Source organism: Lathamus discolor, chromosome 1 (assembly GCF_037157495.1).
Source record: "Lathamus discolor isolate bLatDis1 chromosome 1, bLatDis1.hap1, whole genome shotgun sequence".
In the NCBI taxonomy this organism is placed as follows: domain Eukaryota; kingdom Metazoa; phylum Chordata; class Aves; order Psittaciformes; family Psittacidae; genus Lathamus; species Lathamus discolor.
In genome coordinates, this window is record NC_088884.1 from 22,759,177 (window position 1) to 22,882,065 (window position 122,889).

The 122,889-nt window shown below is 40.6% G+C and overlaps 3 protein-coding genes across 9 annotated transcripts; 1 reads left to right on the forward strand and 2 right to left on the reverse strand.

Moving 5' to 3' along the window:
• Nucleotides 1-2,934: 2,934 nt before the first annotated feature.
• PANX2 (pannexin 2) lies at nt 2,935-22,789 on the reverse strand. The gene is made up of 4 exons (XM_065665214.1): nt 22,457-22,789; nt 21,742-22,059; nt 5,866-7,317; nt 2,935-3,821 (listed from the first exon to the last, which is right to left on the reverse strand). The coding sequence occupies exons 2-4, from the start codon at nt 21,965-21,967 to the stop codon at nt 3,469-3,471; spliced, it is 2,031 nt and encodes a 676-aa protein (XP_065521286.1). The 5' UTR covers nt 21,968-22,059; nt 22,457-22,789; the 3' UTR covers nt 2,935-3,468.
• On the reverse strand, nt 11,199-80,354 carry MOV10L1 (Mov10 like RNA helicase 1). 6 transcript variants are annotated; one of them, XM_065665191.1, is made up of 28 exons: nt 80,212-80,354; nt 78,552-78,736; nt 74,139-74,289; nt 73,635-73,747; nt 72,614-72,804; nt 69,604-69,744; nt 68,506-68,744; nt 68,184-68,376; nt 66,129-66,323; nt 65,341-65,455; nt 63,719-63,896; nt 63,019-63,089; nt 62,557-62,648; nt 61,706-61,764; nt 61,086-61,201; nt 60,086-60,182; nt 58,815-58,993; nt 58,173-58,319; nt 57,387-57,508; nt 56,407-56,506; nt 55,817-55,981; nt 53,826-53,999; nt 52,805-52,954; nt 51,116-51,223; nt 48,674-48,811; nt 48,258-48,349; nt 11,686-11,822; nt 11,199-11,254 (listed from the first exon to the last, which is right to left on the reverse strand). In XM_065665191.1, the coding sequence occupies exons 1-28, from the start codon at nt 80,294-80,296 to the stop codon at nt 11,217-11,219; spliced, it is 3,771 nt and encodes a 1,256-aa protein (XP_065521263.1). In that variant the 5' UTR covers nt 80,297-80,354; the 3' UTR covers nt 11,199-11,216. The 6 variants fall into 6 exon arrangements, with proteins under 6 accessions (XP_065521263.1, XP_065521265.1, XP_065521252.1 ...); XM_065665193.1 differs by having other exon boundaries at nt 61,086-61,189; nt 63,716-63,896; XM_065665180.1 differs by having other exon boundaries at nt 63,716-63,896.
• A 3,832-nt stretch (nt 80,355-84,186) lies between these two features.
• Nucleotides 84,187-103,066, forward strand: MLC1 (modulator of VRAC current 1). Of its 2 annotated transcripts, XM_065665018.1 has the most exons (12): nt 84,187-84,356; nt 85,084-85,267; nt 87,408-87,497; nt 89,751-89,804; nt 89,893-89,994; nt 95,131-95,232; nt 96,159-96,230; nt 96,698-96,814; nt 97,715-97,771; nt 98,871-98,993; nt 100,442-100,609; nt 102,501-103,066. In XM_065665018.1, exons 2-12 carry the CDS (start codon nt 85,088-85,090, stop codon nt 102,573-102,575), a joined length of 1,140 nt encoding a protein of 379 aa, XP_065521090.1. In that variant the 5' UTR covers nt 84,187-84,356; nt 85,084-85,087; the 3' UTR covers nt 102,576-103,066. The 2 variants fall into 2 exon arrangements, with proteins under 2 accessions (XP_065521090.1, XP_065521091.1); XM_065665019.1 differs by lacking the exons at nt 97,715-97,771; nt 98,871-98,993.
• Nucleotides 103,067-122,889: the final 19,823 nt, after the last annotated feature.

A 122,889-nucleotide genomic window follows, 5' to 3' on the forward strand; every position in this document is an offset into this window, starting at 1 on the left:
AAGCAGCTTTGGAGACTGTGAATCATCTAATCTGTCAAGCTGAAACCATTAGGCAGAGACAAGGCAGATGGAGATGCTAGTGCAATTCAGGCTAAAGAGACATTTAAAAATGAGGCTGTGTCTCATTCTGTCACATCTTTGATCATTCAGTTTAGCTAAATTCCTCTCAGTGGGCAGGCCACTAACATTTTGCTTTCAGTTCAGCAAGGTGGCATTTGCTATGTGCCTGCATCAGTTACCTACACCAGCCAAGACTAAGCTGCACTCACTCACTGCTTGCAATGTGAGTGAAATACCGTGTCTGGGCCACCATCCTGCCCTTAGCAAGTAGTTAACCTGTTAACATGCAGAACTGGGTGCCTGACATCTGCAGCCTTCACCTTGTGAAAGGGTGGTGCAAAGGTCCTGTAGCACAACAGGTAAAGGTGAGTGAAAGTGTGTGTTCTCTGAGTTTAACTTGCCCAGGGATGAGGAAAGCTTTCCTTTCTTTCTTTACATTGGTCCAGTTATGTCTACTGAATCTGACAAGGGCACCAGCAGATCCTAAATCAGTTAACTAGCAGTATCACACGACAGTGTACCCACACAGACTTGAGTCCTGCTCTTGAAAGAACAGGGATAATGTGTACCCTAGCGGGCAGCCCTTCCTAGGAAACAGCACCCATTAGTTCTGTACATATTCCTGCCCAAGAACCCAGCCCTGCATTTTCTGCATAATGAAAACCCCTCTAGTTATTGAATGCTGCTATTTTCCATGTATTACACAAAGTTTGGATCCTTAATTTTTAGACAGTGTGCTGTGCCTGGCATTGGTATATATTAGTATATAAGTATATGGGTATATCATTTTAGCTCAGAACTGTGTGGTTGACACACTGCTCAATGTGTGATACCAAGTGGACAGCAAACAGGGCACCCCAAGGATTTCCACTTGCTTTTGTAACATTGTCAGTTGAGCTGCTGCACTCAGGAAGAATTTCACCCTGCTGCCTTCTGGCAATTGAAAATTCAGGGGCATAAGGTAGTTACATCTCTTTAAATCTGGCCTCAGGGTCCTATTCTTTCACCCTGCTTTTATTAACAGGTTTCTGATTTTCTTAAGGTGATTTTCCATACTTCTTCTAATTATTTATTGTTTTTTTTTAACAAGTACTGAACTATTAATTTGCCCAAAAAATTAATTCTAACTACAGCATACATCTAAATGAATAGGATGCAGTGGGGCATTTGGCTCACCTCTGAAGTCGGTATGTGTCATTGCTGTCGGGTGACTCCTGATGGCTGGCAGTTTCCCATCAGGTGAGGCAGAGACCTTGCCTGCAGTCCCATCACCGGTGGTCCTCCACGCCCAGGCTGCTCACTGCAGAAAGCTTCCTCCTGTGCCCGGGGCAGAATGAGGCCCTGGCTACACAGGCGCAGAGCTGTTACTTAAAGCCACCCCAGTTTGTCAGTCACGCAGGCAGTGGCGTCTGGTGCCCTGCAGCTTGTGCTCAGGGGGGTTAGCAGAGGGGTGACCAACCTATGGCCCTGGAGCCACAAGCAGTGCAGGAGCTGTTCCGATCTTTGCTCACTGCATGCTGCCTCATGCAGACAGCTCTGCTGCGGGCTGTGGGGGGACATCGATGCTCACAGAGCGGGAAGGAGACAAGCCAGCAGGAGCTGTTCAGCCATCATTGCCCAGCCGCCGTGGACCAAGCTCCATGTCCTCCATCAGCTCCGTGCCATCCTGCACCAAGACCTCAGCAACCTGTCACAGCCGGGTCCTTCAGCTGTCCCCGGTGCCCCACCCCAGCTGCAGTACCTGTCCTCTGGCTTGCTGCCTTTGTGGTATTTGGCTATTCAGGCCAAAAAGAGTGGGAATAAGTGAAGTAATGCAGGGGGGAATGGTGGCTTTACCTATCCCACCTACTACTCATTGTAAAATCCCACTTGCACATAACTCTGCTAGGAAGTAGTACACATTAAACTATTCAGAATAACAGGTATTTATTTTCAGTGCTATTTTCATTAAATATTGGTATAATATATCCATGTCTGAGGTAATAAATTAAAAATAAATTCAAGGTTTCAGTCCCTTATTTGTGCTGCATATTTTTTCTACCATTATACATAGTTTTGAAGAAAACACACATAGTCCATAATTCTGAATGCAGCTAGGAATATTATTTTAACACAGTCACTTTTTGTTTCACTATAATTTTGCTGAGAACGATTATTGCATGATGCACTTTTAATAGATGTTTTAGTTATCCTAGAGTTTTCTATTAAATCACACATACCGTAGTTATAGGAAGATGGGCATGAAGATGTGCTTTGAGCCAAGGACGGCAAATATTGAATCAGAGTAATAGCACATACCGCAGGGTTATTGTCTGCCTGCACTAGAGCCCAGATCCAGCAAAGACATTTCAGTGTGTGCTTAGCTTTAGATGGATGAGTCGTTTCACTGCCATCCATGGCCTTAAGTGTTTGCTGAATCAAGGACTAGCCAAGTCTGCAGATCTGAATTCATACACTTCTTTAACTGTGTGTTATTTGAAAACAGTCTTGCTGGTTTCATATTTTGTAAGATATTTTGTAATGACCTTTCCTTACAAAATACAGCCTTTTGTCATGGTTTTTTTCGTATCAGTGAAGCACCCGTGAAAGTTTCTAACCTGGTTCATAAATAGACTATGAAAAAATAAACAGCTACAATGATTTGCTTCTAAGTATTTTGTTAAAATCAACACCTGGTCTGAAAAGTTATTAAAGTAATTCTTCCTATGGTAAAATATATTTAAAAAAATAAACTCTTCATTTCATCATCTTCCATCAAACATATAAGCTAGGTAAAGGGCAGGGCACACCTCAGGTATTTTCATTTATACATGCAAGAGATCGAGTGCATCAATCTGTTTGCACTTAAATGCTGGTGGTAGTAAGGCCCTTTCAGCTAGGTCTCCATCAAGCCCAACAGCAGTGAGCTAAAGAAAGAAACAAAAATTTTGCTTGCATATAACATTTCATAATCCTGAATCGAAAAGAAAATCCTGCTTAGGAAAAAACTCGTATTTAACTGCTGCCATTAAAACAGTATAACCTCACCTCCAAGTTTTAACTTTAGTCAGTGATTCTGAACACAAAGAATATAAACACTCACTAAAATTACTGTAGTATTCCATCAGACTCTTAATGTTCATAAATTGTGCTAAACCCCATTTAAATCAGGAAGCTATAGTTTAGAGCTAACGGTTATCTTGGTGTTAAAGGTCTATTTCCACCAGATTTTCTTTATCCTATTTTGCAAATGACTGACAGTGCTCATGATGTGAACCTGAAAAACCTTCTGGTGTTATTACCAAAAGCTACAGTCTGTGTGAAAACTCTCCATGCTCATGCAGTGAATTGCATCGTTGGGGGACCATGGTCCGCACTGCAGTGGTCTTGGCCCTGGCACTGAGGGCAGAGCTGTGCAGCCAGTGGTCCTCAGTACTCCACCGAGCTCACAATTGCCATTGGTTCATCAAATGTTGCCAACCTTATCTGCTTTGGGGTAGGGATGGAGAGAATTTCCCCAGTGTCAGTTGGTGAGTGAATACCATTGTCTATGATGTTTGAAACTTCCTCCTCGTGATCCTCGTACAGCGTGTTGATGTGCAGCAAAGGGTGGGCTGGGTTGCAGTTCAGTGCAGGAGTTGGCTCTGCCTTGACTTGGTTCAAAGTCATACTCGATGTAGCAGCGGTGGTGGCTATATGGTTGTGGACAAAAGCCCCAGCAGCAGGCACAGTTCTGCATGTTTCAGATGAGTATAGGATCTCTTTTGCAGGATGAGGGGTGTCTACAAGAAAACAAAACAGGCAGTTAAAAGACAGGTTATCTCATCTCTTTCACCCTTCCAGTCCATTAGAGAGGAGTGTTCTGAACCAGTGAAAGTCTTTGGCAGTTTTGCCACTGATTTCAGTGGGAGCAGGAGTGGACCCAAAAATTAGTCTTTCTGGGACCCTTCAAGAAATCCAACAAGACTGAGTCAAAACAATGGGGTTGGAAGCTCTGGGAAGTAGGACAAACAACAAATGGGTTTTGTAAATCTCGCTCTTTTTTACGCATGCTCATGCTTCCTTATGTGAATGGTATTTTCATAAAATGAACAAAAAGCAACTGAAAAGTATCTTTTATTCTCCTCTACAGTCTGGCAGGTGTTTCAGATTATAAATGCTATGATTTGATAAATTTTATGACTGTTGAAATCCACAAGATAGAATACAAAACCACTGATCTTTTCAATGGGAAAAACTAGTGGTTACACATTGTAAGCCACTTGTCTTTAGAAAGAACCTTGTAATTTGGCATTAACTGATGCCTCTTTCCAGAAATTACGAGTCTGCCTTACCTGATGGACTGCAATGTGGGTCTAACCCAAAAGCAAAGCTGAAAACTCTTAATGGGAATGGGGAGTAACAGAGCCCCAAAACTACAGTAATTATATTTTGCCCTTAAAATATTCAAGCACTAATTTAGATGAAAGTAATTGAGTCCAGAAAACCCCAGTAGTTTTGAGGAGTTGTAATCAGAACAGGTGACTGGATAACGAATGCTGTAGAATAGCTCACATGCATATTGGGGAGTTGGAGGGCTCTAAGGAGCATAGGGATTTGGAAGTGACAGAAACTTTTATACCTCAAATCACTTCTTTGCTGGGCAGTGGGGTGACGGTAGCTGTCAGTCTGTCGGAGCCCAGAGGGAGGTCTTAGCTTGTAATGAGATGAGAGCCATTGCTTTAAGTACATACAAATCCTTCTGTAACTTCAACTGCATAATGCTTCTTTCTTATGTCAGTAGCTTGCAAAAATAAACAAGATTATCTATCTATCCATCTAATCATCTATCCATCTAATCATCTATCTATCTATCTATCTATCTATCTATCTATCTATCTATCTATCTATCTATCTATCTCTATCTACCTACCTACCTACCTACCTACCTGTCTTATCAGTTTATCTACTGGTCTATCACTTTTCTTACTGCTCACATGGCTTTCCTCATCACTCAAGTGTCTAACATTACTGGTATATTTGAAATGCTCCTTTATGGTAAGAAAGGGACAGGATTTTCAAGACACACCGAGAAAACTGAGGCATACAAATAGCATCTCCTGTGAGACCCTATGGGAAGGGAATGGTAGAATTCCTGAATCCCTGACCAGCATCCACACTTCAGACCATTCACCCTCTGGTCCACACGAGACAAAGGTGACTTAAATTTAAAATTTAAACATCAAACATAATTTTAAACATAAATTTAAACATAATTTTAAACATAAATTTAAACATAAACATCAAAGAACAGTAACAATGAGCTGAGTTGTGATTTCCCAGGTGACAAACATATGCCAACCCCTAGGAATTGGTAGTTAAAGAGATTTTTTTTCTCCAGGCAGCTTTAACTGCCATTAGCACAGTTTCTCACACACTCCTAAGTGGCTATTACTGGTCAGAGTACTGGTCATCTACCATGGCAGTTTCCACACAACTTGAAAATAAGGCATGTTTGAAACATGCCGCGTGCTGGTGGAGCAGGAAGGGCATCATGGAGGCCAAACTCTCCTCCTTTCCTTGGCAAAGCATGACCACATTGTGAGAATCTGCTTACATTTGAAAAATTACCTGCTGTTTACAGCTCTACCCCTAATAATCCTTATCCTCCATACAGCTGTTAAAGAGAGAAAACCTCCAGTTCTAAGGCCTGCAAGCCCTAATATTATTAGCTATCCAAAAATCTAGCAAGATAGGTCAAACAGTTCAGATAAGCTTTGAGTTCCTGAAGATCACTATGCAAACTATGGTCTATGGAGGTGGTACGGGCATTACAGCATACTGTACCTTTGAGAGAGGAGGTAACGTGTACTACGACGTTTTCTTCCTGGTTTAAAAATCCACTCTCTTGGCTTTTGGATGTAGGCATTGAGGGGATGGCTTGAATCTCTGGCTTGGGTTTTTTGCTACTGAGTATATATGGATGAACATCCAAGGAAAAGTGCCGTGTGTGTTTTTTTTCACTGCTTGTGCTTGGCATGGCATTAGGCTCAGTTTTATGAGTGGATGATTGCTGTGAGGTTTTTGCAGCAGACTCTAACAAAGGAGCTATAAGGCTGTCTGTTGCTGTTTTTCTCCGCACAGGCTTCGGCTTCTCAGGTTTATGGTTTTCAATTTTCATAATGGCTAACTGTTCCTTGAATGGCTGAGGAAGAGGATTGGTAGTCGGGATCCATTTCATCTTCTTCCTTGGCCTCTTAATGATGAGCTGCTCATTAGCATCAATGTCTGCTGGATCAATGCTTGGGTCTATTGTTTGGATCCCTGAATCACGCATGGTTGGGGTGGCATCATGATTGGACTGGGCCAACGCTGCAAGCAGCTGGCGTACCACATTGTCATACATCAGATCACTTTCATTTGTAATAAAATCCAGACGGTTCAATGATTTTATGTGGTCCCGATTTTCATTGCAAAACATGGCCAAAATATTGATATCACAAAACTGGGACTTCTGCCACTGTTTCTTGGTCTTTATTCCAACTTTGTTCAGCTTATCAAATATGAAGTTAGACTTGCGAAATATGAAGAGGTGAATTAAGTTGATAAGGATTATCAAGTTCATGAAGCAGAGGAGAACGATATCTACACCAGCAATAATTCGCTGGAGCTGGACAGATGGCAGTTTGCAGTTCACTCTGATGTGCAATTTGGAGCTGCTCGTTTTATCTGGAGGCTCTCCTAGTGCACATGTAAATTCATTTTGCTTCTGTGTAGCATAGTAGGTGGATAAATATGTGATTGGTATGATACTTAAGAAGATGATGAACAAATGTCTCGCAAGATAAAGCTTAGCCAAGAAGTTGCTTCGTCCTCTTCTTTCCAGGTATTTCTCAAACAAGTTCTGTTCAGGGCTTTTTTCCTTCTCTGCGTTCTCAATGATTTCCCTCTTCTCTCTCTCGGTGATCCCTGGGCCTTTGGACTGAATCTGTTTCTCTATTTTTGGTGCCCGCCCTTCAGCTGCACGGTGGTAGCAGTTATCAATCTCCTGAAGCAAAAAATTAAGCTCTGAAGTCAGTCGGGTAGAGGCCAGAAATTCCCAGCCCAGAGCTGGAATGTACATTATCCCAGCAAAAGCCAGCAGTGCATAAGGTAGGAACTTATGCTCAAACAAGGAGGGCCAGTGGCTGGCATCAACTCCTGGCAAGGCATCTTTTAATTCTGTCCAACAATATCCTCTGGCATACAAGGCTTGATCGCGGGTGAAGTTGTGTGGTGTATAACAGTATATTGGCTCCTCTGTATAACAGAGAGAAAAGTCACTGCTGTGCATTTAACCTACAAAAGGAGCTCTGGAAAAATAAACATTTTGAATTACATCAATTTTATTTTACTGCATCTTTACATGACTGATAAGTCCTCCATGCCTATTAGATAGCTCAGCCTGCACGTCTTCACAAACCCCCAGGCAAAACTATTTACCTGGTAATTTTAGGATGAACCTGAGCTATTAATGTCAGCAAGAAATACATATTCTGGTTTAATTACGTCTCTGAGAACAATATCCTAAGCAACTGTGACCCAAACTTTGTGAAGCTGAAGAACCGATATCCACTACAGAGTAGCTGAGGATATTATGTGAAAATGCTGAAAGGCTCATTCAGGTGAAATTTAAGGTTTGTCCCAGCTAAATATTCTTCTAAACAGAAAAAAAGTTAGATGTAGCTGAAAGCAATGTTTTTAATCCTCACTAACAAAGTCTACTCATTGCATATGGTAGAGAAAAATGAAACTTAAAGACACCTAAGTATTTAGTCAACTGTATCCTTCCCAGCTACCACTCTTGAATTCATGTGACTGACCAGGACAGAATCTGAAATGTTAACTGTATTTATAACTATGAAAATTTGTTTCTGCACTTGAAACTGTAATGTTGTTTTTTACAGAGTGTGCAATTAAATGGTGGAACTTGCTATCATACAGTATTATGGAAGAAAAAAATACTGTGGATCAAGAAAGCAACCAGACAAATAGAATAGAAAGCACAGCAAGGATTATTAAATACGCAGATAGTGATGCAATATTTCTCTCAGGACATGTTTAAGCCTAGAGCTGCTAGAGGGTGGAAGGGTTTATCAAAGGAAGTAACACCATATGCATGTCTATTTTAACACTCCTTCCTAATCATTTGCTTTTTGCCAGCATCAGAAACAGGATATTGGTCTAAAAGGGCTTTTGTCTTGATCCAGTAGATAAATTATGTTCTAATACAATTACATTTTTCTAGCAATATAAGAAATTAAGATAGAAAAACTTGTGAAAGCTAGAACAGTATTAATTGCCCAAAGAACAACGACCATTATCAAATCACCCTCTTCAAAGAGAAAGACAGTATTTCCATGTTTTGGCATGTAGAACAAAGGGATTATATTTTACAGTGTTCTGGTATACCTTAAAAAAACTTCCTAAAATGAGACCCATAGGAAGAAGGCATGTTCTCTTGAACTGAGAACTGGTCAAGAATGCTAAGTTTGCTCCAATTCTACAGTTCAGATCAAGATCAAGAACAGCTCAAAATAGATCAAGAACAGAGTTGTGGTACTGTTTTCTTAGTAACACAAAGCATGAAGAGAAGTAATAAAATATTATGTTGTTTGATAACAATAAATAAAGTATTAAAAATTAACAGGCATGCACAACTGCCCAGTCCTTTTGGCTTAACAGAGGACTCTTGATCAACTACTCTAATGCAAGGAAATCAAAAGCATTTACTAGTTTGGTAAAATGTTGAAGTGTAAACCTCTTCTGTGACCTGCAGAGATCTACATGCTGAGGACTGCACTTTTTTCTTTTTATTGAAAGTGATTCAGTGAGGATTCTTTTCTAAAAATACAACCAATTTAAGCAGAGTTGATAGAACAGATGATACTACCCAAGACAGCATGTGCCGTGAGTCAGCCCTGCAATTTCTTTAAAATCACTTTTCATGACTGTTTTGAAATGATCTAACTCCAATCTCAGAAGAGAGCTTACAGCACTCTAGTGTTAAAGTTTCCCATTTAGGTTATTTCTGTGCGTTTCCAGCCATGTGTTACAAGATAAATGCTCACTGACTCTTGGGTTTGCTAATTACATGCCCTCTGGAGAGCTGAGGCTTGGAGTTGGAACCCCTGTGAACTTTACCACTGCAAAAGTGAATTGCAGATCTGGAAATGGAGTAACCAATGGAAAAACACGGTAACTGCTGCTCTAGGCCACTCCCTGAAGTTATCCCCAATGCAGACTCATGGAAACACTGGAAGGAACCTCAGAAGTTACTGATTCACACATCCTGCTCAAAGCAGGCCCAAGACTATGTTCAGACCAGCTTATTAGGGCTTTGTCAGTCTGAAAACCTCCAAATATGGGGACTACACAAGCTGTGCAACATGCTCCAATGCTTGATTGTCCTCAAGGTGAATTTTTCTTTAGGTCGTGTCTAGCAAGAATGGCTGATTCATACAAGAGTGATTTTTTACACTATTGAGAAACAGCCATCTCCAAAACCAAATACAATGGCCAGTTGCACTAGGAATACATCAGGTAAAGTATGGCTAGAAGGCTATCATAGAAACACAAGTGGCTAGAGCTCAGGCTTCAGTATTGCATCTCAGTCAAAGAAAGAGTTATCATCAGCACAGTTCACCAGGGAGGTGTGTGTGTTTTGCCTATCTATCTATATATAAAAGCCTCGAAAAAGAGAGCTGGTGTTCAGTACACAGAAATGAGACTGTTAAGCATACATGGTGAAGCTGTAGATATGTATCGCTCCATTATCTTTGCAAAGTAAAGTTTAAACAAGTCTTCCTGGGAAAGTGAGTGAATTGCATCTAACAGAAACATTCACTTGCCCCTTCAAAAATAAAGGTTAAAATGCCAATCTCTTAGTATTTAACACTGCAAAAATTAGACTTGCTCTTAAAAGGACTTAAGTGACTTCATGCATTGGACAGTTTCTTTGAAGGCAATAGGATTACTCACACTGCATAAAATTTGGCATATGCATCTCCCTTTGAAGAACTGATGCTGTAGGGGGAGCAATTGCAAGCTTGTCAAATTTTATAATGAGCAAAATTATTTAAATAAATACGAACAACACTTTTACAATGCTGCTGGTAGACATTAACAAGTAAGAAAGGAAAATATTAGTAATAAACAGTATATATCCCTATATAAAAGGGCAAATGACTTTTCACACCTACCGTATTCCCAGTGAAATAAAGTATATTCACCCAAAGCAAAATATAAACCATGATAATAAACTATGTCTCCTGTGACACCCAGCTTTTAGAATTTACTCTGGAAAAAGAAATCACACCTTATTAATCTTCCAACCGAATTGCATGATTTCAGCATTCTAGTGCAGTAATTCAGTAATGCAGAAGGAACAGACCAATTTTCTAACAGCTGACAGAAAAAAAAAAAAAGAAAAAAGGAATCCATTTCTCAGAAAATGTAATTATGAAAAAAAAGAATTGTTGTGCTTGCTACACCAGACAAAGGTAAGTATGCCTCTTGTGCAAAAAAATCTGCAAGGATCCAGAAGTAAGCATTCAGCCTGACCACCATGACCTGCATTGGGTACAGGCAGGAGAAGCGGTGCTTAGATGCTGCTGAGCAGGCTGGTTCTCACAGCTCCTGGGCAAGTGCCTAAACCCTGATGCTGGAGACCTGAATGATGTATCAGGTAAGTACACTGATAAGTATACTCACTGAGTTAAACATACTACATTGGCCTTCTGCCCTCTTGAAGAGGGCTGCTAAATCATCTTCATGCTGGTGCCCAACCTGCCTCGGAAGAAAAGCTGGAATTCCAGCCAAGTTCTCTGAAGCACTCCCTGTACAGTCTCTCCGCTTGAATCTAAGAAGAAATTCAGTGTTTAGGGAGAATCTCTGAATCTCCCTGCCCATCAGATGCCAGAACACAAGTTTCTATCAGCTAAGATAAATGACAAACACCCTGAATTCAGCAATAAACACCAGTACTGGACAAGGGTAGTCCTTATAATACTGTTCTCCTTACATTGTGTCACATACGTGTAAGCAATCAGACATGCCCCATTCATCATGGCTACTAAAAGGATTGCACAAGAAAGCAAGTATCAAACTGTTTATTTTCAGAATCAGAAATAATTTATTTAGTTGTTTTTCAGCAATTTTTAAAGGAAAAGAATAAATGTCCTGGATCCTCTTCTCTCTGGAAAAAAAAAAAAAGAACAAAAACCATCTATGTTACTGAAGTTGAAAATGTAGTCTAAGGAATTATAGTATTACCTGAACAGTATAAAGGTTTTCCATCTCAGACACAGCCTACAGGAATACGTAACTCTCTGCTTTGAGTGTGATTTTAACAAATGCTGGCTAATACCCAAACTAATTCACAGCTAAAGGAAAACCTCCCTTAATTTAACTGGTTTACTTCAACTACTTCATTTAAAGGGTATTTAAAGGTTAGAAATTAGTACAGCATGAGGATGGACTCCTGAAATTACTTTTGTGTATCAACTGTAGTCATACAATCCTATTTAACTCACCAAGTTTACTCATCTGAATAAGAAAACATTCATCAAACTAAGCCTTAACTTAGCAAGCTAACTATTTGGCAAAACAAAAAGACAATACTTTTACCTTCTTTCTTAGGGAATATTCTTTCCAAATCTGAATATAGGTTCCACGCCTGTGAAGTCTTTCTAAGGTACAAATTTCTCCATGGATCAACAAGGTAAGGTACAGCCTTTTTTGCCCACTCTCTCAAACCACTTGTCCTGTTTAAGAAAAATATCTTGAAAAGAAAGTCCCTGAAGAAATGAGTCAGGAAACCACTGTTGCTAGGAAGTTTTACTGGCCTGTCCTCTACAAGGATTAGTCACAATGGGCGAGATGTAGATAAGCAGTTTTAAAGACTGACAGGTAACGGTTTACTCACAGGCGTAACTGCAGTGTACGGGGAGCAGCAGGTGCCCCTGTATTTACAATCTGGGACATTTTCCTTGCAGGTCTACTGCCTGAACTATACATTTTGGATCTGCAGAATCAAGAAATTAATAACACACTTTCTTAGTGTATATCTATATTTACAGAACCATATTCCCTGTATTCCAGTACCTGAAGGGGGCCTATTGGGATGCTGGGGAGGGACTCTTCGTCAGGGACTGTAGTGACAGGACAAGGGGTAACGGGTTCAAACTTAAACAGGGGAAGTTTAGATTGGATATAAGGAGGAAATTCTTTCCTGTTAGGGTGGGGAGGCACTAGAATGGGTTGCCCAGGGAGGTTGTGAGTGCTCCATCCCTGGCAGTGTTCAAGGCCAGGTTGGATGAAGCCTTGTGTGGGATGGTTTAGTGTGAGGTGTCCCTGTCCATGGCAGGGGGGTTGGAACTGGATGATCTTGAGGTTGTTTCCGACCCTAACTACTCTATGATTCTATTCTATGATTCTAATAAACATTTGCTCTTCTAAAACTGGCTGGTATGTTGAAGTTCACTTACCAGCAATTTGAGGCTTAAAGACTTGTAACACCTGCCCAGGCTATTCAGGAGAGAAAGATACCTACTCCTACACTGCTGATATGTTGAAGCCTGTTGGAGAAGTTATTCCAGAAATGGCAACTGTTATGCAGAAGGCGCAGAAATACCTAAATGAAACCCCTTAGGGTGCTTCTCCTATAGAGGAATGGTTCCTCAACAATTAGTTACCATCCACCACACGATGATGGCTGTGCAGTATGTTAGGAATGTCACTGGAAAAAGAGCTTATTTTATAGTGACTGTACTACTGAACATCATTAGAAGCATTTCTTCCCGTGCTCAAGAGAGCTCTGTGAGAACACAGAAAACACCTGAAAAGATATGGCAATGCTTGTATTTGTACATAGAGGTATGTTCCTGTATTGTAATGTTGCTTTGTATTATGTTAAGATTTGAGGGAAGGTTAGAGCTGAATTTAAAAGAATGTATTCATCAAAATACAATTAATGAAACTCATCCACACAGACAGTTCTACAAAAGAGATCTGAGTAATATTTACTTCTAAATTTATCACTTACATGAGGAGGTGAGTGGAATTTTAGTGAGGTACAGATCTTCTGCACAGGAGAAATAACGTGTGAAAGTAAGAGTTTTAATGTTTTCCAAAGATAAAAACAATATTTCAGGGCAATTCAAAAATTCCCCTCTAGAGATGGAACCCCAAAGCAACTGCACAAGAACCCAGACATGATGATAATGCAGATTACATAACACCTAAAGGAAACTGCAAGAACGTGTAGATGCCAAAGTGAAATGAATTGTGAAAATCCAATGAAACTGATGATACACAGACAAGGGTGGCTTCTTAAGTCAAGAGTCAGGCACAAAATACAAACACAGAAGCAATAGGAAACAGCAGGTTTGTCCTACTGCATCGTTGTTACTTAATGACTAGAAATGAAAAAGATGGCTTGTATTTTGGCATAAACACAGCAGCCAGAAGAAAAGAAGAAAACCACCAATAGCTAGCTCATTAGGTAACAATGTTATGTTAACAACATAGCATTGAGGAAGCAGAGATGGCCAGTCCATTGCCTTCCTGAACAGGTCATGGATCCCACAAAAGACAAGATACATCAACCTCAAAATGATAATTACTTCAGCATATAACTAAAATTCTCCAGAAATAGTCACTGAGCTCTAAGCTGCAAAAACCACACTATGCATCCCAGGACCTGGCTGTGTCACTGCTCTGGTAACTTCGAATCTGCACAACAGGCATGGTGCCAACAAAGGAAAGCAAACAAACCCCAAACCTTCCTATCACAATGAACTGCTGTATTCCCCAGTTCAAATGCAAGAGTATAATACATGCCTCGGACAAAATCCCCAATGACGTCAATATCTGCACTGACTTCAATGTTGGTTTTTTTTAGAATAAATCCTCTATTGTGAAAGAAAGGGAACCTCTACAAGAACCATGCCAGTCTACTGCAGAATTACTAGTCTTTTGTAATTCAATGTATATACCTACTGGAGGTGCGCACTGCAGTCATTTTTAATACTGGCACAACCCAAAGAACTCTGTGATGATGCAGATTCTTCTTGAAGAGTTTTACAGCTCTAAGAAACAATACAAGCTGAGATTTCTTCTAGATCATGGATGCATAATTTCTATGTAGTTTAGGGACAACAGAAAAAGCCTCAAATACTTCAGAGTAGCTTGAAAAACAGTCTCAACCCTACTTATATTTATTCACAAGGTTTCTTCTTGACAAAAATATTTTTGACCATCTGTTCAAATTGTTGAAGTTATCTGAAAGCATGTGGTTAGCTAAGTCTCATCCACATTTTGGACCTTTTCCCATCCATGACACTTGAAGATGAAGGGGTTAACAGTGCCTACAGGGTTATCAATGTTCCACATGAAAAAAAGATGATGCATATGTGTCAGTGAAGCTTGAGAAATGGATTTCATGCAGAAAAGCATCTGTAGCAGCTAGGGCCTGCAGTGGAATTGATTACATATGTGAAATGCACAAATTGATTACAAATGCTTATGCATTACCTCAAGAATACCTTTTTATTTAACATTCAGATGTGTAACTGCAGACCTTCAAATAACCAAAACTCAGAGTTTTGTGAGTTATGTGAGAACCAGCTCGCACATCTTGTGCACACCTCATGTTTGTGCGTGAACTGCCCTTCCCTTTTGGGAAAATCTTCGTCGGCAGTGCGAACAGCCAGCAGCTGAACTGAAGCCAGCCTTTGGTTGCCTGTACTATTTCATTCCTTTTACAAATATGTGATTTGAAAGCACTTAAACACAAGTGGTACTGAGACACCCCTTACATTCTTTTTTTGCTGCTGTTTATGCACTGGTGTCGTAATGCACATAAAACAACCTGTCCCTGTACTTTTAACACTAACAATAAGCACCTGGAAAAATACAATCTTCACTTTCTTACTGTATGTGGCTTTAAGTACAGTTGAAGAGAAAAACTAGAAAATTAGATCAAATGCCATCTATCAGATAAGTCACCTAAGTAAACATAAATATGTATCCTGCTCACAACTTGAAACAAAAATACAAATTATGAAAGTTGACCAGCAATACAAAATAAAACTCCATCTCGCAATATAGAAATCTTCAATATACACTATTTCAATCACACTGTTTGCTGAAATGCATAAAGACATTGAACTCAAGCATATACTGTATTACACAGTAAAGCACGACTTATGCAAATAATTAGAAATCAGAAAATAAAACACAAAAACTTGAACTGACCCTTCAGACATTTAACTTACTGTCTCCTTCCATTACTTCCTCATGAGAATTTTCTAGCAGAAGGGTGGTAGAGGCTGAGCTACGAAACTGCTAAGAGACATAGAAATACAGTATTTATGAGCAATTTTTTGGGGATTTTGTAGGCACTGTTTTATAAACCTAGCAAGAAAATTGATGCCAAAGCTTAGCTTTTGACTAAAATACAAAAATCAACTGGATGATTGTTTTGTTTTATTTCAATAAAGTATTGGTATTTAACAGCTTCTGAGAGAAAAGCAAACATGACTGCAATATGGAAAGAATAATTTGTTGTGAATAGAAAGCGTGAGGCACTAAACAAGAGGGATATGACTTAGCAATCCCTGTAATTGACCACATCAGTCCTAAAGCTTTTGAAAGTTTGGAAATCAAATTATTTCAATAAGTTGAAGATAACACAAAATAGAAACAGCAATGTATTTTCCTTTGGGGACCACCATTCTCTGGTCCCTTACACAAAGAACCTCAAACAGATATTGCTTCTGAATACAATACAACACTGAACTGGAATATTTAAACCATTTACTTCATAAAAACATTAAATAAGACAAACAAACTAAGCAGCACTTCATGAAAACCAAGTATCTCTTCATCTACTCTATTGTAGAACAGTGTCTCAGAAGTTCAGCACATGCCATGAGATGCTTCGCTACAAAAGGTTGCTACTCGCTGCCAGCAGCATCACTGCCAGTTGCAGAGGACAGAACATGGCACTTGCTGACCCAGCAGCATCCTACTTGTGGATGTGGTTTCTGTGTACTAGTTCCATTGTTAAAACAAGGAGAGCAGAGGAAAAAATTAAAACCACATGGAACATCAAACAGACCCACTTCAAACTGGTAATGAATATTGCAGTCTAATGCTCCCCATTCTGTACATTTTAATAAGGAAGTGAAAATGGAAAGGTGGTACATTAAAGGACTAATCCCTTTTTATCCAGATCCATACCACCCCAGACTGACTATGCCTTGACAGAAGATACTGAAACATCATAACTAAAAACAACTGCTGAACACCAGCATGGACTGTAGCTGGACTAGAACTACGTATCTTGGAGCCTTACCTACTAACACTTAATTAAAGTTTGGTGGTTTACCATTTTTTCACTAAATATTAGTCTAAGGCTAGTCTGCTTCAACAAGGAAACACTTCAAATACTTTCTTTAAAAATAAATAAGTAAAAAACCCACAACCAAACCTTTATCATACAAAAGGGAACAATCCATCAGGCTCCAATGAAGCTAAAACGGAAGTATAGAAATCACAATTTGCTTCCAATTTGCTTCTCCACCAGCCATTACCTTGTTTAGTCATCTATTCCTGCACTGGGACAGTGCTGTACTACCAGATCTAAACTCTACATTCAGACTGGCTGCATTTTACTTCCAGTTTGCACAGGAATAACTATGTGTTCAAGCTGCTAGGGAAAAGACGGGCTTATGGATCTTCAGGTATGGGAAATCAAATCTATAACGACTCAAATACAAGCATGGACCTTTGCAAAGCACTGCATATACATGTGCATGAGTGCAACAGAAAATATCAAGGAATATACTGGGTGTGATGTGGGTTGTCACTATTCTGACAGAAATTCAAATACACTGGTATGCATGTTTAAATAAATAATTAAAAAATTGCTGTATTTAAAGTAGCAATTTCCAAACAAAATCAACGCAAACTGAAGTAAGTTCCCTTGGGACTACCAACTGCACACATTCTTATTCCTAATGAGGACACTGCCACAAGAGAGGTTTCCTTTAGCCTCTGTTGCTTTCTGTAGGCATTTTCAGAAGTGCTGAGAGCCCTATGACTCCAGAAAACCAATTATACTCAAACACAGATCCACTCAGAGACACATGTCTCCAAAACTTTCCTTATTATCCTTAAGGTCAACATACACTGGCCCATAACTACAGGATGTCTGGGTTTTATATGAAGCCTGTCCATGGGGAGTTTTAGAAGGGGAAACAATATTCATTTTTCTTTTGTGAGTGCTCATGTAGGCTTTCTTTGGTGGTGTGGCTGCCTATTGCTCCTAAATGACTTTATGATGATCTTATGCCCAGTATAAATACAGCACATGGATTTATTTTAATTAACTTTCTAGGGGTGTTCTTTCTGGCATCACTGGTTTGCTTGAAAAACATTAGAGAATTGGGAGACTCAGTAATCATAATCTAAGAGGTTAGCTGAGTGACTTTCTTTTCTCTTATGAGAGAAAGCTTACGAAGTGCAAAGAAAGGCTGTATTTCTTTGCAGAAGGGCCAGGGCAAGAACTGCATCTCACTTTGGCCATAAGAGTGAAGTCCTGTTCCCACTGAAATCAATAATAAAACTCTTAAAGACTCCTTTGTAGCCTGAATTTAACTCTCAGGAACACACACTAGCCATGTGTGTGCCCTATGCCTTCCCTCTGCAGAGAGCTCAATTTCACTCAAAATGCACTGTCATCTCTTAGTGAAGTTTGGGAACGAAATTTTATTGTCCAGTAAATTTTGGTTATGTTGAAAATTAATTTATAGAGCAAAACCAAGCCAAGGATGACAACCTATTTTTCTGCATCAAGTCAGACTGTAAGGACACTAAGCATCCAGGGCTGCGTAACAAGGAGCGTGGCCAGCAGGCTGAGAGGCCCTCTTCTCTGCTCTTACGAGAACTCTAGTCTCACAAGAAGTACTGCATCAGCTGAAGTACGGCATCAGCTCTGGGTGTCCCAGTACAACTTTCTGCTCGGGGGAGTCCAGAGGAGGCTACAAAGATGACCACAGGGTGGGAGCACCTCTCTTGAAGACAGGCTGACAGAGGTGGAGCTGTTCAGCTCTGTGAGACCTTACAGAAGACTTTCAGTATTTAAAGAGGGCTTTTAAGAAAGACAGAGAGAGACTTTTCATCGGGGCCTATAGGGACAAGACAAGGGGCAACGCTTTTTAAACTGAAAGAGGATAGATTTAGATTAGATATTAGGAGGAAGTTCTTCCCTCTGAGGATGGTAAGGCTCTCGCACAGGTTGCCCAGAGCAGCTGTGGATGCTACATACCTGGCAGTGTTCAAGCCAGGTTGGGTGGGGCATGGAGCAACCTGATTCTAGTACAAGGTGTCCCTGCCCGTGGCAGGGGGCTGGAACTATATGAGCTTTAAGGTCCCTTCCAACCCAAGCCAATCTACGATACACATAATAGAAGAAAAGCATAATACCCAATTCAAAGCCTTTTGTAAGACATTAAGTGCTTTATCCAGCAAATCGGCATAGTACCTGCTAAACAATTAAGTCTTGCCTTGTATGCTACTAAACAGTAATTTGTCATTTAATTTTTCAAAACTAAAGCAAAGATCACTCCAGTAGAAGGACAAACAAATCACACGAATAGCAAATGCATTAACCCAAACAACTTTGCCTTTGGCACTAAATCAACATAATTAACTAAGTAACTTTATCTTCACCTGCAGGCAAACCACAGTATACAATATATTATGTCACACACATAATAATATTTAAGGTTTATTTATAAGATGTTAATTAACAATAAACAGGCTTTGTGTTGTGTTGTGGGGTTGAACTCTGCCTCCATACGTGCTTCACTGCAACCTACGGCTCCAGAAGGCTTAGTGCTACGTTTTAAGCTACACTAGATCAGAGAGGTAAGAGGCTCTTATCTCCTCCATGCACACATCAGGCAGATTCTTCCAATTCTCAGCAAAAGGCTTGTGAGAAACCACTGCTTTTTTTGATAAATACATTTTAATGTCTGGAGTGTGCACACCACTGTTCCATGACCTTTACCAACAGTGATTAAATAAGATGGTACAGACCCTAGAAAAGGGGGTGGTTCTCAGTTTAGTGACATAATGACAGCGTTTTGCACTGCATATCATTAACAGAATGAGGAATAATGGAAAGTTTCAGATAAGCACACAAAGGCCCAAAGCAAAGTTTGGGAAGCTACTATGATATTCACTACCAAGGGGCAGCAGGATCCTTACTCAATTTTGTCACAAAAGTTAGTACTTTCATACCTATTATTTAAATTGCACACAGGGACAGTACCCAAAGCAAGCAAATGATGTTATTTCTTTTTTTCAAGTGGCAGTTCATGGATGAAATATAACACAAACAGCAGAATCAGTAGTAAGCATGTGTCCACCTGGACTATTGCTATTACGAGGGTCAATGTCCATGGACAAGCTTGACTTCGTAAAGAAGTCTGAGCAAGTATTGTTTTGCTAACAGAGTAACATCTGATCCAGGACACATTAAATTAATGGAAGTTTTGCTCTTGAACACTGTGGAAACATAACTGAATCCACTAACCCTGAATTCTTCAACTCCACACCCTAAAAAAGAATCTATTTATTTTCATCAGACTCTTAACGGTGTTTCTATTACATTGTCCTGTAGTGTTATTTTTTTCTCATATTATTTTTCTAACTGCATCTGAACAAACTAACCATCTGTACAAACACATAACATCATATGAAAGAAAAGTGTTATCCTGTATTTTTCCAAAGACATATGGTGTTTTCTGTGTTGTCTTGTAAGCTTTGCCCTGGCAGGACGCAACAGGTTACTGCTCTATGCCTTACTGGATTCAATCTGCATCCATGGTCCCTAGGTAGACACAAATGATTCTGCTGTCATCCTAGAGAAGGGTGTTCCACAGCACAGAATAAATTCAATTGCAGAAATATGGGCAGATGCAAACAAATTCAGTAGACCCCCCTCTCTTCCATGTGCATGTGTGGACCTTGTATAAATCTGAATCTCTTAGACTTGAGGCATCCTCCGCAATCTACAGTTCCAGAAGACTTGTTCATATGGAGCAAGTTACTGCTACCTGCACAAGCAGTGAGTCATCAAAGGGCTTCTGCTAGGAAATGTGCACTATTTAAGGAACACACAGGAAGGGGCATTACCTTTTCTGCACCCAAGGTCATCTTTAAGCGTACTGAGGTTCAAACCTGTACATGTCACACAGAATGGAAGCACATATGTAAGTATGTGCTCTTGTGATCTTCTGTAGGATTGCTTTTGCATTAAGTTTACTTCTCTAGAAATCAAACCGAGGAAGGCATCCCAAACCTTTTGCATTCTACAGAGGAATTCCTCAGTGGTGACCTTGAATCCTGCCTTTCAGTCACTATGAAGATACAGCTTTTAGATGTTCAGCAAGTTTAGCATGCCCTGAAAATATAGTCTCTCTGAGATAGCTCCAGATGATCACCCAAAAAATGGTCATCTGGATGGCCATTAACTGTGGCTGAAGATCTTGAGCTATATAACTGTATAAAAACTATGTAACAGTATATAGCATGTATAAAAACTATGTAACAGTTTAAAAACTGAGGTAGACTGAAAAAGCTTCAACTATAATTAAGGAAAATCTCAAGATGCCATTTGTAAGCAGTTATTCTTCTAAGTGATTTAACTTTATCTCATAATGGAAACAAATATTAAGGACATTAAGTGTTGGAAGTCAATCCCAAAGCAGTGTGCAAAGCAAGAACCTGATTCTGGTATGTTTATACTGATTGAATACAGCCGGTTTTCACTAACCTTATAAGCTACAGAGTGCCAGTGTGTACGAAAGTGCAAATAATTTAATGTCGATCTTCCGTATGGAGCTTCAGGAGCCCTTAAAGGCAGTCATGCTGGCAGCTGCACTCATCAAGCTTAAATTTCACAACGTAAAACAGTGTTTACATACGCGCTAATGGCCCGAGAGGTGTCATAACAGTTCACTGGGTCAGTAATCTTCAAGGCTCATCAAAACTTGACCTTCCTAGACTGGAAGGACTCCACACCAATGGTGATGGGCAATCAAACCTGGCTGTATGCAAGATAATATGCGCTTAACAAGAACAGACATCAGTGATTTCCACTACCACAACATGGCAAAGCACCGTGTGCATGTGTCTCCACACACTGTACCACTCTCCATGAACTCATTGCCTCTCTCTCCCTAGGCGGCCAGTTCAACAGTCGCGATGTAGACACCTGAACTAACGTCAGGACAAGTACTTGAAGTCGGCAGGGGTCCGGCTCGGGACTGGTCCCGGACCCAACTCAAGCAGCGGAACACCGCACCCTCTGTGGTCCTGCCAGCAGCGGGCACCTCCCCGCGCGTTGCTGCATGCAGGCCGCCGAGCGGGGCAGCGGGGTCCCCTCCCCACGGGCGGGGAGAGGCGCCCACCCGCCCCCCAAGGCGAGGGGCGCCGGGCACGGCCGCAGCACGAGTGACCGTTGGGGCGCGGCTGCCGCCGCGACGCTGCTGCCCCTGCCTGCCAGGGCGAGCGGCGGCAGCCGCGCTCCGAGCCCCGGCGCTCCCGCTCTGCGGCCGTGGGGCGCGGCCCTGCCCGCCCCGCCTGCGGCCGCTGTCCCGCCGCCCTTACCGGCGAAGTTCTTGGTGAAGACGAGCGTGACGAGGAGGATGGGGATGAGGACGGTGCCGATGGTGACCACGCGGTCGAAGGGCAGCTCCAGCTTCAGCTGGATGAGCAAAGCCGCCAGCGCGCCCGCCTTGTCATCCTGCTGCCCGGGCAGGATGAGCTCCTTCAGCTTCTCGCCCGCCAGCAGCGCGGTGGCCATGTCGGGGTGGTTATCGATGATGTGTTGCATAAGCGGCAGCGGCGGGCGGCCTCACGCCGCCGGGCCTCCCCGGGGACGGGCGGCGCGCTGCGGAGGGCTGGTTGCGGGCGGCGCCCGCCGGCCTGCGGGGACAACACCGACAGCGGTGACAGCGGTAACGGCGGGGGCGCGGCTGGACCCTCTGCCGCAGCGGCACCGTGCCCGGACCGGCAGCCCCCCGGGCCAGCCCCGAAACCCCCTCGCCCAGGGAGAAGGGTGCAAACGGGCCGGCACAACGATGCAGCCGGGCACCCGCAGTGCCAGCAGCCGTGCAGGGCAAGGCAGCCTCCCTCTCCCCAGAGCCGCGCTGAGAAATGTCACGAGAGGCGGGCAACAAGAGCTGCACGGTGACAGCTCTGCCATTAAACGCTGCCTCCGCTCTGCAGTGCATGCAGCACAAAGGCGATGGAGCAGCCATGCAACAAGGCAGGCTGGAGCTGCCCCTCCTGAAGTGCTGCAGACAAGGAAGAGGGCATTTACCTGTCAACTTCGGCTCGCGCGGCTCCCAGGGGATGGTGAGCACACCCGATGGCTTGCAAATAAGAGCGGAAGCCGCCAGTAAACTTACACTGGACCTTCCTGCCGGAAAAAGGGTCCCTGCGCCTCCGCGACTAATAAGATCGCTCCGAATTCGGAGCGGGAGGCGAGTGATGTGCTTGGTATTGCCGCGGGCGGGTGGCGCTTTCATGGAAATGCCCGCCCGCACCGAGCGGCAGTAACGTGCAGAGCAATTCAAGAAGGGGCTTGCAGCAACCGTGGGGCGGAGGAGGAGCACCGGAATGAACCGCGGGAACGGAGAGTTCCTGTGAGGTGTTAAAGCGAGCGGCTGTACCCGCTGAGGGGGGGTAGCCGCAGCAGGCGGCAGCGGTACGGCGCACACACACACACACACACACACACACACACACAAGCCCACACGGTGCGGCCGCGGCGCCGGGCAGCCGCGGCCGCTTCCCCGCAGGAGGCGGCGCGCATGCGCCGGAGCGGCTCGGGAGTGCGCCGCGCGCGTTGGTGCCCGTTTGAGGGGGCCGAGGCAGGCGCGGGGGAAGGGGTCCGCGGGTACGGAGGACCGCGGCAGGAGCGGGCCCAGCTCCCCTCTGCCCCCTCTGCCCCTCTGTCCCCTCTTCCCCTTTATCCCCTCTTCCGCAGCACGCACGGGGAGCTCCGGCCCGGGCACGGCGGCGCCTCCCGCAGCGCAGCGGGTTGTGAGCGGACTGCAGACCCTCACCCCGGCGTGCTGTGCCCTGAAGGTCTGGAACCTGCAGGCACCTCAGGATGTAGGTGCCGCCGTGAGAAACCCTTGCAGGTGCTTGCTCATTAAAGCTCGTGTGGGGTTAACCACACCTGATAAAAAAGCCAAAGGAGTTTTATGCCAGAAACAGCTTTCAGCTTGCCTCAGCCTAATGGGGTTCAGGCCTGTATCTTCACAGAGGTGACCAGACCTTGCTGTCCATCTCTGGAGCAGGCTAGGAATGGAGCGCTGTTTAGGCAAAAGCCGGACCACACAGCACCAAAGGAGAGCAGTGCTGCATCATAGTTAGCAGTTACGGCATTCAGACAAAAGCTCTGGGTCGCAGTTCCTCCTCAAGTTCTTTATGGATTTTATATTTAGCAGTACTTAGATGAAAACCAGAGATAATGCTTAAACAATGTTGCTGACGTTTCTCTCGAAGATTTGCAGTTGTCATCTGCAACGCTGCATGAGTAAGGCAGAGATTTTCATTTTTTCCTTGAAGTGTCTCCAGTCGCTGTGAACAATGTGGTGGTGCTACTTGTTAATCAGGCTTAAATGTTGGGTGCAAACTTTAAATAATACCTCTTGGCAGGGGTCCTTCCATCCAGGCAGGGGTGTAATGGGCAAGGCAAGAGGGACGTCCTGATGGCGACAGCCCTTACGGAGGATCCCTGGCAGCAGATGCAGGCTGTCAGTGCCACATGCTCCTGAAGAGCACTAAGAATGAGAAGGCAGGAGAGATGAAACCTGAAGCTGTCACCATCACTCATTTAATTTTCCTTTGCTCCTCACCCTCTGTAGGGTCTGTGGCTCTGTATTTTATCAGCCATTAGTATACAGTCTTTCCGTTCCAACAACAGACAACTGAAACTCTGTGTACCGGTTACTGCTGTTACCCAAGGGGTGATGCTGAGCAAGGTGGACTACGGTAATAGTCCACTGCTAGTAAACTAGCTGTACAACTGATCGTCTGTACAACTTTTGCTCAGACTTACATCATCATAATCATTTTGCCATGCTTTTCTCTGCTGTTGACGATCTTGTCCTGAACATTGAGAATGTTGCTGAAAGACCAATTTACTAATCCTCACTTTGTCCGCTCCTTTCTGAATACTGTCTTTTGCCCATCCAGTTACTTAATTCAAAACAAGCTGCTTGCTTTTTGTTTTTGCAGGCTTCCCATGGTGTTTCTCCTACCTTTCCCTGCCTAAGCCCTTGCCATGTCTGTTATCTAGGTGCTTACTCTGGATGCTTCCTCATGTTTTCCCATGAGAAGATAATGCCAGCCTTTAGTGACCATTTCCGAGGAAGCTTGGCGTAAACATCTACAACCTTTAAGAATATAGGAGCAGCCATCCTGGGTCCTTCTAGTCCCTTATATCTTCAAGTGTGGCTGTAACTGGACAATTAAAGAAGTATGAAAATGAGGCAACCTCTGTTGATGCCTTTTCCCTAACACTGTCCCAGCTTCCAACTATATTTGGGGAATTTCCTGAGCTTGTGACTGTGTAATAACCCCCAGAAGGTTTCTTCTCAGAGTATTTTTTCTGGTCTCCTGTTTGGACTGTGCAAATTTCTGGCCTCCACAGCCTGTTTTGTTAAGGAATTCCACAGGCTTGCAATCTGTTGTATAAAAACCACCATGCATTGTTTGTTTCAAACATAATTTAATTTTATGTGCCTTAGTTATGGGAAGGTATTTGGATCAATCCCTGTCCATCTTTTCCATGATGCATATGCTTTTGTAGACATCTGTTGCATCTTCCCCTAAATTATATCTAGTTCCACATTTAGTGTGCAAGAAGTCCTACTGGCATAAAAAAAATAAATAAATCAGACACTATTTTTAAATTAAATGATATCCACGAGTAATTTATATTTCTCTTTTGAAGCTTGCTTCATTATAATGCCATTATTTGATTTAATTGTATCGATTTTGTAGTCTTCCTTGGCTATGTTATGCCTGTAGCAAGCCAAAGAGGCAGTCAAGATGGAGCAGTGCTGTCAGACCAAAACGTGAGCAAACAGAAACCTGTAGTAGGACAGGGAGTGGGACATGGAAAATTACTGTCATAATTTACAGACAAACACGGTAGCCAAGTGTCTCAGTAATAACATGCTGGCATGTATGCTGCTGGGTAATCTAGACAGCGATCAGGCTGTGATAAAAATCCTGTGCTAATAAATATTTCATAAGCTGCTGGTAGGGTCAGAAATTGATTTACAGATCAAAGTGGAAAGTCATGTGTATGTATTCTAATGAATTCTAACAAAAGATCAAAAAAGGAGTATTATTTTTGGACAGTTTGAAGGAATTGGTTGGTGTTACCATACCGAATATATTGATTCCTGAAGAGAAAGTGTGCGTGGCTTTTTAAAATCTTGTTTTCTGAAGTTCTGCAAGTTCAGAAATTTAAAAGCAACTGAGTAGAAGTGAGAGATTGATTGCAAATTCTGACCTGTAGTGTTCAGGATTTGCTTCTAAGCAAAGGGTATGCTACATCTAGATGTAGGGTGAGATTTATCTATTTGAACATGAAAGCATCTGAGCTAAACACTGCAGAGCACTATTCCTGAATCATGTAGGAGGAGGAATAACTGAATGTAACTGTGCAGTTCATGTGACTAAATGCAGAGGTCCCCTTCAAAATGCGATGAATCATTTCCACATTGTAGGTGTCCAGAGCTTACACATGAATCCCACTTACTGTCTATTACAGCTTGTCCTAGCTTAGGCATTTCCTCAAGGGTGACTGCAAGCTCTCCTTGTCCTTGTCAGTTCATAGTCACTTGGGAATTGCTGCCTTTTAATCTGGTGGTTTTAGTGTCAGTCACACTACCATGAATCTGTCACGCAGTCCTCCAGATTGTCTTTATTGGAAAAGATGCAGTTTCCCTGATAACACTGCTGAGGAGCAGAACTGGAAAGTGTGGGGCGTTTCTTGCCTTCAGCCAAGGCTGTGACTGTCATCCATACAGCCTCTACCCCATCAGCCCTCCTTGGGAATGGCATCCTTCACTGAGCAGTGGCGTGGCAGCAGTGTGGTCTTCACACAGACCAGTTACTTCCGTGGTTGCCCAGCTGCTCTCACTAGGCTAGGTCTGCAGTTAGTGCTGCCACAGCTCTGCAGGTACTGCTGTCTGCCTGCATGAGCAGCACCCTTCCTTTGGTGAGAGCAGTCATGCCTTTGCAGATGCACAGTGAGGCAAGACTGTGTAGGGTTGGCAATGGGAACTGGCAGATGGCAGTGAGCTGTGACAATGGGTCTTGGCACTGAGGTGAGAGTTTTGGCAGTAAAGTGAAGTCAGATGCCAGAGTGAAAAGTGGCAACTGGCAATCACTGCTGGCATGGTGATAAGGCTTTGGCAGTAAGAGGAGGTTCTGTGCTCCCTGTTAAGAAAAAATGACTCTTAACAGTAAGATGTGATACTGTTGCTGACACTGGTGAAGTATTTTTTTTGGCAATGCATGTCTCCTTGCAAATAGATCTCTTCTGGGGTTACTTAGAATAGAATAGACTATTTCAGTTTGAATGATCATCTAGTCCAACTGCCTGGCTACTTCAGGGCTGACCAAAAGTTAAAACATGTTACTAAAGGCATTGTCGAAATGCTTTTTAAACACTGATGAGTGTGAGGCAGCGGCTACCTCTCTAGGAAGCCTGTTCTGGTGTTTGACCACTCTCTTGGTAAAGAAATGCTTCACAAAGCCCAGTCAGAACCTCCCCTGGTGCCATTCTGAGCCATTCCCACATGTGCTATCACTAGATACCAGGGAGAAGAGATCAGCACCTCCCTCCTCACTTCCCCTCCTCAGGAAGCTGCTGAGAGCGAGGTCTCAGCCTCCTTTTCTTTGAACTAGATGAGCCCACAGTCTTCAGTCGCTCCACAGGACATTCCGTTCAGCCCATTCACCAGCTTTGTTGCCCTGCCCAGCACTGCACACAGCACTCAAAGTGAGGCTGCCTCAACGATGAATACAGTGGGATAATCACCTCTTTTGGTCTGCTGGTTATGCTGTGTTTGATGCACCCAGGATGTGGTTTGCCCTGTTGGTTGCCAGGGCACACTGTTGACTCCCACTGAGACTGCTGCTGACCAGCACCCCAGATCCCTTTCTGCAGGGCTGATCTCCCGCTACTCCTCTCCCAGTTTACACTTGTGCCCAGTATTACTCCATCCTAGGTGCAGAATCCAGCATTTCAACTTGTCAAATTTCATCCTGTTAAACATGCTCCAATGCTTCTGTCTATCTAGATGGCTCTTCAAGGCCTTCTGTCCCTCAAGAGAGTCAACAGCACCTCCTGGTCTGGTATCACCAGCAAACTGGCTAGTGATGCACTCAACTCCTGCATCCAGATCATTGATAAACAGTTTGAAAAGAACCGGCCCTAGAATTGAACCCTGAGGAACATGGCTGATGAGTGGCTGCCTGCTTGAAGTAGCCCCATTAACTACAACCCACTGAGCCCTGCCTTTTAGCCATTTTCCATTCCACACATTGTAAACCTGCTCGTCCCACAGCTAGATGGATGTTGTGAGGGACAATATCAAAGACCTTGCAAAAATCCAGAAAAGCTACATCCACTGCCTTACCTTCATCCGGGAGGTGGGTGACCTTATCATAAAAGGATATCAAATTAGTTACACAGGACTTCTGTGAACCCGCACTGACTGTGCCTGATGGTTGCACTATTCTTTAAATGCCTTTCAATCGTACCCCGGATAATCTTCTCCAGGAGCTGAGGTAGGACTAACAAGTCTGTAGTTCCCTAAAGTCTTTCCTCACATCCTTTTGTAGGCTGGAATAACACCGGCTAGCTTCCAGACAGGAGGGAGCTCCCCAGGCACCCAAGACCTTTGACAGATGATTGAAAGGTGTCCCGCCACAACATCCACCAGTTCTTTCAGAACTCTGGGGTGAATCCCATCAGGCAGGCGAACATTCAGCTCATACAGTTGGTCCTTTACGATTTCAGCGTCCATAAATGGAAAGTCACAGTTCCACACTCGTGTTCTAGCTCACAGTTCCACACTCGTGTTCTAGCTCGGGGCTTGTGCTCTAACGCTAAGTGGAGAAGACATTTGTTCATCCAGTTGAGGTATTTATCAGTCTTAGAGGTATGTTGATTAATCCGTAAACATCATAACTGTTAATCAGTTACATCTTAGGCCTCCAATCTAAAGGAGAAGTCAGACACATAATAAACTATGATAATTATTTTAAAAGCTATTTTATATGCAAAAAGCTAAAACTATTTCCCAAAGACTTCCCAAAGAGTTATCTACAACAAGCAAGAAAATTAAACAGGGAGTACTTCTGCATCCTGTGATGTGGGACTTTTCCAGCATTGACCTAGTGCTTTTCTTATAACGTCATTATGGCGTTGACTGTGGAGTCAAGAGAGCTTATGGTGGTGCAAGCCAAAAGGCTGTATGGAGCCTGAATGTGGATGTTCTGTGGGGCCTCAGTACTGCAGCTGAAGACAGCGAGACACTGTTCTGAAATGCTTCAGTAGCAGAGACTGCAGCTGCAAACAGATTGCTCATGCCAGGAAATGCACAGCGTTAAGAAGGCTGGGCATGTCAGTGCATAGGGCCTGGAGGTGAAATTACCAATGTGAGACTGAAGAGACATTCAGACAGAGCCCACTGAAGGACAGGAACTAACACCAACGGAAAAACTAAGAAAAGAACATGTTAAAAATTAATTTGAATTTCATTTTGGAAGTTTGTATTGATTTCAGGGGAGACTAAAGATGAGGATGTATTGTGTATTATACTGTTTTTCTCTGGGGTAGAGCTAATTTTTTTCATAGTAGCCGCTATGGGCTGTGTTTTGGATTTGCTCTGGAAACAGTGCTAATAACACAGGGATGTTTCCGTTGCTGCTGAGCAGTGCTTGCACAGAGCCAAGGCCTCTCCTGCTCCTCACACCACCCCACCAGCGAGCAGGCTGGGGGTGCACAAGGAGCTGGGAGGGGACTCAGGTGGGACAGCTGACCCCAACTGACCCAAGGGATATCCCACACCATATGGTGCTATGCTCAGCGTAAAAGCTGGGGGAAAGAGGAAAGGGAGGACATTAGGAGTGATGGCTTATTTCTTCCCAAGTAACCATTATGTCTGATGGAGACCTGCTGTCCTGGAGATGGCTGAACACCTGCCTGAACATGGAAGTGTTGAGTGAATTCGTTGTCTTGCTTTGCTTGTGCACACAGCTTTTGCTCTACCTATTCAAGTGTCTTTATCTCAATGCACAAGTTTTCTCACTTTTCTCACTTTCTCACTTTTACTCTCAGTTGCTGGCTGGGGTTAAACCACGACAGCATTGAGTTGATGATGACTTTATATTTGTATCTTTCTGTTGCCAGAGGACAGCTTGTTTCTTGTTTTAGTCTCTTGCTTCAAAATTCCAAATTCTGACAAAAGAAAGCAAGGCACATGCTTAACTGCTTTGCTGGGTACAGATTGCAATCAGCAACATTCTTTCAAACTCCACTCTGAAGCTTGCAAAGTAAAGGCTTCATCCTGCCAAGCAGCGGTATTAAATATCACATGGGGGCCATCATAACTCAGTTCAGAGTAGCAAGCAGCATTAAAAGTTGAAGTAAACTTGTGATGCAAATGCACAAGTAAGTACAAGGGTAAAGCAGTTGATGTCATCTACCTGGACTTGTGCAAAGCGTTTGACACTGTCCCACACAACATCCTTCTCTCTAAATTGGAGAGATATCAATTTGATAGATGGACCACTCGGTGGATAAAGAACTGGCTGGTCGGCCGCACACAAAGAGTTGTGGTCAATGGCTCAATGTCCGGCTGGAGACCAGTAACGAGTGGTGTCCCTCAGGGATCGGTGTTGGGACTGGTCTTGTTTAACATCTTCGTTGCTGACATGAACAGTAGGATTGAGTGCGCCCTCAGCAAGTTTGCCGATGACACCAAGCTGTGTGGTCCGGTTGATATGCTGGAGGGAAGGGATGCCATCCAGAGGGACCTTGACACGCTTGTGAGGTGGGCTGATGCCAACCTTATGGAGTTCAACCATGACAAGTGCAGGGTCCTACACCTGGGTCAGAGCAATCCCAGGCACAGCTACAGACTGGGCAAAGAAGAGATTCAGAGCGGCCCTGCAGAGAAGGGCTTGGGGGTGTTGATCAATGAGAAAATGAACATGAGCCAGCTTCAGTGTGCGCTCGCAGCCCAGAAAGCCAACCGTATCCTGGGCTGCATCAAAAGGAGAGTGACCAGCAGGTCAAAGGAGGTGATCCTGCCCCTCTACTCTGCTCTTGTGAGACCTCACTTGGAGCAGTGTGTGAAGTTCTGGTGTCCTCAACATAAAAAGGACATGGAACTGCTGGAACAAGTCCAGAGGAGGGCCACGAGGATGATCAGGGGACTGGAGCACCTCCCGTATGAAGACAGGCTGAGGAAGTTGGGGCTGTTCAGCCTGGAGAAGAGAAGGCTGCGTGGAGACCTCATAGCAGCCTTCCAGTATCTGAAGGGGGCCTATAGGGATGCTGGGGATGGACTTTTTGTCAGGGACCGTAGTGACAGGACAAGGGGTACCGGTTTAAAACTTAAACGGGGGAAGTTTAAATTGGATATAAGGAGGAAATTCTTTCCTGTTAGGGTGGTGAGGCACTGGAATGGGTTGCCCAGGGAGGTTGTGAGTGCTCCATCCCTGGCGGTGATCAAGGCCAGGTTGGATGAAGCCTTGGGTGGGATGGTTTAGTGTGAGGTGTCCCTGCCCATGGCAGGGGGGTTGGAACTAGATGATCTTGAGGTCCTTTCCAACCCTAACTATTCTATGATTCTATGATTCTAAGTAAGTACATATGAGATGGTGATGGCTTTTTTGTCATTAAACCCCAAGTGAAGGGGTAAGAGCCCTGCTGCTAGGGGTGACTTCTGCTGCTAGTCCTGCTTGTTTGAGCATCACAAGCTAAAATATATAATTTGGAGCAAGGAACAGAACTTTCTAGGACTCATAAACCGCTGGGAGCCCTTATCTTACTATGCTACGCATGGCTCGCCGATTGCTTGTCCCTTCTCCCTGGTCCCATTAATCTTGCACTCTCTGCTGCGCACTGACACTACTTCAGCAGGATGGATGGAGAACACTACTGCTATAGCCTATTTTGTAGCATGAGTTGGCATTTTACTGAGAAGTACAATTCAAATTCTTCTCTGAAGAGGGCCTAAAGCTCAGAATTCTCACTTCCTGGGGAAGTGCTCTAACCCCGGGGGTATCACATTGTCTCCTCTGCTGCAGGATGTCAGAATTTTCTTTAATGAAAAATAAAGGAAAATGCTAATGTTGTAATTTTACAGTCGCTCAGAGCATTCAGTTGTGCTTAGTCTTGTTATTTCTGTGCATCAGCCTTTAAATAAATGGTATGTTAAGAGGGACCTTACATCTTGACATATAGAAGAGGGTTTCCTTCTCTTGCATGTTTGTTAAGGAATTCTAGCTGGGTTCTGCACGGAGCTCCAGGTCTGCAAGGTAAGCTGTGCTGCCAGCAGGCTGAGTGTACTGCTGTTACCCTGGAGGGAGTTCAGGGAGAGGGACTGCCGCAGAGGCAAAAGAGAGGCCGTGTCCCAGGAGGTAGAAAATGCAGGAGGAACAGAGCAGAGAACTTGGCACAGGTTTGTGGAATAAGGAGAGTCGGGCTGAGGGACAACAGTGCTGGTTCACAACTGCCCAGCAACTTCCAGCATGTTTGCTTGTGGGTCTGTGATTCTGTACAGGGTTATGAGTACACAGCTCCCCAGTCCCTGCAGCATTGGTCAGACCTGTGTCTGGTTTTGGAGAGATGCACATGCCCTTCCCTGCAGATTCCTTTGCAGATGCTTAACAGGGAGTGAATGTGGTCTTTCCATTTTTTGCTGCCACAGAGTGAAGACGATTCCAGGGAGATGGACAGCTCAAGAAAATGAAGGGGAGAAACAGTCCTCATCCAGGTGGTCTCTAGCCAGCTCTGTATCACATGTCCAAGTAAAGATGTGAAAGGGAAAAGAAACAAGGAGAGGCAAGGAGGTAAGTGAAACTCCCGCATTTTTCATGAGTTTCTGTTCATGCAGTTTGCAGTCTTTTTGATACTGACCGTTAACTGTTACAATCAGTCAGCTGTTCTCACTACACTACTATTTTAACCCTGTTGCATACACTTGCAAAAATAATACAGGTCATTGTTTTTAAGACTGGTATTGCCCATTTAATTGTAAGGAAATGAGAAGGAGCAGCTGTGCCAACATATTATTATTAATGCATTTGAAATCAGTGGGTAATCTACACACTTCAATTATAAGGATTCCCACGTCCCCAAGCCAGCAATCTCAGAGATTTACATTTTAATTTATATTTTATTCTGTAAAGGAAAATAAAAGCCCTCAGCTACCTAAGTCCTTACAATTAATTAGGCACAAAATACTCCATAAAGATTAACAGTGCCTTTATCCCAGGAGTTCTCAAAAAAAACCACAAGAAGGCACTTTAAAATCTGTAAGATATCAGTACAACATGTCTACCAACAGCTCACAATCCACAAACCACCACATGCATTTCACAGTAAGTAATTACTCATTAGAACTGTCGGGTGTGCCATGTATTTGCACACATATGGCATCCTTAATTTCTGTTGCCTGCTTTAAGTGCGTAGTTCTTATGAGGACACACTGTTTGGTTAAGGGATCTATCAGTATGTAGGCTGTGCTCCATAAAACAATATTCACGTCTAGTTCTCCAGTTACAGACTGACAGAAGCAAGTCATGGCTGTATGTACATGCTTTTGCAATCTTGACATCCAGGTGATTTTCAAGCCAGTGCCACTTCGCTTTTGTGTTCCGCATGCATGAGCCAGTCCTACCCTAAATCTTCTAAATGTACTGAACTGCAAAGTAAAATTGCTGAGAGCTTGCTTCAGTACCTGAATGGATTTCTTCAGTCATGTATCATGGCCCTGGAAGCCTGGAGTACCTCCCTTAGAGCCACGAGATCCTCCAGACATTGTGGAGCCACCACTGGCCATCCCATGTCAGCAAGGCAGTATAGTCCCACCAACCATGCTGTGTCTTGTTCTGCTGCTCCTTAAGTGTTGATGGATGAGAATGCAGCATTCATCTTGTTTGTCAGATTTATCATATGCTCTGTGTTCAGTCTCCATACTCAGTGCCTTTACATAATGATGAGCTGTCTCTGTGATCTAGTGTCCCAAACCACAACTGCCAGCAAACACAGAACCAAACAGTGTGCAGGCCCTGCAAAGCCATATGCCTTGGCAGACTAACACAGCTTCTGCCCTTGAGCCTGCTAAGAAAAAGCAAAGTCTCACAATGCACTACAGGGGAGTGCCCTCCTAGAAGGAGCTCTGCATTCCCATGGAGAGGGTGGATTTGCCCCTACCAGCTGCCGTAAGACTGTTTGCACGGCATGAGCTCCAATAACAGTTGATTTGAGCCTGTTAGGCATGGGAGCAAAGGGCATTGACTGTCTCAACATGGCATCCACGTGTGCAGACGTGTGCATACTTTCTAATATGTACCTGCCTCATACAGATAGTTATTTTTGTATATTGCATTAGGGGGGCGGTCAGGCAGCCTTTGGCACAGCCTTTGGCAGATACTGCTGTGTGTGCATTTGGGCATCTGCCTACCCCCTCAAGATGTTCCAGTGTAAACTGGACTACACTGGAAGGACTGAGTGTCCAGATATCAGTTGGTGACATTCTTCATTGTTAGAAGGAAATACCACAGAAAAGGTAACGAAGAACCAGAATACCATCTTCAGTGGTACCTCCTGTCTAATGTTTGCAAATGGCCACGTAAAAATGGGATTTCTTGCACTTATTTCCAGGCGTGGGCGTATATTCTCAAGGATGCCAAAACATGTATTTCTGGATGAACACAATTGGATGAAAACTCCTAATAGAACCAGTGCTTCGCCTAGTTAATAAAAAAGCTGGTTTTAATAATAACATAGCAACAAAGAGTATGCATTAAATTAGAAAATCATCTGGGTTTACTATTCAAGAACTCACACGTAATCATCTTTTCCCCTTTGAATGAGCTTTGACTATAGCCTATACATGAATACTTTGGCTTAATTTCAGCTCAGAGATTTAGAAGTGACTGATGTAAAGAGCTGAGAAGGGAAAAATTCTTGCAGCATTTCTCAAAAAACCCCACCAAACAAAACCCCAAATACACGTGAGAAGTAGAGCCAATTCTCAAGAGGAAAGATCAGTATTGGTGCCACAGATATTACCTTATGCAGCACAGTAAAACTTGGTTTTGCCCATGTCCAGAACTAGCCCGAGTCCAGCAAAAGTAGGCAGCATCTGCATTGCAACCTGTGTTATGACTGCCGTGTTCCTGTGAGTTCCTTAACAGAAGTGCTTGAAATCTGGCTCAGATGAGACTCCTCACAACTTCACAACACAGAATCATAGAACAGTTAGGGTTGGAAAGGACCTCAAGATCATCCAGTTCCAACCCCCCTGCCATGGGCAGGGGCACCTCACACTAAACCATCCCACACAAGGCTCTGTCCAACCTGGCCTTGAACACCGCCAGGGATGGAGCACTCACAACCTCCCTGGGCAACCCATTCCAGTGCCTCACCACCCTTACAGTAAAGAACTTCCTCCTTATATCCAATTTAAACTTCCCCTGTTTAAGTTTGAACCCGTTACCCCTTGTCCTATCACTACAGTCCCTGATGAAGAGTCTCTCCTTGGCATCCTTATAGGCCCCCTTCAGATACTGGAAGGCTGCTATGAGGTCTCCACGCAGCCTTCTCTTCTCCAGGCTGAACAGCCCCGACTTTCTTAGCCTGTCTTCATACGGGAGGTGCTCCAGTCCCCTGATCATCCTCATGGCCCTCCTCTGGACTTGTTCCAGCAGTTCCATGTGCTTTTTATGTTGAGGACACCAGAACTTCACACACTGCTCCAATTGAGGTCTCAAGACAGCAGAGTAGAGGGGCAGGATCACCTCCTTCGACCTGCTGGTCACGCTCCTTTTGATGCAGCCCAGGATACGGTTGGCTTTCTGGGCTGCGAGCGCACACTGAAGCCGGCTCATGTTCATTTTCTCGTTGATCAACACCCCCAAGTCCTTCTCTGCAGGGCTGCTCTGAATCTCTTCTTTGCCCAGTCTGTAGCTGTGCCTGGGATAGCTCCGACCCAGATGTAGGACCTTTCACTTGTCATGGTTAAACTTCATGAGGTTGGCATCAGCCCACCTCACAAGCGTGTTGAGGTCCCTCTGGATGGCAAACATGCACACCTTGCCTACTGCCTGCCCAATCCTGCATGTCCTGAGTCAGTCAGGTTTGCTGGCTGCTGCAGCAGTGTTTGCAAACTCATAGTGTCCCCAGTCAGATCTGATCTGCACGTGTCTAGTAGTCTTTTCCTCAGGATATCCAGTGGTTGGGTCTGAACCATCCCTGCAACCAAACTGCCCAATGCTTAGAAGTAAGCAACAAACTGAAAGTGAAGCCCATTGAACCCACCCAGTAGCCCTGTCCCAGCCCTCCACAGGGCTTGGTAGCTCAGGTCTAGTGTGGGACAAAGGCAAGAAACCTGCCTGAACTGAGGAGGAACCAGAACTCATTCCCCAGGAATCCAGAGTGCTGGCCAATGCCATGCAGGGTTGTTAGTGTGACTGTCATTTTTGCTGTCTACATCTGTGTTATCTAGATTCTGGGGGTACCCACCTTGAGTAAGAAAACCAATTATGATAATGGTCAAGAACTGGAAGAGGCTGCCCAGGGAAGCTGTGGGCTCTCCGACCTCAAAGCTACCAAAAACCCAACTGTACATGGCCCCGAGCAACCTGACCCTGCTGGAGGGGCTCAGAGCAGGGGGGTTGACTACATGATCTCCAGAGGTCCCTTCCAAGCTATACCTATTCTATAGCCTTATGTTACATTGGCAGCATTTCACATCTCTGGAACATCTGGAAAGATGCCCAAATCTGTGAAGAAAATACACCCTTGGGAGCTACTGTGGTGCCAGTGCTGTATCAGTGCTGCAAATCATGTCCCTCCGGTCCTGGCTGCAAACGTTTTGCTCTGTAAGCCATGTCACCCCTAAGAGCTATTAGGGTAGAATTACATGCAACACATCTACCGAAAAGCTGTATTCTCATCTATCAACACAACAGGTTTTTCTTGTAATTCTACAGATGTAACTGATGTAGCCTTGGGCAAAACATTTTTAATTCCTGTGCTGTTAGTTCTGGCAAACCTTCATATTCTGCTGGTTTGTGGCCCTTGTTCTGTAAGACCTGACACTCCTAGTTTATTGTCCTACACAGTCAGCTATGTTAGAAAAGTGGAAATACATTAGTAAGGTTGAGCACACGTGTTTGCAATGTTTGGCATCTGTATGTCGTTTCACACAAATGGGCTCCAGTCCAGCCGAGCTCTCACTGGGTGCTGCTGTAGTGTAGGTGTCATCGTGTGGAGGTCTCCAATACTGACTGGGCTGTACTGAGCCACTTAGAACAGAGAGTATCAGTGATTGATTGAGTGGTTGAGTGATTTCCCACAATGCAGAATTTGTATTATGAAATAATACTGATTTTGGCATAAGCCTCTACTGCTAAAGTTCGAGTATGCCTAAAGCCTTAATCTAAAGTTATTGGTCAAACCCCTTTGTGGGATAAAAACTGTTTGTGGTGAAGTTCCTGGTATAAACTTGGAAGAGATGAAACCGCAACAGCCAAACAGATCAGATAGTGGACAAGGAGGGTAAAGCTGTCCGTCATGATGCACAAAATGGAGTTACACTAAATTAGCATTTTCCTTGGAAATTATTAGGAAGATAAAATTAGTATAGTGTAGTAAGGGGGAGATAACTTATGTATCACCATTATCTACTAGAGCTTGTTAAAAAATAACTAGTCATGTGAAAGAACACCCACTGAGGGAGCCAGTTAATCTGCAGACAATTTAAGGAGCTAATTAAAATATAATCTGAATAATTTTGAACGCAAACAACTGCTTGAACCCTGAAGAAGTTCTATTTAGTCTGAAAACCCCCTATCATTTTACCCATAATTAAAATGGATGAGTGACATGACATGGGGAACTACAGGCTCTCTAGTCTGCCCTAAGGAGGAACTGTAGAGAAGATGTGGGGTATGGTATCATACCTAGTGCCAAACAACAGGATGAGGGCAGAAGCTGCCCCAGTAGGAAGGTTGTGGGATGGATGTGGCTTCTTCCTAACCCTGTTGAATGCACATGTCAAGTCACGTAGTATTTCCTGCTGGCAGGAACTGAAGGCTTTCCAGCTCTGCACAGTGCTGTAAAGTCTCTGTAGCTTCTTACAACTGATGCATTTTGCTGAGAAGCCAAAGAGAAGACCAGGTGTTACATCAGGAACCCCCAAATCTACACCTGAAACAAATTATATCAAATACATTTGGACAAAATTACAGATTAGGTTGATAAACTGAAATAATTTCTTGATGTGACAGACTTTTGGAAGGCATTTATAAGATATTAAATATGTATCTATTATCTTTGATAAAATTACAGCACATGAGTACCTTTCATGCTGATTCACAAGCTGCTCTATATATGACAGTAACAACAGCATAGATATTTGGTGGAAAAAGATTATAAGCTTAGTAGGTTATTCAGTAAAGCTTTTGCTGGAGCAGAATTATATTAGTATATAATGACATTTTCACATTAGAAGAAAAAGTGAAGTAAAAACCAGCCAAGTCAAGCAAGACAGGTAATATCTGCAGAAAATGCGATGCTGCCCTTCAGATACTCAGCTTAGTATCTGTGGGCTGTAGTTGTTCATCACGATCCTAAAGCCACAAAAGGAAAACTAGTCTTTGCAATAGAATCATAGAATAGTTTGGATTAGAAGGGACCTTCAAATGTAACCTAGTCCAGCCCCCGTGGAACATCTTCACCTAGATGAGGCTGCCCAGAACCACATCCAGCCTGGCCTTGAATGTCTCCAAGGACAGTGCATCCACAGCCTCTCTGGGCAACTACTCCAGTGCTCCACCACCCTCATTGTAAAGATTTTTTCCCTCACATCCAGCCTGAATTTTCCATTTTTGTTTTAAAACCATTACCCCACATCCTACTGCAACTATTAGATTATGTTTTCTTATCTAGATGTAAGGTAAATACACAGACATTTTTGATTAGTAAAAGAAATGCAACTGGAAAAAGCTATTGAAAGAATGTTACAGTGGCAACAATCTTTAACAGCTATCATGATTAAACCTGCAAAAACCTAGCTATTACCTGAAGAAAGAAACAAGGTGCCTGTGTAAACCTTGCTCTGCATTGCATGATAGGAAACAGGAGTAACTCCACCAAAGCCTAAAATACACGGCATGAGTTAAAACAGGCTACACGTTTCTTTAAAGGCAATGATGTGACCAGCCTGAGGCACTGCAGACGGCCGGGTGTAATTTCTTCCTTTGTGAAGGAGAGGGAGGTGTGTGCCTCTATGGCACTGCCAATGCAGCTCATGTCAGTGAGGTGGAAGAATTGCTGAGGTTCCCATCTCGTCCCATCAGCGCTAATGGAACCACTCAGGTGTTAACGGATTATTGCACCACACACACCTAACACAGCGTATACAGGCAGCTGTTCAGAAATTCACAGTAAATTTGTAATATTCTGTTAAAATGGGAGAGATCTGACAAGTACCTGATGGGAGATAATAATTTAAAGGTTGTCAGCCCTAATACATGCAGATACACACCGATGTAAAGACTAGGCACTTGCTGATTATTGTTTCTTTTCTATTATATTACCTCCCGAGCTTGTAACAGGACTCTTTCCTTTGCAGTCCATGGGGATTGGATATGTCCTTACACAGAGCCTGTCTCCACACTGCATAAAGCAGTTCTTTCAATGCAGCAAAACTGCTCAGTAAGGACTTGACTTTGCAGATGCAAACAGTACACTGGCATTTCTAAAAAGTTAGTGTTTGGGATAACCTTTAACTGGGATGCTTTAATTTCTCATGTTCTTAACCAGTTCTTGCAGTTCCCAACCTTTAAAATAAGTAACCCAACAGCCCCGCAGGTCTGACTGCACCGAAGCTGAGGGTTTGTTCATGCTTTTAATGTATACTGGTTGCCTACATTTACATTCTGACAGGACACTGAGTCAGCATCTTCCTCAAATATGGCCAGGCTTTCTGCATACATCCCTAACCAGCTGCACAGAAAAGAGATGTGGAAACAAAAAGCTGAAACTCTTGAAATTAATAGGCCTGCAGTTTCCCTTTGCTTCTCAAAGCACATTCAAAAAGTCTGTGAGGTCCCCGAGGTTACTCAAGAGCTTAAATTACATCATCTTCCAGCACAGAGTGCACAGCGCTGTCTGGGAACATGCCCAAATTTCAATGGCATTGCTAACATGAGTGAATTGACTAGTTTGTGTTTAGGCCCTATCTTCAGCTGACATCAGGAAATCCCTCAAGGAGTTGTTCTGTCATTCAGTGGAAGGCTTGCTGACATCAATTTTAAGTGGAATTCTGTCTGAACCTGCTACCTCAGGCTTACGGATTACAAGGTTTTACTTCAGGTTTCCAGCCACAAGTCCAGTGGAAAAACTTTCAGTGTAAAAACCTAGGAAGAGCAAATTCCTTTCCCAGTAGAAGCACAAAGAATTACTAAAATAGACAATTTTGGAGCACAGCGTGTCCCAGGATCTCAAACGTAACCTTACTTTGTAGGACATAACGATGAGCTTGATTCACTGGGGACTAAGAAAGGAAAGAGAGGAGAACGCGCTTTTAAAGCACTTCATTGTCTTCAAGAGGTTTTTTAATTGGATGTATTGTGCGAGGTAAGAGTTGACTTCCAGCTGGTTCCTTTGAGTAATTTGCTCTTAAAATGTCCGAAACATAATTTACAAAAGGAGCATGGCAGAGAGCACATTAACGTGCAGTTCAAATGTGAACTGTTCCCTACAGTATTTCTAGCCATGGTGCACACGAGGCTGATTCCTTCATTACATGTTAGTCCTCCTCAGGTGTGCTATGACTAAAGGCAGTGCTGGTCTTGCCTGGCTATACACAGAGTGATGTGAACACTAGGACCCAAGAATGACAGACAGAAAGCTATCTTGAACTGTTAGCACTTCTTCTCAGGCTGTGGAAGCAATATTGACTTTTTTATTCCATGGTATCTCTCCCAGCAGGCAGCAGGACAATAAAGATTGGCTTTGAGCCCAGATCAGATCTTGTTAACTTTAGGCCCAGGCAGATCTGCAGTGTAATCTGGATCAAGAGCAACTCACAAACAACAGCATTAACGTGCCCGTAATGGATTTATTTTTATTTCTACTATTAACCGATGATGTCAATTGATTCTGCTTTTCTGTAGTCCTTCTTCCCATGTGCAGTGAGCCGCTGCTGAAAAACATCTGTTCTTTACATTTTCCCTTGCTAGATTTTTCTGTGGTGGTAGCAGTCACTCCACACATAAATGAGGTTCATGTACAGGGCGCTACCCTGAAGGCCACATACGCTTATGAACAATCATTTTGAAGACTTAATTTCAGGCTGTGCTGGAGTATAAAGGGGTGATGCTGCAGTTATAGATACTGCACTCATTTTCAGTGCAAACAAGATGGTAACATTGACCGGGAATGTATTTGGGATGACTTATTACCTAGTTAGCAGTACCTAGCACAACACACTTGAAATAAAAGTGTGATAGCATTATACTGGATGAAGAAATCTCCCTGAAGACTGGCAAACAAGTTGCTTTTAAAAATGGGTAGTGGCTTAAGCAAAATGGATGAACAGCCTGAGCAAGTGAATTGCACACTATTCACTAGCCTATTATTAGCGATTCCTTGGGTCTGAAGTTAAACATCGCCACATACATCTGACAAAGGTCAAGTCTTAAGGCAGGTGACTCCAGCACAGCCTCAGGACTGCAGAAATCTGGAGGGGTCAGACAAATTGTGCTGCACTGGCTGTGCCCACACCAGCACCTGTCCCTCCAGCATAGGCTGCTGGGGTGCCTCTCAGAGCCAGCTACCGCAAGGACAGAAATATACATCTGGAGGGTGACAGGGCTGGGTTACTGTCACTGTCCTTGTCTGACCAGCCTGCAGAGTGCTCTCCTGAAACAGAAAGAATATAGGTGAAAATGCTTTTTGGTCGCTGTGCTGTTCCACACAAAGAATGTCTTCATTTGAGGCATTCTACCGGGAATGTTTATGCTGGATTTCTTCTTCTGCCTCACTTGTCCCATCTGTGCTGTTTGTTCATTAATTTAAGAGAAGCCAAAAGGGAAATTTTCACTACCCTTCTGTCCTCGCTGTCTTGTCCCCTTCACTGCCCCAGGGCATGGCTGTTAGCAGCAGAATGGAACGCCAGGAGGCCCTTGACTTCCCACAGAGCATTTTCAGCAAATGGCCAAGTGCTGACAATAAGCATATTTCTGTGCTTCTCCCTTCCACCCCCCTTGCTGCAGGGGTCTGCATGGTGCTGCTCTGCCCAGCCCTGGTGCACCCGCTCTTGCTGTGCCCAGGGCAGCACGTATCTGCCCCTCACTCAGGCAATGCTGCCCTGTGGGGCCATGCTGTGGGCTGCAGCCCGGCCACCCTCCCTCACTCCAGGACCAAGTGAAGTAACAAAGGCTGTAGCATTTGGGCTTTCCTTTGAAACACAGCTTTGTCTTATGGTCAACACAGTCCATCTGATTGCTTAGAAAGCCCTGCTATTAGGGACAACCCAGCTTCCCGTTTGCCCCTGACACTAGCAGGACTGCTCTTCTGGTTGCTGTGAGCCCTATAAGTGCACTCAGATATTGTGATGGTGATCACCTGGCTGGGATCATCTGTTCTGTTGCTCTTCAGACATATTATTAGGAATATACAGATCTCTTACAGAAGGAGACAATTCTGTTAAGCATCATTGTGCTAAAAGCACATTAAGGGAGAGCATCCCATTCACAAAAAAGGTAACCAAATACCCCAGCTTTTACTGAAGCAAAGTGGATTTTGGGACCCCAAGTTTCCTGCAGGGCACTAAAGAAGTGCCCAAGCACGTTAAAACCTGACACACAGGCCATGTTTCATGGACCGCCCTCTGCATCATCACCTACACTGCTTTATAAAAGAACCGAGACGGCACAAAGCATGACACGCACAGCTTTGCTCCCTCAGCCACCAGTCAGAACAGTATCAGTTGTACCTCCAGATACCCATGTCCAGACTCAACCTTGCTGCTGGATACCACTCCTTAAAGAGTGCAGTCATGGAAGTACTTCTCCATTATTCATCTATTCTGTCCTTCCTACACTGAATTTCCAGTACTTCTCACCTTCCCTTGCTTTTGCTATTGTTTGGACACACTTTATTCCCAGCTGCAAGAATCGCAATGAGCAAACCACGAACCAGTGTTTACATACTTTTACATTGTACACTCTCTTCTGGCTCTTAATTTTTTCTTCCTTGACATTAGTACGCCTTAAAGGAACCATTAGTTCTAGACTAGAACTATTCATTTGTGCATTTTGGACAATTTCCAAGCCTTTCCAAATGTAACATTTCAACAGCATTTTGTCCTCTTCTTACCTACAGTTCTTCATTCCAGGGTCTGCAGTTTGACTTCTGCCCTACAGCACGTCACCCCTCACTGTACTTCTGTGAGACATCGCAGAGGAAACATTTCCTTTGGCTCTTGCAGAGCAATTATCAAGAAGCCAGTACTGAAACATCTTTAAAGAGCTACTGAGACATAACAACACTTAATGCTGTAAGGAAATTGGAGCAGCTTAAAAAGATTACTTTACCCTCCCACTCTTCAGCATGTGCTGGAAAAACACCCTTCCCCACAGCTTGGAGGCATACTGCATTTGCCTTACCATTACTACTTAAAAGAAAAGTAGCCAATTGTTTAAATAATCAGAGTACATAGATTCTAACAAGCCTGGTAAAACAGAAACAAATGAATTGTTCCTTCATCTGTGAATGAATGCTGATGTTGTCTTTTGTTAGATGCAGTACAACAATATTAATTTTTAAAAGGGTCTGGTTTTTATTACAATTTAGAATACTCATTATTCTGGTTTCTGAGCTCCTAAATGTGCAGCACAATGTTCCCTGACACCTTGAAGCTATTTTATTTAAAGGAGAAAAGTCTATTTGACTTTTGTAATGTTGTCAAATTGAGGTTACAGAAGACAGTAAATAGTGGGTGCAGGTTGCCCACATGTTCTGGATTCTGTTTCTTGCCCCACTGATTTAAGGTCCTTACTGGGATAATGGCCCCTAAGGAAAACCCATTGTCACAGTTTAAGCCCAGCTGGTAATTCAGTACCACGCAGCCATTCACTCACTCCCCCCGCGCTTCCCCCTGCTCCCAGAGGGATGGGGAGGAGAATCGAAAGAATGTGACTCCCATGGGTTGAGATAAGAACAGTCCAGTAACTAAGGTATAACACAAACCACTACTGCTACCACCAATAATAATAATGACAAGGGAAATAAAAGGGGAAGAGAATACAACTGCTCACCACCCACCGACCGATACCCAGCCCAATCCGAGCAGTGATCTCGCCCTTCCGGGTAACTGCCCCCAGTTTATATAGTGGGCATGACGTGATGTGGTATGGAATATCTCTTTGGTCAGTTTGGGTCAGGTGTCCTGTCTCTGCTTCCTCCCGGCTTCCTCTCCTCCCTGGCAGAGCATGAGACTCAAAGTCCTTGGTCAGAGTAAACATTACTGAACAGCAACTAAAAACATCAGTGTTATCAGCGCTGTTCCCAGGCTGAAAATCAAAACCACAGCGCTGCACCAGCTACTAAGAAGGAGAAAAATGACTGCTACTGCTGAACCCAGGACACCCATTGTCGTGGTTCAAACCCAACCACAAACCTCATTCACTCACTCTCCCCACTTCTTGCCCTCCCCCTGCTCCTGGAGGGACGGAGAGGAGAATCAAAAAGAATGCAACTCCCACGGGTTGAGATAAGAACAGTTTAGTAACTAAGGTATAACACAAATCACTACTGCTACCACCAATAATAATAATGCTAAAGGAAATAACAAGAGGAAAGAATACAACACCTCAGCACGAGCCGACTGATAACTCGCCCCATTCCCCGCAGCCGAGCACCGACCGATACCTTGTCCAACCCTGCAGTCCCCAGCCCTTTAGGGTCACTCCCAGTTACATCCTGGGCATGACGCGCTGTGGTATGGAATACCTCTTTGGTCATTTTGGGTCAGGTGTCCTGTCTCTGCTTCCTTCCAGCTTCCCCTCCTCCCTGGCAGAGCATGAAGCTCAGAAAGTCCTTGGCCAGACCAAACATTTGAGCAGCAACTGAAAACATCGGCGTTATCAGCACTGTTCCCAGGCCAAAAAATGAAAACACAGCACTGCACTAGCTACTAAGAAGGAGAAAAATGACTGCTACTGCTGAACCCAGGACACCCATGATCACACAAGCTGTTGAATACAGGTTGTAACTACAGCCTCAGGGCTTTTTTTCTGTTCAGGTGTAGACTGCCCATTTTTCATGAAGAGACAGGACAGAAAGGGTTAACAAGGCTCCCACCCCACATTAGGTGGAAATGTGCACACAGCCTATCCCTGCAGCCTGGGCAGGAGCATCCAGCCATGCACTGGACTTGGCACTACTGAGCTGGTACAACCTGAATGATAAGGCTTGTGTCAGAGGCTCACAGTCTGATCTTCAAGGTCTTGCTGTGTAGTTGGTAGAGGTGCAACTTTCATTTGGTATTGTGCAGTTAAACAGCTATTATGAAAAACCACGGAACTAGCACAAATAACACATGAAACATATAAAATTACTTGCCCCGCAACTCCTGCATCTATTAGGGATTTACTGTGACCTTACCCACACTGCACCAGCCTGGACAGATGAACAACAGCAATGTAATGGGAACTTAAACACATGAGAAACAGTCATAGCAATATGAGGGATCACCACTCTAATAAAGCCTTCCTAGTCTAAATTACTATTAGAAGTACGTACTTTTTCTTTTCAATTGTGATCTAAATGCAGCCACCTACAAGTTAAGGGACTTCTTTCAAAAGGCAAAGACGATCCATTGAGGGAACTCCTGTTGCCACAGCACAGAATTCAGCTGTTGGAACCACCACAATGCAGGAACCACTTCACAGAACTTTGTTACTGTTTGAAAGATACTGAGGAAACACCAAGAACCTGTTCAGTGTTCAGTATAGCAGTGTGTGCTTTGATTCTGCAAGGAAACCTCCAGGGGTTTCTGAGGGTTTGACTTGTTCTCTCAAAAGTAATTTTAAAATTTAAACTCTTAACTACTTATGTTTTCTCCCCTTTTCTTCACTCCAGCTCATCAGGCCGCATGACTGCAGGAAAGACACGACTAGAATACTGAAGCTAACACCTCTGGAACCAGCACCGCAGGCACATCAAGCTGCCAGAACTGTTGTAAAGTTGCAAACACTGTTAATGCTGTACAGTTCCCATGGGAAGGTCTTTCTTCAAACAAGGTTTCCAGCTGGGTAGAGGCAGAAAGAGTTAAGAAACATTGCAAGAAAAGGAGGAAGACAAAGTTGCTGTGTATCACACACTGCAGCTCCTCAGTCATTAATAAGCAGGGTGAGGCAAATGGGTTAGGAAAAAAAACACAGCTAGTTTTAAATATGCAGCAATAAAAGCAGGAACAGAAATCCCCCTTCTCCCATCCTTCAACATAAAGAGAGTGCAAGCTTGGCTTGCTTTGTGCAGCCCTCTCAATGAGGCATAAGCACTGCTCTGGAAGCACTTTTAAAGACTGTCAGAGGCTAGCCTTAGTAACTCAAGGTTTCCACATTTTAGTTGTGAACAATATGAATTACAGTAAGAAGAGTTAAATGCTCTTTTCACTGATGAGTTTCTGCACTGGCAAAAGGTAGTTGTTGGATGAAAGATTTTTTTTCTTCCCTCAAAAACAAGTACTTGCCCTTTAAACTAAGAACTCTTCTAGAAAAATAAACCCAATGTAGGTGGTTAGGGGCTCTGGTGCTCAGATAGTCTTTTCGTCAATTCTCCAGGACACAGGGGAGGACCAAGAAAAAGCTAGGAGGATTGGCCAGGTTAATAAATGGTTAAAAGGGTGGTGGCATAGTCAGGGCTTTGGGTGTCTTGAACACGGGACTGAAGTTAGTAGGCCAGGTCTATTACAGGCTGGTGGAGCTGCTCTGGTAAAGAAGGGGAAGAACAGTTTTGGTAGGAGGCTTGCCAGACTGGTCAAGGAGGCTTTAAACTAGATGTGTTGGGGGAGGGGGGCATCATTCCATCCCAACACACCCAGTCAGTTGCCAACACCTATAATAGATGCTCGACAGGTTGAGGAAGTTGGGGCTGTTCAGCCTGGAGAAGAGAAGGCTGCATGGAGACCTCATAGCAGCCTTCCAGTACCTGAAGGGGGCCTACAGGGATGCTGGCGAGGGTCTCTTCGTCAGGGACTGTAGTAACAGGACAAGGGGTAACAGGTTAAAACTTAAACAGGGGAAGTTTAGATAGGGTATAAGAAGGAAATTCTTTCCTGTTAGGGTGGTGAGGCACTGGAATGGGTTGCCCAAGGAGGTTGTGAGTGCTCCATCCCTGGCAGTGTTCAAGGCCAGGTTGGATGAAGCCTTGTGTGGGATGGTTTAGTGTGAGGTGTCCCTGCCTATGGCAGGCGGGTTGGAACTGGATGATCTTGAGGTCCTTTCCAACCCTAACTATTCTATGATTCTATGAAAAGGCATTTATGATGTGACTTCTGCTGAGTAATAAAAGCACAACCTTCAAAAATAAACAGGTTTTTATCTTTGTAGAAACTGGTATCAGCATACGAACTATTACAATTCAAAGATTATTAACCTGTAACTACTAATCACTCCTCCAGCAGAGAGCTGGAATGCAGAGAAAACTCAAGAAAATCCTGTGTGATCTCAGCTGTATGTATAAAGGCCTAAAAAACTGGAAGTACGTGGTGTTTTTTTTAAAGCATGCTTGGCTTAAGACACTCAATATTAGTCAAGTGGAGATATTTATGTATTATTCCAGCTCACATTGTGCATATATAACTGTAACTCCCATAACAAATTACAAGACACACGTATGTTCTTGGGATTGTCCAGTTTTAGGAGGCACTACAGAATTCTGAGAAAAATCAAGAAGCTGTGAAGATTACAGAACAGGAAAAAGCTAACTTAAGTGTTTTATCAACATTTTTGTTCTGAAGCTTGGAGGATTCAGGCATGCTGTTACAGGTTCAGGCATACTCTTCTATGCAGAGGCATAAAGTCACATACATTCTAAACAGAAAAGCAAGTAAGCTGCTACTACTATTTTATACTGTTAAATCTGAACTTTTTCACTTCTAGAAGTACTAAAATCTTGTTTGGATAAACTTCCAACTGTTTCAGAACATGTGCCCTTTCCTGAGGGCAAAGGGTGCTAGTTTTCCACAGGATCAAATTGCTGTTAAATATTCTTAGTTTCAAGACAGATGAGGGCTGAATGCATCTTGAACACTGGAAAACTAATCACACCTGTCAAAGGGAAGAAGATATACAATTTTTGCTACCTTTCCAAGAACAACAATATTGATTGGAACAAAAACAAACTGGCCTTTCAGGTAGGAGATCACACCCATTTAACAACCTATCATGTGTTACTAAGAGATATGTTTAAATCAGTCTTCAAGTGGATTTCTTTAATTACAGTAAAGTCACCTTCAACATTCCCCCCCACATCCCTCTAACACAAATTCTTAAGGTCATCAAACATGTAATGCATCATTAGGGGACTATGTAAAATGCCAAAGTTGTCAACAGCTCTTACGCAATATTTAATGCTCAGACTCCTATGGGGCAGGGGAATATATGGCTACATTACACGTTACTATGTTTACAGTACTTAAGAATGCAAAATCAAATCCCACTCTGATACCACAGGCTGTTGTATTCATCAATCTTTCAGATGACATTAGCTTTACAAATAGTAAACTGATCCGTGCCTAGCAAGGTTGAAGTGAAGAACAGACACTCACTTCTGCAGGCATTCCAGCTCAGGAGGCAGGTCACAACCAACATATACTCCATTCATTAAACTGTATTCTAACAGTGCACAAAAACAGGGATCCTAGAAGAAAAGAGGAATGTTTAATTTAAATCACACTGCTCTGTGAAGTGAATTTTCAAACAAATTAACACAGCACATGAATGCAGGAGGTTTAACAGGACCCTTCCCAGCAAGAGGACTGCTGCAAGCATGGCCTAACACTGGAGGAAGGCTTACAATTGCTCTTAAGTATTTGTTGCACATAGGTGTGGGGAGACAGAACCTACTATTCCAGCCTACTTTCCTTTTTATCTGGAAAGTCAGACATAACATCAAGAAAAAATTAACCCCCCAAATCATTCATTTACTGTGGCAAATACCAAAAGGTATAAAACCAAAACTTACTTTTGCGAGAACATGAGGATTTCCAATGACGATGAGTAAAGCTTTTGCTCTAGTAACTGCTACATTAAATCTCTTTGCATTAAAGAGAAAGCCCAAACAGTATTTGTCATCACCAAATAAGCCTTCACGAGATCGCACCTAAAATTAATTATGGATAATTTTAGTAATAGAATAATGAGAAAGCAACTTACCTCGCAATAGCCATAGCATAACTTTAACATAATATTTGCTTCCCACAGCAATCCACAGCTGCAGCTCAACATCAGCAATGCACAAGTTAGCTTCTAAATTGCAGCTACCTAACTATTTCCCACCACTGGCTTTCCCACAGGAAGTCTATTCCCCAACAGGCTGCTAAGGCAACTTCAGCAATTACAAGAGAATGGTGCACTGGCTTTATTTTAGCATCAGGACTATCCCACTGTAATTTGAAACACAAGATACCAAAACTGCTTCAGAAACCCCAGTGATTTTTATCTTGTCAGTAGAAGAAATGCTGGAACTGCTGGTATTCCCAGTCCTACAGCTGAATGACAACTCACAGTGCATCTTTTCTGCAAGCCTTCTTCAGTGGTCTCATCAGTGTGCTTTGACTTAGCTTAGAAAAAACAGCCAAAGCAACTAGTGTGCTGTAACTATAGTATGCTGTAGTGTGCTCGTTAAATTTACACCTCTATTTTACCTGTATTTGAACCCATCTTTGATAAAAGATGGTTTTCATAACCAAGATAATGAGTTCTTATAAATAGGAGCATGGTACATGCCTAGAAGTAGTTTAAGAGAAAAACAATGCTGGATTGAAAAGCTATGGTATGATGCAGAACAAAGAAAGCAGTCGTAGTACCACTGCCCTCAGGAAAAATCCCAAACCAGATAATCCCACAAACTCTTCCTCCAAGCCACAAAACAATCCCCAAAACCAACTGTTCCTCGTCCCCTGCATCCACCCTGCTTTCCAGTGTTCTGGTTGTTTACATGGCTGTTTTATCCTACTCTCTCCTGGAATCATAGAATCATAGAATAGTTAGGGTTGGAAAGGACCTCAAGATCATCTAGTTCCAACCCCCCTGCCATGGACAGGGATACCTCTCACTAAATACATAGGAAAGCCTAATCACTAAGTACATAGGAAATCCTATATACTCCTGTTACAAGTAGGCCAGTACTGGTCATATCTTCAGCTACCCATTCATGGTCTATACTACTTCCTTTGACCAGTTTGCCATGTATGCCATTACTCAGACTTACAGGCTCTGCCTGTTCCGTATGTTCCTGAACAGCCCTGAGGGACCTAGGTCACAAAAACCTCAGGAGCTCCACGTTCCAAACACTTCCATCTTCTAAGTTTAGAGACTTACTGCACCAAATCCATGTCACCATTTGGAAAAAAGCAAGTATATACAGATTTCTTTTGTATTCTGAACTGAATTCCACACTGTAGAAACACAGCTATGTAGGGCCCACAATGCCCACTAAAAGAAAGTCTGAACCCTCAAGCATCACCCTACACTGACCTGGTATCACTTGCTGATGTTCACAATATTAAGTTAAGCTTTCTCTAAGATTTCCCAACTGTCTTTTCCCACTGATCCAGCAGAGATTTTTACTTCTGTCCAGGAGGTCAGCATGCCTACAGCAGCACATATTTGATAGCTGTTGACTTAGATTGGTACCATGTATTCTGTCTGCAAAAAGCCTCAGCAGCTATCAGCTGACTTGTCAGCTGCTGCTTACACTTCTCAACCCCACACTGATTTCTCCTTAGAAGCACAAAGAAAAGCCTCCTGACAAGAGCCTCAGGCAACAATCTTACATGCCTGAGAAGACAAAGAACATAAAAGTAGGATATAAAGAAGCTGCTTTAGCTTTTCCCTTTATGGGGTTTTCACATGAGTTCAAATACCAGGGATAGGTACATTTGCTGAAATAGTATCTAGGATTTACAGAGGGAACGGGCATATGCTTACATTTAACCTCAGCTCAGACATCTGCTGGAGCATACTGGTCATCAACTTTGCAAAAGAAGAGAGACAAAGGCTGCCAGCTTCCGAATAACAGCAAGCCCTCCCAGTACTCTGCGACAAAATCCTCTTTCCCCCTTTGTCAAATGCAAGGAATGGCCTCAACACAATTCCACATGCATCATCTACCCAAACATGTACCTTTCACTTAGGGAGAATGGAAAGATACATTAGCTGCATGAAACTCCAAAATAAATTCAGCACGAGTATCTACAAAGGTTTAAAGTTTACCTCAAAAAATCACAGATGCTCTACTATTTCCATGCACCTAAAAATAAGCTGTTTTCGAATACTGTGACAGACAAAAATACAGCTTTTAATGTTTTATTCTTTTATCCTGTAAAGACCTATACCAAACAGGAAACAGAGAGAATCAGACACATACAAAAACTCTCTAGATGACCACAACAAATGTACATACTGTTGATAAGATGACAGCCGGGTACTCCTGCCCTTGAAACTCTTCTACTGAACCAACTTTAATGTCTGCCAAATCGACACTTCTCAGAAGTAATCTAATTTTTTCCACCTACCAAGAAAAAACAAAACCAACAACAAATGGGTGTTAGAAGGAATTTACTTTTACATTTGAGAGGTTTACATTTGATTACTTCCGAACTGAAACATACTCTGTATACAGGTATGTGATTTAACACAGAGAAGTCTCAGGAAATGCCTACACCTTGCTCAGCCATCATTCACCAGTAAGGTTTTAAAATCAAACAGTAACTTTTCCTTATTACACAACCAAGAAGGTGTAACTCTTGCTACCATCATTGAAACAGAAAACGATCTGGATTTTAATGAGAAGAACAACTTAGATCCATAAACCCTCTTCTTACAATTTTCATTATATCCAAAACCATGCTTATCACAGATGTGGCAGGGCAAGTAGCTTTCCCTAGCCCCTCAAGATGACTGTGCACCTTTGTTAGCTGCATCATGCAGTTAAAGACAGAGGTGAGATGTGACCTTAAGTACCCCCCACAAAAAGAAAAAGGAGGAGTCCTGTGGACCGAAATGCTGCCATGTGTGGGATCAGCATATTACCATCTGCTAACAGCTGCTTGGAGAGCATACATTAAGAGCTCCAAGAAATTTACCAAAAAACCATGCCTGGCTAAGACAGGGGATAGTCAATGACTACCTTTTAATCGGCATTCCTGCAGTACAAGGTGACTTCCTTGAAGCAGACATTATTCATCTATGTCTTCCATCACAGGCAGATGAAGGACATAATCACATTAAATGATGTGAAACGTTTTAGGGAGTATAAGAGGTTCAGCCACACCAATATACAAGTACTTGAAAAACAAACAGTAACTGCAGACACAGGCAGGCACATACACCTGACCAGGAGGATGAGTGTATTTGCAAGCGTGATTTCCTCAACAGGGGTTGGTCTTTTCCACACAGGTCATGTTGTGTGGGTTGTTTCCCCCAGCCCACACATGCAATGCCATGAAATCTGGGATGTGAATAGTAAGGAAAATGAGATGCACTGTCCAGAGCATCCTCTGGAAATGAAAGGAGATGTAGCTTTAAGTACATGCTGTCTGATTTCATTTTAAACAGATGTAAATATAAATAGCTTTAAAAATAAAGCAACAGCATTTGAAGTTGACATTCAACATTCTCTACAGGTTTAAATAGCAGCACAGACTTCAAGTCTGACTACAGGACAGCTAAGTCATCCCAACTCCTCTAGTTTCCTCAAAGCCATAGCAAGGTGACATGCCACCTACTTCACTACATTTCCTTTTTGTTTCAGTCCTCAGTGCAGAAAGTAAGTGACAGAATCAGATTGTTGCTCCAGCTGCTGGATAATAAATTCCTGACTCACACCCTTTACTCCCAACAACTGTTTCGAAACAGCTTGCCTTAATTGTTTTCGGATTTTTAAAAGTAAAAAGTAGAATGCCATTACTGCTGTCTTCCTTTATGTTTAGATTTCAATGGAAACACCACCAGTGATTGATAATACACTGTGCAAGATGATGACAACAGCAAAGTTTTGAGATATGCCTCCCTGCTTTAACAAACCACAGCCACAGTGTAAATCCACAAGATAAAACACAGCAACTTTGAAGCTGTTAGACATCAGTTCTACCTGTTTACGATACGGTGTAATCACTCCAATGTCAGTCACTGGCACTGCAGCGTTCTCACTTCTAGCAAGGTGAGAACAGTACTGCATTACTTGAACTGCTTCAGCTGCATTAAACCATGAAGGACTGTGACTTTCACGTGTTTCACTGCCCTGTATTAGGGGAAAGGAAACAAGATGAAGACCAGGTGCAGAAGTGGTAATTTATTAATAAATTAATTCTTATACATACTAAATGCAAAAAAGGAAGTGATGTAATGTTATATACAATTTGTCTTCTTCCCTACACACCCCTTCCAATGAACAGTATCAACTAACTCTTTTTGTTAAGGATTTTGTGGAGAATTTATAACAGTAGTTTCAGTGTGCAACAAAGGAATTAAATCTCAACTCTCTAACACATCAGCACATTGGTATCTTGCACTTCTGCAAGGTAGAAGAGCTCAAAACCAATCCTCTCCAAGCAGTGGATACTATCACTTTTTACTAACTTGTAGGAAGACTGAAAAAAAAAATTAAATAAATCTTGTTCTAAACCACTGTTTTTTCTCCTGCCTACTTAAGCCTTGGGTGGGATGGTTTAGTGTGAGGTGTCCCTGTCCATGGCAGGGGGGTTGGAACTAGATGATCTTGAGGTCCTTTCCAACCCTAACTATTCTATGATTCTATGATCTAGTTTTAGAGCCTTGTATTCATTTGCACGTAGCAAACTCTCAACAAAAGCAATCTAAAGGCATCTGACTGTAGCTGCATCTTGGTTAATCTGCTATGAATTTAAATTTGTGTCAAAATGTCTCCACAATACACTGCAATGGGCAGCCGTTCAAGTTCTTAGCAAACATTTGACTTCAGTAGTTGTTTCTAAAACCAGATGCGCAGAAAGTCACATTACTGGCAAAAGAAAAGTTCCTTCATTTTTCACATTTTTTCTTGAATTTATTCTAACGAAAATTCATCTACAACATCAGTAAACTTGTATCAGGCATCCTCATTTGTATTTTCACTGCAGAAACATTTTACGTACCCTTATTCCATGAAAAATTAGTGGAAATCCCTTCTTGGGCAGTTTCCCCCAATGCAACAAAGAATTTACTACTGAAGTGTCTGCACAAACTTCTAGCTCCTTATGATAAAACAATTTAGATGGCAAGGCAAGCAACGCAGGATGTGACCTGTAGTTCTTTGTAAGTTTTGTGATCTGCAAAACCAAAACCCAAAATCCATAACTGAAACAGATAATTATTCATCAGACTTCACACTACACAGCTCCCAAGCAGATATATATGAAGATAGGCTGAGAAAGTTGGGGCTGTTCAGCCTGGAGAAGAGAAGGCTGCATGGAGACTTCACAGCAGCCTTCCAGTATCTGAAGGGGGACTACAAGGATGCTGGGGAGAGACTCTTCATTAGGGACTGTAGTGATAGGACAACGGGTAATGGGTTAAAACTTAAACAGGGGAAGTTCAGGCTAGCTATAAGGAAAAAGTTCTTTACTGTGAGGGTGGTGAGGCACTGGCACAGGTTGCCCAAAGAAGTGGTAAATGCTCCATCCCTGACAGTGCTCAAGGCCAGATTGGACAGAGCCTTGGGCATAGCCTAGTGTGAGGTGTCCCTGCCCACAGCAGGGGGTTGGAAATGGATGATCTTAAATTCCTTTCTAACCTTAACTATTCTATGATTCTGTGATTACTTCACCATCCTCTAGCATTCAGCTTTTCTAAAGCTGCTGAAGACCTGTACTGAATGCAAAAACTGCAGGTGTGATCTACTCTAAATAAATAAAAAAAGCAGTCTTTTGAAAGACCATCTCTTCCCCTCCAAGGGGAGGGGGAGAGAAGAAACATAAATCCAGCTGAATGTACTTGATAGATGAATTGGTTTGAATGGGGTTTCCATGGATGTAGCCCGATTTTTTTTTCTGAGGAAGTCTTGAGAGGCAGAAAGGGAGCATTAAAACTGCTGATAAATACATTTCTGGCTTCTGTCTTTAAATGAAAGAATGGCCTTAACGAATAACTCCAGTCCATAATAAACAGCTAAAAACCCAGTATGTCCCATAAAAAAGACTAACATATGATACTCGAAGTCAAATAATATCTTTAAAAGCCCTCATACTTCCTGCTCGCTCATTATGCCAATTCTACTTAAGGACCGTATAAGGCACACAGCAACCAAAGTTTGGTGTAACAAGTTTTAGGAGGAAGTGTGACAGTTTCTCCAGCAGGGTGAACCCAATCTAAAGCCCAGGGCCAAACACCTCACTTTTCCCAACAGGTCTGCCATCAGATTTTGTCCCTCCTCTGTTTACATGGTCATCTAGTCATCCGTGCTCTCAGTTTAATTCTTCAAAGCATATTACCATGAGAAGAGGAAGGCATCTTAGTAAGTTTCACTTTAGCCCTGTACTTCAGATTCAGACAGTAAGTTAAAGCAGCTGAAAGATCTGTGCTTGTTTATGTACTATGCTACCTCTGCCACTTCACACAGACTTTAGGTATATCACCATACAAGGTTTCGGGAAGCTGTACTTCAGGAAGAGGTGATAAAAAAAATCCCTCAAACCAAATAACCAGAAACTGCTTTCTTTTCCTCTCTGAAACACAGTGTTACAAAATTAATCTTCATGTTTAAACAAGAGTGTTTTTTTTTTTTAATCTTTCTATGTTAAAAGTAGAACCTGCAGTCGTGTAAGTCATGAAGTTACAGTAAATGTGGACCATGGAAATGGAAGGGAATTTTAAGTCATTATTTAGAATTCTGCTTTGTATACAATATTTGACCTATTCTGCTTAAGAATAGAGAATCGCTTCAAAGAAGGGTTTTAACATGCTGGAGGACTCAGCATCCTTGCTATTCAGAGTGTGTATTCAAAATAATCAAGGTTTCCTAGATAACTAGCACTCAAGCTAACCTAATCGTTAAGCATCAGGGAGCAAAAAGGTGGTAAGGGAACAGCAGGAACCACTGTTTCTCTTTTTTTGATATAGGCAGAATGAAAATTGTAGTTTTACTCACCAACAAAGGATTATATGCTCCACAGGCAGCAAAAGCATCCTTACCCCTCAGGTATATCTCTCTTGATGTCAGCCTTTCCAGAAAGGACACGTTTAATCCAAACATCAGCGCAATTTTAGATTTTATTACTGGCCCTAACTGCTTTGGATCTCCAACAAGAACTATCTGTATATGGAATTAAAAATAAAAATACATCTATCTTGTATTAAGAAAGTTATTAAAATGCAATTTCAGTAACAACGTACACAGTTCAGAATAAAAAGGACAACTGATATGAAGTGTTCTGCTTTCCTGCAAACATCTGATCTGTCTGCACAGGCCCAGGACAGAAGCACATTGCTGTCTTAAACTAAGAAAGCGTATTTTTATTTTGACATCTTCCACACCCTGAATCCTGTCCTACCAATGTGGACTTGTTTTGATGTAAAACAACTCATGCAAGTGTGGGAAACAGTTATTGTGCAGGAATAGGATTCACTACAAGTACTCAGAATTCCATACTCAATACCAGGAAGTAGCTGCTTCCATTCATAGAAATAACAGTGGACCAAAACTTTCTTCCTTTCAGCAAGTGATACCAAGAGAACTACCTGTCCATTAGCTTCTGATATCAACCCAACAGGAATCAAGCTCTCTGGTTCAGTTGCTTGTCCAGCCTCATCCAGAATCACATGAGTGAAGTGTCCAAGCCTAGAATTAAATAACATGAACCCAAAATAGGGCTGTTTTCAGATTAGTTCATTCTGCCACCCTGTGGCTGATCTCAGCAATTCTGTTAACTTCCTTGTGAAGTGTGCCAGGCAACTCCATTCACTGAGCAAAGATGGGTATTTTCAACATGCAACATAGAAAAAAACCCCAGTAAGTTCAATTTGTCATCTGTGCTTTTACTTACATACTCCAATATACACAGCCACTGGTTATCTTAATTAAAGCATTGTTCATACCAAGGTTAAGACACTCAGAAAAGCCTTCCTTGTTCTGAGTTTCCTTCAAGCTACTTAATTAGAACAGTGCACTCGGTGGAGCCAAAACAATCCCCAGGCTTTGTTTCTAACAACTCAAGCCAGTTAGGCTTCAGTGTCCTTTCACAAAGTTAAAACCAAAATCAGAGGAAGCTTTAGTTACCAGCAGCTGACATGGTAGCGTTCGTTTTGTTGTGTTTTTTTTTTTTTTTTTTTTTTTTTTTACAATTAAAGGTAACTTGGTAAAAGCCAAGCATAACATAATTTTTAGTGTGACAATCATTTTGAGCCAAAACAATTTTCAAGAGCTGTATTATTTCCAAGGCTCCCACTTGTTTTGGAGGGCTCCCACTTAGTGAAGCAAAGGTTATTGTATCAAAAATCTTTTAACATAATTCAAGATAATTCTTACATATACCACAGAGAAAGTCTCTGCTGCAGTGTTCCTAAACCCAAGTTGTTTGCTTGGTAGACAATTTCAAAAGAGAGACACATGCAATAAAGTGTATTAAAGGAGCTTAAGTTACAGTACAGAGGGTATATAAAAACTCTGGGTTTTGTAGCACCCAGCTACCTCAGCGATATGCCCATCTATAGTACTCTACCGTATTTCTGCTTGATAAAACATTCCTGCACTGCTGCATGTGGTAATTATTATCCTGAACCATAATGCCTTCTGAATATCATCACCATCCTTGCAGTAAGGTTTCACCAGGTCATTAATTTGCTGCAAAAACAAAAAAGGATTTTGCAAAACAAAATGCCACTCTAAACCAAACTGCTTTAGTTTGAATTAAAAAGCCCACTGAAAACCACTTTAAAAGCTGAACAAAACACTTTTAGAGCCATTCATACACCAAAATGAATTCTTCATTAATATGCCTAAACAAAGTAGTACATATGCAAGACATCTGTGGGTTTTTTTTTATTGTCAAGATCAAAATTGAACACATGGATGTTTCATATACTTATGTATGTATATAAGCATATACATAAAATACACACACAATGCATATTGTATAAAAATGCCAGTCCTATTTGCTTACATTTCTGTGTAAGTAATCTGAATCTGGAAACAAGGCTTGATTTCAGTTACAGACTTTAAGACCGCTTTGTATGTCAAAGCATCTTACATTAAAAATTTCACCGATACGCATGTGCTGCTTGTGCAGTTACGCACTACAAGGAAGAGGTGAAGATTCTGTGGTCATACAATCAGATTATGATCAGCATTTTCCGGTTAATCTTCTGGAAAAGCTGAAGTAGTATTTTTATAATTTGGATCCTAAAGAAGCCTACCCATAACCATGGCAGTTACATTACTAAATCAGACATTTAAGACCAAAATATTAAAATGAAAATATGAACTGGCAGATATCTATCACATTTACCTCTTCTGACCTGAAGCTAGCATTAACTCGGACCATAGTTCCTGGTTTTAACAGATTGCTTTGATGCAGCCGCAAGCAAATCAGATCTGTTGCAGCATTTGATGGTGCACAAACCAAAATTCGACTGTCTGGAAGAGCATAATGTATCTACATTAAAGAAAACAGACATTAAAAGAAAGAAAAAAAGGTTAATTAGAAAAACAGCAATAGCTCAAACACACCTGATTTCACTGAACACAAAATCCCGAAGCTTTGTGTACATGTTATATTCATCCTTTTGCAGTTCAAGAACACCAGTCTTCACAGTCACAACTACTCTCAAACCAAGTGTACTGACAGGAGAATTAATTCGTAGTTATCATGTGAATGTATACCCATGCTTCACAAATATTTTGGGCCCTACTGGAATCACAAGTTAGATACTGTTCACTAAAGTTTTAAAGACAAAGACAAGCAGGTTTGAAAATAAGGCATTTAGGAATTCTATTAAATCCATTTCAAGATCTTTCATTTTTCACTGAGCTTTCGAAAATGATCTTGGGAAAATCTCCTTGGGAAAAAGTAAGACAGCACTTACAGAATTACTGTAAGTGTTCCAATACTGACAAAATTACAGGCAACCGATTTCTCATCCACCATTACCTGTAAAATAGCTTCAACTACTGTTACTGTTTTTCCAGTTCCTGGTGGTCCAAAAAGAACATAGGGTGTTGGACGGCATTCACCACTCAGTATCCTTTTCACTGCCAGTTTCTGTTGCTCATTCAGCACAGGATTGAAAAATTCACCAGCTCCCTGTTTACGTGTCCCAGTTTCAGCAACTATAATCAAGATAAACATGCATTAAAACGCCACATAAATGTTTTTAATGCAGGTTCAAACAATTCCAGTTCACATTATGCTTCAAAAAACTGTCATTTTCTTTATGTGGTGACAACTAAAGAAATTCTCGAAAATTCCAATTTCATAGAATAGCACGTAGAAAATAAGCCATTCATCTCTCATCAGGATTGTACTGGTTCTTTAATAAAACTGAAGGCCAGAAAAGGACTACAATTATGTAACTCAACAATCTTGCAAAAAAACCTCTTTCTGTAATTTCAGCATCAAGCTCGGTTTTTTTGGTCCTGAACCAGTAAAATCTCAGTAACTTTCAGTAACTGGTGCTGCAAGAACAGTACCAGTACTAGATGACCAGTAGTAAGCCACAACTACTGACTTTTTTTTCCTTAATCCTGTCTGAATTAGTCTAACTTTAGCTTTCCACAGCAGAATCTTATTAACCGTTGGATAGAAGCACATTCTAGGTAATCCATTCTGTATTTCTTCAGGCATCCTATTGCTAGAAAGTGATAAAATCTCCCTCTTTGGAAATGAAATACACTGATATTTAAATTCACACTTTCCAGAAAAGCTCAGGAATGATCGGGGCTTTCTGAAAAGTCTTCTAAAGATATGGCATCTTTGCAAAGGAGCCATCCCAAGGATGAGACACAGCATCCCAGCAGCAAATTAGAAACTTTGAACATGACCAAAAGTTTTCCAGTAAATGACTGGGAGATGATAATTTACTGAGTACAAATACACCAATAGATGTTTGTTGTCCCCACCCTGGCAGTGTTCAAGGCCAGGATGAACAGGGCTTTGATCAACCTGGCCTAGTGGAAGGTGTCCCTGCTCATGGCAGGGGGGTTGGAACTAGATGAGCTTTAAGGTCTCTTCCAACCCAAACCATTCTATGAATGGAGATGTTTTAAGTAATCCACAGAAAGACTCCAATGAAACTTGCTGCTAATAACGTTCTAGAATTTGTCTTTTAAAAGAACACAAGGATATCTCAAGAGTATCTTACTCAGCCCTGGCTTACTGAAGTGATTGCAATCCTGAACTATATTCAAGAACGGAAAGTATACCAAGTTGGCCTGTTTGCGCAGCTGCTCTCATCACATCTGTTGTGTTCATGTCCCTTGATGCCATGCATCTTGCCTGTTTGTTCTGCAGGTTTTTGACCTGAAAACAGCAAGTGAAGGTAAATGCATTTATAACTGTGTGAACCAAAACAGTTTGAGAACACATTGGCTGAGCAGTAATCCTCAGCCCTTTTCAGGATCGTTGCTTACTGTAAATGCTACGGTCTTGTTATGAACTGTAAAGGCTGAGAGCTCAGATTTCAGATTTGGCTATGAGGATGCAAAGAGGCAGTGTAATAGCCATGATGGCTTAAATCAGAGTTACAAAAAGCTGACAGACAAGCTCTTCTTTGTAGTGACATAAGGGATCACATCCACCTGTTACTGGGGGAAGATTCATACCAGGAATTCAGCAAAAATCTTGAGTGGAAAGGTGGTGAAGCGCAGGTTGTGTAGAGGCTGTGGAATCTCTAGACAAAAAAAAAACCAAACACTTCCCACCCTCCCCCAGGCTGACTTGATTTAGTGATGGTGACAGTGCTGCTTCAAATAGAAAGGAGGACTAGAAAGGACTTCAGAGGGTTACCTAAGAAAGATTTCTACGTATTTTTCATGTAATTTAGCAATTAAGAAGCCTGAGTAAATCTACTCAGGATAGAATGATTACCTCCCATCATAAAATTAGGTCCTGCCACAGTTGATAGGACTTAAGTATCTAGTCAACAGTAGCTATGAAAACTAGTCTAAGGCAAATCTGACAATTCCAATTATAATAATACAGTTTTTTTTTTATTAGCACTTGCCTTAGCTTAATAGTATTAGTTATCATAAAATCCCCTGCCCCAAGCAGCAAAGACTTTTGTCCTCAGAAAGCAGCAGAATACAACTTTGATTCTTTGATACATCATTATGCAATTCCTTTCTAACAATAGCTGTACAGTAGGTATCTGTTACCAGTCTGAATGGCAGTCAGCATTTTAAGGAACATTTACAGAATAGATACCTTACTTTCCTGCTGGGAACATTGTTCAAGGCCATCATCAACAACACAATACTTAGCAGTATTCTGGGTCTTGACAGCTTGCGGTGATTGCAAGACAAGTCTTTCTGGAAATAACACTTCAAATTTAGAGGAAAAAGAGAAAGAGAAATTTGAAAGCATGTTTCACTGATTAACATTACTGCTGCTATATCAGCTTGCTCCGAGTTGCCAAAACTGGTTATCAGAACTAACATAAAGGTGGTAAAGACCTGTATAAAGTTCATATGGATTGCTCTACTCAACCATAAAGCCAGAAATCAGGGCTTTGTAATAAATTCTGAGGTAACAAACCACTGCCATTTCACTTGCTATTATTCTATCATCGTGATTTCTACATTTGTTATTGGCTCAAACAGTTCAAAGTTTGTTTCTGCTCCTCTCCCCATGATTGCCAACAGATGAAATTATCCTGATAATACCTACTCTAGATTCAGAGAGTTGTTAAGAAAAATAACATTACAGAAAAATCCCGTAAGAACAACCTACAATGCATTCTTCTCAGGATGCCCTGAAAGCAACGTAAACCACAATAAACCCCACAAACTCACTCCTCTAGACAGCTTAAGTCAACTGAAGTGTACCTTTTTCACCCAGGTAGATAGCTTGCTCAACTGCCAACTGGCATCGCCTGCTAGTAATCCTGTTATCAGAATACAAATTTGTAGATTAAAGAGCTTATATTTCAGTAAACTACTGCAGCATACAAGGTACCCTGTGTTTTTTACTATACACCAGTCCATACAGAGATAGGTTGGGGTTTTTTTATATAAAAGATTTTATTTTTCAAAAGCAGCACCTATTGAGAAATACACTGCAGAGGTGTCATTCAACAGCTCTGCCATGAAAAATATTAATACATATATCCTCTAGCTCTTCAGTGAGACAAAGATGGCTTGGTGTTCCAGGCTCAGATAGCCTTTGAAGGAAGTTCTCTGCAAAACTGATTTTACAGAGAGGATAATGCAACTCTGTACAGATAATAACATCTCATAGATGAGACAAAACCATAAAAAGACAGGTGGTTAGCACTAGCAAGTTTTGCCCCGCCTCCACCCCCCCCCCCCCCATTCTTGCAGCCATATCGGTTTATCTTTTTTCCTTAAAAAACCCTAAGCAATCAAACCCAAAATACCTCATATTCCCCCCAACTCTCCCGCCTTCCTACCCCCCCCGCACTGCCTGGCATTGAAGCAATCATTCAGAGAAGCTTAAGACCAAAATTATTTGTACATCATGACTACAGATTCAGCCTTCTGCCAATGAATGTAGTGGCAAAGGTGTGTTGAGAAGAGGTGAAAGAGTTGGCAAGACCTTAATTATGTCCTCCTCCTACCTGTACCCATCAAAACAACCAATTGACAATCATGTACATTTTCAAAATCAATTTACTAAAGGAATCATTACATGCTGCTTTTTGGAAGTATAAAGATACCTGCAATGCACAAATTCTACATCCATGGGTTCTGAGTTGTAAGACTGTTCAAAATCTGCATTAAATTTAAGAGTAACATCTTCATTACATATCTGTTGCAAAGATTAAAAGAAGTCAGTTTACTGATGAGAGTACTTCAAACACAAAGAAGTATCTCTGAAAGCACTGAACACCCCCCCGTCACCTCCAAAGAGAGTACCTAGATTTACTTGCTATCAATATACTGTGTATTTACATTATGAGTGCTTTCAGAGCAGGCAAAAATTCTAACCTAAAAAGCATGATGAAGCCAAAGACTTAAAGAACACAGTAAAAATGCAGAATCACCTCTCAGAACATAAATAAAATAAATTTAGTTTCCCAAAAATTAGGTTAAAATAGTCTGTAACTCCATGAATTGCCAACTTCCCCTCTGAAACTCATGGACCACAGTATTTTCAACAGGAAATGCATCTTGCTTACCTCAGTAATATAGGCAACGTACTCTATTATATGTTCAGAGTAGACCTGACTTTTCAGTATCACCTTATCACCTAATTGTGAAAAAAAGTTGAAAGGCAACATACTGTTAAAGGAATAGTAAAATGCTTACCACACCACTAAGTTTTTTGCTCTTTTGCGTGGTTAAACTAAGAATTTGCAGGATACTAGATGTTAACTAACTTCAGCAATGTTGCTGTATCTGTGAGCCCCTGTTCTTAAATACCATATGCAGTTGTGTATTACATTTTAAAAGGGATTTAAATATTGATTCCATCAGATAGCACCTCCTGAAAACAGTATCTTAATATATTAATTATTTGAGATTCTGAATTTAAACTACTTTCCTGGCTTTTGCTTTTGACACTCCTGTTGTCTTTTAAGTTATTACTACATTGCAGTTTATTTTTTCAGAAAGCCCCCACTTTTGCACATGAAAAATCCTAAGTATCTGAATATGCATAAGAACAGCCACATACAGCACTGCTTCAGACAGCACCCACTTTAAGACTTGCACTGAGACACTATCAGTGCAGTTCACCTGTCTAGTAGCCTGGATTAGTAACTTCATGTTCAAATACATGTAAGACTTCTTTAAACAAGTGAGTAAGCAATGGAGCTTGAATTGCACTGAAAATACTGATCAACATGCTGTTTGGCTTTATCACACATTAACTACTACCTGCAGTGAGGCGAGGTCTGCCCTCTTCCACTCCTGGCACTTCCAACACTAAAAAGTTCCCGCTCCTTTTCAAAGTAACCCCACTCATGTTAAAGTCTTTTATCTCCATTTCTTCATTGATCTCTTCAAGCCACAAGAGAGTAGAAAACTTGGCTTTATAATTATCTAGATTAAGATGCTGAAAAACAAACCAGTATACATTATTGCTGTAATTTCCACACTTAAGATGTGGAACCCACTATTCCTAACATTACACAAAACACGTCTTAACACAGACTGCACAGCAACTGGGTTGCCAATTAAGGCACCTAAATACATGCTTCTATATACTAGCTAATATTTTAAACTCCTCCAGTAGTCAAAAGAGAATTAGTATAGTCCTTGGAGCTCAGATACGATGGCCAGTCAGCTGAAGAGTTAACCAAGTCTCTCCCTTCCCCAACAGCAGTTTCAACATCTTAATTCAGGGACAGTCTCCAAATGGATTTCTATGCTCAGCAATCCCAGAAAGAGTAAAAATCTAAGTACACCAGGCAGAGATGATTTAGAGAGTGAGTCATATCAGTCTTGGCACTGGCTGATTATTATACCGTTTATGGCAAGCTGAAAGAACCTGAACTTTCTTCCTCAGAGCTCAATGCATCTCACTGAAGAGGTATTTTCCAACAGAAAAAAAGTTCTATCTAAACAATAACTGACAGCACAGAATGCTTTCCATTTGGTATCTTCCCACAAACACAAGGCAAATGAACAGTGCTTCCTGAAGCAGACTTAAAACAGTCACAGAACTTAAGGTGTGGTTAAAAGTTACCAAACTTCCCGTATAAAATTCTTTCAAACATTAGAGAGCTTTATGTTTCTGAGAGAATCACTAACCTGCTGTCTTAATGCTGTGACCTCAGGTTTTGTGTGAGCTGTTCAGAAAGCGGACAGCAGCCTTTGCATTTTTGAAAACTTAAGTATCAGGCCAAGTTTACAAGTCCTTAAAGTTAGCGAAACAAAAGAGTGAGTAGCAGCAACGTTCTACCAGAAACCAGGACAAAGTTCCCGAGAAGGAATCACTGGAACATTCTTGTTAGACTTGCTTTTAATTTTTGGTGTGTATACTCTGAAATTGCTGTACTTGTGTGAAGAATTTGAACAAGCTGCAGGGAATTAAATTTGAGGATTTAAAGAAAGCCAAAAGTTCTGAGCATTCAGAAAAGAATCCTCTGTTATTGCAGCATCTTAAGAAACTCTGCTTTCATTTACTACAAGAAAACTGCTGGACTACTGTTCTGACACCCAAAACCCCCCTTTCAAATGATGCTCAAGAAGTGAAGAAGAATCTTTGTTCATCTTCTGTAGTATTCCCTTACCCTGTGTTTCTCCCCCTCCCCGTATACTCCTACTCCCTTTTCAGTTTTTCACATTTAGCCTTTTGTACTCTTACAGGCTTGGATTCTGTGACATACTGAAACTCAACAGAAGTTATGTGGCACAGACTAAAGTCTTAAGCCTACAGTAATATTACGTCATCTTCCATTACACCAAAGGGGCTACACATTCCTGCTAAATTAAGGCCAGCTTGAACAAACACCATACATAAAATATATTTTCTTATATAAACCTAACTTGCATACCTCTGCTAAGAGAGGCTGAAAAGCCAGTATGTCTAACTTCTGCTCCACGCATCTTCTTAAATCATCTGGTACAGTATAACGTGGGAGAAAGCTTGGCAAATGCTTTCTGTGACTTCTAAAACAAAAATGTATGACAGATCATTTAGCTTTCTCAAATTATACATGTGAAAAGCAGCTAACTAACATGCCACATCATCAAGGCCAGAACATGCACACACATGACAGGCCAAACGGTTCCTTCGAAGCGACAATTAAGAAGTTTGCTATGCTGGGAAGGAAGGTAAGCGCTCCAGGTAAAGATTATTGGAAAACATCATGCATCTGCTTTTTCAGTTTAGGGATATTTTTATAGCTAAGCAAATACTCTAATGGAATCTTACTCACAAAAGGAAAGTTGTTTTGACAATGGAAGAATGGGCAACATTTATCATACAGAGACCTCAAAGTTGCTTGAGCAGTTAAGAAGCTAACTCTCTCAGAAAACTGTCTCAATTTTTCCATATTGTTTCTTAATTACACAATTGTTACTTGTAGATTACTATGCAACAGCATTTATCTTCTTCATCACATTATATGGTAGAAAGAGCTCGCGTTTGAGCAATCTACAGAGAAATCAAGCAGTTCCTTACTAAAAAAAAAAAATCCCTTCCATCAGTAATGCCCACATCTATCCTGTTTGCAATGTACATATATAAAGATGTACAGATTCTTAGACAGTCTTACAGAACAGATGTAGCAGTATCAAACAGAACATCATTAGGTGTTATTTTTGTTCCAATTCACAGTACCTTCTGTATTTAGGGACAACCACCGTCGTCATCTTTGGCTGAGGTTCTGGATCAATTTTAGGCTTTCTTGGAGAAAATGGCTCCACAGGTGCTAGCAGTAATTCTTCTTCACTTGTTACGGTGGCTTCAATACAACGTCCCACAGTAAAATCAGAAAAACCAAGCAATAGGAGTTCTCTACTGTACCCAGGATTTCTTGAAGTAAGCAGAAGTTAAGTTCTTAAAACCATCATATTCACACTTGATTTTCCCAAGCCATAAGTATTTTTAAAAACAGCATTGCAGATTCTCATTTCAGGAACACATGAGAACTGATAACTTAGGCTAATCCCTCACACTCACTCCCTATCCGGAGTTCAATTCCAGTATAATAACTAAAAAGTAAAAATCTCAACCCCCCTATTTCATCAATAGCTTGAGGAAAGAGCAAAATCCCTCCCCTCAACATATTAGGTACAGCATTCATACACCTGTCACAAGGAACATCTTGGAACTACTGTTACTGAAAGATTGGCCAGACATTTCCATCAGAGGAACCTGAAGCGTATCCCTTCATTGTTTGCAGAAACAGTGGTTTGCTCCGCCTTGCTTAAGGCTACTCAGAACTGAGACTTAACTGTAAACACAGCAAGGGAAGAAAGCAGGAGAGATCCTTCACTCCTGAAAAAATGCACTTTACACATGTAAATGGTGCTTGGGGAGTGACAGAGAGGGGAGGGAAAAAAAGCAGAAATCAGATGGAACAGTTTCTTCAGACTGGTTTCTAAGGAACTGAAAGACAAAAGACCTAACACACACCATCTGCTCTGAAATCCTTTAATGAACCCATCCCAGCACTACCTAGAGCCCAATTCTTTCCTCAGCACTAACTACACGGTCCAACACTGTTACTATGTGCTTGAAACAAAGGCATCCCATAAGGATTCCAGCTTCCTCTTCAGCAGTATCACTTTTTCATTGCACGTAACACTACCTGCTCAGGTTAAAGCTGTAGCCTGGTTTTCTCCGATACACAAACTCAGTGCAGACACTGAACTGCCCAGATTTATGGCCTAACTTTGCAGGCTCTATGGTCTCTTAAGTAGCCAGCTTGCACTTGCTACTGCAGCCTCCCATGGAGTTTTGTTTGGGTTGTTCTGTATTAACAGAAGATTCTCAGACTTCATGGCATTTACAGATCTACAGTGAGGTATGCATTGTTCTTTCTACATGCCTTTCTTCACAAAGGCAGGCCATGCCTGCAGCTTATCTTTCAAATAGCAACTAAATCATCCTCCTAAGATTCCTATCCCTTGCCTCATTATTTAAAATGGTAACAGAAGTAGTATGAAAGCTCATATGGTGTGGCTTTGATGAATGAAACTATCTGATCATGATTTACTCTAAACTTTCAAATTATCATCTTAAGAATCAATGGTTGTGGTATACAACATTTGTAGAGCTATAGCTGGAAGCAACTGAAGAATACATGAAAGTAAGCTTTCCAATATGGAGGCTCCTATTGTGAAAGAGCTCACACAAAGCCACTTGTTATTCTTAACTAAATCCATGAAATATTTTGTACAGCAAAGTATTTTTGCTTTTCAATAACTATGTCCTCTATAAATTACACCCTCAAGGAAGAAAACGTTTTTCCTGTTTTATTTCAGCATACATAATCTGCATTTGATACGACAGGACATCAGGGTACTGAAACTGGAAGAAAACTTACCAGGCACAACACAAAAACTCCCAGGAAATCTGTATTAGCTCTAATACTCATTGAACAATCGGTTTCCCAAACCAGCTGTAGGCATTGCCTTCACCTTACTGTGTTTTTTAAGAGAAGCTATCTACTCCTATTATACTTCTCCATTTGCTACTACCATTTTCTTTTGACAAAATTCAGAATCAAGCATTAAAATGATAACTCCTTTCATTACTGTATTTACGATATATACACTGGCTTATGTTATCCTGCACCCAAAAATGTGCCCAGAGTAAGGAAACTATTAAGTCAATTTTCATGACTTATTTCCACTGTACTGGTTAGAACCAAGGGAAAAAAATACTTACAGAGCTGTGCATATGACCACTATGAATGTTTTTCCACCTGGTGGTATGACAATTTCTCCAGTAATATTGACGTGTCTTATTGGCTGTTCCACATCTCTTTGATCTTTTTCTCCATTACGCAGATTTTCATCTTTCATCAGAGAAAAGTTTTTTTCTGTCCCCGACAGATTTGTATCCTGAGAATTAACTCCTTCTGCAGCAAACAGATTTTAAATAATTCTCCTACCCCAATTGCTACTGCTAGCAGAGACAAGGCATCTCAAACTTACAGGTATTCTGAGGAGTTAATACACAGCATTCAAATAATAACATTTCACTGTACCTGGAATGACTCCATTCTTCATAACGGATGTATTATGCAATGACTCAAACATTGTTTCTCCACTGTTATATGAATTAACTGCAGCTTTCAAGAGGTTTTCTTGATTTATTGGAAAAGATGACAGATATGCTTCTGGACTAGTCTGGCATTTTTGAGGCATCTGAAAACTGAATTGCTCGTCTTTCACCCATCCAGCTAATCTGCAGCTGATTAAGGACTGTGGTGCACACCCTTTATTCCTAGAAGTAATTATGTAATTAATTATATAATTAAATGCATAGTTAATATCCTTGGGAATTTTAATTCTACCTGAAGTCAAATACAACTGTCTGTAGCAGGTTAGTTCACCATTATTTCACAACCACTATCAGAAAGAAATTGCATTGCTGTTTCTAACTCATGAGGACTAAAACCTTTGTTACATGTTAGTATTTCTAGGTCTTATCAACCACTACTATGAAGCATACAGAAATATTCTGTATTAAAAAAAAAAAGCTTTAGTAATTTAAAAAATTATCATTGGATAACTAACTCTAAGGAAAGAGCATATAGAAACTAATAGAGGGTATTCAAGTCTGACTTCATTTGAGCCTCTATGCCCAGATGTGGAGGGAAAAAAAACCTAAAAGCCCCCCAAAACAAAGAGAAAGCCACCAAAACAGAACCCTCTCAAAGATACACCAATATAGTTACTCAGCATCCAAGTTAAAAGTGTCTGCTTTTAATATATTAGTAAGCAACAGCCTCATGAGCTAGGATTTTGAAGACAACTGCGTTATCTGCAGTTTAATTTAAACACAAGTAAAGCATTTACTGTAATCCTCACTCCAGAAAAGGATTTTATTAGGACTCAAAGGAGACATAGGATTGGAAAACCACAAAGTAGTACCTGCAAGACAGATGCAGAATAAAAAAAGGCTATCCTAAAGATATTAAATTCAATATGGAATTCTCTTTAACTCCATAGTATTTTGGGGGTTATTTGAAGACCATGAACCACAAGGGTCTACTACGAGAGGCATGTATGAAGGACAGGTTTACAGACTATGGAGTGATGGAAAAGAAGAAAGCAAGCTTACAACAATCAGAAAGGCTTACACTATCCAAATGTTCATTCTTTTAGATTCCCCCTGCTTCAGAGTTCCAAAATTAGTCATTCTCGACACTTCCAACTCTCCTTTGTCTCTCAGTAAGTCTTCATAAGGCTCATCCATACTGACTCCATTAGAGTGGAACTGTCTGTAAGAATAATTTTAGCTAGTAATTTGAAACAAAGACTCAACAAATGTCTTTCAGCAGAAGTTTTAGAACCACTATACCAGAGCACAAGCACAACGTTCAGGAAGAAGCAGGTGAGAGGCTACTTACAATTCCAAGACAACTTGATTACCTTTACTAATTTAAGCAGCAAATTGAAAACAAGCCTGAAGCTGTTACAGATCTCCTTGGGAGCTGAACCAAGACACAACAAAGAACAGTTCCTGGTTAGCACTGGAGCTTAAGAGATAAAATGATAGACTGGAAGTGTTTTAATATGTACCCCAAGCACTTACGTCTTCTGCTTACTGCTACAATCTGAAAGCAGCAAACGGAAAAATAAGTTTTTAAAAAGCCGAAAAATCAAAAAGCACTAAGAACTATCACACATACTGCTGATGAAAAATGTCTGTGAAGCCAAAGTCACACGCTCTTCCCTGAGACAGTGACCAGAGCTCTCTCAGTGCCAGCTACCTCCAGAAACAATTAAAAAAATTGCTTCTATTCTACCATTCATAAACTACTCTGTTAGATAAAGTGGCATGAAAATAACTTGGAAGTATTTTAAGTGTTGCTAATATCTGCACACCCTGTTTTCCTTAGTCAAAGAACTGCAGAGTCATAGAATGGTTTGGGTTGGAAGGGACCTTAAAGCTCATCTACTTCCACCCCTCCTGCCACAGGCAGGGCCACCTGCCACAAGACCAGGCTGCTCAAGCCTCTGTCCAGCCTGGCCTTGAACATTGCCGAGGATGGAGCATTTACTTCTTTGGGCAGCCTGTGCCACTGCCTGACCACCCTCTCAATAAAGAGCTTCTTCCTTATCGCTAACCTAAACTTCCCTGCTTAAGTTTGAACTCATTACCCCTTGTCCTGTTGCTACAGTCCCTAACGAAGGTCCCTCCCCAGCATCCTTGTAGGCCCCCTTCAGATACGGGAAGGCTGCTATGAAGCCATCTAATATAATAAAGTAAAAAAACAGCTGCGATCATTTTCTATTAGCTACATCAATTTACTAGCAAAGCCCGCTAGATGTCTCCCACCGCAGCTTAACCTACCTCAAGTTTTTGATATAGTAGACCAGCAGGTCAAAGGAGGTGATCCTGCCCCTCTACTCTGCTCTTGTGAGACCTCACCTGGAGCATTGTGTGCAGTTCTGGTGTCCCCAACATAAAAAGGACATGGAACTGCTGGAACAAGTCCAGAGGAGGGCCACGAGGATGATCAGGGGACTGGAGCACCTCCCGTATAAAGACAGGCTTGAGGAAGTTGGGGCTGTTCAGCCTGGAGAAGAGAAGGCTGCGTGGAGACCTCATAGCAGCCTTCCAGTATCTGAAGGGGGCCTATAGGGATGCTGGGGAGGGACTCTTCGTCAGGGACTGTAGTGACAGGACAAGGGGTAACGGGTTGAAACTTAAACAGGGGAAGTTTAGATTAGATATAAGGAGGAAATTCTTTCCTGTTAGGGTGGTGAGGCACTGGAATGGGTTGCCCAGGGAGATTGTGAGTGCTCCATCCCTGGCGGTGATCAAGGCCAGGTTGGATGAAGCCTTGGGTGAGATGGTTTAGTGTGAGGTGTCCCTGCCCATGGAAGGGGGGTTGGAACTAGATGATCTTGAGGTCCTTTCCAACCCTAACTATTCTATGATTCTATGATTCTAAATAAAGTAAACCTGAGAAATCAACCTGAAGGCATACTTTTGTAACTTGGCTTTAGTAAGAATTTTCTGTGTAAAATCCATCATTAAAAAATGGTCCAATTGAAAAACAAGTGAACAAATAGTACTATTGTGCAAAGTGATGCAAACACTTCAAGTTTTATTTAGGTATAATTTAAATCTATTGCATCCATCTTCTCCAGTGAAAACTGCTTTTTCCATTCTTCACAGTTCCTGGCAAGATCTCCAAATGACATTGTTGGAGAGGTATCTGGATGCCTTTTTTGCTCACCTTAGGACTTTCCACTTGGTCGACGGCTTATTTTTGGCCTGCACAATCACACTCCAAATCCTACCAAAGCCTTGTTAGCACTGAGTGACAGGTTTTACAGGTAACAGCCCTATCTATACACATTTGGGCAGTACTTGTGCTTTTCAAAGAACAGACACCCAAACTTGCAAGCCAAACTCCAGATCTTTGCTGCAGAACTGCTACTGAGTAGTTGTTCCTTTCTACATTTTTGTAGTTTATTCCACAAAATTTTGCTTGTTCTCCTTAGTGACCATCTACTTTTTTCAACCCTTTCTGTCATCTGTCCAGATCCTCTTCACATCCCATACTGTCTCTATAGTGCCTGCACAACCCCTCAGGTTGGTATGTGCAAGCCCAAGAATGCTTGGGCACTATAATGAATCACATTCTATAAACTATTCTATAAACTAATCACACTCCTCAGATCACTGAACTACTCTGTTTAGGACAGATACCTGAATACTACTACAACTTAAGCAAAATGGATTAAAGATACAACCATTTTACATCAGTTTTGCTGAGAATGGTTTTCAAGAAGCAAAATCCTCACTAGAAGAACACAGAGGAAACACAAAGTAAGAGCATGGAATTTTTCTAACAAAACCATGCAAAATTCCATCCTTGCCTAGCATTATCCATGAGCTGCAACTAGTTTTGCTTCTCTAGTAAGCACAGGCATCTTCACCTTCTGGAAAGGAAGAAAAAAAATCAAGGGCTAAATTGTATCACACTCTGATCTTCCCATCAACTAGCCTTCTAGTCAACTAGTGAAAACTCACAGTATTTCTTGCTTTACAGATGCAGAAGAATTTAAGCTGCATAACTGCAATTAATCTCTAGTTGTTATTAAGTGGAAAGAGAATAAAAGAATGAACATTACCCATCTTGGCTGACCGGCACCAAGCAGAGAGCTCTCCAAACGTAACACGACTGATTGCTCTCCACCACAACTGCATTCACTAGATCATGTTTACACGGTGAATAGCCATCAGGAAGTCTCAATGAATCCAAAGTAAAAAATATACTCTCATTTACTGCACCACTTCTTCCACAGAAGCTGGTAATGCGAGCCTGAAACAGTTTGTTATTCATTGTTACTCGGTATTATCTGCTTAAGCTAGCTACCATTACCAACCATTGCAGCTTTTTCCTGCAACAATCATTCCAGCATTAACAGAGCTGCATTCTTAAGTTTCAGTTGCTCACGGGAGGTAAACATACAGATCTAACCTGGAGTCACTGTGCTCATCTTTACATTTAGAAATGTAAAGAAACACAACTACTTCAGATAAGCATAAGGTTTCACTGAAATGATACTACAATATACATATTTGTCTTAATCATGATACCTATCTAGTGACTTAACAACTTATCTAATTTATACTTCAACATTACCAGTCATAAAAACTTTTTCCTATGCTTGACATGCATATTATTATTAATTATCTACAGATAAGGCAAATACAATAAACCATAAACCTAGTACATGTATTACCAGAGGTAACAAGTATTTTCATTAGAATGAAAAAGTGGACAACAGTTTTTTTCAAGCCAAAACACTTGGATAAATTAAACAACATAAACTTCAAAGTCATTACATCTCAAAGTCTGAAAAATACACTGGTTGTAACAAGCATGTGTGCAACTAAAACAGTAAGCATCCAAATCAACAACTGATAGTCAGTAAATAAGTAACCTCCTGTTCTAACAAAGTGTGTGTGCTTTTCCAAAAGGCTTTGTTATTTTAGAAATAATCCTATAAATGGATGAGGTGATATGCTTTACCTTTTAATTAAAGATGTGTCACAGAAGATCTACCCATATTAGCAACTTAAAACCACTTTCAAAACCCCACTTCACACAAGATTCCTCTTGCCAAAAATAATATACAGACCATTTACCTTGTTTACTTGCTTATATCTCAAAGGCTTTACAGCAACTGCTTCACTGTTCCACGTTGTTGGGTTAATAAAATATTTCGCTTGCACACAGTCACCTTCATAAGGTTTGAAGCCTATGTAAGACACATTTCTCAAGTTTAATTGCAACTGATGTCTTCTGCATTACTCTCATGCAGAGCTAATTTAAGTTAAGTAAAATAACCAGCCAGAATAACACATCATTCAGATCCAGCTAACTTCTCTTAGCATTTCTTTCCCCAACAGGTTATGACAAACTATGCAAGAGATGCTAGTGGAAAAATACACTTGCATGCACTTAACTTACGCTTATATGACTGCATTCCACTTACGAACAGGCAGCTTTCTTCCCCATGTTTGTTTCACTACATACATGCTATTAGAACTTATTTGGGATGTTGAAGGCAAGTTTATCAGAAGATATTTCCACTGTACATATAAAAAAATTAAGGAAGAGCAAATAAGAAAAAGAAATCCCCTACACACCTTCACAGACATCTTCCATTGCAAAAAATGTATTGTAGTTAATATAGCCACCATTCTTAGAGACAGAGGTAATATTTCCAACTAATGTTTTCATATTTTGTTCAGAAGCATCATCACTGGAGTCTCCCCAGGTATTTTGGCCAGCATCTACCTATTAATATGAAAAATCCCAAAATTAGGCTTATATGTTAAACATATATTAGTACAATAAATATCATAATTTAAACAGCTTATGGAAGTCAAGCTCCTCATTAGATGATTCTATGCTCACTGTAGCTGTTCATTTTTGTACACAAAACCCATAAATAGTAGCCACTAACTTCTTTTTTAAGAAGTCTGCTGGATACCACAACACTGACAACTATTACAATTTAATGTTGGCAAATCTCTCCTGCCTCTCTTGTTTTAGTTCTACTTCATATTCCAAAGAGGACCACTGCCCTCCCAGCAATCTGACTGTACACAAGCGGAACGAGAATGTCACTATTTCAGGAAGAAAAAGTATGTTTTCAAGATATTTACAAACACTCTAAGTATTTCAGAGTGCCCATAGTCATTAATCTGAAAAAAAAAAACCCAAACCCAAACCAAAAAACCTAAAACTTTAAGAGCTGTTTCGTACAGACTCCCCATATTGCCACCTCAAATGTAACTTTACTTGCTTAAACAGTCCTCTGTAGAACACCAGCCGTAAAGCATCAGTGTACGCAATTTCCCTCCACCCCCAAGCTATGTTGGGGCAAGTATATAGCATCTCTGCTCTTAATTACTAGAATTCTTAGAACTGCGAGTTCTCTTTCTTGCTCCCAAAGAGCCACCACCATCATGGATTCAGGCTTCAGAGGCTGTGCAGTCTCTCTCCATCTGTGGAGTTTTCATGACCTGACTGGATAAAGCCTGAGTCACCTGGATCCAACTACAAGCTGACCCTGCTTGGAGCAGTTTAGACTAAAAACCTCCTGAAGTCTGGTCCAATTTCAACTGTACTGTGATCCTAATTTCTATATGATCTGTTTTGTTGAACATTAAAAATATTACCATTTAAGACAGTAATAAATAGCTTAGGTCTACTTCTACTCCAGAGTTTGCAAACATTACTGTTAAACTATATGTAGCTATTTATTGTTTAGTCAACATTGTTATATTGCATAAAAGAACCATTTCTATACGGTATTTTTTCAATGACCTTAAAACTCACTTAAAAAAAAATAGAGAAAAAATTATGTTTTGCTGCCGTCTGACAGATACTATCTTCACATTCACCAAGAACATCCAAGAATATCAAACTTTCTCCTAAGCAATTTGTATGGCTTCATATGGATAGAATCTGAATAAGCAGTTACATTGTTCCACAGAAGACTAGTAAATTTACATATAAAAGTAGTTAGACATGGAATTATACCTGCAAGTACACTTAACGAAATGCTTTCAACACATGAAAACACTGACCAGAAGGCCACCCAAGGCGACCACACTCTTCTGTATTACCTACATTAAGGAAAACACAACTGACACCACAGAAGTTTTAATTGTACTGTCCAGATTCTCCGCAAACCTACATGCTGGCAGTGCTCACTAGGCTTGCACTCATTTCTGAAATCAGAGCCATATCTTTAAGGTTACTTCAACACCAAAAGTTAAGAGGCAACATTCAGTTTTTTTGGAAGAAGATAGTATTGGTGCCCAAGCACAACTCTGTATATTATTTAATGATTATGCTCATCAGGAAGCTATTTTATTTTCTTCTATCTAAGGGATTAAAGAGAGAGTTCCTTCTGTCCCCCAAAAAGACTATGACTGGAATGCTGTTGGCTGTTTTGAGCAAACTCGCAAGGGCATCTCAAATTTGTGCTACTACATGGAAAGTAATTCAAGATTTATCAGAGTACAAAATTAGTTGTTAAATTTTCTAACCAAGTACCTAGAACAGACCCTTTTAGAGAAGGGAGACTAGTGCTGTTCTTCTGTAATTAAGGGTTTTACAGCAACACAGACAAAATCTTTGGACCAAAAGTGGCAGCCCTCCTTATGCAGGAAGTTAATTACTGTCATGGCTGCTCTTGCCCAGCAGTAACTTTGATGCCTTTTTCCCACCTTCCCCTCCCTCTCACAGTCTCGAAAAGAGCACTTATACCATTTTCCTTTTCATTTGCAGAAGCTCACATATTACTGTGTACTTAGAAGAAATCTTTGTCTCCCAGCTTATTAAATCAAGAATGCCTTTGGATCCTGACTTTCTATGGAGTCCAGTCAACTTTAGGCATACGCTTGGCTTTAAGCTACTCATCCAGCCAAAAACTACATTGCCAGAAAGACCTTCTGAAATGCCCACAGGACTTACAACTGTCCTGGTTTTGGCTGGGATGAAGTTAACTTTCTTCCTAGTAGTTAACAGTGCTGTGTTTTGGCTTTATCCAGTGTTGATAAAGCACCTGCTGGCTGTGTTTAAAGCATGACAATGACTCATCGCAAACAGGAACAAGATAAATCATTACGCTTATCCCCAGTATTTTGAAAAGACCTTTATCTAGCACATACAGCAAGGCATCCCACAACTGCTAAAATATCCTAGTTGTTGTGGAGCAGCTTATGCAGTTTCTCAGTTACCAGGTTTATGTATTTTGGAGTGATGACAATATTTCAACAGTATTGTGAAAATATGTCAGTCAGATGGAAAACAAGGAAGGAGAAAGATTTAAATGAACATATTTTTTGACTGTGTGTGAGAGTACTATTTTACCAACCAGCACTGAATTTGCTTGATGGACTTCCTGTATTTAGTTTTATAAAATGAAAGTAATTCTTACACTTAAAAAACAAACAAAAACAAAACAAAAAGCAAACAGACATACACAAAAGTTATCTTACAAGACACTAGGGTTCTCATAGCACTAGAGCTGAGAATATTTTAGAAATGGGCCTTCTCTTTCACTTTCCTTTTATGCTTCATTTTAGACCACACAACAAAACTTTCTCCCCACTAACATTCTTTCCTCAGTTTTATTTAATCAATGAGACTGCACTGGTTTCAAAATTAGACCCATTTTGCCAAGAAAAAAAACCCTTCAATTTTGTATGTAACTGTACTTCATTTTGCAACTTAATGTTGCTTAGTATGAAACATCTTATTTACTTCAGGAATTATTCTTGTTGCTATTTTGAGTTAAAGGAAGCACAGAACAGAAAAAAATAGAAGAAGGCAACATTTAAAATCTTCCTGAAATAAATTATTAAAAACCAGACACCAAACAAATCCAGAATAAAAAAACCCACCTATAAACAACAAACTCCCAGTTGATAATTAACTGCCAGCATCTCAGAAATAGTTTTCATGAGATGAGATATTCCAAAACCAGCAACAGATCTTGAAAAAAGTCTGTGCAATTAACTGTAATCTATTTCCTCAGTAGTCTATAGATGTCACAAATATGTTTGCTGATTACACTTTTTATAGACGGCATGAGCTGGTAAGATGCTTCATTACCCAATATTCATTTATTAGAAAACTCAAGTTAACTTTTAAACTAGTTACGCTGTGATTTGCTCTATAAAAGCAGCTTAAGCTTTGGCCCAGACTTTGGTCAGGGTGTGTTTATGAGATGAAGTACACTAATCTAGTGCTGTACTTAAAAGTATACTGCAGCTAATCCAAGCAGATACATGCCAGGAAAATGGGTTCTGTACCACCCGACTATCAGCTGCTTCTGGACTGCTCTCAAGTCCTCCAAGCACCAGCTGTATTTATGTAGTATTTAAATGTAGAAGGGTCAACCTGACTCAGATCCTCAGCTGGATTATCACAGGCACCTCAGAGCTGAGCTTGTATGATTAAAAAAATCATGGTAGCTTAAAGATGTGACAATGTGTAATCAAGCTTGAAGTAGGTTTACAAATGAATAGTAAGCAAAAAGGTATCAAAATCTCAATTTTTATAACTCTACATGACAGTAAATTGCAGATTTTTTTACAACGGAAGTTCTGAAATTTATGTTTTTATTCACTTCTCTGCAAAAAGAGTAAACTTGCAGCCTGTTTATCTTTTTATACATTCATATAACAATAAAATTGAAACTCAAAAAATGTTAATACAGAGAGGTTTGAACTACATTTGATTAAGCAAATTCTGATGCAATTATCTCAACCAATAGTTTCATACTGGTTGAGCATATAGGTCTAGATGCTCAACCAATCTAGACCTATGTTCAGAGAATATTAAAGGATTAAAGGCACATTTTAAAGGAGATGGAAAAAAATAATAATAAAATACCAAACCAATTTATCACCATTAGATGAAGAGCTGGCAATGTCTTCTATTTTGTAGAATTCATGAGGCTATAACTATACTAACTTTCAAAGAAAAGTCTAAAGGGATTTACAGAGCAAGCAAGACTACTGTTTATCTTCACCTCTTACCCTGATAGCCTTCAAGCCACCCGATGTTTCATCCTTTTCAACAGTGGCAGTAACTTCCTGTCCAATGGTCAGCGGCACAACTGTTTTAACAGCATCCTTTGTGAATATTATCATGTCATCTATCATCCCATAATCATAGCAAAATCTTGTCACAACTCCTCGGACAGTTGTTAATTCTTTACCACCTGCAGACAGAGGAAAAGCGCTGACATGACACCTAACTGCTTCAGTTTACAGAACTATGCAACAAGTAATGAATGCTACTGAAAGTCCTACCCTCCCTTTTTATAAAGGTCATTATCTTTTCAACTGAAAATACCAACAGTTGCCAACTAATTAGTTTCACATTTAAGTCTTGAAGTCTCATGGCAACTTATGGTTTCAAACAATTAAGAAAGCTAGTTAAATACAAACTACATTGTAAAAACAACATTCTTCTAGCCACATGAAAGAAAAAAAAATCATAGAATATCTCAAGTTGGAAGTGACCCACAAGGATTGAGTCCAACTCCCTACTCCTTGCAGGACTACCCAGGACTGAACTGTATGACTAAGAGCATCATCCAAATGCTTCCTGAACTCTGACAGGCTTGGTGCTGTGACCGCTTTGCTGGGGAGCCTGTTCCAGTGACTGACCATCCTCCCAGTCAAGCACCCTCTCCTCATGTCCTATCTGAACTTCCCTGATGCAGCTTCACCTTGTGTCCTATCATTGGTCCCTGGAGAGATCAGCACCTCCCCTCTGCAGCCACCCTCCTTGAAGCCTCAGCTGCTCCTCATAAGACTTCTGCTCCAGACCCTTCACCAGGTTTGTTGCTCTGCTCTGGAACTGCTCCAGCATCTCAATGTCTCTCCTGTAGTGAGGGGCCCAAAAGTGAACAAAGGACGTAAGATGCAGCCTCACAAGTGCTGAGTACAGGGGGGCAATTATTACCCTAATCCTGTTGGCCTTGAATAAAGGATGGAGATTTTCCTTAGTCCTTCTTTTGCTGTTAAGATACTTATAGAAAACACTGCTTGTTATCTTTAACAGCAGTAGCCAGATTAAGGTCTAGCAGGGCTTTGGCCCTTCTAATTTCCTTCCTGCATAGCCTTACAACATCCTTGTAGTCCTCCTCAGTTGCCCGATCCTTCTTCCAAAGGTCACAAACTTCCTCCCCCTCGACAGTTCCAGCCAAAGCTCTCTATTCAGCCAAGCCAGGCCCAACCTATTTTAGGTGTAGAATCCAGCACTTAAGTACACATATATATTCAAATACACTGAAAAAACCCACGCTAAAACAATACCCACAAGCTAAACTGCTTCTCCCAAAAGCTCTGGGTCAACAACCATTTTCAAGATCTTCCGTAACAAGAGAAAGCGTCATGGTTTAAGCTCAGATGACCCCCCGACAGAAAGTTCTCAGCATTGCTCGCACGGGGAATCCAACACATTTAAAACTCCTGTACTGAAAAAGCAGAAAGTGCTGCTAGGCGCACTCCTGCATGCTCTGCAGTCAAAAGGCTGCCTTCTTTCCGTGAATCCCTTCTTTAAGTAAGCAGGTCTTCACTCAGCCCCACTCGTGTGAGGGGCGAGACCACCAGCGCCCTCAAAGACCTGAGGCTGCACACATGGCCCGCATGTGCCACCGCAGGCCCGCGAGGGGCCCGGGAGCCCTACCTGACGCCGCACATCTCTCCTCTCCTCCCTCGTCACCTGCGCGCCGCCAGAGGTAGGCCAGCGCCCTGCTGAGGAGGCCGAGCATCGCCAGCAGCGCCCTCGCTACAGCCGAGCCTCGAGGCCCCACGGCGGCGCACACCAATCACGCTGCTCGCTCCTGGTCACGTGAAAGAGCAGTGTGCCGTGACTGGCTGTGTGCAGCAGCGGGTTGGCGGGGGAGGGCCTTGCCCCCGGGTCATTGACACCGACCGCGGGCGGCAGCTGGGGGCTTGGCGCGGGGGGGGGGCGGCGGCGGCGGCGCTTTACGGCAGGCGGCGTAGTGCCGAGCGGTGGGGCTGCTGGCAGAACGGGTGCTGGGAGGGCTCCCTCATGGGATTAGGGAATCTCGGGTTGGAAGGGACCTCAGGGGCCACGCAGCCCAACTTTTCTTGGCATTCATGACCTAGACAAGATGGCCCAGTGGGATCTTAAAGGTGTCTACTGCTGGGGAGTTCACCTCTTCCCTGGGGAGAAGGTTATAATAATCAGCCATTATTCCAATGGCTGACTGTTCTCATAGCAAAAGTTTTCTTTGTCCAGTTGGAATATCATCTGAGGTAACTTGTGCCCATTACCCCTTGTCTTTTCCATTTTGCTCCTTGTGAAAAGGGAGCCTCCATCTTCTCTGTAGCCTCCTTTTAAATACTGGAACATGGTGTTAAAGCCTTTGCCTGAGGCTGAGCAACACCGACTCTCTCAGCCTGTCTTCACGGGAGAGGTGCTCCAGCCTTTGTGGCCCTTCTCTGGGCCTACTCCAATAGCTCCACATCCCTCTTACGCTGGGGGCCCCAGAGCTGCATGCAGTACTGCAGGTGAGGTCGCACCACAGCAGAGCAGAGGGGCAGGATCACCTCTCTCGGCCTGCTGGTCATGCCGTTTTTATGCAGCCCAGGATACGGTTGGCTTTCTGGGCTGCGAGCGCACACTGAAGCTGGCTCATGTTCGGTTTCTCATCAACCAACACCCCCAAGTCCTTCTCCTTGGGGCTGCTCTCAGTCTGTTCTCTGTAGCTGTGCTTGGGATTGCCCTGACCCAGGTTCAGGACCTTGCACTCCACATTGTTGAACTTCATAAGGTTGGCATCAGCCCACCTCACAAGCGTGTCAAGGTCCCTCTGGATGGCATCCCTTCCCTGCAGCGTATCAACCGAGCCACGCAGCTTGGTGTTGTCAGCAAGCTTGCTAAGGGCACATCCAATCCCACTGGCCATGTCACTGACAAGCATACTGAACAATGGTCCCAATGCTGATCCCTGAGGAACACAAGTTATCAGTAGTCTCCACTAGTCTCTAATCTCAGTAGCAGCCAGTTTCAAAATCATAGAAGTTGTAGATTATTATAGACTTGGTTAAAAGAAAAGAAAGAAAAAGTACTTTTTATATTGTTAATGCTGTGGCTGTAGAGGAAATCAAATTTCATTTACAGTTGCTTACTATTTCCATAGTTGATATTTTTACCAGTTCTGTTCACACACTTTAGGTATCTTGTATAAGCCCTCTTTAAATTCTGTTGAACAAAAAGTGTTTCACAAAACACAGTTCTTGAGCTGATGAGCTTAACATCCCAGTAATGTAAGTGGAAAGTGCCTCATCTGACTGTTACAGGAGATGCTTTAGGAAGTTGGGCAAAGCAGTGTATCAGTGTATGCTTTTATAGGAAACTGCTTCACGCCTGTTGTAGAAAGGCAACATAGTCTGTGATTAGAATCTGAGACTAGAGTAGCAGTTGTCTTTAGCAACCTTTTATTTTCTACTTGTATGGTTAGCTCAGCATTATTTAGGTAAAGAAGGGCTAGGAATGCGTTGTGTATTGTTAACACTTTTATTTTTCTGTACAGTTGCTAGACTGGAAGAAATTCTGGTTGCCAGTAATTACACACAGGTTCCAGTGTCTTGCTCTGGAGCAACTTGAGATGAAACTGATGGGAGGAGAAATGTATATGAATGTCTGTAGTCAGTGAGCTTTTTAGAAAAGTGCTGAAGGAGCCACAGCCTCCACTTCTAGATATATTCATTTAAAGCATTTTAACTGCTGGTTTCTCTGAGATTCAGTGCTCTATGTTTTTGCATTTAGATTTGGGTACATGGGCGTGAGCCTGGGTTCAGTGCTAGGGAAACTGGTCCAGGACAGGTAAGTAGTTCTTCGTAGCCTCTCATGATTTGATTTGATTTTCATCCCGTGATATCTTTTAGCGTAACTTACAATAGAAACTCTTAATTTGTAAATCCTTTTCAGAAGTCTGTAATATTTGTCAGCATTGTTCTATTTCCAGCAGTATTTGTATAGGTTTCCCATGCACTTTTAAAATTAGAAGGAATTTCTTTGTACAATACCTTTGTACCTTACCTACCATTAGAAGATCTTGGCCTGTGACTTGTGCTTTGGCTACCCAATTTTGCCATGTGCTTGTGTATACACAAAAATGACCCAAGACTTTTTACACAATCAAGAACATAAAATGAAGAGAACCTAGAATAAGGGGCCCAGAAGATTTTTAGAGTAGTAACTGAAGTTTAAGTGGGTTTTGTTGACACTGATGCAGAATGCAGAGGGTACAGTAGTTGTGTGGTGAAGCTCTGTGCAAAAAGGAAAATGGCAAATATTGAGAACTGCACAGTGAAGGGAGGAGAAGAAATTTCACCATAACCAGCGGAAGTACTGCAGTGCCATGCTTGCGAGAGGAGCCTTTCAGATACAGTACTGACTGCAAAACTTGGAATTGTGAACAAAAAGTTCTAGGTTTTGAGCCCTGTTCTCTTCAGTGGCACAGGACTTTATAAATTCTTTTTTATTCAAAGAGATCAGATCAATTAAATACCCAAATAGCTCACCAATTTTGTGTAAACAAAAAAAAAAAAAAAAAAAAAAAAAGAAAAAGTTGATACCCCTAAATTGGTCGAAAGGGATAAAATATGATCTTGTTTTATATCTATGGTAGTTTGTGTTAGAGCAAGCCAGTACCTAGCATTCATTGAAAACAGAGTGCTTAATTACTTATTTGCTTGGCTACAGTCTTTTTGCCCCCTTTCCTAATACAGTTTACAGCTGTGTCTGGTGCTGTCTCTGATTTCCATATTTAAGTCTATTAAAACAACTGTAACATTTTAATATTCTTTCAGTATTGGCTGACATGACAAGAAGAGCAAAATCTGCAGTCCATACAAACTGAGAAGTTGTGCTGTTCTGAAGTTTCTCTAGCATACTTTAAAGGTGATGCCCTTCAGAGTACTGAAGATTTAATTGTGTCTTGGTTACAAGAGTTTTTAAAGTTTGGACAAAAGATCCTGTCATTGCTGTAGCTGTCAAGGTGCCAACATCTTCAAGATAAAAGCATTCTTTTCTCTCCCCCCCCCCCCCAGTGCCTAATAAGCAGCAGGACTAGATCCAACGTGCACTGGCCATTGCATGTCACTGCTGCCAGCTAGAGCTAAAATACATTGTTTAGTCATCATGGTGTTCTGTAAGTATGAATGTCAGCACAATTCGAGCATGCAGGGTTTATCTGGACACTCTAGAAAACTAGTGTTAGTTGAAAAAGATAGAGTTCTACAGTGAAGATAATATTCTTGATAGATTTCTAACTCTTAACTTTCTAACCTCCCAATTTGTTGGGATACTTGAATACTTGAATTTTTATCTGCAGTGTATTCTAGGGGAAAACTGCATTGTAAGTAGTGTTTGCTCTTTTGAAACAAGAACTGATTGTTAAATATTGTTATCACGGGCTGGTAGAAAAAGTGGTAGAATGTGAGGGAGGTTTTTACTAAAGATGCCAAGTAAGGGGTAGTACTCAGATAAAAAAGATACTTGAAACTTTTTTAATTTGTTGGTCTGATTTGGAAGTAGCCCTATGAGAATGTAGTACCGTCATTTTCTAGTGTGTTCCGTTAATTAAAATTCAGGAGGCATTTTCCTGTTCCCTGGCTTAACTGAAGTTCTTGCTGTGCTTTTGTTCCGTATCTGAATAGATGTTGTTGAAAGCCAAAGTGTAAGGGAGAACTTTTCAAAGACGGCATGACTCACTGAACGGTGAGAATATCACAAAGTGTACAGGCAGCTGTGTTCACAGGACTGTTCTAAACTGACAGTTAACTTTTCAGTTGAAGGTAAGCATGAAGGTTTTTAACTGTTGAAAAATCTGCAGTAACTTAATTCTAATATAAGATACTCCTCAAGGTATTTGAACAGATTGGCAAGCAGTGAGATGAACAGGAAAGGGCTAAGTGAACGAGAGAAATGGTTGATCCTGGGTAAATTAGAAACAGTTTGCTATAGCTGAGTTACTGTAAGTATATGAGTTCATCGGATTCACAGTGAAGTCTGACATTTTATATACCTGATAAGAAGTGTTAAAGTAAAATGGAAGTTAATATCTAATCATGTTTAACTTTACTTTCTCTCCTAGAGTTGTTTGTGGGGTTTTGTTTTTGGGTTTTGTTTGTTTTGGTTTTTTTTTTTTCTTTTAAGAAAAAAGAAGAAAAAAAATCTTTGGTTATAGAGTTACCCTTAAACTAAGCACCTCCAAAATGGTTCTTAGATCTTGAAATAAAAGTCTATTGTGGTATCAGAGATACATAAGCATTAATTTTGTTGGTATTTATGCTGCATTGTCATGAACCATGGCTACAGGATGTAATTTATTTATAGTATGCAGGTAAGTTGTTAGCATGGCTACATATTTGGAAATGTAAATACAGCTTGTTACTAAATATTGCTTTTATTTATTTTATTTTAAGTAAACAACCCCGAGCTGAGCACTGATCTGTGTGAATTATATTTTTGGTGTTTCTTCATCATTTGCATTTCCCTTATTATTTAACTGCCTTTGTGAAGTGTTATGACCAGGGAAGAAGGTTACAGAGAAGAATTTAGCTATGACAGGATGCCAACTTTGGAGCGGGGAAAACAAGAGAATGGAAATTATATACCAGATATCAAATCCAGTGACCTCCAGCTATCAAAAAGGCTGCATCCGTGCTTTAGTTACAAAACGTGGATCTTTTCTTTGCTGATGGGAGTAAGTACTTTAAATGATACAAAATTTAAGAATGCAGGTGAGGTCTTAGTGCCCAGTAATCTGTTTTGTTCCATGTTGTTTGGGGACTCAAAATTCCATCACTGGTAGCACTGAATGTAAAGGTTTATACAGAAAGGAACATATTTAGCAAATTTAGAATGTAACGCTTAATTGATGAATGGTATTCTTCGGATAATTGCACTAATCAAAGATGCTATATGAAGGCTGATTTTTGTTTTTATATGAATCATATAACATAAGCAGAGAATAAGTGTGATAGTGGTAAATATCAACCCATCTGTATATATAAGCAGTGCCTGTTGGTAAAGGATGTAAAGTATCCTGATCATGTGCATTCTTTTAACATATTTTTAACTGTTACGAGTACTTTACTTGCCATTATAGTATTGTCATTAAATTAATATGGCATTAAGGATACATATGGTACTTATCTGCCACATTAATCTTTCAGGGTTCCATAGTCATGTAGTTATTTGGTAGACTCTTCATGTAGTGAAGTACATACTTGTGTTTCTTACATGAACGTCATGATGGTGTGAAGATTTGTGTCACTGCTAGAATTGTAGGACTTGCCTGTACATCATGTGCTTCTTCATGTTCTGAGCCAAGTTAATTAAACTTCATTATAGTAATTAGAATTTGATCTTTTTGTCAGCTCGTGTGTTTTGAAGAGCAATTTTTATTAAGAGCTGAAATATTTCACTGTTGATACAGGAATTACTTGTTTTTGCACAGCAAATAAAGGAATTGCCTTATTTTCATGGGCTCAGCTGAACATTTTTTCCTTTCTGTCAATCTGCAAAAGTTGGATTTCCTTTCCGATGTAGTTACATAAAAAACAAAAGAGCAAAAGAAGAGCTGCTCTCTTTGCATTAATTTTTCTCAATTGTCAAAGAGGACAACTGATTGTAATTAGCTTTCTCCTTTTTACTGAATTGTTTTGAAAGATTGGAGACACTGATGTTTAATGATAATTTGCTGAAAGTCATATTATACTAAAGTCATATTATCAAGAAACATGAATTTTATGGATAAATGAAAATACGATGTTATTAATAAACTAGTCCAATCCATTCCAATTTAAGTTTTCTCCCAGCTAGTTAATCTCACTCAGCTCCTCTGAAAGATAGTGTCCAAAAATTCGGTATGCTGAGCAACAGAAGTCATAGCAAACAGAACTCTCTACTTCAGGGAACAGTTTCAAACTGTAGAGTGACATCAACGTGGCTGTTAGTATGGGTTGTTCTTGTGCCGGAACAATTCAAAGTGCTTCAAGCACAATTTCAAGTTGTGTTCTATAAATACTGTTCTTTCAGTCTGCCAGAATTCCCTGTGTGTGTCCTTATACACACACATACACTGTCCTTATTTTCTGTAATTTTTTGACAATGACTTTTTAAAGACCCCCCATAATTTTGTAACATGAAAAAATGCCGAAATAAAAGAGCCATTCTGTCTCTTACCTTCCCCAGCCACTTCAAAGAAATGCCTCCTTAGAAATGACAAGCAAAAAGAAAAATGTTAGTAGAATAAACTGATCATTTGTTGTTGAGATTGTAACTCTGATAGTTAGGAAGTAGAGTTAGCAAGGGAACAGGAGTTGGAACATTTGTGGGTGAGCAACTGGAGCAAAGCAGGAAGAGAGGTTGAGGACAGTCAGGCATGTAGATGGAAAAATTATCATTAATGTATCCCAATATTATTTTTGTTACTGTGTCCTAGTTGGTAACTGCCGAGCTGCCCACATGCTTAATGAATGTTGGTGGAACCAAGCAGAGAATGCAAAATAGAAGTTTAGCTGAGGCTTCTGAAACATCCTTACCCCTGAACACTGCAATTACCTTTTGAGCCTTTTATTAGGTATATGCCAAATCGGGGCACAGTGCTTGATTCAGACATGATTATATTGTTCAGTATTAAGTCCTGGTAACCAGCAAAATGTCATATCCAGAACTCAGCATGTTTTGATATTTTCCTTCAAAATTGTTCACACAAAGACAGCATTATTAAATGTTCATCAGTAGCTTAATTTGAATGGAATTACTGATTTCTATCTGACCAGTTGCTTTTTTAAAAAATATTTTATTCATATTGATTTATCTTATTTGTTACTTTGCAGACTTGCCTCCTTATCACTTCTGGATTTTCACTGTATCTGGGAAATATTTTTCCATCTGAAATGGATTACTTACGTTGTGCAGCAGGTTCAGTAAGCATTCTTAATTATTTGCTGTGGCCATTTGTCAGCAAAATCCATAGTAAATAATTTTTTGTAGGTTTATTGTCTTTTACTCTGTCTTTTTACTACTAACCTCATGGAAGATTTAATTCTATTCATTAAACGAGTTTTCATCCCATAGTTAAAGGAATATAGGTTGTCATAAAGACAGCTGGTTTGTGCTCCCATTTTTGTTAACCAGCTCACCATTGGCATGTGGTAGTTAACTCCATGAACGGTTTTTCTGTGCCTGATTCTAAGAAAGTTTTGCAAATTTTTGCATTGTTATGTATCTGGGGAATTTCCTGGCTAACTGTTATCAGAATGTATTTCAGATAGTATTTTGAAGTATTGCGTATTCAGTTTATTTTGCTGTAATATCCACGTACTGAAGCAGACTAAAGTTCTCTTGAATATTATTATTTTATTAGTAAAATGTGTTTTAAAAATGTCTGACATTTTCCAAAGTCCAGTATTTTTTACTATATTTTTAGGGACTCCTTTTTTTTCTTACTATACACATATATGCTTTATCTACAGATCTGTGTGCATCAGATGAGTCTGATGTACATATTTTGTTCATGGCAGGATTCTGTTCTGTTGTTATTTTCACAACTTGATTTGCAGATTTGTTTTAAGTTAGGTGCAATACTAATGTTTTATTTAAACAAGTCCCAGCAGTTGCTCTGTGAATAAGTTGCTGCTTATGTCTCTGCTAGAGATGTTAGAATAAAATTGAAGTAATTTTTGATGTTAGTATCTTCACTGATGTGTTATTCTCTGCAACATTAGTTGCTGAGATGTCTTTTTTTCTGCCCCAAATCTTATATGTTTGAACTTTGTATTTATTGAGAATTTCCAAAGATCTGGCTAATGCAGAAGGTTATCACGCTGGGTTTGAATGCCTTGCTGTGGATGAAGATGTGCATATTTGGATCTCCGTGAGCAAGGTGTTACAGCTCCTACTCCAGATACTGGAGTTAGATTTTGGGGTCAATATAGTTGCAAGAGCCTAGACAGCTGTATAACCAGCTGGCCACTAAGTATCTAGTTCAGCATGAACTGAATTGCTCTCTAGACTTGTTTAAACATCTTGATTAGTAGTAAGATTTGGTTGCCTAAACATAGTCACATAGTGTTCCTGAGACCCTAGGGTATCCAGGACATTAAAAGATGTTTTAATTATGTTGAGTACAGGTCATTTAGGAGTTAGGGAAGTGTTGCCAAGAATTTTAAATGTTGATATTAATGAAGTTACTGTGGTTCCATTGTTGGCCAGTCTCAACACAGTTCTGAAGAACTTTGTAAAACTGATCTATTGAGTCAAATTACACTCTAAGAATTGTGCCTGAGATCTCCACTATGTTCACTAGGAACTGTGTTTCTAAACTTAAGGGCAGAGCTAAATGGAAAAGCCATGCATAAGTGAAAAGTTTTACAAAGCCATTTCTCTACCCCTTAGCTACTGCCCACCACAATAGATGTAGTACCATTACAGGTCCAACTCTATCTTACACAAATGCATAAAGTTACAATGATTATAATAAGAAAAATAAAAATATATTCAACTAAAAATATTATGTTTCATGTTAAATAATGAGTTATGTAACAAATGCTTCATTTCTTTACAGATGTCTTTACAGACATCTTTACACACATCTGAACACTAATGCCCTTAAGTTCTGATGCCCTTAAGCACTGATGCCCTTAAGCTCTGCCCTTAAGTTTAGAAACACAGTTCCTAGTGAACATAGTGGAGATCCCAGGCACAATTCTGAAAGTGTAATTTGACTCAATAGATCAGTTTTTACAAAGTTCTTCAGAACTGTGTTGAGACTGGCCAAATTTTAACTTACACAACTATGACTTTGTCTGTTTAAAAGAGTCCGGAGGCCCAGTTTGGGAGTAGCAGTATTTTTCTTTTGCTTGCATATCTAGGCCTTCTACAGTTAATTTAAACTAACAAAGGCATGAAAAGCCTCATGAAAGACTTTCTTTCTTTTACGCTTCACATTGTTCTGGGTAGCTAGTCAAAACTGAGGGATGTGGAGGGATATGGACGGATACGGAATCCACCGGTTGTAATTAATGAGCTCAGACAAGAGTGAAACGTTCCTCAGAGTTTGTGATCTTCTCTTTTTCCAAGTGAAATATGAATTCAGACCAAATAAAAGTATATATAGAAATATATATAAAAACCTCTGTGCAGAATATCCCACTAGTCTTCTCTTTTCATTTTTCCAGTGTATTCCTTCAGCAGTTGTGAGCTTTGCTATAGCAAGGAATAAAATTAATGTGGTAAGTATATTTTACTATCAGTTATCTCCCCCCACTCGCCCCTGGTGGTTAAAATGAGAAAGAAACCCATTCTGAAACTGTTTTTCAGATACCCAATTTTCAAATTTTGTTTGTCTCTACATTTGCTGTTACAACAACGTGTTTAATTTGGTTTGGATGCAAACTTGTCCTCAATCCATCAGCTATAAATGTAAGTTACTGAAACAATTCCTAATTATGCTACATTGATCTCTGTTAAAAAATGGTGGTGGGTGGTGGGTGGATATTGCACATAACTATGTTGTCAGTACCCTGATATTCCTGCTTTAGTCTGTGAGGAGAGTTCATCTAGTAGTAACTTTACTTTTCTGAGTAAGGCAAGATTGGAAACTTGACATCGGAGATGAAAACTTACATGGCTAAAAGGCACGTGATTCAGCTAATTTAAAGGAGATAAATATGGAAACAACTTTCCTATCTTGTATTAAAAGTTCAAACCCATGAATTAAATCTTCAAATGTGATCCAGTTTTATTCACTGACTTTATTTTTCTATTGACTATAGCAAGTTTTGGTGTGTTTTTTTGTTAGGGTTTTTTTTTGAAAGAGTGGAGTCAGAAGAGAAAATGGAAAATTAATTGGTATCTCATTTGTAGATTAGCCAGCTTTTAGGGATGAATTGTACTGAAATGAGAATATGTCCAAACAGTGCTGCTTCTAGGACATTTAATCATCAGATTAAGTACAGTCCTTTCCTGGATTTTCTTTAGTGGATAGTTTTACTTGTGAGGCCACCAGCAAAGGAACTTTCGATGAACATTTTTCTTATACATCATCAACAAAGAGAATGCAGCAGTTTTGTCATTTGAAGCACACGTATTTCATGCTGGGAAGAGTTAACTGGGTTTGAGTCACAAGCTTTGGTAGTCTGAGCAGAACGGTAGAACTATAGGGTGGTTTTATTATTTCTTTTCTTTCTTTTGCTATGGTAAAATGTCCTGAGACCTCTGTACTACATAAGGCTATTACATGTATGAGTAAATAACATAGTGATAGGTATTATTATTGACGAATATTCATAATAAGACTATTGCAGAAGAGCAGTACTCAATACGCTGGCATACATTTCATATAAAGGTTAATGACTCCTCTAATGTGCTGTGAAGATTTAGCACTCTGGACTGTCAGATCACTTGAATTCAAGTAGTACTGGCTTTACATGTGGGCAGTTTTGCCCTGTGTTTGATGGGACAGTGTCATGGTCCCCTGCGTTCTGTGTGTATCTCCGGACAGTTTACACCAGCCAATTCTTTGCACAGCTTTTCCTAGCTTATTGCTAGTGTAGCAGTTCATGCATTTGCCCCCTCAAATGTCTTAGGCTTTGGAGCTGAAGTAATCATACACAAGACAGATATGGGGGTACTGCCTTTTCTGTTTTCCCTCCCTTTCTTGGTAGAGAGTTCAAATATTAGAAACCAGTCCAAGCACTCTGGGAGAAACCAGCAGAGAAGTATGACTGGAGACTACCAGACCCTTTGCATTCCTTTCCCCTGGTAGACAGGATCACAGTGCTGTTGGGACAGTGGAGGGCTATGTCTGCTCAGAAAAGGTGGGCCCAAGGGATGCATTTTGCCACCACAGCAGTTTCTTTGTTATGAGTCCCAGTGTGATAAAATCATTTTTGCATATGCTTTTGAGAAGCTTTGAGCTGGCCCTGGGTGTAAGGGCTAAACTTCAGCTGCATACTTTTGAAGTGAGTAGTTTTTACATTGCTTAAAAATTTGCATTTTCTATTTTTAAATATTAAAAGCTTTTGTATTTTCAAGGCAGCTGAAACCATTTGAAAAAAGGTTATGTTAGACTGGAAAAGTGACAATTTATAACAAGGCAGATTCTCTCTGTGGCAAATGTTAGTTGTCTGCAATAACATACACAAGATATCTTTGGTTTTGTGGTTTTAATTCTTTTCACTGCCTATTGCGTGCCCATGCCATGTCATTGATCACTGAACAAAGATATGTCAAGATAACTGTGCAAAGCTGGCTCTGAAGACATTTTGAAACTTTCTGAGTTAAGAGTTACTCATGGTGCTGACCCTCCTCTTTGAAGGATCCTGTTTCAGTGAGACAGTCTCACTGGCAGCTCACTGCCAGCTGTTTTCCATTACCCATGTGGTACAAAGGAAATGTAGGATACCATCTCTAAATGTTCTTTCATCATCGTATTTTTTTTCCCTCCCCATGGGAAACTGCACAAGAAAATAATACTTGGTCTGATGTGAAATTGCTGCCTGTAGTTTAAAAGCAGTAAGACTCACAAAAAGGTTAAGTTTATCCAATCAAGGCAATTCACATTTAACACCCTCCCCACCCCCCTTATAAAGGACCTGAGTAATTCTTCATTAATGTTACTCATCTTGATGGATTACTATACAAAATTACTTTAAATAGATAAATGGAATGCAAGATACAAGCCATGTCCTAGGCTGTGACTCTGTGACACCATTCCATTAGGGTGCAGTCCTGTAGTTAGTATGCGATCGATGTGAAGGTTAGGATGGGTAAAAGATACAAACTGTCACTGCTGCCATTCAGTTACTTCCCAGCTCTCAGAGTAGGAAGCCTGATAGCTGAAAATGAGTGGAACCTTGTGCATGCTGGCCATTGCAGCTGAAAGTGTTCAGATCTTGAACGGCATTCAAATTAACTCCAAGTTGAGTACATACAATTATTGTCTCCTGGCGAGTTAAGTGTCTGTACCTCCATTATAGTTGAGATGATACAGTCGTTGGGGCTCTGCAATACAGTCTTGTTTGCCTCAGCATAGATGGCTAAGGCAGGATTCTGTGGCCTGAACCTAGATGTCTCTCATTTTAAAAATGCTGTGAGATATTCTGCCTGAGTGCTTCTTCTAGTCTGGGTAGGTGGGATTGTCCCATCAATCTTGTGTCATACATCCTATTCATGCAGGCATGTTCAATATGCTTGAATATTTCAAATGGCATTAGCAACCAGTATAACTGAACCTCACCTCTAGCAACTGGTTTGTCTAGTAGCTTTTGTGGTTTCCTCTCTTGTGTGTGTAGACTAGATCTCCACTGGCGGTAGTGGAAGTGTGGGCAATGTAGGTGCACACAGATACTGGAGTGTAGGTGCTTGATTTGGTTACCTAACCATAAGCATTTGTCTCCATTAGGTATGTGCTCATTTGTCGTGCCTTGCTCCAGCCACTGGTCCAAGAAGGCTTCAGTCTCCTTTAGGTCACTTGTCATTATTTGCCAGACCTGTGCAGATGTCTTCAAACATCTGTAGGATATCTTAAATCATATTAGAAGTATATATTTAAGCAACTACATTGAACTTTAAATGATACAAATTTGAAATTTAATTCAGCCTTTTCATACAGTTTGAGAGAACCGTGTTTTTAATACCTGGTGCAGATTCAGAGTAAATTGGATTAAAGTTTTGCTAATCTACTACTTTCTACCCAGTTGCACTTGCATTTTCCTTAGTCGTGGAAGAGGATTAGGGACACAGTTTACTTGGTTCTCTGTATCCAGTGGTAGATATTATGTACAGTGGTAGTTGTAGAGAGAATTTTCTTTAGTGCTTAAAAATCTAACGTTGAATTTCCCATTGTTACAGATGGTATAAAGAAGTACTTCTAGCTTTAGTTGTATTTCTGTTCAAAAAAAAAAAAAAAACAAAAAACAACCACCAAAACAAACCAGAACATCTAAACCACCTAAACTCCAAAACTGGAGATACTTTCATTTTTGTCTAGAGGCATTGAACTAATTTTGTGAGTGGAAGGCTCTTTCTGATACTCTAGACGTCATATCAGAAAAAACATACTGGAAAGATAAAAGTTAAATTAAAAAATCTAATTTATTTACTGTTACTTTGCCAGTTTCTGTTATTTACTTCCTATACATAGCACTGTATGTTTGAGCTAGTCAATTCATGTGGTTACAGTGCTGGACTCAAACTTGTATGTCCACTTGGCACTGCACTGTACAGCCCACATCAGTACCAGCACTATGTGTCAAAACACATCCAAATCACAGGAATTTATACGCTGGATTAAATTGTTCTGCAGGCCACATGTTTGACACCCTTTCCCAAATAATCTCTTTATTCTTCATGCTAGCACTTTCCCTAGAAGCTTACTGCTGTGACATTTATTGCTGTTTATGGCTCTAGTACAACTGTACATTGTGTTGGGTAATGCAAGGCACATAGTTCTAGAAGGATGATTTTCAGTGCCCCAAAAAGCCTCTCAAATCTGCCACTTATATTCTTTTTCAAAATACATGTGCTACAAGATAACATGCCAGAGAAAAACTGAAAATTCAGTCATCTACAAAGCAGGTCTGACGTGAAGGAACAATCTAATTATGTTCTAAGTCATTGAACAATGGTTTGCTGTAATTGTATAGGTTCTGGATGGAGCCAGTGCTCCCTAAACTTGTGGTACTTTGCCCAACGGCCTGAACTAACCACCAAATGTTTTCTTGGGCTGCCAGTGGCAAAACATGGTGGCTTTGAAGACAAGAGGGAGATTCTACTGCTTAACTTGTGTGTCTCTAGAAAATGATTCAGCCCATGTGTCTACCTCTTTTTCATGAGATAATAAGGAGCCAAAGAGAAATATTAGGTGTTACATTCACTAGTTGTCTCCTGAAGATGAGCAAGATGTCAGGAAGAATGGCAGCATCCATGTTTCAATATTGTGTGTTAGACCTGCAAGGGTTTTGATGGCACTAAGAGTATTCATCAGTGTTCTACTAGGACTAGGTAGAGCACAGGCCTGGGCTCCTTGGTCCAGTTCTTTGGATTGTGCAGTCATTCAGCATTAGACAGTGTATTGCACCACTTGGATTACAGCATATGGATTAGGATCCTGTGACCCTCTTTCCCCTTTGCAATGGATTGCCTTAGCACCTGGGCTACTCAGGCTTGCTTTTGTTTGTCCTCTTTCTGTTCCTGTGAATCTTCCATGATCTCCTGCAGTGTTCTGGTTTCACATGGAAGGTCCTGCAGAATGCAGAGGTACCCAGCAATCACCCCCTTGTCATTAAGTGCTCTACTGGAAGGCAGTGATAAAATTTTCAGGCAGAATATTCAAATAAACAATTTATTAGGATGTGCATTCTGGGCATTACGTAGACAGATAAGTGTTGTCCTAGAAATTCATCAAGAACAATGGAAACAGCAAGATACTTAATTAACAGATATGTCTGAATGTCACAGAAAATTGACAGCCTCTTGAATCCTGCTAGAACCTGCCCCTCCTTTATTTTTAATACAAAAGATGTAACTCATTTATGTCTGGGATTTTACTGACAGATAAATTTCAACTTGATTCTACTTATTCTGCTGGAAATTTTCATGGCAACTACTGTGATCATTTCAGCTAGGTCTACCGAAGACTGCTGTACGAGAAAGAAAGTAGGTATCTTTAATGATTAAAAATGTCTTTAAAAATGTCTTTCTGGGTTTATTTTTTGTGTGTTAACAAGTATTGGATTTTCCTCTATTAGGTACTTAGACAAGTTACTGGCAACTCCAGTATATACTTCATATTATGTGGTTAAACTAGATTTGAAGAATAAATTAAAGTACTGTACTAAACAGTAATAGTATTTTCTATCTTTAGCTGTGTAATAGGTCCTCTGCAAAATGTCCTGTTGAAATTATACAGCACTGGGTTCTTTGAATATCTTGTGGCCTGGCAAATGTTTTATTTCTGTTTTGTAGAACAAAACAATGCTGTATGAAACACTAGAGTACTGTGACATCTATTTATGCAAGTGATGCCTTTTCGAAGCCTGAAGTGGAGATAGTATTTGTCATGTATACCACAGTGAATATTGGCTCAGGATTTGGAGCAATAGGTTAAAGTTTCTTTAGTCACAAGTGCTCTCCCAAATTCCACCCTCATTTTTCCACAGCAGTAGTTCTTTTAGGTAATAATGAAGCAAATGTGCCATGTCATTTTGTGTTCCAGTGGAAACATTGCTTGCTAGATAGAAGTTGTCTAATGTCCTGACCTCCTTCAGTTACTGCTTAACCACATCAGTAAAATCTGAAAGCTCAGGAAGGAAGTATGTGTGTTTAAGGTGAAAAAGGGAGACAAGATGACAGTATTTGATTGTCGAATGGTGGTTGTACAACAGCTAATCTGGGACTACCTTATTTGTTTTAATGTGATTGATGTGGTCTGGCACTGGTGGACACCATGGTGTGTCACTGTCAGCTGGCGTGGGCCAGGCACTGCATGCCACCGTTAGGGTCTGTAACAGGTTGTACAGGATATTAGAAAGAAATATATTGCTTTGTATATTTTTTGATCATGATTTTTTATTCACCTGTAGAATACTGCATATGACAGTACAATTGTTTTGAGCAATATCAGCTTTCCTGCTCGAATTCTGAAGTCATACTCGGTAAGAAAAGTGTTGTTTTCTTTCATTAAATCAATTTGTTCTTTCATCTTTCTAAATGCTAAGGTGCTTTAAAGCTAGAAAAAAATCAGCATAAGATTTTTAAAGTAAGAACAAGGACAAGAAATGAGAGCTGTATCTTAAAATATTCCTTTCTAGAATATTATAAGATAAATATAACAGCCATGGGTAATAGGAATGAAACAACTTAATGACTTAAGGATAAATAGTATAAATGGAGCTCTTGTTCAGTGGAGCTAATAAATGAGAGCATAATTATGTATAATGAAGCTGATCTTATTTTCACTTAAGTCAGGTGGAGTTTTGCTATATTTGAAGAACACTGACTTCGTATATAGCTAATAGCACAAATGCATTTTTTTCTCCTGGTGAGTTCTTTTCTATATGCAAATAGGAAATTTGGTGTTCAAATGCACTTTTAATAATTTGTGTGCTCTTCTTTGGTTTAGGTGATTGAGGTGATTATAGGAATTTCATCAGTATTTGGTGGAATAATTGCTTTGAATATGGACGTTCTAGTCTCAGGTCCATATCTTTCAGTAACATTCTTTTGGATCTTAGTTGCTGTAAGTAGTGTAAAATGAAGGTACTCTTTTAAAACAATGTCTTTGACCTCTTTTTTTCTTTTCCCCCTTTCCCTACTGGAATGTTTATTTGGCCTTAATAGTAATTGGCAGTTGCTGCTAACCAGATGAATTAGCGCTTCAATATACTTAATATACTCATGCAATATGCTTGTTCTATTTTGATTTACAGTGATTTGTTTCTTATAAAATATTCTGATACATTTTCAGTCCTCATTTCAGTCAAATGGAAATGAGCCGTATAACAAGGATATTAGAAGTGAAGTATATCCAAATCCTAGGTTTTAGAATATTTCAGGCTATAAAATAAAAGTTGAGTGTAGTTTCAGTGTGGTAGAATCCTTAGAACATTGTCTTTAGCTTGTCAGCCTTAACTGTCAAGCTTGAGACTGTGATTGGTAACCGTTGTCACTAATAACAGCCTGTACCTAGGAGCAGTGGATTCTAACAGATGCTGTGCTGCCCTGCTTGCCACAGATTGAACCAGTTGAGAAACAAGACAGTGACCATTAGATTTACATATAACTCCTATATCTGGAAAATACCTCAGCATGAAGTAGAAAAGATAATAAAGAGGTTTTTCAGCATTCAGAATTAACAAAGTTCAGTAGATTTTTATGTAGAAGTGTCAGATTTTGAGGATAATCATATTTCATATGTGTAGTTTTAATACATGGTGCTCATTGAATACAAGTTAAGAAGTGTAGATTAGTTTTATCTTCATTTGACTAGTTGATTTCTAATACTGTCATAATAAGTCTGTGTAGTTTTACCTTTTCAGGAAGTGTAGGATGTGATTTGTGAGTGGTGGGAATCACTGTAACTCAGTTGTAATTTTTGTAATTTTCAAGTATGTAAATATTTGTTACGCTTTTTTGTTAGTGCTTTCCAAGTGCTATTGCAAGTCATGTAGCTGCTGAATATCCAAGTAAATGTCTGGTAAGTGTGTAAAATTCTTTGATTTTGTCGTTAAGAGTGGAATAATGCTAAGAAAGTTTGCCTGTGGTAAGTGGGCATTAATGATATTTGCTCACTTGTTTTTAGTTACACAAAAAGTGACAGAAATAAGCATGAGTGTAAGCTGATATTCCTGAAAAGAAATCCAGTATGTCTTTTGGAGACTTGTTTCCACCAATTCTAGAAAATAATTCAAAGGTCTGTTGTTTTGTGTTTTTTTTTTTTTTAAACTGGCTCTTTGGGAATGGATACTATGATAGGAAAGCAACATACTTCATGGTATGGCCAGAACTGTGTTCATGCTCTGGAGCTAAGGTCCTTTCTGTTCTATTCTCCTTTCATTAAGAGCTGTGGTTTCTAAAAGAAAAAAATGAGGTGTGCAGGGCTCTCTGGACCTAGAACATATTTTAAAGAAGTTCCGATCTGCAGGACTAGCAACAAGGACTAACAATGTTCAGTCGAGTGCATTTATTCCTTGATTGTCCCAGATGTGTAGTTAGGCCTCCTTAAAACATCTGTTCTAAGTAATAGTCATGTAACCATATTTAATTCAATAATTATGTATAACCACAACTGAAGTGAGAATTTGACCCTGTGGGGATGATATTTGAATGAAAATTCTGCTGCTATTGTACAGCATTACAATATTTGCCTCAAAGCACTCAAACTTATTTACATAGTTATTTTAAGCTGTAAGTCTGCAATATCTGCTGTTAATTCTCATTACTGCGTGCAAACTGAAGAATACATGGTGCTTCTATGCTGGCTGTCTAAATTGGGTATTGCTTCTTCTATCTGCATATAAAAGGCACTTTTAAAATCAAACAAAAACTCCATCATCCATATTAAATGCAAAATGAATTACAAAACAACAGTATTTTGCCTAGGAAACTTAATGTATTCAAAGCTTGCTTCTGTATCTCCATGCTGCAGTGTGGATGGCTTTTAATATTAGTCTCATACATGTAATCTTATACATGTTTACACAATTCTGTTATGCTTACTTCAAGGAGATACAGCTTACAAACCAAAATGCTAACTTGTTTTTATTCTTGTTTAATGTTCATTACCCTTTTTTTAGGTCGAGGTCCTGATTGCCATCAGCAGTGTTACCTCTCCATTGTTGTTTACTGCTTCTGCATACTTATCGTTCAGTATCATGCAAGTTGTTGACATCTTTAAAAATTATCCACCTGCTGTTAAAGTATGTATTTTCATGCAATTGAAAAAAATTAACATCTATTACAGTAGCAACACAAGAATGAATTAGGAAGTATAAGAAGACAAGGTACTGCATTAAAAAGATGCTAAAATGTTACAGAAATTATTCAGAGCTCTTACTTAACTAATGATAAAATTTTATGTATGTTAAATATTTTAGCCTCCCCCCCCCCCCCCCCCCCCCGAATTACAGCTTTAAAGAAATGGGGTATTATTCTAAAGAATCAGTAAAAATAAAATGTAATATGCTGGACTCCTTGAGGTTTTTATAAATTCGTAGTATATAAATTACAGATTCTGGGTTCACTTGAGGAATGTATTTTTCCTATTTATTAGGATGTCTACCAACAGTTGGGATTGTAAGCTTATAGCTGCATACATTCTAAAGCCTAGATTGGGGCAGAGAAGAAAAAAAGTTTGCAAATCTTGAGGCATTTCATTATGAAGTGTTACCTGTGCATTGCTGAAGAGCTTTGTAGGGCTTTACCATCAAAGTGTTCAGCAAAGCACTTTGCAGAAAGTGATGGCCAAGGGAGCATTTATGGGGGTTAAAATAGTGTCAGTAAGAGTCTTGACTCATAGTACGCGCTAGCCCTTAAGTAGCCTTGCAGTTTTAGGAGAGAGAAAATGTTTATTAGACTGAGATTTTTGGGACTGGAAAACCAGCTTTAGAGTATGTGATCCTGCTCTTGTTACTGGAGGAGCATAACATGTTGTTGGACCTCAGAAGTGGCCACAACTTACGTGTTCTCTCTAAGTAGCTTCTCCTGTTGCATATGTTGGACACAGAAGACTGGACAGTTGGTGTGACCCTGCAGAGCATTTCTTACATTCTTAGGCTACTTCTTGTCTGAATGCAGCAAGTGAGAGCTGCCCTGCAAAGGAGGGCAAACAATGGAGCAGAAGGTCGCAGCAAGGCAGACAAGGGCAGTGACCTCGTTGTGCAGTCCTACAGTACACCCCAAAAAAAAGAAAAACAAGGCAGGTCTGGACATTGCAACCAGGTTCAGCCAATAGTTCAGTGATTGCCAGACAAGTCCATAGTAGTGTGGCAGATCCAAGGTCAGCCAGGAATTCAAGTCAGCAGGGAAAGGTCAGAGCCAGCAAGGCACAGGGCCAGCTGTGACATTGCTCACGACAGAACCAGCAGCGAGGCCCTATATATTTGAGAATGGTTTTCTCAATTCTGTTCTATTTCTAGAGGAAAAGATCATTTGTCAAATTAACATTTTGCTAAAAATTACTGATCTGTTCTACATTGAGCAAACTTGGGCTTTCAAATTTTAATTAAAGCTTCATGCTGTAATAAACTGTAAAATATAATTTGAGTTAAAAAATGAAATCTAGATACAAATCCCAAGAATATGGAGGTGGGAACAGCAGAAAATATTTTACTCAAGTAATTAACAGCGTATTCTTATCTGTTTTCAGCAATCGTATGATGTACTCCTGTTGCTTCTGATGTTGATGCTGCTAATTCAGGCATGCCTTACTATTGGAACTGTAATACAGTGTGTAAATTACAAGACAAAAATGAAACTACATGATTCGTCATGGACAGCATCACAGGTTAAAAAACAGGAATTCAGAACAACAGAGGTATGTATTTATACTCATTAGAAAAGCTAAAAACCTGTATTTTATTTTTTTTTTTTTAATGCTTTGTGTTACTTAATTCAGATCACACTGAAAAGCTGGTCTGTAAGACTGTGAAAATGTTCATGCACTGGGAAATTTTGTAATAAAGGGATAATATTTTGGTGGTTAAATGGTAACTGGGGCATGACAGACACAATAGCTGTAAATCTGTGACAAGTCCTGTTAAAACAGCTGTAAGGTTAACCCCCCATTTTGTTCTTGTAGTATGGGCTCCCACTTAAAGATGAGGCTTATCATTGTACTAAGATAAAATGATAGTCCTACTCCACAGATCCGTAATGGCTATTTATATGTCAGAATGAAGTTACAGAAAAGATGATGTGACCATGTTCTGATAATGAGATAGCCATCTATTAAGAAAGGAACGGATTTTAAATGTGAGCAGAAATTTTTGGCTGTGGAATAAGAGCACTTTTCCAAGACCTGCTGTGGGGGAGTGAATTTGCAAAGCTGAGTTAGTGCTCTTAATCTCCCCAGACTTCAAATGGAAAGAGTTATGAACCTGGAGAGTAGGAACAGCAGTGGGCAAGCTGAGTGGCTGCCTGTGCTGGACAGTGTGAGGTAATGCGCAGAGAAGCATGCCTGGAATCCCAGGTCTCAAGATCAGATTTGATTTCCATTTCACTTCTGCATTTACATGTTCAGACTATCCTTTCAGACACAGATATGGCAAATACTTTTTTAGATCATGGTGGTGCTGGTATTACTGTTACCACTTTTCGTGTAGTCATTTGGGGCTGGAGTGCTATTTCAGGGACTGGGGGAACACAGCTTTCTTTAGCATGCATAGGTTAACTACATCCATCTCCTAGCACAGCACTGTAGCCCTTAGGCTTTCCTCACCTCTGCTGTATGGAGCAAAGCACCGTATCCTTAAAGACTAGGGGAGAGTAACTCAAGTTAGCTGGATGCTTACTGCATGGCCCAGCACTAGAGAGTGTGCTGGATTCAGTCCCTGTGCTAGAAACAGCATCTGTCTTGAAACAGCACTGGATATAAAACATTGAGAACAGAGACTGAAATTAAGTCATTATACAGCTGGTAATGGAAATCAGAAGCTGTGGATTTATGTCCCCTCAGGTTGCTGAGAGCATTCAGTATAGCTTGCCTGTGTTCTCTATCTGTGCCCTGAGAGTTATGTTCTGCATGAAGGATGAAGCACTCCTGCAACTCACAGTTTGGAATGTAGGGCATGGCACAGCTAAATAGATTCTATGATTTATTTGGGGGATTATTTCTGAAAGTATTGCTAGTTTGTGAATCACTGAGAAATTGCGTGTGAGTTAAATGCTAAAAGGAGCATTTTGTCCAGGGTAGCAACACCTTTTTGCTTACCTTTTAGTATTTAAACACATGAATAATGTTACAGATGAAGTTGTTAGCACTGCTGGCTTCTCAGAAGTCTGTGTTCTTAGGCAAGACCTTACCTTGCTGGCATGTATGTAGGTAAATCTTGCTTCAGTTGCGCTGTAGGGAGTGCTTCTGACTTTAGATTTAGAGATTTAGGTGCTAGTGCTTTCAGACACATTTTGGCAAAACACTTGAAAAAATGGCTCAAATTACATATTTAAAATAGGTATTTGGCCAAGTTTGTTTGACCCAAATGTCTCAAGTATGATGCAATGTATGCTAGTAAGTTTTGTATCATAAATGTTTGCTATGTAATATACAAAATTATGCAATTTGCAATGCATAGAATAATTTATCAGCTCTGTAACTATTCATGTTTACATTCCCCCAGCTTCTCTCAGATATGTATTTGCTTGAACTTTGTTTTTAAACCAAAACATTGTTTCACATTTCCTTTTGTCTGAAATTTGTTTGCTTTCAGGTTTCCAGTAATACCTTAAAGGATTTTGATAAAGACAAAGCCTGGAAAGCAGTTGTGGTGCAGATGGCTCAGTAGTTTGGATTCTGCAAACACAGACTATACAGTACAACTCAGTACAGTAAATCAACTGTTTGAATTAAGGCTTATAAACTTTTCAGTATATTATCAGCAATATAGTCACAGCAGTAGGAACCAAGGAATAATACAGTAAATAATGTGTCTCTCTAATAATTTTTAAATATGTTGATAATATTTTTAACACATCTGTCTTCTGTTGGTATCTATTCTAGTGTTGCTTTACAAGATACCGTTAGAAAAAAGATAATGAGTCATGGATTTATGCTGATGGCAAAGTAAAATATGGCAGTATGTAGTAGGCTTCATATGTTTGCAGGAGATTGTTATAACTGCAGTTATGCAGTCAGTGTAACTGATAAATGCTTTTGTAAAGTTATGAGTACAAGTCATGATTGATATTTTTGCTTATACTTCACTTTTGTAGGAGTTGTAAAGTTGTTTTGCATCTCATTGCTTTTATATAAATAAAAGTCTTTATTATGTGGAAATTCAAGACTGTGGGTTGACATTTGAATTGGAGAGGTGAAAGCAGAATATTCTCTCCCATTAAGCTTACATTTCTGGACTGTTAAAGAGGGAAGGGGCTTTTACTGAGAGCACAAGCCACAACATCTACTAGCCAAAAAACACTCAGGAAAACAAATAGAAGTGATTGGCCAAATAGCAGGAGATAATACTTATATTGAAAGAGTATTTTCATATATAAAAATGTATTTTTTGGTATGTTACTTTTCATTTATTTATTTTCCTAACTATCTTTAAAACTGACATAACCGAACTGCCCTTAAACAAGGGATATCCGCCATACAGACTGCCTTTTCCTCCTAGTTGAGTTATATGTGTGATCATGTAGAATTCGAGTGCTATAGAAATTTCCATGTTAATAGGCTTTTTGGTGTAACTAGGGAAATAGCTGCTGACAAGTTGGTGGGTTTTTTATTGTTTTTCTGTTTTTATCCTTTTATTGATGGTTTATGAGAGATTCTAGACATTGAATTTCATTATTTTTTAAATAACCCAAATAATTTTTCCAGAGCATGCTGCAGAGCTTCCCTCTTTGCTTTTAGGAAGGGGAAATAGAGAGAAAGGTACGTGCAGTGCAGAGTCCTTCAGGTATACTAACAAGTTTCTTTTAGTTTTGGGAATGCTGACAATTATTATGGCATTTTAATACATAGAGAATACTCTTTCAAGTTTAGAGCAGGGCTTATTTTACCATTCCCCTCCAGCAGCTGAAAGCGGAGATGTTTATGAGGCTGATGAGCTGAGCTGACTCAGCGCTGAAAGGGATTGTCTTCTCTGACCCCTTCCCTTGTGCTACACATGGCTGCTGTCTGATTAAACTTGCAGAAAATATATCAGTTAAAAAACAAAAATAGTTTCCTGCTGATTGAGCCAGTTTAGCATACTGCAAACTCATGGTGGCCCTCTTTAAGATCTTGGGTGTGACTTCATACCCTCTGGAGGTAGAACTGGACTTCTGCCTCACTGGAGGTAGACTGACAGTGTATTTGTCTTTTGTTAGTACTTCCTTTCTTCCTTTCCGATCATATTGCTTGCCTATGTTTTGCCTTGGTCATATGCCCCTTCTCTTCTCCGTTCCCTGTTTGAAAAAATAGACTTGCACACGATCTTACCAGGACTTACAACTTTAGACTGACCATGTAATCAATTGGTTTGTGTGTAGATCACTGTCAATTATAGTTGGAGTTAGGAGTTTCTCAACTAAAAAATTGTATGATTTGTGATCTACGTCTTGTGTTTGTGAGGAGAATCCATGAGATCAAACTAATGAAATCTAAATCAGTTTCAGAAACTGGAGTGGTCAGGCTTCCTTGGCAACCCAGTGAGGTTATAATGATTTCCTGTTATTTTTCAAATGTTAGAAGTGCTTTTGTTACTGAGTGTGAAGTTCCACAGGGAGAAACTGATAGGAGAAAAAGTTAGTCTCATCCATTTTATAAATAGTAGTATCTTGCATAAAGTATCTTCAAAAGATGAGGTTTCGATTATTTTTTCTCCCTTACCTCATGTTACCTGTTTAATGTTAGTATGGGATATTGCACAATAAACTGTCTTTCTGTCCCTATATTTATAGGGAAAACAGCCAAGGAATGATAGAGTGATAGAGCTGAATGTGTTATAATGAATCAGATCCATGCAAAAGGAAAATCATGCTGGCTAGCTTTAAGCAGTGAAGAAAGAAGTGCTCATGAAAGCAGTTTATATTGGCCAATTACTTTCTAATCAGTGTTTTGTTAATATCAAGTTATGGCCATCAAATATAAGCAAAGATTACTTTTTATACTTCCTTTTTTCAGGAAGGAGAGGTCTACAGGTCTAAAATATCCTTATGTAATGCTTACTGGAGTTTTCCTGGGACTAGTTTTTTAACATTTATTTTCTACTTAACCTTTCTGTTTCATTTGTTCAAAAGTCATACCCTCTTTGGTTAACAGTTTATAATGATTCTTTTCTGTCCTGTAAAGATGACCTGTTTCTGGAGAAAAATCTTTTAAAATCTGATACAGCTCCTTGTTGTGTTTTAACCCCAGTCAGCAGCTCAGCCCCATGCAGCCACTCACTTACTCTCCCCTGGTGGGATGGGGGAGAATTGGAAAAGTGAGAAAACTCATGGGTTGAGATAAAGACAGCTTAATAGCTAAAGCAAAAGCTGCACACACAAGCAAAGCAAAACAAGGAATTAATTCATCACTTCCCATCACAGGCAGGTGTTCAGCCGTCTCCAGGACAGCAGGGCTCCATCACATATGATGGTTACTTGGGAAAACAAACGGCATCACTCCCACCATCCCCCCTTTCTCCTTCCCTCAGCTTCATATGCTGAGCATGACTCCATATGGTGTGGGATATCCTTTGAGTCAGTTGAGGTCAGCTTTTTCGGGTGTGTCCCCTCCCGGCTCCTTGTGCACCCCCAGCCTGCTGGCTGGTGGGGTGGTGTGAGGAGCAGGAAAGGCCTTGGCTCTGTGTAAGCACTGCTCAGCAGCAACGAAAACATCCCTGTGATATCAGCACTGTTTCCAGCACAAATCCAAGACGCAGCCCATAGTGGCTACTATGAAGAAAATTAACTCTACCTTAGGCAAGACCAGAACACTTCTAATCCAGGAAACACCTTTTATATAGATGCTTCGTAGTGACCATTTCCTTAAACAAAGGGTGTGGCGTGTTTAGGTTTAACACTTCTCCTATGCTTTTTGTGAACCAGGGAGATTGACATCCAGACACCAAGAGTTTGTAGGGTTCCTTAACACCTGTGTGTTCTGGAAAGAGAATATAAGAGTTTGAAAACACTCTGTACATAAACTGATTTGCTGTTTTGTATTGCATGGTTCTGTTCTTTATGTCACCAGACTTTGGGCATCCAGAAAGAACTTGGAAATGTGTTCCTGTATTACCAACTGTGCTTTCCAGCATCTACAAGAGGCCAAGTGCATCTCCAGGGAGTGAGTTGCTAGAGGTTGCCACAAAATTGCATCTTTTCAGAAGTGCCACCAAAGGGGCAATGCTGATGGAGTGACTCCTACCTCTGTACCTCTACACTGTCTGTATAGGGTATAGCCCATCTTTTCCACTGGCCCCTGTTGACAGAGCAGGGATCATGACTGATTCTTGGTTGTTCCCAGGCTAACCATTTCACAAATAGCCAAGATTAATACCAACTATACTGGAGCTTGTTTTTCTAGACAGAGGCCTTGACTCACCCAGGCTCAGTTCTGAGGATTGTGTACTTTTTGCCAGCAGCCCTGGTTTAAATTATTGTGTTCTGCTGCTCATTTGCCCATTTTTTTTCTTTATTATTATCTTTTTTTTTTCCTTTTAATAATGCATGGAGTTTTCAGCAACCTAACTCGGAATTAGATGATCTTTAAAGGTCCTTTCTAACCTAAACCATTCTGCAATTGTATGATTCTAATTTTAGGAAAACAAAATCTTTAGCAGCTGTGGGTTGTACCCAGTAATTCATAGAAGTTTATGGAAAAATTGTGGAGAAAAGTCTTCCTTGTACAAGAGGCTGGAGGATGGAAAGGGTACCCTGCATTGTAGTTGTGAAGATCTTGGAAAGAATGGTAGGGTTCCTCAACAACTTCTCTAACATGGGTGAGAAAATCTTATAGCAGTGATTAACACAAAGTGTTCAAGTATAGTTTGCTTGTTCGGCATTTCTAACTAAGAGGACTTGATGGTGTGGGGCTGTTGAGAAATTCCAATGGGTCCTGCTTGGAAAACAGAAGGTACAAGTGACAGAAGGAGCAGAAGAGAGAGGAGGTAATCTAGCTCTTTGTCACTATCCTACGATAGATGCTGGGAAGCAATATTGATGGGCTGGACACAGCACGTGCATTCACCTGTTTGGGAAGGTGTCTTAGAAGGCCAGTGCTAATGAATAAATATTGCTTTAAACACCTGCCTCTCTCAGAAGATTTCTCACTACTTGTTCTGTGCAAAGAAATTAATCTCTATACTGTTCTGCAGGACTGAACACTGTGTATGTAGAGTATATCAATCCCAGCTTGATCTGTAAAACCACACAACTTGAGCCTCAACAGTTAAAAAACTCAGTCTCTTCCTTCAGTATAACTTTTTGTATTTTGATTTGGAAAGAAAGAGTCTGGTGTCCCTGGGTCCCCTCTCCATCTCTTTGCCATCTCTCTTTGCCTCTCTTGCATCTTCGTCAGGGACTGTAGTGACAGGACAAGGGGTAACAGGTTAAAACTTAAACAGGGGAAGTTTAGATTGGATATGAGGAGGAAATTCTTTCCTGTTAGGGTGGTGAGACACTGGAATCGGTTGCCCAGGGAGGTTGTGAGTGCTCCATCCCTGGCGGTGTTCAAGGCCAGGTTGGATGAAGCCTTGTGTGGGATGGTTTAGTGTGAGGTGCCCCTGCCCATGGCAGGGGAGTTGGAACTGGATGATCTTGAGGTCCTTTCCAACCCTAACTATTTTATGATTCTATGATTTTATCTTTCAGAGCAAAATATTGCGACTTTTAACTGTAGGCAAATGCATATAGGGCAGCATACCTCTGAGTAGCAACTGAGTTCATAGCCTGTGTGTTTCTTTCAAAGCTGCACAATGTGATCTTTGCCCTCTCTAAATGATGTGATGTATTTGGGATGCTTGCTTGCAGGTGATGGTAGTTCCTTCCACAGTAGTGATCATTTTCTCTGCCCTCAAGCAGCTGAGGAGTTACAAACCAGTCTGGCCAAGGCTTTAGCATCACTATTCCATGTCTATGGTGAGAGCAGCCTGGTTTCTCATATTCAGGGCAGCAAAATCAGTTTTGTCTGTGCTCAGAGATACTTTGAATTAACCTGGTACACAAAGCTGCTATTGCACAATGTCTTAGGAACTGTTAGTCTCTTGCCTGTATCTTAATCATCTGGGTTGCCCTTATTGTGTTCTCAAATTTCCCTGGTAGACTTTAAAATGATAACATTGATATGTGACTGTGGGATTTTTTTTTTTTTTTTTATTTTTTAAGGAAAGAAAAGTATGTTGTGATAAGAAGCAATTTGTGTAAACTGTTCAGATTACATTCACTCCTTGATGGTAAGATTAAATACCTATTGTTTTTCTATTTTGAAGTGTATCTTTGTTACCTGTAATATTTGTCATAACAACTGTTTCTTTAATTGTCTTTAATTTTCTCCCTGTCAGAAAATGTTGTTTTGAGGGTTTTTTTTGCTATTACAGTTACAACAGGCCAAATTTTGCTGAGAACAAGACACACGACAGGTATTTACCTGAAGGCTAGCAGAAAGTGATGCCAATAAATACTTGTTTATGGAAAGAACTTGGCACTGCATCAGTTCAAGATATCATTTTGGAGTAAATCAGTGATGTATAAATCTGAAAATGATCTGTAGCCCTTCTTGAATCAGGTGTTATATATCAGATTGAATTGCATGGGTAAATACAGAGCTAGTAACGATGGACAAATTTGCAGCCGTTAAGCAGTTAAGATGATCATTTTTACCCCTGAAATCAACATCTGTGGGTCATGCCTTGTCTTATTACGTACATGCAGAAGCCACTGTCATTCTCCTTATTGTCCATAATGGGGGATGGAAGTTCTGTGCGTATTTTCTAGAAGTGAATCTTCATTGTGTCTGGAGAGCAGGTGAAACGATGAGTTCCTCTGGCAGAACAGACAGTGTATAGGCAGTACAGTGGGCTATATTGTATTTAAAAGATTAGCTTGAGGTTGTTTCATAGTCACAATGTAAACATGAACTGCTGCTCAGGTGCAGGTTTTGAGTGAACTTAAGAACTTTTGAGAACAAGGGAAGAGAGGTGGTTTGAGGGCTTCAGGTGTGTTTGAGCCTACACTTAGCCCAGATATTTAACCACTTTCCATGACTGCCTTTGTTAAAGTATTACGATGGCTTGATGAGTGTCTTGGGATATTTTTTTACGGAGCACTCTAATGTTGTATGGCTCAAAGACAGGTGGGATTTACATGTGATTTAGATTTGGGCTGTCTTTGTAAGTGTGTACCTATATATAAATAATCTGCACATCTGCATCTACCAGTGTGAACATGTCTTCTGCCAGCATTGACTGTTGTGTGCCCCATATATCAGAGCTCTGTGTTATAAAGACAGTCTAATACTCCAGGAAAAACATGATCTTCTGACTAAGTGATTACAGTAGTTCATCCTTTCTGTGACTTTATACAGAAATAGTGTGTAAAACTCTTCCCAGTCTAATATTTCCAAGGGTTTAAATCTGTATGATGATAATACAAGTTTTCTTTTTATATAACTCTAGAATGATAAGAAATGACGATGTCTCTTTGTTCTTGACTGTAAGAAAGGGTGCTGTAGCTGCCACACTTGCATTATAACCAGATGTTGAATTGTTATGGAAAAACTGGTTCCTTCACAGCTAAAGGAAGTAGGTTGCTGAAATCACATGGTTTCCAAGTTGCAGATGGCAATTACCTGTACTGCTGGGTTACATAGAAAAGGATCCAATTTCTTTGTAAACTTGATCACCAGTGAGATAAGAAGCTTTTTTGTATTCGAACATGAATGTAAATATTGCGGAGATGTCCCGAATGTTTCTAAATTAGATTCTCAATTGCCTGTTTTTGCACAAAGCCAAGTATGTTAATACGTACGGTAAGATTTCAGGTATCTTTTTTAGATTTGGCTTCAGAATTAAAAGTTGGCTCTATTGTTGGCTTCAGATAGAAGACAGTAATTCAGATGCTTGAGAAGTAACTTGCAATTTTAATGTCTCAGTAACGGTTTAACAGTGGCAGAGAAGTAAGGACAAGAGAAAGAGGGCAACCATAAACAGTGGAATTCTAGGGGTTAGATCTTGGTTTGCTTTAAATCTTTTCTTGTCTTAAGACCTGGGTTTTTTTGAGAAAGCATGGCAACATTCATGCAAAGGGCTTGGACTGATTCTCCTGCGCTGCATAAGGGGCAGCTGCGTGGCAGGAGGCTGAGGCCTCAGTGCTGTGCTGCATTACAGCTTTTTCTCATATTGTCAAACTTTCTGGGTTACTTTCATTGTAATACCCGGGTCTGGAAATTAACTTCTGTTCTCTACATGATGAATGGAAGAAAAGGACCTCCAGAGGGCTTCAGATTCTGTCTTCCTCTGTTCACTAGGGAGAGAGTCAAAGGAGATCGGTTACTTACTGAGGCTGTAGTTCCGTGAGATGGTTTGAACTGAATTATGTGCTGGACTAAAATTTAAAGGCATATTTTACTTGATGTCCTCTCCTTCCCCAGTGTCCATTCCCAGCCCTGCACCACTGCTGTTTGTTTGCCCTGAGTCAATTTAGGTATTGATTTCATTTCAGACAAGATTTAACTCGCTAATGCAGCAAATGGATTTTTTTTCTTCTTGGAATAATTAAATTCATTCATTTTTAATTAAATGAGTGCCAGAGTCTGTGCAATGGCAGAAGGAGGAATGAAATTTTGAATGTGAAGGATGAAAGACTCAGGAAGGAAGGAGAGAGAAGTAAGCTTCCTTATCTCTCAAATGCTTAGTTCCAGCCATGCATTCCTCTCTTGTCTTCTAGGCTCTTGTGTATCTGAGCTAACTTTCTGGCCAACCCAAAGGAAGCTGTTCAGTTCATTGGGATGGATTAGTTTTTTAATAGGTCAACAAATTTAATCACATTAGCAGGTAGTCTGACAAACAGGGCTGAGATTGAAGGAAGCAGAACTGCCTGTTGTGGCACCAAGCAGCTAGAACTGGCTCATCCGTATGATTGTATCGTAAAAGCATGAAATGAGATCCTTTTTACACTGGTATGCTCAAGCAAATCCTCCTACCCTCTTTCCCTATTCTTAGAATATTTACATGAAATATGAAAAGTGGGTAAGTATTTCCATCCTTTAACTGTTTAACCAGGAGTATTTTTATATACTTACAACTTAATGCAGGATGGTACTGAACACTTGCCCATATCTACTAAAGTGCCTTTGCATGTACCATATAAAACATGCTTAGCTCTATTGAAGTAATTAAAACATGCCATTAAAACAGGTCCTAAAATACTGTGTTGAGTTGGTTTCAGAAAACTCAACACCTTGCAACATCAAGTACAGTCAGACACTTTCTGATGTTTCACTGTGTATCTTCACATCTTTGAGAAGATATGTATAAGCAAAATCTATTGGTTTAGATATGCTGGTAAATGCAGAGAAATGCTCTTATCATGATATTGGAAAAAAACAAAAATGTTAATCCTTAAAATACCTTATTTACCTCAGAAGCTTTCAGAAACGTGAGGTAGATTCCTTTGTTATAAAGCTATCTACTCCAGTATTTCAGCATAACTTAAATAAAGAGTTTGGCTTTAAAGAGGCAACATTTTCTTTCTGTTGCATGAGGGAAAAAAATAAAATTTTCTAGCTGTTGAAAGCGACCTTCTTGTATTAAGTTGCACAAGTTCCATGCCTGTTGTAATTTTTACAGTGCCTTTGAGATGGATCAGCCTGTGGGTCTTGGTCATAGCCTGTCAGTTATTTGAAAAGTGCATGCATAACTTTTTTGTTAGTTTTCTAATAGCTATACTGCTCATGTGTACTAAAGCTGAAGATAGCTTCAGCCTCTGAAGACAACGCCTTCCTTTATTATGTTTTCAGGCTAAGAGTCTCCCTGCCACAGAAAGGTATTGCTCCCATGACATACTTCAAGCACAGCAAAGAATTACAGGGGAAACAAGTATTTTGAATTTAGTTTGAATTGAGTATCTAATTTAAAATAGTCTTACCTTACTGACATAATGTGCTAAGGAAGATCCATGATACTTGACTATGAATAAACAGTTCACAGAGCAGTTATGAGGTCAAAGAGTTTGAAGGGGCATGTAATGCACTGTACACCTAATTTACAGAGTATGTTCTTTTGCTTAGCCTTCGCCAGAGCTCCGTTGGTCAGCCAACTGTGTTGGTAAAGCAGCTGAAGTTTTTTAAACCCCGGCTGGTGTCACCACTGCTGGTTTCGCACACTAAAAGCTTAGGGGAAACATAGTTTTGCTAAATTTTTACTGTTGTTAAAGTGGAAAATGGCCGCAGTGCATGGGATGATCTTAGGAAGTGCATACAGTCTCTAAAGAAAATTTCTCCTTTTTTTTTTTTTTCACTTCCACCCAGAATAATGGGTTGTTTCACTGGACTTTTCTCAGAGTCCAATTTGTGCTTTTCATTAGGGGTATTGTTGTTAAGTATAAACCCAAAGAGATTATGCAACGGTTCAGAAAGTATGGGCACAGATTTACTTTCTTCCAAATGTGCAAGACCACACATATAGAACTTTTAAAGTAAATGTTAAAATTCTATAAGTGGCATGTGAATAGCATTCTGTCTCTTAAAATGTATTTCAAATCAATGAATGATTGATGACATAGGGAGAGGAACTTGGCAGGGTTTTAATTTTGAAGCTTGATCTGGTTCAGACAAATGCCTTAGAGTAAGGAGGCTGGTGCCAGTCCACTGCCCAAACTGAATGTCTTTTTCTGTACTAGATTGTGGGTTAGTCAAAGGATTGATTTACCAGTGTTTAATTTCCAGAGGGCAAGGAGGCAGTGGAATTCCTTTACAGTTATTAATAGATTGATTAGATTTAGTGAAACAGAACTTACAATGGTGTGATTTATTTTAGAGGACTTCTGGAATACAGCAGCTTCTGTATTCTTTTTCAAGTGAGCTGTTTAAATGCCAGCGGTAGAATACCATGGGAGGCCAAAGAAAAAAATCAACAAGAGCGATGTAGACACAGATAAAGGTATTTCCTAAGTAATGTATTTTTTTTGTTGTTTTTTTAAGGGCCAAATACTGTTGTGGGGTTTTTTTTTGTGTTTTTTTTTTTTCCCCACAGATGTAACCAAAATGGTTGCAATTTGAATTTATTGTTGTGGCAGCCTCTTACACAGTTGTACATTTTTACTTGTAATGTGACAGTGTAAATGTAGTGGTGAAGGAATATGTTGGTGGTGATTATTATTATGATTATTATTATTATTACTTTTACACTTTTCTAAGCATAGTAAGAGTCCCAAGTTCCTATTTTAATTCAAATATAATTTTTAAAACAGAAAGGTCGACCATACTGTGGAGATGACTCAATATACCTTTGAACCCAGAAAGAACAATTTTGAGTAAAATTTTATTCTTGTGCAGGATTTTAACACCATGGGTGACCAAAGTCACACCAACCAAATTTCCTTCAGCCCCAGTCACCACAAAATTATGTATGCAGGTACAAGAAAATGCAAACAGGGTTGTTCTGTAGTTAAAAGGATTGAAAAAAAGCAAGGATACAGAAAACTTTTAACTTCTCTGGAAAAAGTATGGAGGATACAGCATTATATTCAGGTCAAGGAAAGCACATTCTGGAAATTGCTTTAAAGTCTAAGAAATGTTTTATTGTTCTTGTAGTTTCAGTTTAATATGGAGCACTTAAGTCAATTTTATATGTTAGAGAAAATTCCTATGACTTCTTGTGAAACTTAGCAAATTCCTTCTTCCAGTATTATACAGGTCTCATGACAATGACTTCAAGTGAGTCGGTTATTTGGGAACTCTGTAGTGTACAGTTCAGCCCAAAAATGTTTGTTGCAATGAAATAATTTTGTGTGTGTGTGTGTGTGTGGTTTTCAATCTTACTGAAGACGTTATTAATCTTACTACGTTTTTGGTACTTGTTCTATGTTTAATTTACTTAAAAGTAGAATTTAGTTGTATTCAGTTTGCATAGCTGTGCATACTGTGTATAGGCAGGAGTTTTACTATTTTCACTACAGTTGTGTTTGAGGAGCTAAATAAAAGATCCAAGTCCCATTGTGCTGGGCTCACTACCAGATCAATGCCAAGGGTAAACTTACCTACTAGGTGTAGACAAATATGTCCAGAGGGATTTTAGGATTAGTTAGCCACAGTTTACCAAGAAAGCTGATACTTTACTTTGTGTTTATTGTATACTTATGTTAAGTTTTTAGGTTTTCCATATTATCTGATATGCATTTAGAAGTAGTTTATGAGACTGTAGAGTCTTTAATATTTTGACTCTGTCACTGATCTGTCTCTTTGTCTGCAGAGTACTTTCAGTCTGCTTTCAATTAATGTTACAGGTCTCAAGACAGAAGGCTGTTCCCACCACTAATGTTAATGCTACAGAATCATAGAATCATAGAATAGTTAAGGTTGGAAAGGACCTTAAGATCATCAAGTTCCAACCCCCCTGCCATGGGCAGGGACACCTCACACTAAACCATCTCACCCAAGGCTTCGTCCAACCTGGCCTTGAACACCGCCAGGGATGGAGCATTCACAACCTCCCTGGGCAACTTATTCCAGTGCCTCACCACCCTTACAATAAAGAACTTCCTCCTTATATCCAATCTAAACTGGATATAATCAGAGATACCTAAGAGTCTTTTCAACCAGCTGCCAAAAGTAGTCAGTAGTACCTTTAGGTTATGACAAAAAATGTCAATATGGAAAAATTTAAAGTGTTCATTTTCATGCTCAAGAGTTCTCAACTAGAGAAAGTAAAGTAAAAGATGTGCAGACAGAATCCTTTGGGCACACTGATTTCCCCACCTGTCCTGTATAATCTACATGGGGTGTTCCAGATCCAGACCTCTTCCCACCTATTTATAAAAGCAAAGCAGAAAAAAACGCAAGTTTCTGGAAAATAAGTCATGCATTTCTTCCCTTTCAAAGAATACATTCCTTTAACTGACCTTTACATCAGTATTCTAAAATACCAAATATTCTAGTATGCATTTAGGAAATATTTAACTGTCATGAACAACGTTTTTCTGAGTATAATGCTAATATCATAGCATGAGTCTTAAACTGATTTGTGTAGTTTATTGTACATCTGTATCATATCCGCTCTTTGTTTCTTTGCTTTTTTAGCTGCCTCTAGTCTTTCCAGCTTTTTCTTTTAAGGCAGTTCTCCAAATACTAGCTGAGAGGTATTTTTCCTCGAGAGTCTAGGAATAACTAGGTGGTGATCCACCTAAAAGCCTTATTCTAGGAACATGTTTAATGCACTGTTTTGATAAGATCCTGGTTGAAAAATGGCTGTGACTGCTTTAAATAAAGTGCTGATGCCTGTGGTTTATATACTGGCCTTATGACCAGAGCACTCATTTGAGAAGATGAGTACTTCGAGCCAGTGTTCTCAGAGGGGTTTTAAAGTTGAATCTCCTGTCTCTGAGCTGTCAGTTCACAGATGAATAGGCTGAAATAGCTGATTGATGTAAAAGTGGAAGCCACCACAGATTATATATACATCTAGTGTTTGATATAATTTGTGCGTTTGTTTTAATTCAGTCACTGTTAGTGAAAAATGCCCTGCTTAATTTTTTTTTCCCCAATGTTTAAGTGCCTTAAGGGACAGTATAATTTCCTTTTAGAACTGTGGTATTTGAAAAGTGAACATAAAAATCTCTTTGCAGTAATGACTTCTTGAGGTGTTAAGGGGTTTAAGCATGGCCTCTTGTTAGTATTTCCCAATAGTCTAGCGCTAGGCAGTTCTGCTCAGGATGCTTGCAATTCCAGACCCTCTTCTCAACCTATGCACACTCTCCATGTACTATATTGAGAAACCTAGTATGTAAGTTGGCTTCAGATTCCTTTTTGAGGAGTAAGTGCCTAATTTTCAGTTTAAGCAGCTACAGCCATTCAAAGTCTAAGAGCACTTGCTTATACTTGAATGATGGCTTATATATATTGTGCATCTCTATAGCAAGTACTTTCAAGCTGAATTTCAAGCAGAAGCCAACTGAAATGATGTTTTACGACTTCTTTTCTCCTCTCTGAAGGTAGGTGGACTAATGAGCAGAATAAATGTATCTGGAAACATTTTCAAGTGGGAGAAAATAAGTAAATGCTGCAGCTCATTTTGTTCAGCTATATTGTAAATACATAGATAAATAAAAGCATTTATCTATGAATGCCTGCCCTAATCCCAAAAAGATGGACAACAAGTTGGTAAGTGATAGAACTGTTTTCTGTCCATACATCTGAAGTAATTCAGAGCACTTTTGTCTTTGGAAAAAAAAGGGGTTTGTTTATTTCTGGGTTTTGGTGATTTTTGTTTGTTTGTTTGCTTTTAATAAATAGAACTGTGCAAGACTTGAATAAAATGATGTTGAAGAAGATGATTTGTCATTAACAAACTTGCAATATTTTAAATATAACCCTTAAAGTTTTAGGAGCATTATTAGAGCAACAACTGACATTCCTAACTGGCACCGAAGGTGACAGAACTGTGAGTCAGTAATCTGGAGCAAATTTTCTGTGTATGGAAAACTCAGAATACAGGCAGTTGCATTTTTTTGCAAGAGTTCAATCATCTTACTTAAGTGTCAGACCAGTGCTGCTGGGAGTGTGCAGAGAAAGAGCAGCACTGCCCCTTCAGCTGCAAGGGTTGCTCAGCTTGTCTTACCCAGCGTATGCTTGAGGCTGTTTCTATAAACAGATCTGGGTGGAAAAGAATGGTAACAGCTCACAGATTCTTTGGGGGTGAAAAAAACCGCAGCAACTGGCAATCCCTCAAGTAAGTCAAAAACTGCATGTAGATAACTGTATATATGCCAATTCAAACTACTGATTGTGCTAAGTGTCTGTTAAGGGATGTGTTATAAGAGGCTGCCCCTCCAGCAGCTCTGGGGATGGGCGTACCTCCTGCCTGGCTGCTGGACCCCAGCCTGGGCTGTCCTGGGGCCCAGAGGTCTCTATCCCAAGCTGATGGACACAACTGCTGCTTTTCTGATTGCAGGTTCAACCAGCAGCAAGTCCGAGCATATATCCCAGAGACACACATTCAGAGGACACTGACACAGCCGGAGGACACTGACATAGCCATGAGGAGGCACAGCCTTCAACAGCGCCTGCATATAGTACTGCAGGACTTACGTAAGTGCAGACAGGCAAATCTCCTCATCCTCTTCAACTCATCAAGACTGAAGCTCACTAGTGAAACCACACACCCTCACTCACTCTATTCACAGGGACATTTGCTGATCCCTTGAGCATCAGCATGGCTTCTCTGTCCACTACCACTGCCCAGATCCCAAGTGCTCTTACCTGGTCCATAGGTCTGCTACTTGCCAGCTGGTCCAGCTGGTGTGTGCTGACAAACACAGTCATCTCACAGGCGCCCTGTGCTTGTGTTTCCTCTCAAATATCAGCATGAACCCCCTTGCCTGTCTGATACCTGTGGTGGGTCAACTTTAGCTAAGGGCCAAACTCCAAGTGCTCGCACTCCTCCAGCAGAACAGAGGGATAAAATAGGTCAAGGAAGCATGTGGGTCACAATAGAGACAGAGAGGGTGCTTACCAGTTACTGTCACAGGAAGACAGACTTGGAGACGATTCATTTATTGCCAATTAAAATTGATTGAGGTAGTGAAAAACAAACCTTAAACCACCACCTTTCCTCCCTTTCTGTCCCAGGCTGAACTTCACTCTTTCCATCCTGATTCCTTTCCCCACCCCTAAGTGATGCAGGGAGGGTGGCAGCAGTGCAGTTGGTACACAGTTATTCCTCTCTCTCCATTCTTCTTCAGGAGCTTCAGGGAAATAGTTGCTCCCCCATAGTCCTCTCCATTGGCTGCTGTGGGTGGTCAGAGGAGAAGTACATATGAGGAGGAACTCTTGGTTACTCACTGAAAAACTCACCAGGAAAAACTGTCTTTGTCAGTGAAGCAATATCACTGGACATAATACTACAGCTGGTAGTTCTACCTGGAAGTAAGCCACCTCTTAACCAAACATTGTGGTCTAATACAGTATACACTGATTTCAATAGTACATAAATAGGAATTAATCCCTAGGTGTCTGGTGCACCTGACCTGCCTCTGCTTAAAACCATATTTTGAAAGTTGCTTTTTCCACAGGAGCACAAATGCAGGATAATTGCAGAACATGTAATTTCATCAAACTGGGTCTTGCTATAAGTGCCTACTTATAGTACAGGATAATCCAGGTGAAATAGGAGCCTTCTTGCACCACACAGTATTTCATTTGCCTAATGTACCGCAGACTTATGCATGAATAACATATCCAGTCTCTACCTGCAGTTCTGTGTTAGGGTTAGGATTTTGACTGCTTCTACAGGTTGTAGGCAATGCTCCTAAGGTGCTACTTACTGTAACATTTGCCACCATTGCTGAATACTTGTCACTCTTGTAGGAAAGGAATGGGGTGGGGTGGGGGAAGAGAGTGAGGGTCCTCTTGGATCATGTAGTTGAAATAAGGAGCAATTGTTTTAAGACAATGAAGCTGTAGCATGCTGGGAAAGCAGTACAGCACAGCTCCTTCTTCACCGACCTGTCTTGTGGCTCTGTGGGATTTATATGCCCTGCTCATACCCTCTGCTGAGTACCTGCCCTGTCCACACAGGCTTACTCTGGACAGGAGATGTAGGTATGCTCCTGGAGCACAGCTCCCAAGTAGTTCTGAATCATTGTGCATATCTGGTTGTGATGACAGTAGCACCCCACACAGCTCGGCTCCAGAGCTTGCCTAACATGACAAGAAGCTGTTAAGTTATAAACACTCAGCTGTCCTGGGGTTGATGTGAATGGCCCTAAGGCAAGATGTCTGTTGCCTGGTGCAGGCAGCATGACTGGCACACTAAGTTAAAAGAGGAGCTATGGGACTGTGCTGGCCATGGTACTTCATCTCAAGACAGCCCTAATAATAATAAGATATGTGTGTCTGTGCTGGTGAGACATGAAAGTATGTAGTGCTGTACCACGGGGTACTCTTGCAAAATGTAGTGTGAATGTGGCTATTGTGCTCAAAAGGAGGCTGGGACTTCTCCAGTATGGATGGGACAGGGACATGCCTTCCAGCTTGGACACTGACATGTTAATCTCAACAAAGTCAGTGAATACATAGCCAAGGTAGAAATCTGTGTGGAGTTCTGTACCTAAACTCCTACACAAGTGATAAAATCCATGTGTGGCTGTTTAGGTATGTCTGGTGATACACATGTCCTAACTTTTATTTCCACAGATGCTCCTTGAACTCACTTGAAAAATAGCAGAATTATGTTAGTGGTCTCTCTTGAAATCGGCCGAATATATAGTCAAGCATCAAAGCTGATGAAGCCAGAGAGCAATTAAGGAGAAGGGACTTGGACTGACAGTCCTGAGATTAGGCTTGACCCAAGAGAAAATGGAGAATGTGAAATACTGGATTTTACTCTGTACTCCAGGGTCTGCCTCTGCATTTTCTTAAAACAAACAAAAAACAGCAGCCAGGCTGCCATCCTGAAATGTGCAAGATTTGGACTCAAACCTTCTTGAATAGAGAAATGTTTAGATTTTGGCTTTTCTGTATCCTTGACCAGTGCTCTAATAATGCTTTAGGGCACAAAGTGTCTAAATTACCAAAGGGCAAAAGGAGGCACTTCCTATTAAGGTTTTTTTAAAGAGTCGTTATTCTTAGGATGGAGGGAACATTGTTAGAAGAAGGCAAGTATGTCCTTTGCCATGATTTGTTCTTCGGGTAATAAATTTAAATGATAAAACCATCAAGCACAAGACAAATGTTGATTAAATATAGGTGAGGTGTGGTGAGGAACAAAGAACAAAAAAAAATCTGTTATGAAAAATGGTTTTCAATAATAATTATAAAGAATTAGAGTCCCATTTGAGCAGGGAGCCCAGCAGCCAGTGCCCATATACATTTCATATACATTTCATATACATTTCATGTGCATAGGTGCTCCTGTGTATTTTTTTCAAGAAGCATGGCATGCGTCCATTATACTGCCCAGCTTTTAGTGGGAATATTGCCATAATGGGGGTTCCATAACATGACGTAATAAAAGCAATGGATGAACACTGTAATTCCAGGACACAAATGATGTAGGAATGATAAAATAGATTGTGCTAGCTTAGACATCTTTTTAAAAAAGCTTACTTTAAAATAAAGCAAAAAGCAATAAGGTTGTTGCCTGCTGAACTTGATAACAGGTATTACTGGACTGAAACACTGTTTCTGCTTGAAAGAACGTACTGCTAGAACAGTGCTACCAACCACGTTATTCAGAAGGTGACAGAGGTGTGCTAAGAAATACCAGAAACAGTAAGAGAGAAGAAAGTGCGAAAAGTGAGTAACATCACTTATTTCTATGGAAACTCGAGGAGTGCTACCTCAGAGCTGGATGCAGAAACTTAATTTGTAAACACTACAAAGGACTGTTGCTTGGGGCAAGTAATCACAGAACCCAGAGGAAGAGAAAGAACACTTGTTTTCTTTCCGAGCAGGCACCCAAAAAGCTGCTCTTCAATAATGACAGAAGTTCAACATCCAAAAAAATGTGTTATGTTAATGCATAATTAAAAAAGGAGCTATATAAAATTAATATATCTTCAAAATGAAATTAAAAGGAGCTATTCAAAGGGTAGAAGCTTCTCAGGCACAAAGAGTGTTTTTAAAAGTATCAGTACACATATAAGATATCCCCCAAAATACCACCTGTGAGAAAACATCCTTTTGCAGCCCCCAACATGGTATTTTAAAGAAAGGTCAATACCAACCCTTTTAAACCAAAGATGAGAAGGAAGCCACCTAAAAAAAATCTATGAAGCTGATTAGTTATGGAGATATGAAAGGACATCTTTTCTCAAGCAATCTAATGGCTGTGAGAGACTGAACTGAAATCAGACTCGACCATGCACTGTCTCAAAGATGAGTGTGGGGAGCTGAGGTCCACTATATCCAGGATGGGTATGAGGAGCTGAGATGGAACTGTGCCATCTGTTGCCTGAGAGATGGGTGCGAGGAGCCGAGATAAGACTCCACCATCAAGGATTGGTGTAGGGAATTGTTGCCCATTATGTCAAGGATTGCTGACAGACATGCGCAGTTGAAGAGCTGGCTGCAAGACCAGCAAAACTGGATGCATGTGATCCACCAGGAATGTGCAGTACATGACAGTAAGAAAAGAGGTACTCCTCCCAACACATAATAAAAGGGGAAAAAGGTAATCACCATTCTGGCCACCCACCTCTGATGAGGACTATGGACCCTGGGGGAGACCCACCACTGAAGATGATGACTATGGACCCACGGTGGTGACTATCTCTCTGCACTCTCAATGCTTGCTTAATTTCTATCTTTTTTTCAAATCTGTCCTATTGCTAGATTTTTTAATAATAATTACATTTTTAATAGTAATTCTCTTTCTATAATAATCATCTTTATATAGTAAACTGATCAATTATGGTACTTGACCTCACTTGCATCTTAATTTCACTCTCAGGATCACAAATCAAATAAGTCAGATACTGGGTTTTATGCAGTCGGACTCTGGCAATGGCACAGTAAAAAAATGAAGTGCTTGCTTGCAGTGGAGTTCATTACAAGAGAAGCTACTGAAGTGTGAGTTGGAGGAGTTGTCTCAGATCTAAGTTTAAAACAAATAATCCAAAAGAATTAGACTAGTATCTGAAACAGTAGTCAAATGGTATTCTACAGGGACCCATAAATTGCAATGGAAATTGAGGTTGCAAAACTACAGACTGTGGAGTGTGCTGAAACTGGCTTGCTTGCAGCAGACATGCTGCTAAATGACCCACTAAGTGGAGTCAGAGTGTCTTTTTGGTAGAGGAACATCATGATTCTGATCAGTCAGTCAACGTCACTGTGCTATTGTGTAAAAGATCCTTGATCTGCTCACTCCTGAATATTGTGTGTGGGACCTGCTATCTCAGAAAACGGTATAGTAAAAATGAAGGGATATAATCTTAGAAAAAATTGGGTGGTATACTAGAAATCAATAAAATTGTGGCAGTTTTGGCAGAGGTGAGATGTGAATGGATATTCTCTATTTTTTCTAAAGCATGAACAAGGGGGGAACCCAACTGAACTATTTGGAAGCAGTTTTAAAATCAAAACAAACCAAATAAGCACAGTCTGGTTGTGTAACTTGTTGCCACAAAAGTTTTGAAAACTGGAAGGATAAATAGATGCAAAGAATTGTGGTATAAATTCATGTAAGAAAGGTCAATAAAAGCTATTGAAAACTAATGTGAACATGGCTTTCAGCACAGAAATCTGTAGGACCCAGGTCGTTGGAACTGGTAGCATGTAGATTAAAATAATCCGTGGAAGTAGCATAGTTAACTTTCTTATTTTTCCTAAGCGTCTGCTACTGTAATCCTGTTAGGCACAAGAGAGTGGGCTGGCCAGATCTTTGATCTGGTGTATTTCATCAGTACTGTGATTGATACTGCTCTTTTTCTTCCAAAAATGAAGTCTTACTGGAAAATTGATAAACTGGACTCACATGAAAGTATCTAAAATACAAGTACAGTAGATACATTGGCAGAGTAGACACTGTCTTTCACCTGTTTGTTAAAAAAGAACATTGATGAAATCACATCCTAGCAGATGGTTTTAATTGTGTATTCCCTACTTTAACTAACATAAAAGGTTTTGCAAGAGTACTGAGAACTTGGGTTCTGGTACTGTCTTGCTAAATGATAGCTCTCTTAGTTGTGAACAAGCCCTCCCTGTGGAGTAATAACTCCCTAGTGCACCTATGGGCATAACACACCACATAGAGCCATGTGAAAAGGAAAATGTGTTTTTGGAATACTTTTTCCTTGTGATGAGTAGTGGGACTATATAAGGCAGAATCCAGAAAGACAGTCCTGGGCATTTTGTTGTGCTAACAGCTATTGAAGTGCTGGGACTCACTCGCACCCTGCTTTTAGAGCTGGTGATGTTCAGCTGCTTTAGCAAAGCTGTTTTTCTTTTTATTTAATGCATCAGAAAACCAGGAA

Bases quoted from the DNA above. Each gene is read 5' to 3' on its own strand.
- MLC1 (XM_065665018.1), top strand. From the start codon at position 85,088: ATGACCAGGGAAGAAGGTTACAGAGAAGAATTTAGCTATGACAGGATG. The intron at 97,772-98,870 runs GTAAGTGTGTAA...CCCTTTTTTTAG, and splicing joins AATATCCAAGTAAATGTCTG to GTCGAGGTCCTGATTGCCAT. The intron at 98,994-100,441 runs GTATGTATTTTC...ATCTGTTTTCAG, and splicing joins ATTATCCACCTGCTGTTAAA to CAATCGTATGATGTACTCCT.
- MOV10L1 (XM_065665180.1), bottom strand. From the start codon at position 80,296: ATGCTCGGCCTCCTCAGCAGGGCGCTGGCCTACCTCTGGCGGCGCGCA. The intron at 72,805-73,634 runs GTAAATGGTCTG...AAACTGTTTCAG, and splicing joins GATATAAGCAAGTAAACAAG to GCTCGCATTACCAGCTTCTG. The intron at 68,377-68,505 runs GTACAGTGAAAT...TGTTTGCTGCAG, and splicing joins GAAGAATGGAGTCATTCCAG to AAGGAGTTAATTCTCAGGAT.
- PANX2 (XM_065665214.1), bottom strand. From the start codon at position 21,967: ATGCAACACATCATCGATAACCACCCCGACATGGCCACCGCGCTGCTG. The intron at 7,318-21,741 runs GTAAGGGCGGCG...TCTGTTATACAG, and splicing joins CTTCACCAAGAACTTCGCCG to AGGAGCCAATATACTGTTAT. The intron at 3,822-5,865 runs GTACAGTATGCT...GTTTTCTTGTAG, and splicing joins CGTTACCTCCTCTCTCAAAG to ACACCCCTCATCCTGCAAAA.